The following is a 105,222-nucleotide window of genomic DNA, read 5'->3' as shown; positions in this document are numbered from 1 at the left end:
GTGTGGTTACTCAGGCAGGGGAATGGCAGTTATGACCCACAGGAAGAGGCCTGCCCCAACTCAACCATGGGCAGTCACATGAGAAACCTGTTTTTTCCTTTCTCCCTCCTCCCTGAAACCCACACCAGAGAAGCAATCACAAGGAAGGAGGTGAGTGTGTAAGAGCTCCCTCCCTGCCCCCAGCCACTGGAGCCTTAAGTCTGCCCTTCAGAGGTGGGGGCTGGGAAAGAGCTTTGAGTCAAATGTGAAACTGAAACTTTAATTGAATTTCAATAATTAAAAGTGATTGAAATGATGGGCTCAGGATTGGGGTAGGGATGGGTGAGGGGGGAAAAGGAATCAACTCTCTTGATCCAGACGCTGATCTTCTTATTGACCTCCTTCTCCTGTCTGCCATTGCCCATCCTTGGCGTAGTTCCTCCTTCACCCGCCCTGGGATGCTCAGCCACTGAGCCCAGGGCATGCCCTGTCCTTTGGCCACCTACACACACACACACACACACACACACAGACATGCTTGGCCAGCTCTTAAGACTTCCGAGGGCCTTTGGGAATATAGAAGCAGACCAAGGCATACAGGGGCCAGCCTGGCCATTAGAGGAGGTGAGCCACCATGGACGCCCCACAGCCTCAGTACTTGTGCAAAACGCCTGGCTCAAGTTGGGCCAATCAGATGTTGTCTCCCGGGAATTTGGAATCTGGAATGGAGAGGCACAGAAATCTCAGTGTCATTAGAGCAGAAGCATGTTGATGGCAGTGCTCTAGGAAGAAAGTCCTGTGATCTCCTGCTGTGGGGGGCTCTAGGCCTGCCCTTCTGTGACAATTCTTGGCTGTTCAACCTTGTCTTGAAATACCCCCCAACCCTTCTTACATTCATTCCCTGCTCTCCCCACCCACCCCTGCCCTTTTTTCCCTTAAGTTAGCCAGAGCTGATTTCTACAGCTTGCAGCCAAACGAGTCAACTAACAAAGGCTGTTTTAAGGTCAGCAACAGGAGGTGCAGTGACAGGCAAGTGACAGCAGAGGGTGCTGTGGGCTCACTTTGAAGGGGCCTTTGAGTGGCCCCAAAGGTTCTGGAGGCCTTTGCAAGGAAGATGGGCAGAGGAGCCAGGCTGTGGGGAGAGGCTCTTCTTTGCAAGCATTTTTATCCTAGGAAGGGCAGGGAAGGCACACAAGATGGTGAGGTGGAAAATTGGGGCCTTTGTTCCAATTATAGTTACATCATTCACTTCTTTCACTGTGTGACCTTGGGCAAGTCACCTAACCTCTCTGGTTTCTCATTTGTAAAACTAGGATAAGACGAGAATCTACCTTACAAGGTTGTTGTGAGGATTAAGATGCACACAATGCCTCTTAAGTGCTTAGAACATTGGCGCATACACTGTTAATACATTTTAGCTATTATTATTGCTCTCATTTCACTAAGCACATAATCGAAGGGTCAGAGATAGAGCCAGAAAATGACAAATGACAAGAAAAGAGGGCCACTAGACAGTAGTGACAGATTTCAGATGCTTCCAGAGAACAGGGATGTTATCAAAGGGCCCTTGATGTGGAAGAGGAGGAGGAAGGGAAGGGGTGGAAGGAAGATTCTGAGAGCATAGGTTGGTGGAACGATCTGGAAAAGGGAAATGGAGGCATTTTCTCCTTTGAGATGGGAAAGGAAATTAGAACCAACACTAGAAAAATTGGGGGCAGGCATGGAAGTCGAGAGACTTCTTCCCCTCACACTGGCCTCTACTCTTTGTGAAGCAGGCATCTGCTCAGTGAGGGCGTGGATGGGGAGGGCTCAGCTCTCTCTACCCGCACAACCCTGGGCCTCCTTTTTCATGTGAGTGTTATGTCTGTCTTCTCTTAATTTTCATTCATTCATTTCATATATATTTATTGGATGCCTACTAAGTACTAAGCTCTGTTCACAAAAATACTAAGTTGACAAATGTGAACAAGACTGTATTAATCTGAGTTCTCGAAAGAAACAGAACCAAAAGGATATAAATATATATATATGTGATTTATTATAAGGAATGGCTCATGCGATTATGGGGGCTGAGAAATCCCAGGATCTGCAGTCAGCAAGCTGGGGACCCAGGAGAGCTGATGGTGTGAGTTCCAGTCTTAGTCCAGCTTGGAGATAGTCAGGCAGAGAGAGTGAATTGTCCCTTAGCTTTTTGCTCTAGTCAGGCCTTAACAGACTGGATCTGGCCTACCCACCTTGGGGAGGGCGATTTGCTTTACTGAGTCCACTGATTCAAATGCTAATCTCATCCAGAAACACCCTCAGAGACGCACCCCATGGCCCAGTCAAGTTGACATGAAATTAACCATCATAAAGACACGATGGCGACTCTTCTCATGGAGTTTATGGTCAAACAGGAGCAACAGACACAAAAAGTAAACAACAATTGTGTAATTCCACATCGTAATTCCATATTACAGTCTGCTGTGAGGGAAATGAACAGGGTGCTGTGATCGAATGAGGGAGCACCAAATTCGTTGCCAGATTGGAGGTGTGTGGGAACGCCTCCAAGAAGGTGACATTTAAAGGATTGGAAGTGGCCAGCCAGCTGAAAGAAAAGGAAGAGTGTTCTAGGCTGAGGGACCGATGGTCAGAGATCCTGAGGTGAGAAGAGCGCCTCGTCACATGAGCTCAGAGAAGACCTTTATGGCTGGAGAGACATGAGTTGGCTGAGAGAAGACTATGGCCAGGAGTTTGGATTTTATCCTAAGTGCCAGCAGACTGCTTTGAGGCTGGGAGTGAGTAACACGAACAACCTGAATCACATCTCAAGGATTACTCAGGCTTCTAGGTGGAGAGTGGGTTGGAGGGGGCTGGGGGTGGAGATGGGAGAGCTGGAGTGGATGAGGGGATGGAGGTCTAGACCAGAGTGCTGGCAGCCTGATGGAGAGGGATGAGCAGGTAAGAGTTTTTGGGAGGAGAATCTGCAGATCTGCTCCCACTGCCTCCCACAGCTGTAACATGGAAGGTGACTGGGAGCCTGACCCCGTTCCAAATATCAGGGGCATTAGGGTGCTGGGTAGGAAGGTGCCTGTGCATTAGGGTTCTGGGGGGAGACCCTGACGGTAGCCAACCGTGGAGAGGGAAGCACTAAGCTTGTCCCCTTCTCCTGGTAGACAACGGTAACTAGACCGAGTTCTGGGATGGGTTCTGGATCCAAGTTCCAGCTCCTGCTCCTGGGCCTGCATGTAGGAAGGGAAAGAGCGGGGCGCAGGACAGGTCTGAATGGAGTCCCAACTCTGCCCTACACTCCTGGATGGGACTTCACTTCACTGTTGCTTGGTGACCTCCTCTCGGAAGCAGGATTAACAATGGTCCTGGGCTCATGGATTTGTTCTCAGGATTAAATGAGGTAATGCATGAAAAAGTATGTAGCTCAGTGTCAGGCTCGTAGCAGGGGCTCGACAAGCAGAAGCTGCTTCCCAGTAGCTCGAGAGAGCTCTGGTTTCTGCTGAGACTGGAGGGTGATCTGGGACTGGGCCATGTGGTCTGGGCTAGGTCTGCAGCCTCGCTACCCCCTTATTTGCAGACAGAGCCTGGTTACTTTAGACGTCTACCCACTGAGCGGGGCTAGAGAATATGGCTCAGATCTGGAAGGCAGAGAGGAAGCATGGGGCCAGAGAAGGGTGGGGCTCAAAGTGACCTGGAGAACATCACACTGTCTCGAAAGTGGAAACTCTGGGGGACTCCTGGGAATCTGCATTGTGTGTACACTACAATTTGAGAACTACTGACTTGCCCACCTTATTATTTATTTATTTATTTATTTTGGTGAGGAAGATTGGCCCTGGGCTAACATCTGTTGCCAATCTTCCTCCTTTTGCTTGAGGAAGATTGTCCCTGAGCTAAAATCTGTGCCCGTCTTCCCCTATTTTGTATGTGGGATGCTGCCACAGCATGGCTTGATGAGCAGCGTGTAGGTCCACGCCCGGGATCCAAACCTGTGAACTCCGGGCCACCGAAGTGGAGCATGAGTACGTAACCACTACGCCACTGGTCTGGCCCCACCACCTTATTTATTTTAAGTTCAGGGAAACTGGAGGCCACAGGAGGAGAATTAAAAGCAGGGTCATGGATGATCTTGGGTGAGGAGCATTGGAGGGGAAAGAAAGGGCCCCCAGAATAAATCAGATGTGCCAAGGGGGAGGACACTGGGTTTGCCTGCAAAAGGGAAATGTTTTTCCTGTTTAAAAAGAACAAACAAAACACTTCTATAATTTGAATTCTCAAAGGAGAGTTTGCAGGCGGGGAGAGACCTCTAACAAAGTCACCCAATTTGGCCTGCCCTCCATCCTCTACGGTGGCAGGCACTGTGCATAATAGGGCAGCTAAGCAGGTATGCCCCCTTAAGGCTGAGACAGTTGATGAAATATTGAAATACTAACACAGTGGTTGGCAAATAGAAACTGCAATAAATATTAAAATTAATTACTTATGAATATGTTATAATATAAACTCATTAGTGCAGTGGATACCATCATGAACGTTGATAAATGGGCCTCCTAAAATAGTCCCTTCTGAGAAACACTGACAGCCCTCTCTGTGACTTCGCCCACATCTCTGCAGACAGCACACGCGGCATTGCTCATTCTTTGTGGAGCTCTCTGTGCCTCAGAGGAATCATCAGTTTATCTTTATCCTCAAATTACTCACTTGTTAGTGCTTCTAAATAGCCTGCCCTTTACTTTGGTTTTATTATTGGTGCATTACACTGCTTGTATAAGTAGTAAGTGGGCAGGGTTTTGTTTTCTTAGGAGATCCAGAACTTACGGAAAAATGTTAAAGATGAACACCCAGAATAAAGAGACAACGACGTTTGGGTCTTTCTTTTAAATATCAGAAATAAAAATCTTCTGAATCTGGGGAAGAAAAATTTTAAAAATATGTTAATAATTGCTAGTGAAGTAAATATGGGATCAAAAAGTGCCCTGTGTTTATTAAAATTTGAAGGTGCTCACTTGTGTGGCACCTGTACCATTCAGAATGGCAATTGCGTTCCGTTAAAGTTCATGGTTTGTGTCAGTCAGAGCTGGAACAGACAAGCAGAAGCATTATGAATAATACAGAAAAAGGAATTTATTGAGGGATTAGATTTATGCAATTGCAGGATTCGTTCAGGGCATAGAGGGGGCGGCTAATCTCTGTTCCTCAGTGGCTGGGGCCTCAAGTGGGGACATTTGACAGCTGAGGGCTCAAGTCATCTGGAGACATCTTCACACACATGTTAGGTGCTTGATGCTGGTGTCGGTGGGGACCTCAGCTAGAGCTGTTAGGGTGTGGACATGTGACCAAGATCTGACCAACGGAATATGAGTGGAAGTGATATGTATCTCTTCCAGGCCTGGCCCATACAAACCTCCCATGCATGATCCTTTCTCTTCTCCATCTATCAGCTGGATGGAGAGGACTTCAAGGACCTAAAAGAAGGCAAAACTCTAAGGTAGAAAAAGTCTGGGTCTCTGAATGACTGTGTAGAGCAAAGTCCTCACCAATCTTCATCGAACTGCGACATGAATGAGAAATAACTTTCTATTCAGTTAAGCCATTTACATTTTGGAGTTGTTTGTTACAGTGCTTAATGTTAATTACCCTAACTAATAACCATCTCTGGTCTTTTATAGAAGTTACAAATGACTAGAGATTTTCACCTGGTGAGAATTGCAGTTGCAATCATCCATGGTGATTGTTCTCACTGTCACAACTGTTACACAGGCCCTTTTTATAGTCACAATGTCAAGGGTTGGTCTTGTAGCTCATATTACCTAAAATATGTTTGATGGAATTTTGATGACCTCACGTGTCTTTTTTGACTAATGGTCACAACTCATGAGGTCATTTTATTGACATTTTGTTAGGAAAAAAGAGGAACTCCATTGTCTTTCCATCACCAAGTTTACAAACCACTCATGTCTGGATCCATCTCTCCTGGCCCCATGAAAATGGAGAAGTGTTCTTCTATCTAAAGGCAGTCCAGGCTACAAAAGTCCTCCACTTGACCAAATCCAATAGCAATTTTATATTCTTGTCCCTCTTAATCCCCTCAACAGCTTTCAATGCAGTTAAATAAACTCCTCCTTGAAACCCTTTCTTCATTTGGCTTCTATAACACACCCTTCCCTATAACTCACTGGCCTCACCTTGGCTGCTTTTGCAAGGTTCTTCAGTTATATATCTTATAGGCATCTCAAATCAAACAAGTCCAAGTTAAGAACTCTTGATTAACCCCGTCAAATCTGTGCCTCCCCCAGGCATCCACATATCAATACATGGCACCACTGTTCACCCGGTGGCTCAGGCCAGTTTCCTAGGGATCATTCCTTCACTTCCCTCTCACATCCACAAACTCTAATCAATCAATAAATCCTATCAAGTCTAGCTTCAAATGATCTATGTAAGAATCGATCAATTTATCTCCATCTCTGCTTTTATTGCTCTAGTTGCAACCACCATCATCTTTTGTCTGGATGACTGCAATAGCCTTGGCATTGGTTTGCCTTCCTCCACTCTGATTCCTATATAGTCTATTCTCCACACAGAAACCAGAGTGACTTTTAAAAGCAAAAATTGTACTTTCAGTTCCCCAAAAATACAAAGTTCTGTCTTGCCTCAGGGCCTTTGCACTTGTGGGTATCTTCTCCCAGACGGTCCTTCTCCCTGCTAATTGAATGGCCAACTCTTATCCTTCAGGTCCAAAACTAAATGTTACATCCTCAGAGAGTACTTATCACGCTGTATAAATTAGGGTTTTTTCCTGCTATTCTCTATCAACGCACTCTGTTTATTTTTTAATAGGACTCGTAATTATATTTTTGTTTACTTGTTTGTATTGTTAAATTGTCTATCTTCATGGGACTATAATCTCCATAAGGGCAGGTGCTGTGGACTGAATTGTGTCCCGCTAAAATTCATAAGTTGAATAACCTATGAATAAGCCTAACCCCCACTGTATTTGGAGATAGGGTCTTTAAGAGGTAATTAAGATTAAATGAAGTCATAAGGATGGGGCCCTAATCCTTTGATAGGTCTGGTGGCCTCAGAAGAGGAAGAGAGATCACTTTCTCTCTCTCTCCCCCCACCACAAATGCACACACAGAAGAAAGGCCATGTAAGGACACAATGAGAAGGCAACTGTCTAAAAGCCAGGAAGAGAGCTCTCACCAGGAACCAAATTGGCCGGCACCTTGATCTTGGACTTCCAGCCTCCAGAACTGTAAGAAATAAATTTCTGTTTAAGCCACCCAGTCTGTGGTACTTTGTTAGAGCAGCCTGAGCAGACGAATACAGCAGGCTTACAGAATCTGCTTGTTTCTACTTTTTCATCCCTTGCACTTAGCAGAGTGACTGGCACATAGTAGGCATATAAAAATCATTCACTGAATAAACAAATGGACTCCACACAAGCTCTTCCCTACTTGCACTATGGCTTCAGCCGTCTCTACCGCCCCCATGCCACTCCTCGGATCCCCTACCTGGGCTGCTCTGAGGGAAAGACGAAGCTGAATGCTAGGCCCATGTCACAGGTATTTGAAGAGCAGTTTCTCCTTTCTCCTGCCCCTATTGGAGACATTACTAATAGATGACTGCACCCTGTCCCCCTTGTTAAGACAGCGCCACCCAGAGCCAAACTTGACTAATCAAGGTTGGCACACAAGATGAACCCATTTGCCTTCCCTGGACTGACTGGAACCAGCTCTGGTGAGAAAATGAAGCCTGTCCGCTTGGCCCTCACTCAGGGCTGGGTTAATGGCTAACTGGATTTGGGTTTTGTTCCTGTTTTCTGTGAATAACTGTGGCCTGAAGTGCGATGACCCAGTGCAGTGAACCATGGGGAGGAGGCGTAGGTGTTACCCACCCTGCCTCGACACAGCGGTCGGTGCTCCTGTTGGGAGACCCTGTGTGGGGAGTGCAGGAGGCTGCAGCGGGCTCCCTCGGACACAGCCCATGGTGAAGTGCTGAGGGAAGAACACGGGCCAAATCCTGGGCAGAGCTCTGCCCACCTTCCTGTGTGGTCGTGGGCGAGGCCGGCTCAAAGCCGCCAAATTCACATCTCCAGCCCAGGCCGCCCAAGTCCAGACTTGGATTTCCAACAGCCAGATCTCTAAGAGGCATCTGCCCACTTCTCACCACTTGCATTGCAACCCCCCACTATCCCTTCAGGCTCCCCAAGTCCTCACCATGTGTCCATCCCCGCAGCGGCCTCCTCACTGGACTCCCTGCCTCCGCCCTTGCTCTGTAGTCTATTCTCCTCACAGCAGCCAGAGGGAACATTGAATACACAAGTCAGATGAGGTCACCCTCAGACTCTCCAGTGACTTCCTAGCCCACACAAAGGTCAAAGCTGTCCCCGTGGCTACAAGACCCCACGCCATCGGCTCCTGACTTCCATGCCTCACCTCTGGCCCCATTTCATCGTACTCACCCCGTTCACTGTTTTCTGCTATCCCCGCCTGTATTAGTCAGAGTACTTCAGGGACACAGAGCCAATAGGATGCATTTACGTATATGGAGAGAGATTTATCTTGAGGAATTGGTTCACACAATTGTGGGAGCAGGCAAGTCTGAAATCTACAGGGCAGGCCAGCAGGCTGGAAATTCAGGCAAGAGTTGATGTTGTAGTCTTGAGTCTGAGGGTTGAAAACTCGAGTATAACTTCTATGTTGCAGCCTAGGACCAGAATTCCTTCTTCCTCAGGTTGGGGGTGGGGGGGGGACCTCAGTCATTTTCTCTTAAGGCCTTCAGCTGATTGAACGAGGCCCACCCACATTACAGAGGGTAATCTGCTCTACTCAAAGTCTACTGATTTAAATATTGATCACATTCAAAAAGTACCTTCAGAGCAACAGCTAGACTGGTGTTTGACCAAACAACTGGGCACGATGGCCTAGCCAAGTTGACACATAAATTAACATCACACGGCCTCTTTGCCATTCCTTGAAGGCAGCATCATCCTGTCTCAGGGCCTCTACCCTTCCTCTTCTCTCTGCCCAAATGTTCTGCTCCTAGATATCCACATAGCTCACTCCCTCACTTCCTTTGGATTTTGCTCAGTGTCACTTCAGCGAAGCCTTCTCTGACAGCCCCATTTTAAGTTTCAAGCCCTCCTCCAGCCCCAGCACCCCCCGTACCCCTCTGCTGGGCTTTCCCGTGTGGTGGTCTCAGGTGGGGCATGTCTCAAAGGTGCCGTTTTCTCCTGTTACAGTCCAGTCGAGAGCAGTTTTGTCCTGGAGTAGAAGCTCCTTAATAAAAGGACCTTATCTAACGTGTACACTGGGCAGTGCTTCAGCTGTCATCTCTCTGCTTCAAACTGTCCCTTCTATACTCTGCTTTGTGAGGCTGGGGCTGGGACTCTGAAGCCTATGTTTCTGCTTTGCTAGCCAGCTCCATGTTAGACTCTGTCAGGAAGGGATGCTACAGAGTGCTTTAAGGGTACCTGGGGTTTGTGTAACCAGATGGGACACACAGACGTGGAATTGACTGTCATGCAGGAAGAAGTTTACTCACAGTTCCCTGGAAACAGGAGGCATGGTGCACTGTGCAGGGCCACATGGGGAGGCACCAGGGTGGGTCAGGAGGCAGAGGAGTGAGGCGAAAATGCGGGTAAGAGTCTTTATTGTGGTTTTTATTTGTGGGCTTCATTTGTGGTTTCACTGGAAGGAATGGGCAAGGCAGGGTCAGCAGGCTTAGGATTGGCTAGTGTGAATAATTTCAGTGGGATCTGGGGTATAGGGCTGTCCTTAGTTGTCTGGTACCTGGCCCTGGGTGGATGAGGCAAGTGGATAGTGGCCCTGACTGTGAGAGCCCATTAGAGGAGGCGGTTGGAGTCGTGGGCTCTGGATTGATTGGTTTGCATATGAAAGGCACTCTAGAGCAAGTTGTTTGCTATCTCTTAAAAGGGATGTTTGCAAGCCCTGGGAGGGGCACTCCCTCCAGGTCTGTAAGACCCCAAGACGCCAAAGCAGTAGCTTACAGAAAATAAAAAGGCATGATTAATACACAGGAAGAGAGCATGGAAGGATGGGGGTGGAAGAAGAAACTCACCTCTTCTGTTTGTTCCCTGTGAACTTCCTTGGGCTCTCAGATGGCTTACATTTTCTGTGAGCATCACCCCAGCAATGCTTCTGCTCCCTGATAACAGCAGCGTTTTCCTGCAGCAGCAGCTGCATCCAGTTTACGATTTTCCATCACTTGCAGAGCCAGCCCCATTGTGTTCTTCTGAGAGATACCAGCACCAGCCAGCCATGCCCTGTCTCCAAAAGGTCTGGGTCTCAGCCCAATGGGACCATCCCCCAGGTTCAGAGACACCAGCATCCTCCAAGCAATGCCCCATCCTTAGATGTCTATATTTCAGCTCTGCAGTGCCCCTCCTCTAAATTTGCACATTTTGATAATTCACACCTCTTCTCTTCCTTCAGCCTTGGGGGTGGTAGCTGCTTCCTGCAGTTGCTATCTCTATGATGAGTTGGTGGTTTTTTGTGTGTGTGTGTGAGGAGGATTGGCCCTGAGCTAACATCTGCCAATCCTCCTCTTTTTGCTGAGGAAGACTGGCCCTTGGCTAACATCCATGCCCATCTTCCTCCACTTTATATGGGACGCCGCCACAGCATGGCTTGCCAAGCGGTGCGTCGGTGCGCGCCCGGGATCTGAACCAGCGAACCCTGGGCTGCCACAGCGGAGTACGCACACTTAACCGCTTGTGCCACTGGGCCGGCCCCGAGTTGGTGGGTTTTTAATTGCCCTTTTAGTTACTTCATTAACAACTTTATACCTAGTTAGCAATCACTTATATTCCGTTCTCTCTGTTCAAATAAATGGTGGGGCTCTGTCTCCTGACTGGACTCTGGCTGATTGAGAAACTGGTAGCAGGAGGGGAATTTTTTGACATTGCTTTGGTGGCGGTCTTGGAGTTGAACTTAGTGCTGATCGACGATGGGATGCTAGCAATCCACGGCATGCACGGACATCGCGATTCATCAAATTGTCACCTGTGGTTGACTGTGATGAAGTGCCTATTCAAGGTGCCATGGGACAAAGTGGCTGTTTCACTTGGTCATTATGGCAGTAATGGTGACCGCAGGGACTATGGTGTGGGATGGATTCATTGGCATGCACTAGAAAGCTTATAGAAAGAAAATGACTAGCTCAAGTGAATATTCAGTTGGGATTATGACGGAATTTGAGGAATAGTTAACATATCTTAGAAATGGATGGTATGAATGTCTCTCAAAGATGGATAACAATGATTATCACAACTTTGCATCTCCTCATTCAGGGGAGAAGATTAGATGTTTCCCTTTGTATGAAAGACAGTTGTATCTTGTCAGACAGAATGACTGAATTGTTTTTATTGTCTTATGGAAGTTAAAACATGTGAAGGGTGTGTAGGGATGCTGAAGGGCACGTAGCCAAAGGGGTGGATTGTGCCATTTAATTATATTTCTATTAGCTCCAACCCTCCCCTCTGTGCTCTGCATTGTGATGCTGGGGCAGGGACTCTGCAAACCACGTTCTTCTTTGCCAAAAGCAGGCTGCCTATCAGGCTCTTTCAATAGGTGGCACAAGACAGAGACTGCAGGACTGGGGGAGGAAGAAGGAACTGCTTTCTTCCCTTGGGCTTCCTGAGCTTGTGAGCCTCGCCCAGCAATGCCTCTTCACCCTGGTCACAGCAGTTCCTTCCTGTGGAGGTTGCTGAATCCAGTTTGCAGTTTTCCCAACACTTGCACACCAGCCTTATGGTGCTTCACTCTGAAACTCCAGCAACAGCCGAATCGTACCCCCTCCTCAGGGATCTGAGTTCAGCTCAGCAAGGCCCCTCAGCTAAGCTTGAGTTTTAATAATTTAGCCACCTTCCCTTTGTTCTCCCAGCCCAAGGAGTGGTAGTCGCTTCCTGTAATTGCCGCCTCCAAGATACCTTACTGTTCTTTTCTTGTCTTGTCAGAAAAATAACTTCATAGCTTGGCAACAAGTTTTTAGATTAAATTCTCTTTGCTCAAATAACTAGTGTGGTTTCTATCTCCTGATCAGACCCTTCCTGATGCACACAGATGTTCAAAGTGTCCTTTGAACGGAGAATAGTGCCTGACATTGCAGATACTCAAAAAAATATTTGTTGATCTAATAGCAATAACACTTATTGAGTTCTTACCACCTCAGGCTTTGTTCAAAGTGCCCTACATGTATCATCTTGTTTCATCATAAAAATAATCTTATGAGATAGGAACTCTTATCCCTAATAAAAGGAAAAATAAATACTGATCTGTATTGAGTGTTACACTGAATGTACCGCTGATACTGGCTCAACACAAGGTTGACATAAGGGAAGCCATATTGTAGAAAAGAAACCCTATTGTAACTTTGAATGACCTCTGACTAACTCAGACATGCTCTGTGGGTTTTATTGCCCCTTCCAGCTGCTATAAATTGATAACTTTGTTCTTTTGAGTTCCTTGGGAATGTGATGACCCCCAGGCACAGAATCTATGCTGATAGCCATCATCAATGACAACTGAAAGATCAGGGTTTAGGGCATTGCTTCGGTATCTGATGCATATCCAGTAAAACAAAAGACTGTCAGGAACTAAGACCAGACGTCTTCCCCCACTTGGAGATCAGATGCCTCCCCCACCAGGAGACCAGGCCCCTATAGAACTGGCCTGTAATCTTTGCTCTGTAAGATGGTTCTTTTGGACATTAGTCAGCCATCCTCCCTCTTGCTAGCAAGCTGTAATAAAAAGTCCTTTCTCTCCTACCTCCTTGCCTCTTGTCTATTGGCATGTCTTGCAGTGGGCAGACAACACCTTGGGCAGTAACACCGCCAGGTAAGGCAGGGAAACTTGGTCCAATACAGAAGTTAGGCCATGTGGGACTGGGTCTTCAGATTAAATGTTAGCAAACAACTCAGGACAATCAGCTAAAGCATGGAAAGTCTACTTTTAGGTAGGTAATATACAAGGGAGAACAGGCCTCATGAAGACAAACTCCTAGTCCAAAAACAAAGGTGGGCTTCTAAGGGCAAAAGCCACAGTTTCTTAAGGTGAGGTGATCAGCTAGTTTAAACAAGTCTTTAGCTTGTCAGCACAACATTGTTTGGTTTGTAATGGAGCTGAGCCCCAATTCCATTTGTGGTTTTTTTGGAGCTTCATTGACTCAATATGTCCATTAGGTTGAGTCCAAATAATATAGTTGAGGCACAGATCACAAATATAACAAGTTCATCATCAGGCTGGGTTTTTGTTTTGTTTTTTTCCTAATTCTGATTAGTTCTCCAAGAAGCAGTTGCTTTGATTCCTTCTTCTGGGGCCCTGACCGATTGCTTTCTTGCATTTTCTTAGCAATACAGGCTCAGAGGCATGTAGTAGGCAAGTCCGTCTGCGTATCCTCAAGACTCAGGAAAAATTCCCTTTATCTCTCATTTTTATTGATGAGGAAACTGAGCCACAGAGCAATTAAGTAACCTCCCCTTGGTCACACAGCTGGTAAGTGATAGAGCCAGACTTTGGCAGGTATGGTCAGTCACTTACTTTTCATGGAGATCAATTTCCTGCAGGTACTCATATGGGTCAATCTTTCCTGGTCAAGCAGGTTGACTTTAGAGTTGTTACATTTAACCACTTTGCTATAATGCTTTTATGGGAAAGAAAAAGAGAGAGAGAGAGACTGAGAATATAGTATTGTTAAGGGCATGAACTTTAAGGGTAAATAGATCTAGGTTAAAATCTCAGATCTGCCTTATACTACTTACAACTTCTATGAACTAAGCAAGTCACTTAGCTTTTCTAAGGCTCAGTTTCCTCATCTGTAAAGTGGGAAAAATAATACATACCTAAAAGGGTACTCACTTTTAATCTATTTTAGGTATTGGTTTTTAAAATAGCATATCAATTTATGATCCAAGACTGCCTCCTAGAGGTGAAATGAAAACATGGACTTCATAACTATGCTGAATAGAGTCCGTGAAAGCCTTTTTCTTCCCAAACTGTCCAGACAAAAACCTAGTAGTTTCTGCAAATTAGATGGTGCAATAACAACTGGTCTTTAGTGTCTCCAATCTCTTTGAATTGCAATATCAGGCTTCCTCAAAGGGACTCATGAAGGTTTGGCCCAGTTGGGTACTGCAAGGCAGAATGGTACCACAGAATTGATTCCCACGAAAAGTAAGTTACCCACCACCACCAGTGACAACACACACACACACACACACACATACACACGAAGCCCAGATAGCTTTACAAACAAGTTTCCCATATTTCAAATAAACAAATTATCCCCTATCTTACGCAAACTACTTCAAATAGCCAAAAAAAAAAAAAAAAAGGGAGGAAAAGCTGATCAATTCATTTTATTAGGCTAAAATAGGTCCACAATCCTTTTTATTTATTTATTTATTTATTTATTTATTTATTTATTTATTTATTTATTTTTATTGAGGAAACATTGGTTTATAATATTATATAAATTTCAGGTGTACATCATTATATTTCGATTTCTGAATAGACTACATCATGTTCACCACCAAAAGTCTAGTTGCCATCTGTCACCATATACATGTGCCCCTTTACCCCTTTTGCCCTCCCCTATCCCCCTCCCCCTCTGGTAACCATCAATCTATTCTCTGTATCTGTATGTTTGTTTTTCTTCCACACATGAATGAAATCATATGATATTTTTCTTTCTCCTTCTGGCTTATTTCCCTTAGCATAATGCCCCCACGGTCCATTCATGTTGTTGCGAATGGCAAGATTTCGTCTTTTGGGGCCGGCCCCGTGGCTTAGTGGTTAAGTGTGCACGCTCCGCTACTGGCGGCCTGGGTTCAGATCCCGGGCGCATACCGATGCACCGCTTCTCCGGCCATGCTTAGGCGGCATCCCACATACAGCAACTAGAAGGATGTGCAACTATGACATGAAACTATCTACTGGGGCTTTGGGGGAAAAAAAAAAAAGGAGGAGGATTGGCAATAGATGTTAGCTTAGAGCCAGTCTTCCTCAGCAAAAAAAAAAAAAAAAGAGGAGGATTAGCACAGATGTTAGCTCAGGGCTGATCTTCCTCACAAAAAAAAAATTTCGTCTTTTTATGGCTAAGTAGTGTTCCATTGTATATTATATTCCATATATAAATATGGAATATATGTATATATATGTATATGGAAGATATATATATCTTCTTGATCCATTCATCCATTGATGGGCACTTAGGTTGTTTCCAAGTCTTGGCTGTTGTGAATAATGCTGCAATGAACATGAGGGTGCATATATCTTCTCAAATTAGTGTTTTCGTGTTTTTTGGTTAAACACCTGGAAGTAGAATACCTGGATCATATGGTAGTTCTAATTTTAATTTTTTGAGGAATCTCCATACTGTTTTCCATAGTAGCTGCACCAATTTACATTCCCACCAGCAGTGTATGAGAGCTCCCTTTTCTCCACATCCTCTCCAACACTTGTTATTTCTTGTCTTTTTAATAATAGCCATTCTGATGGGCGTGAGGTGACATCTCATTGTGATTTTGATTTGCATTTCCCTAACAATTAGTGATGTGGAACATCTTTTTATGTGCCTTTTGGCCATCTGTATATCTTCTTTGGAAAAATGTTCAGATCCTCTGTCCATTTTTTGATCGAGTTGTTTATTTTATTGTTGTTGAGTTGTATGAGTTCTTTGTATATTTTGGATATTAACCCCTATTGGATATATGATTTGCAAATATCTTCTTCCCAATTGGTAGGTTGTCTTTTCGTTTTATTGATGGTTCCTTTTGCCATGCAAAAGCTTTTTAGTTTGATGTAATCCCATTTGTTTATTTTTTCTTTTGTATGGAGACCTATTTGAAAAGATACTGATAAGACCAATGTCACAGAGTGTACTGCCTATGTTTTCTTCTAGGAGTTTTATGGTTTCAGGTCTTACATTCAAGTCTTTAATCCATTTTGAGTTAATTTTTGTGTATAGTATAAGATAGCGGTCAACTTTCATTCTTTTGCATGTGGGTGTCCAGTTTTCCCAGCACCGTTTATTGGTGAGACTTTCCTCTATTCATTGTATGTTCTTGGCTCCTTTGTCAAAAATTAGCTGTCCATAAATGTGTAGGTTTATTTCTGGGCTCTCAATTCTGTTCCATTGATCTGTGTGTCTTTTTTTCTGCCAGTACCGTACTGGTTTATGTGTGTGTGTGTGTGTGAGGAAGATCAGCCTTGAGCTAACATCCAAGGCCAATCCTCTTCTTTTTTGCTGAGGAATATTGGCCCTGAGCTAACATCCATCCCCATCTTCCTCTACTTTATATGAGACGCCGCCACAGCATGGCTTGATAAGCAGTGCGTTGGTGCATGCCCGGGGATCCGGGCCTGCGAACCCGGGGCTGCTGAAGCGGAGCGCGTGGATTTAACCGCTGCACCACTGGGCCGGCCCCCACACGGTTTTGATTGCTATAGCTTTGTAGTATACTTTGAAATCAGGGAGTGTGGTACCTCCAGCACAATCCTTTATCTTAAACTTTTTTGGGGGTTGGGAGTTTAGAAAGATAATGCAGTGTATAGTTGTGTATAACACCCCCAGCACAGTCTGGACTAGCTCCCCACAATCAAATATGTTAATATTTCTGCAGCAAAACACACTAAGTGGGATAGATAAAAACTATAAATAGCCTCACATCAGTTTAGATCAGGTTTTGCTGCCAAACGAGTTTGCTGAAAACATATCTCTCCCCCCACAACAAAAACCTTATTGCTAGTTTTCAGAACTTTTTGAATTTTGGAATTACAGATAAGGATTATGGACCTATTAATTGATGCCAAACCAATCTGGGATGCTAGTATGAGAAAAGAAAATTTAACCCAAACTCATGAATATATTTGCAAATATTCTAAAATAAAATGCTAGCAAATAGAAAAATCATATACCGTGACCACTCGAATAGAAGGTGAAGTACCACAGCCGTGATTTTGGGTTCGAGTTGGCAATCATTCCCGAGACACAAATAGATTCAAATCCAAAACACAAAGCAGAAGATATGGCAGATGCTGTATTTTCATCTCTCTGGGAGGCCCAGCAGCTACCCAAGAACACATGTGTTTTTGTCGCTCACCCACAGGACAGGTACAGCTACCATGGGAGAGCCAAGTTGTACGGGGGTCACCTTAACTCATAGAAGCTACAGCCTCTATTTCCCACCAATATTTCACACCATTCTTGTTGTGTAAGCACACCACCTGCGTGCCCACTGACAACTCCTCTAAACCTATGCAGACAACAAAGGAGGCATACCCAATATCCCCCATTTATCTTATTCTGCAGTTTCCAAGGAAACAGTACTGTGGAAGACCAAGGCCAATGTCAGGCAGGCTTGCATCGCCCAGGACTGATATTAATTTTCCCTTTACTCACAGAAGGATAATTTAACATTAGGAAATCTATCTGTGTGATTTGCCAATTAACTGGTGAAAGAGAAAATCATATGATCCTTTAAAAAATGCAGTAATATCATTCAACAAAACTAAATATGCGTTCATAATGAAAACGCTTAGCAAATTAGGAATAGAAGGGAAATTTTTCAATCCATTAAAGGGTATCTACCCCAAGCCTAAACTTTATAATTAAGATGCAAGTTTGGAAGCATTTCCATTAAGTCAGGAACAAGGTAAGATTGCTTTCTATCACCACTACTATTCAGCGTTATTCTGGAGTTACTAGCGAATGTAATAAGAGAAATACATAGAAAGTATAAGAATTAGAAAGAGACAACACTGTATTTGCAGGTTATATTACTGTCGATTTAGAAAATCCAAGAAAATCAAGAGAAAAACTATTTGAACTAATAAGAGAGTTTTGCAGGGCTACTAGATACAAGATCAACATACAAAAATCAATAGATTACTGGAACTTGAGGGAATTATGGTAGGGGGGATAAGCCAGATAGAAAAAGACAAACACTGTATGATTTCACTCATATGTGGAAGATAAACATATACATGGACAAAGAAAACAGATTAGTGGTTACCAGAGGGGACATAAGGGGTAAAAGGGCACATATATATGGTGACTGACAAATAACAATGTACAACTGAAATTTCACGATGTTATAAACTATTATGACCTCAACAAAATAATTTAAAAGATCAATAGATTACTATATGCAGGAATAAGAAACTAGAAGATATAATAGGCAAAAAAATACTATTCAGTCAATAAAAACTATAAGGTATCTAGGAATATAGCTTATAAAAGATGTACCAGACCTTTACAGAGGAAAATACAAAATATTTTTAAAGATATAAAAAGAATATAAAAGAATAAATAGAGAGATATAACATGTTTATGGATGGCAATAGTCACTATCATAAAGATATCACTTCTCCCTCAAAATAAACCTACAGATTCAATCATTCCAATAAAAACTTATCAGGATTTTTTGTGTAACTAGATAGGTAGATTCTAAAATTCATATGAAAAAGTAAACAGCCAAGAGTATCCAAGATAATTCTGAAAAAAGAACAAGATACCGGACATAAAGATTTATTATTAAACTATAGAAATTAAATAGGGTAGAATTAATTCAGATCCATCTAAAGGGGTAGAGAGCTCAGATATAGACCAAACATATTGGAGAAGATATACGGCAGAAAGGGCACAATCAATCCCATGGGATGATGGAGTGGGGGTATTGGACTACACTAAAAGTAAGTAGTATAGGAACCATAGTATAGGAACAATCAGCTCTCCATTTGGAAAATCTCTATAAATCAACAAGAGAAAAACAATCCAATAGGAAAATGAAGCCTAATGATATGTGCAAGCAAATCTCAGCATGGGAATGCTCAACATCATTAGTATTCAGGTAAATACAAATCAAAGCCACAGTGAGATACCACGTCATACCAACGAGGATGGCTTTAATGGAAAGGACGTGCAATAACAAGTGTTGGCAAGGATGTGATAAACTGGATCCCTCATACATTGCTGGTGGGAATGTAAAATAGTGTAATTGCTTTGGACATCAGCAAAAATGTCCTTCATTGTCCCATTTTCACAGGGAACCTGAGCCACAGAGCAATGAAATTATCTGCTCTTGGTCACACAGCTGGCAAGTGATAGAGCCAGACTTAGAGGCAGTTTCTCAAAATGTTGAACATAGAGTTACCATACGACCCAGCAACTCTACTCCTAGGTATATGCCCAAGAGGATCTAAAACTTATGTCCACACAGACACTTGTACATGAATGTTCATAAAAGTATTATTCACAATAGCCAATAGTCCTGTAACTGAGCAAAAAGGGGCTCGTTCTGCTCACAGCAACCTGGTGCCAATCAATTGCAAACAAACCAGTGGTTGAGAAAGGAAAGTTTATATGATTAGCTAGCAGAATCAGGAAGATGGCAGACTAGTGCCCTAAAGAACTACCTTAAAATTATACAGAATCTTGAGGCAGTTATGTAGGGGAAACGGGCAAGGGAGGGGGGTTTAGGAATGTCGACCATATGGTGTGATGGACTTCAAAGCACCTCATTATCTCTTTCTTCTGTCCTTTGTGATGGGTACCAACACAGAATTTTTCTTTCTGGAGGTCGTCATGTTCCTGGGGGAACTCAGAGAACAAAGTTATTGTCTTATAGCAGCTAGAGATATAGGTAAGCAACAGTCATAGAACTAGCAGATCATGTATATTGCAAAAGTGAGAGGTGCTTAATCATCTAGGCTGTGTGCAGGCTAGAATGCATTCACAGAAACTAGTGAGTCAGGGTTATATATATAGTTACAATATTGCTTCCTTTCCCTAAGATGGCTTCCTTCATGCTAACTTAAGATCTAGCTGTTACAGTCCATCAACTGATGAGTGGATAAATAAAATGTGGTATATTCATATAATGGATTATTATGCAGCAATAAAAAGAAATGAAGTACTGATCCATGTTACAGCATAGATGATCCTTGAAAGAATGGTGCTAAGTGAAAGAAACCAATCACAAAAGACCGCATATTGTATGATTCCATTTATGTGAAATGTCCAAAATAGGCAAATCCATAGAGACAGAAAGTAGATTAGTGATTGCTAGGGGCTGAAGGGAAAGGGTAACAGGGAGTGACAGCTAACGGGCATGGGACTTCTTTTTGGGGTGACGAAAATGTTCTAGAATTAACAGTGATGGTTGCTCAAGTTCTATACTAGAAGTCACTGACTTGTATACTTTAAAATGGTGAATTTTACGGTACGTGAATTATATCTCAGTAAAGAACATGTTAAGCACCTTTCAAACAAAACAAAACAAAAAGGAAAAACAGAATTGACAAACTAACTAAAGATGTCCGTTGGAAAATCCTACCCAAGCGTCTCATCTGCCATCTCTGCCCCAAGCCCTCCACCTCTCTGGATGGCCCTCTTCTCCCCTACCTCTGCTCGCCCATCAAATGCTGGCATCCCAGGGCTCCATCCTGCACCTTCTCTTCTCACTCTGCTCACCAAACCTGGGTGAGGTGGTCCACTTCCATGAGTTGAGCTCCATAGACTCTGGAATTTCTGTCTCCATCACACTCAGCACACCCAAAGCAGAACCCATACCCTTCTCCTGCACACCCACTCCTTTGCCATGGTAAATGGCACCGCCAGCCACCTAGTCATCAAAGCAGAAGGCCAGGAGTCATCCTAGTGCTTCACAGCCCCTTCTGTCCCACCTCCTGGCTCATTCCTCTCCACCTCTGCAGCCACCAGCTCTGTTCAGGCCTCTCTTGCCTGCAAATAGAAAGGAGGCAGAAACTAGAACTCATACACATCGTTCCCCCACCCCCATCTCACAAATCCATTCTCCACTCTGCAACCAGAGTGGAGAATGCAACCAGGGTGATTTTCTAAAACACAAATCTAACCATGTTTCCTCCCAGTTTAGAACATAGGCTGTCCTTGACCAATAATAGCCAACAATTATTGAGTATTTACTTTGTGCCATTTTCTAAGCATTTTGTATGAATTGTCTCATTTAATGCCACAACAACCCTATGAGGTAGAAATTATTATTCCCCGGTTATGGATAAGAAAACCAAGGTTCAGAGAGGTTACACAAATTGAGCCAAGTCACCCAACAAGTAAGTTAACAGAGCCAGAATTTGAACCCAAACAGTCTGACTTCAGAGTGTCTATGTTCTTTACCACTACATCGTGCTGTCTACAGGATGACGTGCCTGGCACAGAATCTAGAGCCCTCAATAGATACGTATTGAATGAATGAATGAATGAATGGCATTCAAGTCTCTATGACTCCTACACATATTTCTCTCTTCTCCATCTTTGCCTGCAGAACTTATCCAGCTCAATGCTTTTTTTGTCCACACCCTTCAACCCAGCTGGGCTAGAGTTGGGTAGATGGCATCTCTGCTCCTCATTGCGGCCTCTAGACCAACCATTATCCTTTTCTCTTCCTTAAGAAACTCTTCTTTGAATCTCATATTATCAGATTATACCACCATTACCTCTCCTTTTTGCAGTTATCATCACTTGCTGAGTTATTCTGACATTTCTTGAATATTTGAGCTCCCAGCTCATTCCACACAACTTCTATCATGATTCTTGGTGATTTCAATATCCCCTTCCAATGTCTAGCCTCTTCACTTCCAGGAATCTTTCCCTTTACATTCCTCAAGCTGCTCATTCCTTCTCCCACCTTCAATCTTATAAACTCCTTTCTTCTAGTTGTTCAGGCCCAAATCTTCCCTGGCATCCTTGACTCCTCTCTTTTGCTCACATTCTTTCACCTCTACTTTCAACATATATCCAGAATCCAACCACTTTTTGCCACCTCCACTGCTATTCTCCCTGGCCCAAATCACCATCTCACACCTGGCTTTTTTCAATAGCCTCCCTACTGACATCACTTTTTCTCCACCAAGGTCAGAGTAATTCTGTTAAAGCATAAGTAAGGTCAGGTCACTCCTCCAAACAAACCTCTAGTGTCTTCCCATTTAATTCAGAATAAAAACCAAAGTTCTTAAAATCACCTACAAAGTTTTACATGATCTGATCTCCCAAAGGTCTCTGTGACCTCACCTTCTACTGCTCCTCCCTCAGCTCACTCCACTTCATCCACACTGGCTTTGCTGTTCCTTGAACATGCCAGGCCACTCCAGTTTAGGGACTTGGTACTGACTGTTCCTTCTGTCAGGAATATTCTTCATGCAGATAATTCCCTTAGCTCCTTCTGCTCTTTGTTCAGATATAACCTTCTCAATGAGACCTACCCTGACCTTCCATTTAGAATCATGACCCATGCCCCAAACTCAGATCCTCCTTGATCTCTATTTTTTTCCCCACAGAACTTATCACCTTCTGATGTCCTAGATAATTTACTTATTATGTTTATTATTTCTTTATATGTCTGCCCCTACTAGAACATAAGCCCCACTAGAGTAAAGATCTTTGTTTTGTTATATCCCAAGCACCTATAACAGTTAATAGTAGGCATATAGTAGGCACTTGATAAATACCAGTGGAATAAATCAATGGAACAAGGTGATTTCCAGTAGTAATAAATGCTATGAAGAAAATAACACAGGCTGATATGACTGAGAATTCCTAGCACAGGCTTCTATAGATTGAATGGTCTATATACGGGTGACTTGTAGTGGTGTGCTGGTAAATATTTAGCAACAGAGTGTCCAAAATCAAAAGCCCTGAGAAGAGATGATGTCAGCATCATGGTGGCGTGAGCTCTCTCCTTAGATGGTCCCCCCTAAGATACAACAAAAAGGACATTCATATACCAACAGAGGACATTCACACAACACAAAAGACGTCTGAGAGACCCATGCAGCCATACATCTGAAGGTGGAGGTGCTGGACACCCCCAGAGGAAGTGGAAGGAGGTAAGGAGAACTCCTCTTCCTCCCCAACAGCAACCCTGGGACCATGCAGCTCTCGGGGGGCAGGGGGAGAGGAAGCCCTCCATGGGAAAACCGTTGCTCTCCAAGTTCCCTCACAACCTCTGGGAAACTCCCATACAGAGGTTACTGAAGTGTTGTGGGGGTGTCTTCATCAAGCTAGCACCCCAGAAGAGCAGATAGGGAGGGAAGAGTGAGAACGTCCCTGGGATCTTACAGGCAAAAGAAAGCACCCCTCCCCCTGCCCAGCACTCAAGCACAGCTGGTTGGCCAGAGTGCCTGCAGATCACAGTGGGCTCAGAATACACATCTCTTGACCCCCACCCAGTGGTGGCAGGTGGAAGCTGCGACCAGATATTATCACTATGCAGAGAAACAAATCCATGCTGTCAAACAGTATGAAAAAATATATTACATATCCAATCCAGAAGGAAAATGACAAGCACCCAGAAATCAATCCTGAAGGCACAAAAATTTATAATCTAAACGACAGAGAATTCAAAAGAGCTATCATAAAAAAGCTCAACGAGTTACAAGAAAATACAGATATACAGTTCAATGAAATCAGGAACTTCTTCACAAAAGAGATTGAAACCATAAAAAAAAAAATCAGAAATGTTGGAGATGAAAAACAATGGAGGAGTGTCTTGACATGAGTACAGCCATGTTTCGCCACTCCATTGACCTACAGCCACCAGCACAAAAAGAAATATAAAAGCTGCTTTCTGCATGGTGAGAACTGGCACTTCTCCTGTGGAGATAGTTGCAATGTGTAAAAATTTCAAGGCCTTTCGGGCACCGCAGCCTGGGACAGACTGGCCATCTGTGCCAGGCTGGGACAATAAGCAAGGTAAACAATGCACGTACACAACTACTGGGCTGGGACGACAACCGGGGGAGGCTCAGTGCACGTATGCCACTGATAACCATTTGTGCATGGGAACACTAGATGCTTGCTCTGTAAACTCTGTAACTGCTTATATAAACTGCTTATATAAACTGCTTATATAAACTGAGACCCAGTGACAGTTCCACCTGTGGAAGGGACGCCTTGCCCAGGACGTGTGATCCTTGCCCAGCCACATCGATTGACAGGACTCTCCCGGCAGTGGGGCATGGATGTTGTGAGTAATTGATTTATTGTAAAGTAATTGATCTGATGTGTTCTCTTTTCGGTCAACCTGGTGTTTCTCTTTCCAGTTGATTTGTGTCATTTCCCTTCAGTTGATCTGGTGTTTCCCTTTCCGATCGATCTGATGTTTTTCCCTCTTATTATATGACCTATTTGAATCTGCTGCTATCTCAGCCAATGTGGATGTTTTCCCTTTCCAGTAGAGCTGGTGTTTTTTCCCTCTTATTATTTGACCTATTTGGATCTGTTTGCGGACTATCGCCTTTACTATCCTCTATATAATAAAATATACCTTCAGTTCATTTGTTTGGAGTGGAAAGTTTCTTTTACGTCTCTGATCGAATCCCCAAACCTCTCATAACAAAGAGATAAAGAAAAATCTGGAATCTTTAAAGAACAGAGCTGACAATATGGAAGATAGAATTAGCAATCTAGAGAATAGAAATGCAGAAATGCTCCAGATGGAGGAGGAGAGAGAACTAAGACCAAAAAGAAATGAAGAAATTCTCCGAAAAATATCTGACTCAATTAGGAAACGCAACATAAGGATTATAGGTATTCCAGAGGGAGAAGAGACGGGAAAAGGACCAGAGAGCTTGGTCAAAGAAATAATAGCTGAGAACTTCCCAAACCTGGGCAAGGAGCTGGAAATACAAGTAAATGAAGTCAACAGATCCCCTAAATATAGCAACATAAAAAGGCCCTCTCCAAGGCATGTAGTAGTAAAGCTGGCAAAAGTCAATGACAAAGAAAAAATATTAAGGGCAGCAAGACAGAAAAAAATAACATACAAAAGAACTCCTATCAGGCTCTCAGCAGAAACCTTACAGGCTAAGAGAGAGTGGAATGATATATTCAAAATTCTGAAAGACAAAACCTTTCAGTCAAGAATACTCTATCCAGTGAAAATATCCTTCAGATATGATGGAGAAATAAAAACTTTCCCAGATAAACAAAAGCTAAGGGAGTTCATTGCCACAAGACCCCCACTACAAGAAATGATCAAGAAGGCCCTCATACCTGGAAAAAAAAAAGAGAGAGAGAGAGAAAGGGGACACAAAGCCTTGAGCAACGAGAAAAAGAGGGAGACAAAATCAGAAAAATTGCAGCTCTCTATCAGAACATCTTATCAAACACTTAATTATAACATCAAACATAAAGGGAAAGAAAACACCAAAAATAAGGGACGGCCCCGTGGCTTAGCGGTTAAGTGCGCGTGCTCCGCTGCTGGCGGCCCAGGTTCGGATCCCAGGCGCGCACCGACACACCGCTTCTCCAGCTATGCTGAGGCCGCATCCCACATACAGCAACTAGAAGGTTGTGCAGCTATGACATACAACTATCTACTGGGGCTTTGGTGGGAAAAAATAAATAAATAAAATCTTTAAAAAAAAAGAGAGAGCATCATGGCGGAGTGAGCTTTCCCGTGAACTCTTCCCCCGACAAGATACAACAAAAGGAACAGTCACAGACCAACAACAGAATCCCAGACAGTGAAAAGCTAGAGCGGAAAGATCTACACTGCCGCACATCTGAGAGCGGAACGTGCTGGGCCCCCAGAGGAAGTGGGGAGAGGTAAGGAGAACTCCTCTCCCTCCCCATCAGATCAGCGATCCCGGTCCGCGCGGCTCCCAGAGAGGTGGGAGGGGCGGCCCTCGGCGGGGAAACCGTAGCTCTTCGGGCTCTCTCAGCCAGTGGGAAACTCCCGCACAGAGGACTCAGAAGAGCCACAGGGCTACCATCAACATCTGAGCACCCCAGAGAGTGGATAAAGAGGGGCAAACGAGAAGCCTCCCACATCAGGGACCCAGAGGGCAAAAGAGAGCTCCCCCCTCACCGCAAACCGGACCCTGCAGCTCAACCGACCAGACCAGACCTAGCGATCCGGATCCGCGGCAGACCAGACCAAGAGATCTGCAACAGACCAGACCAAGTGATCTGCGGCAGACCTGATCAAACGACCGGACCCGTGGATCGCAGCGGGAAAAAAACAAAAAACAAAAAACAAAACTGCGGATCGCAGCAGAAAAACCAGGGCAGAGCGCAGGGGGCTTAGACTACACAGCCCTTTACCACCAGACAGTGGCGGCAGGTGGAAATTGCAACCAGAGATTTCCAGGATGAGGAAAAACAAAACCAACACAGGAACCACAATGCAAAAATATATGAAATCACCAGACCAGAAACAAAATGACAAGCACCCAGAAATCAACCCCGAAGACACAGAAATCCATAAACTAAATGACAGAGATTTCAAAATAGCTATCATAAAAACACTCAATGAAATACGAGACAACACAGACAAACAATTCAATGAGATTAGGAGTTTCTTCACAAAAGAGATTGAAATCATAAAGAAAAACCAATCAGTGCTGATGGAGATGAAGAACACAATGGAGGAGATAAAGGAGAATCTGGAATCTTTAAAGAACAGAGCTGACAATATGGAGGAAAGAATTAGCACTTTAGAGGATAGGAATACAGATATACTCCAGATGGAAGAGGAGAGAGAACTAAGACTAAAAAGAAATGAAGAAAGACTCCGAGAAACATCTGACTCTATTAGAAAATGTAACATAAGAATTATAGGTATTCCTGAGGGAGAAGAGAGGGAAAGAGGAACAGAGAGCCTACTCAAGGAAATAATAGCTGAGAATTTCCCAAATCTGGGGAAGGAGCAGGAAATACCAGTAAGCGAAGCCAACAGGACACCTATATATATTAACAGACAAAGGCCTTCACCACGACACCTAGTGGTAAGGCTAGCCAGGGTCAACGACAAAGAAACAATATTAAGGGCAGCTAGACAAAAACAAAAAATAACGTACAAAGGAACTCCCATCAGGCTCTCAGCGGATTTCTCAACAGAAACTTTACAGGCTAGAAGAGACTGGAATGATATATTCAAAATACTGAAAGACAAAAACTTTCAGCCAAGAATACTCTATCCAGCAAAAATATCCTTCAAATATGATGGAGAAATAGTAACTCTCCCAGATAAACAAAAGCTAAGGGAGTTCATGGCCACGAGACCCCCACTACAAGAAATACTCAACAAGCCCCTCAGGCCTGAAAAAAGAAGAGAAAGGGAACACAAAGCTTGGAGCAAGGAGAAAAGTAGGTAGACAAACTCAGAAAAATAGTAGATCTTTACTGGAATAGGTTAACAACCACTTAAATACTAAATTCAAAGATCAAAGGAAGAAACTCACAAAAAATAAATTTAACCTCATCACTGTAAACACACAGCCACAACACAAGATAGAATAAGGTATAACAAGAACAACTTAGAAGGGGAAGAGGAAAGTGATTGAATTGACTTAGTATAAGGAAATAGGAGGCCATCAGATAATGGACTATCTCATACACAAGATTTTTTGCCCAAACCTCAAGGTAACCACTAAACAAATAAGCAAAACAAAACCACAGATAAACAAAGAGAAAACTAGAAGAGTCATAAGACAGAACAACCAAACTGAATTGGCAGTCCGAAACAAATGGGACAAGAAACAAAGGAAATGCAAAAGAACCAGAAAATAAGTGACAAAACAGCAACATTAAGCCCTCATATATCAATAATTACCCTAAATGTAAATGGATTGAACTCTCCAATCAAAAGATACAGAGTGGCAGGATGGATTAAAAAGCAAGACCCAACAATATGCTGCCTTCAGGAAACACATCTTAGCACTAAAGACAAGCACAGGCTCAGAGTGAAAGGATGGAAGACAATACTCCAAGCTAATGGCAAACAAAAGAAAGCAGGTGCTGCCATACTCATATCAGACAAAGTAGATTTCAAGATAAAACAGGTTAAGAAAGACAAAGAAGGGAAATATATAATGATAAAAGGGACACTCCATCAAGAAGACATATCACTTATAAATATATATGCACCCAACATAGGAGCACCAATGTACATAAAGCAACTATTAACAAACCTAAAAGGAGACATCAACAACAACACAATAATAGTAGGGGATCTTAACACCCCACTTACAACAATGGATAGATCATCCAGACAAAAAGTCAATAAAGAAATAGTAGACTTAAATGAAAAACTGGACGAGATGGACCTAGTAGACATATACAGAGCACTCCGTCCAAAAACAGCTGACTACACATTCTTCTCAAGCGCGCTTGGAACATTCTCTAGGATAGACCATATGTTGGGAAACAAAGCAAGCCTCAATAAATTTAAGAAGATTGAAATCAGAACAAGCATCTTTTCAGACCATAAGGCTATGAAACTGGAAATGAACCATGAAAAAAAAACTGGGAAAGTGACAAAAATGTGGAGATTAAACAACATGCTACTGAACAACCAATGGATCATTGATGAAATTAAAGGAGAAATCAAAAACTATCTGGAAACAAACAAAAATGATAATATGCCATATCAAACCATATGGGATGCAGCAAAAGCAGTCCTGAGAGGGAAACTCATAGCGATACAAGCCCATCTTAACAAACAAGAAAAAGCCCAAATAGGCAACCTTAAATTACACCTAACAGAACTAGAAAAAGAAGAACAAACTAAGCCCAAAGCCAGCAGAAGGAGAGAAATAATAAAAATCAGAGCAGAAATAAATGAAATTGAGACCAAAAAAACAGTAGAAAGGATTAATGAAACAAAGAGTTGGTTCTTCGAGAAGATAAACAAAATCGACAAACCCTTAGCCAGGCTTACTAAGAAAAAAAGAGAAAAGGCTCAAGTAAATAAAATTAGAAATGAAAGAGGAGAAATTACAACGGATACCACGGAAATACAGAGGATTATAAGAGAATACTATGAGAAATTATATGCCAACAAATTGGACAATCTAGAAGAAATGGATAAATTCTTAGACTTATACAACCTCCCAAAATTGAACCAAGAAGAAATGGAGAATCTGAATAGACCAATAACAAGTGAAGAGATTGAAATAGTAATCAAAAACCTCCCAAAAAATAAAAGTCCAGGACCAGATGGCTTCTCCAGTGAATTTTACCAAACATTCAAAGAAGATTTAATACCCATCCTTCTCAAACTATTCCAAAAAATAGAGGAAGATGGAACACTTCCTAAATCATTCTACGAGGCCAACATCACCCTGATACCAAAACCAGACAAAGACAATACAGAGAAAGAAAATTACAGGCCAATATCGCTGATGAACATTGATGCAAAAATTCTCAACAAAATATTGGCAAACCGAATACAACAATACATTAAAAAGATCATACACCATGATCAAGTGGGATTTATACCAGGGACGCAGGGATGGTTCAACATCCGCAAATCAATCAACGTGATACATCACATCAACAAAACAAAGAATAAAAACCACATGATCATCTCAATAGATGCAGAGAAGGCATTTGACAAGATACAACATCCATTTATGATAAAAACTCTCAATAAAATGGGAATAGAAGGAAAATACCTCAACATAATAAAGGCCATATATGACAAACCCACAGCCAACATCATACTCAACGGGGAAAGACTGAAAGCCATTCCTCTGAGAACAGGAACGAGGCAGGGCTGCCCACTCTCACCACTCCTGTTCAACCTAGTACTGGAGGTTTTGGCCAGAGCAATTAGGCAAGAAAAAGGAATAAAAGGAATCCAAATAGGTAACGAAGAAGTGAAACTCTCGCTATTTGCAGATGACATGATTGTATATATAGAAAACCCTAAAGAATATGTTGGAAAACTATTAGAAACAATCAACAACTACAGCAAAGTTGCAGGGTACAAAATCAATCTACAAAAATCAGTTGCATTTCTGTATGCTAATAATGAACTAACAGAAAGAGAGCTCAAAAAGATAATACCATTTACAATTGCATCAAAAAGAATAAAATACCTAGGAATAAATCTTACCAAGGAGGTGAAGGACCTATACAATGAGAACTACAAGACATTATTGAAAGAAATCCATGATGACATAAAGAAATGGAAAGATATCCCATGCACGTGGATTGGAAGAATAAACATAGTTAAAATGTCTATATTACCTAAAGCAATCTACAGATTCAATGCAATCCCAATCAGAATTCCAATGACATTCTTCACAGAAATAGAAAAAAGAATACTAAAATTTATATGGGGCAACAAAAGACCCCGAATAGCTAAAGAAATCCTAAGAAAAAAGAACAAAGCAGGAGGCATCACAATCCCTGACTTCAAAACATACTACAAAGCAATAGTAATCAAAACAGCATGGTACTGGTACAAAAACAGACACACAGATCAATGGAAAAGAATTGAAAGCCCAGAAATAAAACCACACATATACGGACAGCTAATTTTCGACAAAGGTGCTAAGAACATGCAATGGAGAAAGGAAAGTCTCTTCAATAAATGGTGTTGGGAAAACTGGACAGCCACATGCAAAAGAATGAAAGTGGACCATGTGCTATCGCCATTCACAAAAATTAACTCAAAATGGATCAAAGACCTGAAGGTGAGACCTGAAACTATAAAACTCATAGAAGAAAATATAGGCAACACACTATTTGAAATTGGTTTTAAAGGAATCTTTTCGGATGACATGCCTACCCAGACTAGGGAAACTAAAGAAAAAATAAACAAGTGGGACTTTATCAGATTAAAGAGCTTTTATAAGACTAATGAAACCAGAATCAAGATGAACAGACAACCAACCAGCTGGGAGAGAATATTTGCAAAACATACATCTGACAAGGGGTTGATCTCCATAATATATAAAGAACTCACACAACTGAACAACAAAAAAAACAAACAACCCGATCAAAAAATGGGCAGAGGATATGAAAGACATTTTTCCAAGGAAGATATACAGATGGCCAACAGGCACATGAAAAGATGTTCAACATCACTAATCATCAGGGAAATGGAAATCAAAACTACACTAAGATATCACCTTATACCAGTTAGAAAGGCTATAATCACCAAGACAAAAAATAACAAATGCCGGAGAGGTTGTGGAGAAAAGGGAAGCCTCATTCACTGCTGGTGGGAATGCAAACAGCAGTCTCTATGGAAAACAGTATAGAGAGTCCTCAAAAAATTAAAAATAGAAATACCTTATGATCCAGCTATCCCACTACTGGGTATTTATCCAAAGAACTTAAAATCAACAATCCAAAGAGGCTTATGCACTCCTGTGTTCACTGCAGCATTATTCACTATAGCCAAGAAGTGGAAGCAACCCAAGTGTCCCTCGACTGATGACTGGATAAAGAAGATGTGGTGTATATATATATATATATATATATATATATATATATATATATATATATATATATACAATGGAATACTACTCAGCCATAAAAAGACAAAATCATCCCATTTGCAACAACATGGATGGACCTGGAGGGTATTATGTTAAGCAAAATAAGCCAGACAGAGAAAGACAAACACCATATGATTTCACTCATATGTGGAAGATAAACTAACACACAGACAGAGAGAACAGTTTGGTGGTTACCAGAGGCAAGGGGGTTGGGGGGTGGGCACAAGGGGTGAAGGGGCACATTTATATGGTGACTGACAAATAATAACGTACAACTGAAATTTCACGATGTTATAAACTATTATGACATTAATAAAAAAGTAAAATACAACAAATAAAGACTTAAAAAAAAAAGCCTTGAGTTGTAGCTTTTGCCTATTTCCATGGCGTAAATATTGCCACCATGGCCGATCTCAAGTCACCACCGTAACATCACTGAATAGGGAGTAGGAAAGAGATGAACCCAACCAGCTCCCACAACTCCAACATACCACTGCACTTGTACAGAACAGGAGTGCTTCATATATGTTTTTTTTTTAAAGATTTTATTCATTTATTTTTCCCCCAAAGCCCCGGTAGATAGTTGTATGTCGTAGTTGCACATCCATTCTAGTTTCTGTATGTGGGACGCGGCCTCAGCATGGCCGGAGAAGCGGTGTGTCGGTGCTCGCCCGGGATCCGAACCCGGGCCGCCAGCAGCGGAGCGCGCGCACTTAACCGCTAAGCCACGGGGCCGGCCCCTCATATATGTTTCTTGAATGAATCACTAGAATGTAAACTCCATGAGGATAGGGACTTCCTCTGTATCCCTAGCACTTAGAACTGTTTGCAGCATAGCGCAGTTGCTTAGTAAATATTTCTTGATTGAATGAATACTTACATTAGTACAGGACTTTCTTCATTCACTTTTACCCAGAAGAATACTAGCATATTTGACACCTGGAATAGATCACTTTTTACTATCCCTCTCCTCCATGCTACAAAATTATTTTTAGTAAAGTCATGAAATGAAATGAACAGTAATAAGGTCCAGAAAAGGAAAGCAGATAGTGAGAACTTTGTCTATATAATCATGACAATAAAAATAAATAAATATTACAATACAAAAGAAAAAAGTAATTAATACATTTTAATTGCATTGATGTATTTTTTGAAAAAAGAAGAAAAACTATACTCACATATTGTTCTGTCTCAGTAATGAATAATACTATAATCATGATTTTTGGAGCCTTAACTTCTGCAAATTTGTCAATGCATCAAAATTGATCTTCTTTGCATATTTATGTTCAATAGGCAATATAGACAGATTTTTCTATCGTCACTCATAGTTAATTGAAAAATACTTTATTAATTTCAAATTTGAAGAGGCTCTTTCATTAAATGAGTTAATACATGTAAAAAGATTAGAACAATGTTTGATACATAGTAGGCCTTCAAAAGATGTTACTTTCCTTATCACTTCTTTTAATCATTTTATAGCTGGCTTTTTAAATTTCCCATTTTGTAATTATAGAAGACATATATATATATTTTCCATTTATTACCCAATTGATGAACATTTAGATTGTTTCTAGTTTTTTGCTACTGCAAATAAGGCTGCAATAAACATCCGTATATGTGTAAAAAAAAAGAAAGAAAGAAAGAAAAGGTTCTTTCATGTGAAGCAACATATATAAAAATACTTAGGAAAAGTCTTAAGCATAAGATAAATTTGGCAATGATTCATACAAATCCCATCTCACAATAAATTCTAGAAATTAAAATACCGTCCGTGATGGTTAATTTTATGTGTCGACTTGACTGGGTAAGGGATGCCCAGATAGCTGGTAAAACATTATTTCTGGATGTGTCTGTGAGGGTGTTTCCAGTCGAGATTAACATTTGAATGCAGAGACTGAGTCAAGATTGCCTTCACCAGTGCCGGTGGGCATCATCCAATTTGCTGAGGGCCTCATTAGAACAAGAAGGTGGAGGAAGGGCAAATTTGCTCTTTGCTTGAGCGGGGGCATCCACTCTCTTCTGCCCTTGGACATCGGCGCTCCTGGTTCTTCAGCCTTCAGACTTGGACTGAATTACACCACCTGCTTTCTTGGTTCTCCAGCTTGCAGACAGCAGATCATGGGATTTCTTTTCCTCCATAATTACATGAACCAATTCCTATAATTTATATAGATATATGATAAATATATCCTACTGGTTCTGTTCCTCTGGAAATATATTTATTCTTTGGAATTTAGTAGCTTTCAAATGTTTCCATAGTGAAAAGAATTTTTCATTAAAATATATTTGCCAGAAAATTTATCAAATATTTATATTATATTTGGTTTTAAAAAAAAGGTTTTTCTTCTGCAAAAATCAGAGTAATTTACTGAACGATAAACATTAACACTATTTGATCCATTGGTTTAGAATGAATGTCTAGTTCTTGGTGAAAAAAATTTAGTTATTCAAACACTATCTTTTTAATTTCTTCTGATAGTGTAAGACGAGCATCTTTTGTTGTTCCTCTCAGCATTCTTCAAAATTAAATGCTTTTTTCTATGCAAATGTCCATTTCCTTGCATTTTGTTGTTTCATAGGTAATGGCTTTCTCCACGATTTTTCTGCACCAGTCAAAAGTGATTAATTTTGAAACAACTTTATTGAGGTATAGTTTACATATGAAATACATCCATTGTAAGTATATAATTTGGTGATTTTTAGTAAATTTATAGAGATTGACAACTCTGTAAATCACAATCCACCTTTAGAACATTTCCATCATCCCCAAAAGTTTGTTTGTGTCCATTTTCAGTCAATCCCTGCTCCCACTCCCAGCCCCAGGCAACCATTGATCTGCTCTCAGTATCAACAGATTTGCCTTTTATGGAAATTTCGTTAAAATGAATTCATACAATATGTGGTCTTTAGTAACTGGCTTCTTTCACTTAGCATTGTGTTCTTGAAGTTCACCCATGTTGTCACATGTGTCAGTTTTGTCCTTTTTTATTGCTAAATACCATTCCATTGTATGGCTCTACTATATTTTGTTCATCCATTCACCAGTTGATATTCATTGGGTTGATTCCACTTTTTGTGTGTGTGTGTGTGTGTGAGGAAGATCAACCCTGAGCTCACATCCATGCCAATCCTCCTCTTTTTGCTGAGGAAGACTGGCCCTGGGCTAAAATCTGTGCCCATCTTCCTCTACTGTATATGGGACACCGCCACAGCACAGCCTGACAAGCGGTGCATCAGTGTGCGCCTGGGATCTGAACCCAGGCCGCCAGCAGCAGAGCGAGCGCACTTAACCACTATGCCATGGGCCAGCCCCGGATTCCACTTTTTAGCTATTTATGAAAAATGGTGCTATGAATATTTCATGTACAAGTCTTTGTGTGGACATATGTTTTTATTTCTCTTGGATAGATACCTAGGAGGGAAATTGCTGGGTCATAATTAAAGTTTAAAAATTAGTAGTTGCCAAACTCTTTTCAAAGTGGTTGTATCATTTTACGTTCCCATCAGCAATGCTGGAGGACTCCAGTTTCTCCACATCCTCACCAACATTTGTTATTATCTTTTGGTTTATTCCGATGACTATGTAGTGGTATCTCATCTTGCTTTAATTTAAATATCCCAAGTGATTAATGATGTTGAGTACCTTTTAATGTGTTTATTAGCTCTTCGTATCTTCATATCTTCTTTGGTGAAATGTGTATTCAAATTTTTTGCACATTTTTAAATTGGACAATTTATTTTTTTATTATCGAGTTGTGGGAGTACTTTTTATATTCTAGATATACATCTTTTATCAATTATTGAGAGTGAGGTATTGAAATGCCCAACCATAATAGTTTATCTATTTCTCCTTTCAATTCTATCAGTTTTTGCTTCCTGTATTTTGGGATTTTGTTGTGTGTATATATTTATAGTTGTTACATCTTCCTGAAGTAATGACTCTTTTATCATTATGAACTATCCCTCTCATCTCCAGTAATATTTCTTATCTTAAAGCCTATTTTGTCTGATATTAATACAGCCACTTCAGCTCTCTTAGAGTTACTGTTTGCATGACATATCTTTTTCCATCCTCTTACTTCCAACCTGCTTGTGTCTTTGAATTGGATTTGTGTCTCTGATAGACAGCATATAATTGAATCTTGCTTTTTAAAAAAGTCCAATCTGACAATCTCTGTTTTTTGATTGAATTGTTTAGTCTATTCACATTTAATGTAACTACTGATATGGCTGGATTTATGCCTACCACTTTGCTATTTATTTTTTGTATTTTTCCTGTTTTCTTTTGTTTCTCTGTCCCTCTTTGAATTCTTCTGTGTTAAAAAATATTTTTTAATATACCATTTTAGTTTGTTGGTTTTTTAAACTATACTTTATTGAGTTATTTTCACTTATCCAAACTCACTCAAGAATTTCACTCATTTCACTCACTCAAACTATATTTATATGTAGAGTTGTTGTTCTAGGGACTACAGTAGTCAACTTGACATCACAATCTTCTTTAGGTTAATACTACCTTAAATCTGGTTAAATATAGCAACTTGCTCCAATATAGCTCCATTTCCTACCCCTCTTTTGTGTCATTATTGTTAGATATATATTATATCTATATATGTTATAAACACAACAATAGTGTTATAATTATTGATTTATATAATCATATATCTTTTAAAGAAATTAATAGAAGAAAAGAGAAAATACATATTTGTATAGTTCTTTATATTTACCCACATATATAACTTTTCTGGTGCTCTCCATTTCTTCCTGTGGATTCAAGTTACCACTGGTATTATTTCCTTTGAGCCCAAAGGACTTCATTTATATTTCATGTAAGTCAGGTCTGCTAGCAATGAATTCTCTCAGTCTTTGTTTATCTGGAAATGTTTTTATTTCACCTTCATTTATTTTTTGTTGTTGTTTTCCAACTTATTTAAACTAAAAAAAAAATCATTATCCATTTCTGAAGGATAACTTTTCTGGACATAGAAACCTTGGTGAACAGGTTTTCTTTTTCTCTTTCAGCATCTTGATTATGTTATTCCAATGCCTTCTGGCCTCTATTGTTTCCGATGAGAAGTAAGGCTCATCAGAACTGTATTATGAGTTCTGATGAGTTGTTTTTCTCTTGCTGCTTTCAAGATTTTCTGTGTTTTTGGCTTTGAGTAGTTTGATGATAATGTGTCTAAATGTGAATTTCTTTATGTTTATCCTACTTGGAGTTCTTTGGATCTGTAGATGAATGTTTTTCCAATAAATTAGGAAGTTTGGTGCCATTATTTCCTCAAATATTCTTTCGTTCTCTTTCTCTTTTTTCTTTCTGAGACTCCTATTACACATATGTTGGTATGATTGACGTTGTACCAGAGGTCTGAGGCTCTGTTCCTATCTCTTCCATCTTTTCTCTTTCTGTTCTTCAGATTAGATAATTTCTACTCAACTATGTTCAAGTTCACTGATTCTTTCTTCTGCCATCTCAGATCTGCTGTTGAGTCCTTCTGGTGAATTTTTCATTTGTTATTGTACTTTTGACTCTAGAATTTCCACTTGAGGGGCCGGCCCTGTGGCTTAGCGGTTAAGTGCTCGAGCTCCACTACTGGCGGCCTGGGTTCGGATCCCAGGTGCGCACCGACGCACCGCTTCTCCGGCCATGCTGAGGCCACGTCCCACATACAGCAACTGGAAGGATGTGCAACTATGACATACAACTATCTACTGGGGCTTTGGGGGGAAAAAAAAAGGAGGAGGATCGGCAATAGATGTTAGCTCAGAGCCAGTCTTCCTCAGCAAAGAGAGGAGGATTAGCATGGATGTTAGCTCAGGGCTGATCTTCCTCACAAAAAAAAAAAAAAAGAATTTCCACTTGATTCTTTTTTACAGTTTCTAGTTCTTCATTGAAATTTCCTATTTGTTGATTTATCAACATAACATTTTCTTTTGATTCACTAAACATAGCTTCTTTTAATTACTTGAACATATTTATAATAGCTGCTTTGATGTCTTTGTTTGCTAAATATAACATCTGGGCCCACTCAGAGACAGTTTTCTATTGATGGCTTTTTTTTCTGAGTATGAGTCACATCTTCCTGTTTCTTTACATGTTTCATATATTTTGTTGAGAACTGGACATTTCAAATAATATATTGCGGTAACTCTTGATTCTGATTTTTCCCCTGAGAGTTGTTTCTTTTGTGGGTTGTTTTTTGTTTGTTTGGTATTTTATTGTTTTTAGTAGCTCGCCTGAGTTAAGTCTGCAGAATCTGTCTCTCTAGCAGTGTTCTAGAGTTGTGCTTCTCAGTCTTTCTTTAATCCTTATTTTTGTTTTTTTACCTTGGCTTCCTGGGGGTCTGAATATCTTATGGTAACCAATGATTAGCCAGAGGTTTTGCCCAAATACCTCGTCCTGTAAGGCTTCCTTCCACTCTTTGCCTACGAATCTGTGTGTGGGTTGAGGAGCACATTCAAAATTCAGGTACTTTCCATATCTTCCCCAGCTTTTCCTTTCCACTGGGCCCTTCTGGTATTTCCTTGTGCATGTTTACAGCCTCCAGGTCAGCCAGGGATGTGTACAGAGCTTGGGCCCTCTTGGTCTCTTTGTACACGTGTGCAGCTTTCCAGCCAGGCAGGGATGTATAGAGAGCTCATCTAGTCCCTCTACAGCTTTCTAATTTCCAGGATCTCCCTGTTGAATTTCTGGCTTGACTTCTAAGTGGGACTGCAACCTCAGGCTAGGTTGGAAAGCCCACAGACATATGGGCTTTCCCAGTTCAGTTCCTACAGAACTTGACATGTTTACTGACAATACGCCTTGACATTTGTTTTTTGCCCTACACTCTAAATCAAGTCAGCCCTTGCCAGTGGCAAAGCTGCTGTTTTTCACAACCAGCCTTGCCCTGGTAGCACTACTGTGCCTTCTATGTTGAAGGGGGAGGAGGGAGAGATAAGAGCAGCCCCAGACAAGAACACCATAGAGTCCCACTGTTCTTACCCGAAGTTCAGTGATTTTTCATGAATAAACACTTCTCAATTTATGTGCCTTTAGTCAACTTCCAGAGCCCTGAAATGGTTGTTTTTGACAATTCTGTCCAGTTTTATATTTGTTTTTTGGTGAGAGAGTTTGTGAACTCTTCATTCTATAATCACTAGAAGTCCTGCCCAAAAGACAATTTTTTTATTGTGGTGAAATACACACAACATAAAATTTGCCATTCTAGCCATTTTAAAGCGTACAGTTAGTTCAGCGGCCTTTGGTACCTTCACAATGTTGTGCAACCATCACCACTAACTAGTTCCAGAAATTTTCCTCACCCCAAAAAGAAACCCTGTACCCATTAAACAGTCACTCTTCATTCTCCCTTACCCCCAGTCCTGTCAACCACTAAACCACTTTCTGTCTCTATAGATTTGTCTATTCTGGATATTTTATATAAAGGGAATCATACAATATGTGGTCTTTTGTGTCTGGCTTCTTTCACTTGCCATAATATTTTCAAGGTTCATCCATGCTGTAGCATATATCAGTGCTTCATTTCTTTTTATGGCTGAATAATATTTTATTTCGTGTATATATATATATATATATAATATATTATATATATAAGCCATAATAATATTCCATTATATATATATTATATGCCACACTTTGTTTATCCATTCATCTGTTGATAAACATTTAAGCATTGTTTCCACCTTTGGCTATTAAGAATAATGCTGCTATGAACATTTGTGCACATTGTTGTTTGAACACTTGTTTTCCGTTCTTTTGGGTAAATACTTAGCAGCAGAATTGCTGGGTCATATGGTAATTCTATGTTTAACTTTTTGAGGAACCACAAAACCGTTTTCCATCGTGGCTGTGCCATTTTACATTCCCACTAGCAATGTATGAGGGTTCCAATTTCTCCACATGTTTGTCAACACTTATTACATTTATTTATTTATTTATTTATTTATTTATTTATTTATTTATTTATTTATTTATTTTTGGTGAGCAAGATTGGCCCTGAGCTAATACCTGTTGCCTCTCTTCCTCTTTTTGCTTGAGGAAGAGTAGCCCTGAGCTAACATCTGTGGCCATCTTCCTTTATTTTTGTATGTGGGTCACCGCCACAGCATGGCTCAATGAGTGGTGTAGGTCCACGCCCGGGATCCAAACCCGCAAACCCCGGGTCACTGAAGCAGAGTGCGCCAAACTTAACCACTATGCCACCAGACCAGCCCCCTAATTTTTTTTTTATCATAGCCATCCTAGTGGGTGTGAAGTGGTATCTCATTGTGGTTTTAATTTGCATTTCGCTACTGACTAATGACTGATCTTTTTTTGTGTGTGTATTTTTTTCAGCTTTATTGAAACATAATTGACATACAACATTGTGTAAGTTTAAGGTCTACAATGTGTTGATTTGATACACTTAAATACTGTAAAATGATTACCACCATAGTGTTAGTTCACACCTCCCTCAAATTACATAATTACTATTTCTTTTTTGTGGTAAGAACATATAAGATCTACTCTCCTAGCAACTTGCAAGTACATAATACAGTATTATTAACTATAATCACCATGCTGTACATTGTATCCCCAGAATTTATTCATCTTATAACTGGAAATTTGTATCCTTTGACCGATATCTCACCATTGCCCCCACCCCTCAGCCCCTGGTAACTACCATTCCATTCTCTGTTTCTATGAGTTTGGCTTTTTTAGATTCCACATATAAATGATGTAATGACATTGACATTGTCATACACTTGTTGACCATTTGTATATCTTCTTTGCAGAAATATCTAGTCAGGTCCTTTGTCCATTTATTAATATAGCTGTTTGTCTTCTTGTTGTTGAGTTTTAAGAGTTCTTTATACATTCTAGATACTAGACTCTTATCACATATATTATTTGCAAACAGTTTTCAATTTTGATGAAGTCTAACTTACCTATTTTTTTTCTTTTGTTGCTTGTGCTTTTGGTGTCTTATCTAAGAAACCATTGCCAAATCCAAGGGACAATTTTAAAACTTAATATTTTACTGAACATTGTTCAAGGCTGAGTCCCACTGTTTGCAAATATTTTTGTCTCACTAACCTCATCTAAAACTTCACTCCAGAAAAAAAGATAACTCGGAAAAGAAAAATTACACACAACTATATCCTTTTTAAATTCTGAATCTACTGTTCAAATGCAGGAATCTGTAGTAATATATGGGTTAGAGACACAAACTATGCCCAAAGTGAGCTTGAAGGAGTTCAAAGCATTCTGAAACACTAAGAGCTTACTCTCCAAATAAGCACTTGTACCTGCCTCTAAGCCTGTTGGGGACGAACGGTATAATTAGATTCCCAAATTAGCTTTTATATATAATACAATATTTATTAAGGATAAGTAATAAAAATGTGCTAATTTGAAGCATATTCAAGAGTAACCAGAGTAATTGTTTTAATTTAGACCTGTGGAAGTTTTTTCTTTCGGGATGAGTATTTTGTGACTGATACTGTTCAGAGTTGCCTGAGCATGATGACAATAAAAAATGACTGACTTTCTGTTGTTTTAGTATTGTTTGAAAGTTCTCTACAAACAATACGCCCCTTTATTTTTTACACCCAGAATGGACTGCTTCTACTGCCCTACTCTTGATATGTCTCTACTTTTCTTTGAAAAAATGGTTCTCAAAGTGCACTTCCCAGGCCAGCAGCTTCAACATCACCTGGAAACTTGTTACAAATGAACATTCTCAGCTCCACCCTGGACCTACTAAATCAGCAACTCTGGGAGTGCTGCCCAGGCATCTGTGTTTTAACAAGCCCTCCAGATGATTCTGATGCATGATCAAGTTCAGAACCACCATCTGAGAATATGGAACCTGCCACAACTAAGACTGGAGCCTAGGGCATTGGTCAATACAGTGCTATGAGATGACAGTGTAAGGTAGGAAAAGTGGCCACCAGCTCCAGGTTCTGGCAGACCTGGACATCTGTCCCTCCTGCTGCCAGGGAAGAAAAATGTCCCTGGCTAGCAGAGAGAATGCTTTAGCTTCTAGTCCTTCAAACAGTCTCCACGGTATAAACACCAAATTGAAAGAAGACTCCTGGAGACTGTGGCTGCTAAGTGATGGGCTTTAATTTGGCTTGTTCTTTTTTTTAGGGGTTCCTGTTGCTATGCAGCACCTAGCACCTGAGCCACCACTCACTCTCATGCTCCTCCTCAGGCTGTTGCCCCAGATAAATGCACCTCCAATGACCACGGCCCACGTCCTGTGATTCAGCCTCTGCAAAGGAGGCCCAGGCTCCCAATGTGCTAAGAATAGAATTTTCCATTTCAACATTATTTGAAAGAAGCTTACCTCTGCTTCATTCATCAAATATTAAAACTCCACTAAATGCCAAGGAATTGTGTAGTGGGCTGGGGTTACAGTGGTAAACAAAGTGACATGGTCCCTGCTCTCAAAATGCTCTTCCTCTAGTAGGAGAGAAAGGGATTTAAAAAAGTAGATGCAAATTGTGCCAAGAGTGATTGTGATGTCCAAATGCTCCCTTCAGAAACATTAGAGAGAAACGGATGCATCCCACTTCTACACTCAGTTCACCTACCCAACGCTCTCTAAAGGTGGGATCTCCAAAACACCACGTGAAAAGATATAAATCCTTTCTATAGCCCTCAGAGACCTGCTTTCAGGCTCGAGATTATCATTGACCTCATAGAAGCATCTAGACTTTGACATCTAGAAACATCTAATGTTTCTAGAACATTTTATGAAAGAGGTAGTATGGTATATAATAATTGTAACTGCTTTGATATGTATGCCTTTGGCCCAGTCACTTCTGAGAATCCCTCCAAAGGGGACAATGTAGTCTTTAGAAAAAAGCTGCACCACTAAAGATAGTTACTGTAGCTTTGTATATTCAATAAACAAATTCAGTACTCAGTTATCATTTTGCTAAGGTGAGCAAATTACTTGAGCTCATTGGTGGTCACAGGTAAAATGAGGTGATAATATCTACCTGAAAAAGTGTGTGAAGACTAAGTGTCTGTGGAACAGCTGCCTAGCGCTAGGCCTGACACAGAGCAGGTGTGCTCTGTACGGGTTCACTTCATCTCCCCTTTCCAATCCTTTGCATTTACTTATATATATGAGAGTCTAAATAGTTTTTTATAGTCCCACCACTCCCCTCTCAGCAGACTGCATTTGCTCAGGGACTGTTACCTCTCCTCCCCCTCCCCTGGCATTCTGAATGGTGGCATTCAGGTGCTGAATGGTTAGACAGTCCTGATCTCGACCACCATCAAGTGTGCTTTCCTTGGTGCTGACGCGCTGCCTCTCCTGGTTCCCAGGCACCCCAGCCTGCGGTCCATGTGCAGGGGCAGGAGCCCCTGACCGCCTCCATGCTGGCTGCAGCACCCCCACAGGAACAGAAGCAGATGCTGGGTGAGTGACCCACATGCTTGCAGAAGAGGGGGCCGGAGCCTGGGACCGACCTGGACACCAGGTCCATTCTTGACTGGGATTTGACCTGGTTTTTAATGAAATATCTCTCCGCAGGAGAACGTTTGTTCCCGCTCATCCAAACCATGCATTCGAACCTGGCTGGGAAGATTACGGGAATGCTGCTGGAGATCGACAACTCCGAGCTGCTGCACATGCTGGAGTCCCCCGAGTCTCTCCGCTCCAAGGTGAGCTGCTCCTCAGACCCTGCGGCTGGGGCTCACTCAGCTCGGGAGGACGACGGGCGGCCCTGGACACCCAGGTGCGGCAGAGAGAAGGGACTGCTGCCCCTCGACCTTCTCGTGTCTCGCTTGTGGTGTGGGTATCTGGGAAAGCGGTCAGCCCCCGCAGAGCCGCCACTGGGCCTGGGCACCAGAGAGGGGTGGGGGCCTCTCCTCAGATGTCACTGACCACCTGGAGATTTCTCACAGGTGGATGAAGCTGTGGCCGTTCTACAGGCTCATCATGCCAAGAAAGAAGCTGCCCAGAAGGTGGGCGCTATTGCTGCTGCTACCTCTTAGACAAGGAAAAACCGTATGTTTGGCTAGTTTTGTTTTCTGCAATGGTTTGGACTTACAAACATCACCCTAGAAAGGCTAGGGGCAGGGGCATGGGGAGAGCCCTGCTTCTGTTGCCACTTATCCTGACAACTTGGGCTGTCGTTACCTTTGTGCCTTGTCTATCATCTGAAGTGAGAGAAAGGAGGGGATGAGTTTAAAGTATAAAAGGCAAACAAGAGTTTCCACACTGTGTGGTTTTTTTCTGACACCAACCAATTCTACAATTCTCCAACACCAACCAGTGTCTAATAATTCAATTCAATTCCGACACTAACTACCCAGAGTTAGCAGAGTCCAACGATTAAGGGCTCAGTTCCACAAGCCTGTCCCCACTCAGACACCAGCCACAAACGGGGTCCCCATGCTACCTGCACTTCTGCTCAGCCAACTACAAATCTGGAGGTTCCCATGAGCCCCCGTCCCCACCCCCGGCCCCCACTTAGGTTTGATAATTTGCTAGAACAATGCCTAGAACTCAGGAAAGAGGTATATTTATGACTACAGTTTATTATAAAGGATACAACTCAGGAACAGCCAAAGGCAAGAGATGTGTAGAGCAACGTTGGGGAGGGAAGGGATGCAGAGCATTCATGCCCTCTCCAGGCATGCCACCCTCCCAGCACATTGATGTATTCACCAACCAGAAGCTCCCCAAACAAACCACATTTAGAGTTTTCATATGGAATTTCAGATATGAATGATTGAATCATTGGCCATTGGTAACTGAATTCAATTTCCATTCCTTCTCCCCTCCCTGGAGGTCAGGGGGTGGGGCTGAAAGTTCCAACCCTCTAATCATGTGGTTGGTTCCTCTGGTGACCAGTTCCTATCTTGAAGCTATCTAGGGGCCTGTGATGGTTAATTTTTTATTAGTCCACTTTGACTGAGTCACAGGGTACTCAGATATTTGGCTAAACATTATTTCTCGGTGTGTTTGTGAGGGTGTTTCTAGATGAGATTAGCATCTGAATCAGTGGACTCAGTAAAGCAGATCACCCTCCCCAAGGGCCTCATCCAATCCATTGAGGGCCTGAAAAGAACAAAAGGAGGAGGAAGGGAGAATTAGCCTCTTCTTCTGCCTAGCTACTTGAGCTGGGACATCTCATCTCATCTCTTCCTGCCCTGGACTGGTATTTACACCATTGGCTTCCCTGGTTCTCAGGCCTTTGAACTCAGACCAATTTACACCACTGGTTCTCCTGGATCTCCAGCTTGCAGATGACAGATGGTGGGAATCCTTAGATTCCATAATCACATAAGCCAATTCCTTATAATAAATCTCTGCCTATATATATATCCTATTGGTTCTGTTTCTCTGCGGAATTCTGACAAATACAGGACCCCACCAAGAGTCATCTCCTTGGTGTAAACTCAGGTACTGTCAAAAGGGGCTCATTACGAATAACAAAAGGCACTCCTATCACTCAGGAAATTCCAAGAGTTTTAGGAGCTCTGTGCCAGGTACTAGGGACAAAGACCAAATATTTATTTTGTATTATACCACACCCACATAACAGACATCTGTCAGATTCTTCTTGAGAGTGACCTTATTGGTCTGGAATAGTGATGTGTACACAAGTAGCTCTCATAATCAGATCCTTCAGCCTTATTTCTATGAGCACCATCCCCCTAGTTTGGCCTGAGATTGGTGAGGTGGGCTGTGTGTGCAGCCACTGCTTAGCTCTGGGAACACAGAGGGCCACAGGCCTTGGTGTCAAAGTGGGAGAGACAGACACACCTGACTACAGTTACAAGGTGTGTTCCAGATGACTTATGGACTTGGGGGCCAGGGCCTCTGCCTGCAGGGGCTTGGGTGAATGAAGCTTAACTAGGACCTCTGACAAGGACTAGTGGGTGCTTCCAGATGAAGAAAGGAGAGAACCAAATGAGCAGAGGAAGGGGGAAGGAAAAAGAGCACGATGAGGTAATGGCCAGAGCTAGTATGGAGGTCTGACTTGACATAGTCATGGCCCCTTGTCAACAGCTCTAGGAGCCTTGTTATCAGCAGCAGTGATTTAAGAAGGGAACTCTACAGAGTTTAAGTTTATTTTGAAAGAAGATCACCCTGGAAACAAGCTGGAGGGTGGACTGAAGGGAGAGAGCCACCATTAACTATTTCCTAGTCTGCTGCATTAGACTCCTGGTCTCCAGGGTTCCACCCAATCCATTCTGGGCATAGTGGTCAGAGCACTATTTTAAAACATAAATGTGACCATGTAACTCCCCATTACAACCTTCAGTAGCTTCTCAAAGCCCCCAGATCCTCCACATGGCTTACTGGGCCCTGCATGGTGTGGCCCCTGCCCACCTTTCCTGCCTGAGTTCATGCACTTTCCCGATCCCCCACCCCCTCCTCACTGCCCTTTCAGTTCCTTAAGCGTACAGAAGCTGTCTCCTCTCCCTGAAATCCTTTTCTCTGCTTCTTCCTCTCTCTGGCTCCTCTTCCTTCAGGTTTCAGCTTAAATGTGACCTCAGGGAGGTGTTAACCCATTATTTCCCACCACATATGTCAATCTGCGATTTATGTATTAGTTGGGTTTATTCCAAAAGTCAGCAAACTTTTTTCCTAAAGAGCCAAGTGGTAAATATTTTAGGCCTAGTGGGCCAGAGGTCTCTTGCCCTTGTAGTGTGAAAGCAGCCACAGACAATACTTAAAGGAATGATCGGTGGCTGTGTTCCAATAAAACTTTATTTATGTACACTGAAAACTAAATTTCATATAATTTTAACGAGTCCCGAAATATTATTCTTGTTTCAACTTTTTTTCCAACGACTTAAAAATGTAAAATCCATTCGTAGCTACCGCGTTGCCCAAAAACACGCAAGCGGGGGTGGCCCGCGGACCGTAGTTTATGGGCAGATGATTATTTGCTGACCCCAGCTGATTCGGCCGAGGACCGTCTCCCGCAGCACTGAGCACCTGGAACATCGAAAGCACCAGCACTATGTCGCCTTGTTCCCCACGGCGCACCTGACCCGGCGCCCGACACTTACCAGGAGCCAGCGGCGAGCCAGGCCGGCGCGGGAGAGGGCGGGGTCTGCGAGCGCAGAGACGCGGGGGCGGGGCCGGGCGAAGGGGGCGGGCCGAGCGCCGGCTTCCGGCGGGGGAGCGCGGGAGTAAGATGGCCACCACCAAGCGCGTGCTGTACGTGGGTGAGCAGGCACGGGCGTCAGCGGAGTCCGGTCGAACCGGGCCCGGAGTGGGTCCGGGCGTGGGGCGGGATACGTCTCCGGACGCGGAGGGCGACGAGCAGCTGTCTAGGATCTCTGGCGGTATTGCTTTGCTTCAGAGTGTTAGCTCGAGACGTCACGATCTTTCCGGCTCCCTTTCAAGTCCGCTAAGCTCTAACCGGAACTCCTTCACCTCCTGGGTCCGGAGCATTGGTAGAGGGATATTATGGCCCTTCGGATCCTCGCGCCCATTCATTTTGCAAACATTCACGGCAGAGATGAGTCAACTCCGGCCCTTACCCTAAAGGAAGGAGTTCCCAGACTAGCCAGGTAGAAATAAGAATAACCTCAATAGCACGGTTTGATGAGCGCTTTAGTGGGGACGGACAAAGGTGACGGGGGCCTGAGTGCGGGGAGAAATGACTCTTCCAGCTGGAGAGGTGAGAGCAAACTGTCAGGATGCGGTGGTGCCGGAGCTGATGAGCCGGAGTTAGCCACGTAGCCAAAGTAGGGGCAAGTGTGTTTGCTGAGGGAACAGCAAGAGCAAAAGCCCAAAGGTGTGGAAGAGGCTTAAACTTGGGGGCAAGTGGGTCGTTTTGCGGGAAACCCAAGGCACTGGGGGAACAAAGGGAAAGAGGCTGAAGAGGTGGACGGGGCTCCGGTTATGCAGAGCCTTGTGGACACTGCTAAGGAGTTTGTACTTTATTCTGAGGACAGTGGGAAACTTTTGAAGGAGTTTGACTAGGCAAGTGATGGATTAAAATCTGCACGTTCCCAGGATTGTTCTAGTTGGCTATGTGGAGGAGAGGGCGGTCAGTTAAGAAGCTATTGTAATAATCTTGGGGCTAGATGAGGATCTGAAAGGTGAAGAGAGGAATGTGCTTCATAAGTAAGGGTGAGGGAGCAGATGAGAAGGGTGCTTATGTACCCAAAGGATTGGATGGAAAGACCCTCCACTTGGCTATAGCACGCTAACTGGGCTGCAGGGACCTCTCAAGAGAATGGAGGACAGTGGCTCAGAAGGCCCTTGGCTTCTTTGTAGGTGGACTTGCAGAGGAGGTGGACGACAAAGTTCTTCATGCTGCTTTTATCCCTTTTGGAGACATCACAGATATTCAGATTCCTCTGGATTATGAAACAGGTGAGTCCTTTTAGTGTCTCTAATGTTCAGAATCCTCCTACTAGGAAAAGAACTTAAAAATCTTTTTAAAGTCATATCACAGTGCATTCTAAATATGGTTGGTATGTGGGAAGATATGCCCTCCGAGGAGAATGCCTCGATAGGGCAGCATGACAGTGATCTGGATGCAGACGGAATGTTCTGAGGCTTGCAGTTGTGAGCTATAACATAACTTTGCAGAGTCCCATCTGTTGGGTTTGAGATAACATAAAATTTTCAATAGCCCAGTAGAAAGATAGGTTTTGAGCTATGTGGACATTTGACTGTTGTTTCAAACCACCTGCCAGTTACCCCACCACACCTGCTCCCGTCTTGGCAGCTGTGCTATTAAACTGGGCAGCAGGAAAGCTCAGCTCCAACAGTTGGGCCTTGGCCTCTGTGCTCCTGGGTAAGTTTTCCTTCGATTGGTATCACAGTTACGGTTCAGTTTTCTATTTCACCTTTGTTGTCGTTTGTAAGATCGAAGTTTTACGTCCAGCTCCGTCATTGATCCTGCATATGTATTGTTAGCAAGGTCTTTAAACTCCCTGGGTCTGGGATCTTTGTAAAAAACGATAAGGTTATATTGGTTCTCTAAGATTAGTTGGGAAATTAAATTAACCTTGTTGTGCTTGGCCTTTCTAGTTAGATCAGCATTTTCCTGAGGATAAAGACCAAGCATCCTTCTCCAGGTTTTAGGATTCATGATTTATGCACAGTTGATGCTCAGAATGTATATTTGGAATGAATAATTGATAGGTTAAATGACTTCATTTTTCTAGCTGCCTTGCATGCAAAGGTTAAGGTTTTAATTTAGCTTTGGTAGAAGAATCAAATGCTTATTTTAAAGATTAAAGGTATAATTCTTTATTTAGCTATGTTTACTAAAAAACTAGGTTTAATATTGCTTGAAATGTCATTTAAACTAAGAAGAATCAAAGAATGAGATTCCTTCTTCCGAAATAGTGATTGGGTGGAATTTCTGGTGTGTGGATATGGCATGTGACTTACTTCGCTTCCTTTGTGACCATCTGTTTCTTCCCATTGCCCCAAAATAATTACTTGTTTTTGTTTTCCCTTCTTTCAGAAAAGCACCGAGGATTTGCTTTTGTTGAATTTGAGTTGGCAGAGGTGAGAAAATTCTGTGCTACCTATGTTTAGTCTTTGGCTTGTGTTAGTCTTGTTACTGATGACAAAGGGAGCTGTTCTCCATTTGGTTACATTTCTGGGCCTCATGCTTATTCTTCCAGAGAGACAAGAAGTGCTGTTTAAAGGAAAGCTTCCCTCACTTAATCAAGCTGTAGACTGTGGTTAGCATTGCAGACCTGCCAGGTCCTGCTCCTCTTACTCTGCAGAGCTGCTGCAGCCCTGCTCATTGGGCATTCTTGCCTGGCAGCAATGGTGATTAGTTCTCATGCCTTCCACTAGATGGCAAATTCTGTCCACCAGCTTTGCAGTCAGCCGGAAGGTGCTCTTTGTTAGACACACACCCCGCCACAGGCAGGAATTAGAGAAGTGACTTTTTCTTTTTTGCTACTGAATATGTGTTTATACACCACAAGAAGTTAAACTTGTACCTTGTTTTTTCTTGGCAGGATGCTGCAGCAGCTATCGACAACATGGTATGGCTGGGAATCTTCTTGCTAACATTGCTTTTTGGTGGTACAGGGGGTCCTTGTTCATATATTGGTTTGCTGAACCTCCAAAGTTACAAGGTTGCATGGGGAAGTAAAAATTGTCATCATGTGAAAACATTCCCTGTGAATTGATCACTTATAAGATTAGTCCTTACTCAAACATCCTTCCCCAAATAACAATATTATAAATCCTAATCATCCTTATTGGCCAGTCTCTCAGTGGCTGCTCCATGTCTAGGATAATAAATTGCAAACGTTATGCAAATTGTTTGTACAGTGAAATTGCATATTTTGCCAAAGAGATAGGATTTCATGAAGTGTTAGGCCAATTAACAATTGAGAAGAGAGATTCGATAAGGGTACTGATGGCGTGTGCTGCTGATGCAAATGATTTGAGTAGCTTGAAGAGGTCCTTGGGGAAAATGATGAAGCTCTTGAGTCCTTCTTTGAGATCCTTGTGATTTTCACATCAGATATGAAATGCAAAGATGTCATATCATACTGTTGATAGAATTTTGTTGGAAAAAATACTGCAAATTAATCAGCACCCATTACTTCTTTGTTTTACAAATTAGTGCGTAGTTAAACCTGAATTTTAACTATAAGAAATTTATTTTCAATATTTTTACTTTCATCACAATAAAGTCCCAGTGAAACCTTTTTTTCCTTCACTTTTTACTATGAATTTTTTTCCCCTGTAAAAGATTTGCTCTGAGCTAACATCTGTTACCAATCTTCCTCTCTTTTTTTTTTTTCTCCTCCCCAAAGCCCCAGTACGTAGTTGTAGATTCTAGTTGTCCTTCTAGTTCTTCTGTGTGAGCCGCTGCTGCAGCATGGCTACTAACAGACGAGTGGTGTGGTTCTGCACACTGAACTTTAACTGCTAGGCCGTCAGGGCTGGCTCTACCATGAAATTTTCTTCACTGCTCTAAATGGATTCACATTAAGTGACCGTTCCTGGTACCAAGTATCTTTGGATAATAGGTTCTCCTTGATTCCTGTTCTCTGTTACCCATTCACCAGACACATTCTTCAGCTCTCAGAGAGAGATCACTTCTCACCATTTCAAAGCTGATCTTGACTTTTGAAGGTGAACTCAGGTACTTGGAAGCTACAGTTATCCTGGTAACTTCAGAGCACTCTAAACCTGGAGTTACTTTTGGTAGCACAGGTCTTTGCTGGTATTGAAAGAAAGGAGGTGTGTGATGGCTCCGGGAAGGAACTTCCCTACAACCCATGGCTGCTCTCTGGTGGTTGCATAGCTTGCTGTTAGGGGCTCAGAGATTAAGGGAGAACAGATCATGAGCATGTCTCAGATGTATCAGAAGCAAATGGAAAGCTGTATGACTCTCTTTTAACCTAACAGTTTGAGCAGCTGGATTTTAAATCTTTTCAGAATGAATCTGAGCTCTTTGGGCGGACAATTCGTGTCAATTTGGCCAAACCAATGAGGATTAAGGAAGGCTCTTCCAGACCAGGTGAGTGGGAGCAACCACAGATTCCCCATCACGTCCTCCGATGTGGCCTTAGTTGCATTTTTATCCCTATTTACTTGGAGGTAGGTGCTGAATGCTGCTGCTAGTGGACAGGAGTAGAGGATGTCCACGTTGATGAAGGGCATGCACCACCTTTGTGGGGAATAAAGAGTTTGAGTTTCTCAGGGTAATTATTTCCATTACGAGACAAACCCTGCCTGATCCCTTATCCTTCCCAGTTTCTCGGCACTCTGTTCCTGGCATGCTCCTGGGCTAGAACCAGCAAAAGCTCCACCTTTCTCTTTGGCGTAGCTTTTTCACTTAGCCCTCCTGAGAGCTGGCATTCAGGGCCGACATCCCCAGTAGGAACTTTCCTTACCCTTGGGATTTCCCAAAGCGAAATCCTCTGGCTGAAAGGACCACGTAGTATATTCTACTTTCGTGACCAAAGCAGCTAATTAGCAGTTGGCTGATAGCTTGACTTTCTTAACGTTCGTTTGATTCTTTCCCTTCAGTTTGGTCAGATGATGACTGGTTGAAGAAGTTTTCTGGGAAGACTCTTGAAGAGAATAAAGAGGAAGAAGGGTCAGAGCCTCCCAAAGTGGAAACTCAGGAGGTGAGACTGAAGGCTGTGCTTCCAGAAAAGAGGCTGGCGCTTTCCACAGGGGACTTTTTTTTTTTAAAGTTTTTATGAGAATTTGCAAATATGTATACAAAAGCAGAGAGGATGAAAAATGAACTCTTAGTACTTTGGTGAAGGTGGTATTGAGTGAACTAAAGACAGAGACGTTAAGTCTCATTCTTGTGCTCTGCGTAATGAGGGTCTCAGCTCTGCTCAGGTAGCAGAAGCCTGAGGTGAGGAAAGCTAGTGAGTACTTCTCTTCACCCTCCTGATCGGTGCCCCTCCTTCACTGAGGCATCACGGTTTTCCTGGTCCTGCCCTGACGCAGGGGAGGCAGGATAGGGTCGTGGTACCTTCCCTTCAGTCTGTGCACAGGTTCGAGGTTCTCCCTTCCTGGGAGAACTTGCCTTGGCACTTGCTCCTCACTCTCAGCATACCTCTCTGACCACACTCCCCAGCCCCCCTCCCCTCCTTGTGAATGTTGTTGTTCTTCTGGATTTCTTTCTTGGCTCACGGATCTCTCTCTTCTCTCGGCCAAAACAGTAGCAGTCACTCTGATTTTTCACAGCCTCTCCTGTGCTGTTGACTTTCCTGGTCTCTGTTTCTAGTCCTGAGCTTTAGACATTTCTGCTGCAACTCTCACAGGCAGCTTAAAGTTGCCTAAAATGGATGCCCTCCCCTCTCTAATCCTGTTCTTCCTGTGTTCTCAACCTTGTTAATTTGCCACCATCCATCCACACATTGACCGAAGCCAGAAATTTAGATGCAAAGCAGAGCACTGTAGGGGCCAGCCCCGTGGCTTAGCGGTTAAGTGCGCACGCTCCGCTCCACTCCGCTACTGGCAGCCCGCGTGCGGATCCTGGGTGCGCACTGACGCACCGCTTCTCTGGCCACGCTGAGGCCGCGTCTCACATACAGCAACTAGAAGGATGTGCAGCTATGACATACAACTATCTACTGGGGCTTTGGGGGGGGGGAAAAAAAGGATTGGCAATAGATATTAGCTCAGAGCCGGTCTTCCTCAACAAAAAAAAAAGAGGAGGATTAGCATGGATGTTAGCTCGGGGGTGATCTTCCTCACCAAAAAAAAAAAACAAAGCAGAGCACTGTAAATGGCCCTCACAGTGGAGTAACCCTAGGTCATCCCAGACCCCTCTTTAAAATAGAGACAATCCATCATTACATTCTGCTAACTTTTTCTGTTAAATCTTCCTTGAATCCCTCCTCCCCTGTGTTCCATCGTCCCAGTGTAGCCTTTCATCTCATTTGGATAATTGCAGTAGCTTCCTAGCTAGTCTTCTGGCTGCAGTCTTGCTCTCCTCCAGTCTTTGACAAAGACAGCTAGAGTGATCTTTTTAAAGCACGAGACCGATCATCTGACTCTTCTGCTGAGAACTTTTCAGTGGCTCCCCGTCCCCTGTCCCACAGGATAAAGTCGAGGAGGGGCTCTCCAAGGTCTTGACCCTGCCCACCTCTCCACATTGCCGGCCCCAATTCACTTTACACTCTTGGTAAAACCAGTCTTTGTGTTTCCTTGTAAGTCTTTGCTTTTGTACAGGCTACTCAAGTGCTTATTGCCTTTCCCTTTCTAGGCAGTAAGTTATGTGAGGATAGGGGCTTGTATTATGCATCTTGTTAATAAAAATGTGAGATGGGGTAATGTGAATAAGAGCATGGACTTGGCAGGGGGAGGTTAGGTTTGAATTTCAGCTTTACCACTTACCACCTCTGTGAACTTGGGCAAGTTACTGAACTTCATTGTGCCTCAGTTTCCTCATCTGTAAAATGGGGACAATATTGGTACTGATCTCAAGGGTGGTTATCAGGATTAAATGAACCAACGTACATAAAGCGTTTAGAATAGTACCCTGTACATGGTAAGTGCTATGTGAGTATTTGCTGCTGCTACTGTGCCACTGCTGTTGTTAGCAGCAGATAATAGTAATTGTATTCTCAATGCCCTGCATGATACCTCAGCACGTGTTTGTTAAACCGAACCACAAACAAGTTAAGAACATTTGACTTTCCTCTTTGGAACAAATGTGACAGCTGTGTTAAATGTCTCCTCTGCTCAGCCTTACCTACTTGGGATATAAACCAAGGTCCCAACCTCCTCCATTGGCTTCTGAGCACTTAGGCCCAAGCCAGAGGGCTGCCCTTCTTCCTTCTGTTGTAGCCAGCCTATGGATATTCAGGGCTATGTGTAGAAGAAGGGGATGGTGTTACATAAATTGGTCCACTTAACTGGAGTAAGGTGGGTGGGCTTGAACTGGGGTTTGAAGATGTTGAGAGTCGTGTATTGTAGGCCAGAAAAGTGTTGTTCTATGATGGCAGGGCAGAGTGAAGCAAGCTGAGGTGTGTGGGGAGATGTGATGAGATAACGTGCCTGCGGGGTGGGGCTGCGTAGATAGTGCTGAGGTCTCCTGTTGCTAGATGTCCTGCTGGGTGCTGTGGCCATGGCCCCTGCCTTCTGCAGCCCCGTCAGGACTCAAGGCCTTCCCTGTCAGCACCTCGCTCCAGCCTGCTCCCTACAGCTGGGTTTGGGGGTGTATTCAGAAGAAGACTCGCTCTCCTACCCGGGGTGTCAGGGCATTCTCTCTAACCTAGCGATTTCTTCTGCACCCAGGGAGAGCCCACTGCAAAAAAGGCCCGGTCGAATCCTCAGGTGTACATGGACATCAAGATTGGGAACAAGCCAGCCGGCCGCATCCAGATGCTCCTGCGTTCAGACGTCGTTCCCATGACAGCAGGTGAGCAGGGCTCCGGACAGGACGGCCAGGAACCTGGTGGCTGTGCTGTGAGCCTTCCCAAGGTCCTCAGTGCCTCAGTTCTTGTGCCCTTGACACTGTTTCTGACCTGAGTTGATTTGCAGCATCTCAGATCCTGGGATCTAGTAACAGATGAGTCAGAGCAGGGATTTTTGAAGCTTTATAAGTGCTGGTTTACTATTTTTTAATAATAGTTATTTGTTTTTAATACAAGTAAACAAGTATCCATGGTTAAAAAAAAGAATACCGGGGCCGGCCCCGGTGGCGTAGCGGTTAAGTTCACATGTTCCACTTTGGCAGCCTGGCGTGCGCTGGTTTGGATCCTGGGTGCGGACCTAGGCACCACTCATCAAGCCATGCTGAGGCAGCATCCCAGACAGAGGAGCTAGAAGGATGTACAGCTCTGACACACAACTATCTACTGGGGCTTTGGGGATAAAAACGGAAAAAAGGAGGAAGATTAGCAACAGATGTTAGCTCAGGGCCAGTCTTCCTCTAAAATAAAAAAATTTTTCTCTTAAAAAAAAAAAAATAGCCGGAGGAAGTCAAGATGGCAGCATAAGCAGACTCTGAACTCACCTCCTTCCGCGGACACAGCCAATTTATAACTACTCGTGGAAAAATTACCTCTGAGAGAGAACTGAAAACTGGATAAGAGGAACTCCTGCAACAAATGACAATCCTAATTGAGGTGGAAGAGGCAGAAACTCCCTTCTAGAGAGGCAAAATGCCACCTTCACAAGCCACAGCGCCTCACGGCTGCCCGGGAGCCACCCAAAGGTCCGCAGCCCTCCCTGGAGGAGCGGGGCCCTGAGCCGGGAGCGCCCCCGCTATAGGCATTTTGTGGACCCAGCACAATCAAGACAAGTGGCATAATATCTACTTTGCCTGCTACTAAAACATGGGGGAGTACCCCCAGAAAAGCTGGTTCACAAAGAAATTAAAACTGGCTCTTAAAGGGCCCACACACAAATTCACCCGTTTCAGAAAGCAACCTAAAATCAGCAGAAAGAAAGGTGCACAGTGCTTTGGTGAAAAGAGACTCACCTGATAGGCTCTGAGTGCATTGCAGTGAGAGGTGAGACCTCTCCAGGGACTGGGACATTGGCGGTAGCCATTGTTGTGGCCTGGTGTGGGTGTGCTGAGACACACACCATTGGAGTTCTCCCTGGGGCATGCTAGCCCAGGGTCTGCCCCACCCACCCTATTTAATCCAGCTCAGCCAGGGCAGGCAGCCCACCCTAGGGACTGGCCCCACCCAACAACAAGCCCTCAGGCAACTTGTGGGCCTGCATAGATTGGTGACTGGATTCTCTGCAGCCTGGTGACTGAGCCCACTTCATTGGGGCAGGGCGTGCACAAGGAGCGGGTGGAGAGTGTGGGGCAGTGGTGGAGTGTGTGGGGCTCCCGCCATGGAGAGACTGGGTCCACTTCAGGAGGTCGGGGCGCGCACACGGGGCAGGACCATGTTGACTGTGTGTGTGGACCTGTGGGCGGCAGGGCTTGTCAGCTGCAGAAGACTTGTGCTTCTCAAAGACCCACATAGGGGGTTTGCCCCACCTTCCAAAGCCTGAAACAATTGGGTGCTCCCGTGCCTGAGGCCAGCCCCACCCAGCTGTAATCCTCAGAGAGCTGACAAGAGACCTAAAGGCTGGAGGCTTATAGCAATTGTAAGCCCCTGAGCCTAACAACCTGCCACGCTGGGGGCCTACTCACTTAAAAGAAATACTGCAACACAAATGTGGTATTAGAACTTGCAGCCAACTGTGCTGGGGCTCCCCACACCCGATAAAGAGACTGAAGGGCCCACAACAACTACAAGCAGCTGAGCATTACAACAGCTGGCCAAGAGCATAACTCAGCCTCCCTGGGCGCCTACAGGGAGAGCAAATACGCCACAACAGAAGGACACATGTAGCCCACATAGGGGTCACTCCTGGAACACTGAGAACTGAGGGAAGCACACTGCAGGCCTCCTAAGGCATCACTTATATAAGGTCACCTATCCAAGAGCAGGAGACGTAGCTGACCTACCTAATACATAGACACAAGCACAGGGAAAGAGGCAAAATGAGGAGGCAAAGGAATACATTCCAAGTAAGGGAACAGGACAAAACCCCAGAAAAGGAACTAAGTGAAACAGAAATGAGCAACCTACCCGACAGAGAGTTCAAACAAAGAGTGTTAAGGATGCTCACTGATCTGGGGAGAAAAATAGATGAACTCAGTGAGAATGTCAACAAAGAAATGGAAGATATAAAAAAGAACCAATCAGAAATGAAGAATACAATACTGGAAATGAAAAATTCACTAGAGGGACTCAAAAGCAGAGTAGAGGATACAGAAGAACGGATCTGCGAGCTGGACAAAAGACTAGAAGAAATCACCCAAGCTGAACAGATAAAAGAATTAAAAAGAGTGAGGACAGTCTAAGGGACCTCTGGGACAACATCAAGCACACTAACATCCATGTTATAGGTGTCCCAGAAGGAGAAGAGCGAGACAAAAGGGCAGAGAATCTATTTGAAGAAATAATAGATGAAAACTTCCCTAACCTATGGAAGGAAACAGACATCCAGATACAGGAAGCACAGAGAGCACCAAACAAGATAAACCCAAAGAGGCCCACACCAAGACACATCATAATCAAAATGTCCAGAATTAAAGATAAAGAGAGAATCCTAAAAGCCGCAAGAGAAAGACAAGTTACATACAAAGGAAACCCCATAAGGCTATCAGCTGACTTCTCAGCAGAAACCTTATAGGCTAGAAGAGAGTGGCACGATATATTTAAAGTGCTAAAAGGAAAAAACTTACAGCCAAGAATACTCTACTCGGCAAGGTTATCATTCAAAATGGAAGGAGAGATGAAAAGTTTCCCAGACAAGCAAAAATTAAAGGAGTTTGTCACCAAGAAACCAGTACTATAAGAAGTGTTAAAGGGACTGGTTTAAGGGGAAGACGACCACAAATAGGAAAAATTATCTATTTCCATGATGAGGGTAATGGATACAAATGCACAAAAAAGAGGTTAGATATGATATCAAAAACATAAAATGAGGGAGGAGGGGAGTTAAAGAGTAGAGCTTTCAGACAGAGGTCAAACTAAAGAGACCATCAATTCTGTATAGAAGAAGGAAGGAACAGAGAAAAACTACTAAAACACTGACAAAAAAAAAAAGTTAAAAAATGGCAGTAAGTACATACTTATCAATAGCTACTTTAAACGTCAATGGACTAAATGCTCCAATTAAAAGGCATAGCATGGCTGACTGGATAAAAAAACAAGACCCATATATATGCTGCGTACAAGACACACATTTCAGACCTAAAGACACTCACAAACTGAAAGTGAAGGGATGGAAAAAGATACTCCACGCAAATGGCAATGAAAAGAAAGCTGCAGTAGCAGTACTCATATCAGACAAAATAGACTTTAAAACAAAAACTGTAAAAAGAGACAAAGAAGGGCATTACATAATGATCAAGGGAACAAGACAATATAACACTTGTAAAGATCTACGCACCCAACGTAGGAGCACCTAAATATATAAAGCAATTATTAACAGACATAAAAAGAGAAATAGACAGTAACACAATAATAGTAGGGGACTTTAACACTCCACTTACACCAATGGATAGATCATCCAAACAGAAGATCAATAAGGAAACATTGGCCTTAAATGTCACACTAGAACAGATGGACCCAGTGGATATATACAGTACATTCCATCCAAAAACCGAAGAATACACGTTCTTTTCAAAGGCACATGGAACATTCTCCAGGATTGATCACATATTAGGCCACAAAACAAGTCTCCATAAATTTAAGAAGATTGAAATAATACCAAGCATCTTTTCTGACCACAATGGTATGAAACTAGAAATCAACTATAGGAAGAAAATCAGAAAAGCCACAAATATGTGGAGATTAAATAAAATGCTACTGAACAACGATTGGGTCAATGAAGAAATCAAAGGAGAAATCAAAAACTACCTGGAGACAAATGAAAATGAAAATACGACATGCCAGAATTTATGGGATACAGCAAAAGCGGTTCTAAGAGGGAAGTTTATAGCAATACAGGCCTATCTCAACAAACAAGAAAAATCTCAAATAAAGAATCCAACAATGCACCTAAAGGAACTGGAAAAAGAAGAACAAACAAAGCCCCAAATCAGTAGAAGAAGGGAAATAATAAAAATCAGAGCAGAAATAAATGAAATGGAGACTAAAAAAAAAATAGAAAAAATTAATAAAACCAAGAGCTGGTTCTTTGAAAAGATAAACAAAAGTGACAAACCTTTAGCTAGACTTACCAAGAAAAAAAGAGAGAAGGCTCAATTAAGTAAAATCAGAAATGAAAGAAGAGAAATTACAACGGACACCTCAGAAATACAAAAGATTAGAAGAGAATACTATGAAAAGCTATATGCCAACCAATTCGACAATCTGGAAGAGATGGATAAATTCTTAGAATCATACAACCTTCCAAAACTGGATCAAGAAGAAGTAGAGAATTTGAATAGACCAATCACCAGTAAGGAGAGTGAAACAGTAATCAAAAACCTCCCCAAAAATAAAAGTCCAGGACCAGACGGCTTCCCTGGTGAATTCTACCAAACATTCAAAGAAGACTTAATACCTGTCCTTCTCAAACTCTTCCAAAAAATTGAGGAGGGGGGGAAGCTCCCTAACTCATTCTACGAAGCCAACATTATCCTGATACCAAAACCAGACAAGGACAACACAAAAAAAGAAAATTACAGGCAAATATCACTGATGAACATCAATGCAAAAATCCTCATCAAAATACTAGCAGATCACATACAACAATACATTAAAAAGATTATACACCATGATCAAGTGGGATTTATTCCAGGTATGCAGGGATGGTTCAACATTCGCAAATCAATCAGTGTAATACACCACATTAATAAAATGAAGAATAAAAATCACATGATCATCTCAATAGCTGCAGAGAAAGCATTTGACAAGATCCAGCATCCATTTATGATAAAAACTCTGAATAAAATGGGTATAGAGGAAAAGTACCTCAACATAATAAAGGCCATATATGACAAACCCACAGCTAATATCATCCTCAATGGTGAAAAACTGAAAGCTATCCCTCTAAGAACAGGAACCAGACAAGTATGCCCACTCTCACCACTCCTATTTAACATAGTACTGCAAGTCCTAGCCAGAGCAATCAGGCAAGAAAAAGAAATAAAAGGGATCCAAACTGGAAAGGAAGAAGTGAAACTCTCACCATTTGCAGATGACATGACTTTATATATAGAAAACCCTAAAGAATCCACCAAAAAACTTTTAGAAGTAATAAACAAATATGGTAAAGTTGCAGGATACAAAATCAACATACAAAAATCAGTTGCATTTCTATACACTAACAATGAAGTAGCAGAAAGAGAAATTAAGAATACAATCCCACTTACAATTGCAACAAAAAGAACAAAATACCTAGGAATAAACTTAACCAAAGAGGTGAAAGATCTGTACACGGAAAACTATAAAACATTGCTGAAAAAAATTGAAGAAGACACAAAGAAATGGAAAGATATTCCATGCTCTTGGAATAGAAGAATTAACATAGTTAAGATGTCCATGCTTCCTAAAGCAATCTATAGATTCAGTGCAATCCCTATCAAAGTTCCAACAACAATTTTCACAGAAATAGAACAAAGAATCCTAAAATTTATATGGAACAACAAAAGACCCCGAATAGCTAAAGGAATCCTGAGAAAAAAGAACAAAGCTGGAGGTATCACACTCCCTGATTTCAAAATACACTACAAAGCTATAGTAACCAAAACAGCTTGGCACTGGCACGAAAACAGACACACAGATCAATGGAATAGAATCGAAAGCCCAGAAATAAACCCACACATCTATGGACAGCTAATCCTCGACAAAGGAGCCAAGAACATACAATGGAGAAAAGAAAGTCTCTTCAACAGATGGTGTTGGGAAAACTGGACAGCCACATGCAAAAAAAAATGAAAGTAGACCCTTACCTTACACCATACACAAAAATTACCTCAAAATGGATTAAAGACTTGAATGTAAGACCTGAAACTATGAAACTTCTAGAGGAAAACATAGGCAGTACGCTTTTCAACATCAGTCTTAGCAACATATTTTCAAGCACCATGTCTGACCGGGCAAGAGAAACAATAGAAAAAATAAATGGGACTACATCAAACTAAAAAGCTTCTGCACAGCAAAGGAAACCATCAACAAAACGAAAAGACAACCTAACAATTGGGAGAAGATATTTGCAAACCATACATCATATAAGGGGTTAATCTCCAAAATATATAAAGAACTCATGCATCTCAACAAGAAAAAAACTAACAACCCAATGAAAAAATGGGCAAAAGACCTGAACAGACACTTCTGCAAAGAAGATATACAGATGGCCAACAGACACATGAAAAGATGTTCAACATCATTAACTATCAGGGAAGTGCAAATCAAAACTACAATGAGATATCACCTCACACCCGTCAGAATGGCTATAATTAACAAGACAGGAAACAACAAGTGTTGGAGAGGATGTGGAGAGAAGGGAACTCTCATACACTGCTGGTAGGAGGGCAAACTGGTGCAGCCACTATGGAAAACAATATGGAGATTCCTCAAAAAATTAAGGATAGAACTACCATATGATCCAGCTATTCCACTGCTGGGTATTTATCCAAAGAACTTGAAAACACCAATGCGTAAAGATACATGCACCCCTGTGTTCATTGCAGCATTATTCACAATAGCCAAGACTTGGAAGCAACCTAAGTGCCCATCAAGGGATGAATGGATAAAGAAGATGTGGTATATATACACAATGGAATACTACTCAGCCATAAGAAACGATGAAATCCAGCCATTTGTGACAAGATGGATGGAGATTGAGGGTATTATGCAAAGTGAAATAAATCAGAGGGATAAGGTCAAATACCGTATGATCTCACTCATTAAGTAGTAGATAATAACAACAAATAAACACATAGAGACAGAGATTGGGTTGGTGGTTACCAGAGGGGAAGGGGGGAGGGTGGAGGGCGAAAGGGATAATTAGGCACATGTGTGTGGTGATGGGTTGTAATTAATATTTGGGTGGTGAACATGATGTAATCTATGCAGAAATAGAAGTATGATGTACACCTGAAATTTATACAATGTTAACCAATGTTACTGCAATAAACAAAAAAATCAAAAAAAAAGAATAACACACATAAATCCAACCATATTAAAGGCAATAAATGTGAAGAAGGGGGTGGTGTTAGATAAATTGGATCTGCTTAACTGGAGTAAGGTGGGTGGGCTTGAATCGGGGTTTGAAGACGTTGTGAGTCTTCAAAGTCTTAAGTCTTTTTCCTCTCTCCATATCCAGCCTTACTCTCTAGAAGTAACTGCTATTAACTAATGGTTTCTTGAGTATTCTTTCTAGGTTGTTAAATATTGACTTCTATTTATTCTTTTTTTAATAAAAAATTTATTATATAGAAATACATTTTAAAAAGTCAATTTCACAAAGCTTGTTTTGAAAAACAGTGGTCCCCTGGGGCTATTCTCCTGCCCTGCCCCACCACCACCACCATCTGCTGCTCCTCAGAGGCAGCCGATTTCAACTCGTAGCTGAGTCTCTTGGTTTGTACCTCCATATTGGTAGATAACGGATATATGTTGCCACTTCCTGGGTTTTTCATTTTAGACATTATCTATTGGCTTCCCACCTCAGAAGATAAGGATTTATTCAGTTTTTAAATCACTTTCTCACCACTTTTTCATTCTTATATAGTTTCCATAATTTTGGTTAGGTCACAGGTTATTTTAATTATGTAAGCATCACACTGCGATAACTTCCTTTCAGCATAGCATTTTGTTTTCCCTGGAATTCGTGATTGTCTTGTTTTCACATTTGCTTAGTCTCCTATGCATTTATTCCTGATTCTCTCCCGAATTCTCCTGCCTGTGTAAATCTCTCATCATGTCCAAACACACCAGAAATTCTGCCAATTTCACTTTCTTGTAGAAGTTCATCCTTGGAGCCTTCTGACCTCCTCCACCCTGGACTGGTTGCATTCCCGGCCCACTGCACAGCTATTGTTCTGAGGTCTCCTATTTTCACCTCTGATGTTGGAACCTCTGTTGTCTTCTCTTTTGGTTTATTCCCTCATTTTAGTAGAGGACATACTTCTGTAGCTTCTGGAGAAAAGAGCTTGAGAGGTAAGTATTTTGAGACTAATGTCTGAAAATATCTACCTTCCCACTTGATTGATAAAAGTTTGGGTGTAGAATTCTAGAGAAGTCTGTCTTTCTGATTTTTGGTCCTTTGTACAAAACCTCTTTTTTTTCTGTCTAGAGCTGAGCTGTCCAATAGGGTAGCCACTAGCCACATGTGACTATTTAAATGTAAATTAATTTAAATTAAATAAAATTCAAATTTAGTTCCTGTTACACTGTCCAAGTGCTTAATAGCTGTTAGATAACCTGGTCTAGAGGCTTGGAGGGTCTCTTTGTCCTGTGTTCTGAAACAGTGTGCCTTGGGGGTAGATCTTCCATCCATTGTGCTGGATAGTCGGCGGGCCCTGTTAGTTTTCTCTTGCTGCTGTAACAAATTACCACAAACTTAGCAGCTTATGAGAGCACAAATTCATTATCTTCCTGTTCTGTAGGCCAGAAGTCTGACACGGGTCTCACCAGGCTAATGAAGATGGTGGCCAGTTGCTGTGTTCCTTACTGGAAGCTCTAGGGGAGGATCTGTTTCTGGGGACAGTCCAATTGTTGGCAGAATTCAGTTTCCTGCATCTGTAGACTGAGGTACCCATTTCCTTGCTGACTGTCAGCTGAGGGCTGTGCCCAGCCCTGGAGGCTGGTGGCCTCCTTCCTCTGTCTTCCAAGCCAGCAATGGGAGATCCAGTCCCTCTCACATTTTGAATCTCTCCGCCTCCTCTTCCATCCCTTCTCTCTAGCCCTCTCTTTCTGACTTCAGCTGGGAAAGGTTCTTGGTTATGGGCTTGTGATTATCGTAGGCCCACCTGGATGATCCAGGCTGCTCTCCCCGTCTCAACATCCATAACCTTAATCACACCTGCAAAGGAGCTTTTGCCGTGTACAGCATGACATGTTCTCAGGCCCCAGGGATTGGGGCATGGACATCTTTGGGGAGCCATTATTCTGCGTACCACATCCATCAATCAGGACAGTCTTATCTTTTGGTTTGAGAAAATTTCCTTGCATTATTTCTTTGCTTTTGTCTCTTCTGATTTCTCTCTTCTCTCTTTCTGAACCTTTCTAGATGTTCTTTTTTATAGCTCCCTGTGCTTATTTCATGGATGTAATATCATTTGATCTGGGGGTATTACTAAAGTTTCTTTTTCCTATACAGTTTATGTTTCAAGTTGCTTTTTCCTGGGAGGTTTGGTTTCGTTTGTTTGGGTGTTTGTTTGTTTTGGTCTTTGCTTTTCACATCAGTTGCCTTCCTCATATTTAAGAATGGGGCCCTAAAAATTTGCTTGGAAACTCCCTGGGCACTGGTAAGGCTTGCTGACTGAGGCTTCCACTGTAGGGTGATTTTCTCTCTGTTGGATCCTGGATGTCGATATCCCTGAGTTATATTCTCTTGGATAGAGCAGAGTCCCCAGAGGAGACTCGAGTCTCCAACTGTTTGCCATCTTGGTGTGGGGAGATGGGCAGTATATAAACTTGTACTTAGTCTCCATTTGTCATTACGGTACCTCAGCCCTCAGCTATGTGTAGTGCGTCCCAGTCCAGAGACCCTCTGCTTTAACCTATCAGAGAGTGGACCTCCAGCCAGGGTGGGGGAAGGGAGAGGGTCTGGGGGTTAGCTACTTTCTTAAACAGGCTTTCAACCAGACTTAACTGTTTTTAGATCTGCTTTCACCCTTGTATGTGAGATTCTGGTGTTTCTGCAACATAGATCGAGTTGCTTCTTGGCTTTACAGGCAATAAGATTCAGCTTTCTTAGGTCTGCTCTATCAGTTATGTTTCATCTGTTTGTTTTCTAGCTTTCAGAAATTTTTTGTTGCTGTTGTTTCTTCTCTCTCCTGTTTTTTTTCTTTTGTCATTTTATCGATTTTTAGGTGTTCAATTCAGTGATATTAATTGTATTCACAATATTGTACAACCATCACCACCATCTGTTTTCAAAATTTTTTCATCACCCCAAATAGAAGCTCTACCCATTAAACAATAACTCCCCATTCTTCTCTCCCCCCAGCCCCTGGTAACTTCTAATCTACTTTCTGTCTCCCTGGATTTGCATATTCTAGATATTTCGTATAAATGGAATCATACAATAGTTGTCCTTTTGTGTCTGGCTTATTTCACTTAGCATCACGTTTTCAAGGGTCGTCTGTGTTGTAGCACGTGTGTATCAATGCTTCATTCATTTTTATGGCTGAATAATATTCCATTGTATGGATAGTCCATATTTTGTTAATCCACTCATTTGTTGGTAGACACTTGTGTGTTATTTCCACCTACTGGCTATTGTGAATACTGCTGCTATGAACATTCATGTACAAATATGTGTTTAAATCCCTGTTTTCAGTTCTTTTAGCTGTATACCTAGGAGTGGAAATGCTGGGTCATACAGTAATTCTGTTTAACTTTTTGTGGAATGGCCAAACTCTTTTCTACAGCGGCTGCACCATTTTACATTCCCACCAGCAATGTATGAGGGCTCCAATTTCTCCATATCCTCGCCAACATTTGTTTTTTTCTGTTTATTATAGCCATACTAGTAGATGTGAAGTGGGATCTCACTGTGGTTTTGATTTGCATTTTCCTACTGACTAATCACGTTGTGCATCTTTTCATGTGCTTATGGGCCATTTGTATATTTTCTTTAGAGAAATGTCTATTCAAGTCTTTTGCTCATTTATTATCTGGGTTGTTTCGCTATTTGTTGTTGAGTTGTAGGAGTTCATTATATATTCTGGATGTTAAACCTTTATCAGATATATGATTTGCGCGTATTTTCTCCTATTCTGTGGGTTGCCTTTTCGCTCTGTTGAGTGTCCTTTGATGCACAAAAGTTTTTAATTTTGATGAAATAATTTATTTATCTGTTTTTTCTTTTGTTACCCATGCTTTAGGTGTCATATTTAAGAAACTGTTGCCAAATTCAGAGTCACAAAGATTTGCCCCTGTGTTTTCTTCTAAGATCCCATTTGGTTTTTCTTTTAAAAAATCGCTTTACCACCAATCTAGTGTGGAGCAGAGCTAGAATACATGTTTTCACTGCTCCTTCTTTAACCAGAATCCCCTCTAGTCCTTCAAGATGTCAATATCAGAGGTTTAAAATGAAACTATAAACATTAGACAAATATAACATGGTTAGAGTCTCGTTAGAGGGAGGTTTGTTTTGTTTTGTTTAACCTGAGCACGTTTTCCTGTCTCAACCCCAGAGAACTTCCGTTGCCTGTGCACCCACGAGAAGGGCTTTGGCTTCAAGGGGAGCAGCTTCCACCGCATCATCCCCCAGTTCATGTGCCAGGGCGGCGATTTCACAAACCACAATGGCACCGGGGGCAAGTCCATCTACGGGAAGAAGTTTGATGACGAAAACTTTATCCTCAAACACACGGGACCAGGTGGGACCGACGGGTGGGTGGTGATGAGTGGGGCTGGGATGGGGCAGGATGGCTGTGCTGGGTGGAATGAGGGGCTGTGGTTCCGGCTGAGGGCTTGGGGGTCTGGAGGAGACTCATGAACAGAGGAGAAGTGCTCAGCCTGGCTATAGTGGAGGAGCGTGCTTCCACATATACTGTCCGTCCCCGCACCGCGTCCACACTCCTATTAACCCAGCTTAGATTCTGCGTCTGCCACTGTAAGCTCTCTCTTATTCCCTCAACCCCACTGCTCCCCGCTCTCTGTCAGACTTACCCAGTAAAAAATCTCAGTGGTTGTTCCCCAGCAACTAGAGAAAAACACACAATGGTACTGACTGGTCCAGTTGAAATCTGACACGGTTCTTCAGGGGTCCTCGGCAGCCTCCCTGGATTTCCCTAGTTAATAAATGCTCGGTCCCAGGCAGAGATGACAGTTCCATACTTTCCTGCACTCCCAAAGCCTCCACATCACTCTCCGCCTCAGCTGATGCTTGGCCTCCTGCATCTCTCCACGCCTGCCTGCTCTGACTTCCCTCCGAGTAGATGGGATGAGCGGTCTACCCTGAAGCCAGCCCCTGTGCTTGTGGCCTGGACCCCTCTCCACTCCTTAGGAACTTGGCTTCTGCAGTTGTCCCCCCACTGCCTTGTGTAATCCATTTCCCCTGCTCTGCTGGATCAGCCCATCAGCATGCAGTATCAGTCTTCAAAAAAAATCATCCTTTGATTCATGTCCCCCTCTAGCTATCATCCATGCCTCTGGTCCTCTTTTTAAGCAAAACTTCTTGAAAAAGTTATGTAGACTCCCTGCCTTCTGTTCTCTCTCTCCCCTTCTAACCCCACCTCTCCACTGAAACCACTCATCAAGGAGGCCAACCGCCAGTTCTCAGCCCTCATCTTACTCCACCTCCTGGCAGCATTTACACCACTGCATCTTCTAGGCAGATGTCCTCTGAGGGCTGGGAGCCAGGGTGGAGGGAGTTGATGTGCTTGTTCTCTCCCCCAGGCCTGCTCTCCATGGCCAACTCCGGCCCAAACACCAACGGCTCCCAGTTCTTCCTGACGTGTGACAAGACGGATTGGCTGGATGGCAAGCACGTGGTGTTTGGAGAGGTCACGGAAGGCCTGGATGTCTTGCGGCAGATTGAGGTGGGTGGCCACCTGGGCCCTTGGCACACAGCCGTGCGGGAGAGCTGGCAAGACACTCTGGCCTGGAGAGAGGGGCCCCGGTGGCTTCTGCTCAGGCTGGGAGTGGGGGGCGGGGTGGGTATCCCTGAGACGCTCCTTCCCCTCCACCCTCCCTCCCCTAATTGCTCCTCCTCTTCTGTTCCACCCACAAAGGCCCAGGGCAGCAAGGACGGGAAGCCAAAGCAGAAGGTGATCATCTCCGACTGTGGGGAGTACGTGTGACAGGCGCTTTCTCTGCGCTGCCACTGTGTATCCAGGAGCTGTCAGCCCTGGAGGACCAGCGCCTGAGGGTGTCCCGTGTGCAACAAGCAGGGTTTGTGTCATGGCCCTTCCTCGGGGTCAGCGTGAGCAGCTCCTCTGCAGGCACGGCCTGGGCTTGCTCTGGGCCCTTTCCCAAGCGTGGCCATGGGCCTGGGAGCTGGCACAGGTGCCACTGTCCCCACCGTGGACCGCTGTGTGTGGCCTTTTGCAGGCCTTTGCTGCCAGGGCCTCTCCTGGGCCCACCAGTGTGGCTCCCGGAAGCTTCTTCTTGTAAAATAAATCCTAGTTCTTATACTGCCGCCTCCAGCTAATTCCTGGGTGTTGTCAGAGATTGCATCTAAGGCTGCACTGTCCCACTGAGACAGGTTGGCGAAGGGATAGGGCATAGCGTCTTCCCCACAGCTTTTCTTTCCTCCCTCGGGTGGATTCCCTGAGATGCCAGATGAATTATCTTTGAGCCAGATACCCTTGTCAGACCACTGTCAGGACAACAGCAATCAAAGATAGTGGAAAAATTCCCGTCTTCTGCTGCCTCTCCTGCTACCCTCAGGCTGGCCTGCCTTATAGGCAGCTAGTGGACTTCTCAGTCTCAGTGAGTCATTTGTTCACTTTCATTCTACAGATCTTTTAAGTGACATTTCATAACTCAAAGTGCCTTCTCCAAGCCAGGTACTATACTTACTTGTCAGGAGACAGGAGGTTCAGCAAACCCTGTGGGCCTAATCCAGCCTACTGCTTGTTTTTGCAAATAAGTAAAATAAATAAAACATAGCCACATGTATTTGTTTACGTATTGTCTATGGCTGCTTCCTCACTGCAGCGGCAGGGTTGAGTAACTGGTGACAGACGCTGTATGGTCCCTGTATGAGAGTTCTTCAGAGAAACAGAACCAATAGGATGTGTGTATATATGTATTTATAGGGCCGGCCCTGTGGTTTGGTGGTTAAGTGCGCGTGCTGCAATGCTGGTGGCCCGGGTTCGGATCCTGGGTGCGCATCGAGGCACCACTTCTCCGTCCATCCTGGGGCCGAGTCCCACATGCAGCAACTGGAAGGATGTGCAGCTATGACATACAACTATCTACTGGGGCTTTGGGGGGAAAAAATAAAATAAATAAAATCTTTAAAAAAAAAAAAAAATATGTATTTATAGAGAAAAATTTATTTTATAGAATTGGCTCTGATTGTGGGGGCTGGTAAGGCTGATATCTGCAAAGCAAGCCAGCAGGCTGGAGACCCAGGGAACAGTTGATGTTACAGTTCAAGTCCAAAGGCTGTCTAGAGGCAGAATTCCTTCTCCCGCAGGTGACCTCAGTCTCTTCTCTCTTAAGGCCTTCAGCTGATTGGATGAGGCCCACCCACATTATGGAGGGTAATCTGCCTTACTCCAAGTTTATTGATTTAAATGTTAATCACATCTGAAAAATACTATCACAGCAACATCTGGACTGGTATTTGACTAAAAAGTGGATACCATGGCTTAGCCAAGTTGACACACAAAATTAACCAACACAGTCTCAAAGCCTAAAATATTTACTATGTGAACCTTTACAGAAAGTTTGCCTACCACTGAATGAGCCACATGGTCCCCCCCCATGCTCAGCTCACAGTCTGGTCCTCCTGTGTGCAGCCACTGCTCAGAGCTCAAGTTGGGCTGCCTTCTTCCCACTCCTGCTCCAGGTACTGGTCAGCCAGGTGGCTTTAAAGAATCCCTCACCTGCTAAAGGTTCTGCACAGCGACTGAGCCCTGTGGCCACTAGACACCTCCCTGTGGGTTGGGTTACTCAGACCATTCAGAGTCCACTGGGTGGGGCTTTTTCATCTTGAGTAGAGATCTGGATGAGCCAGGAGGCAAGAGAGGCAGGTGACCCCAGGATAGCTCCTGCTCAGGGATGATGGCACTCTGACCCTGCCTCTGGCTCCCTGTGCCAAATGGACTCCCAGCCCTTGGCTGAGCTGCCTCTGTTGCAGTTGGCCGGGTTTCTGTCTCCTCTTGGCAGGGATGTACTACATAGTTACCTTGACCCTTAGGAGCTTCCAGAAGAGACCCTCTCTCAAAGACAGCCCCCACTCTGAGTGTGAACTGTGGCTATCACAGGCCAGTCGTGAGGGCAGGATGAAAGCAGTGACTTCAGGGCTTTTGCAAGAACCAAGAAAGAGTGTGTATGAGGATCCTAGCACAGCCAGCCTCCCGGGAAGGACTGACTCCTGTGAGATGACCTTGTTGCTTTCTGCTCTTCCCTGCTAGCCTAGGGCGGTAGAGACCAGCGAGCAGGTCAGAAAGCTCAGCAGGTTTGGATTCATTGGGTGCCGGTGCCCCTCCAGGCGTCCACAGGTGTCATCTCTCTATATCCACACCAGAATCCTGCACAGAGGTAAACCAGGGCTCCAGACATGACTGCAGAGCTGGGATTGGAAGCTTGCCTGTCTCCCCGCAGTCATCATGGAGTCCTAGGAGGTGTACTGGGCTCTAGCCTCAGTCCTCAGTCCTAGGAGGTGTACTGGGCAGCCTCAGTCCTGCCTCAGGCAGGGCAGCCCTATGCCTTGCAGGGGAGATACAGTCCTGGTCCCCATGATTGGTCTGGATCCTTGTGGGGAGACACGAGGAAACAAGGCCCTACTCTGCTAGGCGGGGGGTCGGCCCAGAGCCTGGGGAGCAGCAGCCGCCTAGTTCAGCTACACAGCGCAACACCCACCCCCTCGCTGAGGAGGGCTCTGGCCTATGGGAAGTGGACCTTGGGGTGCTGTCTTCCTGGGACTGCCTGGCTCTGTCCGGTGGCCTCCCCGTCCACGTTCCCATTGCTCTGTTGCTCCAGCACCAGGACTGAGAACACAGGGCTCAGTTTTGCCAATGCAAATGCACACTTCTTTCTTTCAGGGTCGGGCCCCATCCATGTGCTGGCCCTGTGACGGCCGCGCAGAGTAGAGACCCAGGCTTGTGGCCCCGGGATCAGCCCTGTGACTGCTGGAGTTCCTCTCTAATACATCTGCCTCCAGATGCTGCGGGCACAATGCATTTATCACAGTCATGGCTGCCTTACAGCAACCCTCTGAGGAAGGGACCGTGAAACCTACTTTTTAGTGATGAAAACTGAGTCTTGTAGATTTCAGGTGATAGAAAACTAGAGAGCCATGTTTTCCAAAAATATTTATTAACAGGAAAATTTTCACCATATAATACAGTGGGAAAAGTATATCTCAAAGCAATTAATATAGTACAGTATGATCCCAATTTTGTAAAAATACCTATCATGTAAACATATGTTTATATGTATATCCTAAAAGCCTACAAATAAATTCATCAAAATATTAATAGCATGTTTATCTGAGTCGTAGGACTATGCGATTTGAATTATTTTTTTCCTAAACCTCCTCCATAATTGCATTACTTTTATAGTAAAGGAAAAACACATTTTTTAAAAAAGTGAGTCAAGTACTTGCAAAGGCCTTCTCATAAGTAGTAAAACCAGGATGGACAATCCCCCGTTCAAATTGCTGAAAGAGGCACATGGGGTGTTGAGCGCCAGCAGGCCTCTGGGGTCCCCGTGTCTCTGGGAACACAGGGCAAAGTGCCACAGCCCTGGCCACAGCTGGATAACCGGGCACTCGCTTCCAGCCTTTAAAGCACGTGAGAATGCAAGTCCTGCCCTCAAAGGACTGCCATGTGTAGGTTTTTTAGGAAAAAGCACAGCTCTGAAATAAATACACCATCACCCACAGAACACATTCTGGGAGGAGGGTTAGTGGACAAGCTCGGAATGGGCTCAAAATCAGCAAATTCATTTGTAATAATACCACCAGGTACCAGATGTTAAGCATTTATATGCCAGACATTGTCCTAAATGTTTTTGTCCATATCTGATTTTTATAATAGCTCAGAAGGAAAGGACCAATGTCCTGCTCCATAGAGGAAGAAGAACCAGGATTCAAATCCATTTGGCTCTAAGAAATCTGTACTCTTGCTATGCTGCCTCTCTTCCTATTTCTTAGGGATTTTTTCCAGAACTTTCTTGCCATAGTTAGAAGGCAGTAAACACCAACATTATGATGACTTGGTCTCGAGAGCAGTATTGTACTACAAATACCAAGACTGTGCGTTTCTCCTTAGCCTCTTTTTCCATGTGTCTTCCCTTCCTGTCAGCTGACATTGATTTCTCATTGCTGTCACTGGGTCTGAACTGACCACCCGTGTTTATCCTTCTAGTCTGGTGCAACCAAATAAACAAGCCATGCCCTGAGCAAGAGAAAGGGAAATGGTGGCATCTGTGCTGCGTCCCTGCCAGCCTGGGCCACCCACTGCAGCTGCTGTGCTTGGCTCAGCAAACATAACTCACGGAATAAAATGCATGGGCTTTGTGACCAGTCACAATTGTTTCACTGCTTGGGGCTCTTTCTATTTGATTTCATTTGGTGACTGGCTGGCTGGCACAAGTTGCTAGAGGTCTGACAGTCAGGTAGGTAGGCGATGACTTACTGTTTTTCAATTGTTCTGCATGAAAAAGGAGGATTGCAAGTCCTGTTCATTCCTGCTGTGCACAGCTTGATTGATCGGGCAGGTGTACTCCATATCTGCAGACCTTTGGGTAATTTACAGACATTCCTGGTGCACCCCCAACTGTGCTGGGCACTAAAGATACCAGGTGAAGTAAAAAATTGGTTCGCAAAATAACTGGCTAATTTAAAATTTACAATTACCCAGAAGACACTTCTTGCTGTTGGGAAGAGAGGACTGTGAGATAAGCACTAGAAGGCCAACAGGTTCCATGTTTGTGCCAACTTGGATTCACGACGGCCACCTGAGCTCCGCATTCAGGGTGATGAGGCTGCATCTGGAGCAGTGTGAGAAAGGGTTGGCAGACACAGATTCCCTGGCTGAAGGCCTTTTGGAGATCAAAAAGTCCCAGGCCTTCATGTTACAAATGGGAAAATAAGCCCCAGAGGAGGAAGCCACCTACAAGTTAGGTCTCCTAACATCTAGGCCAGAGCTCAGATCCATACACTGATGGAGACCTCAACATCTTCCAGTCTGGGCCTGCCCTCTGTGCACATGGGCAGGCTCTCTTCCTCTGCTCACTCCCAGGTCCAGGTAGAGGGGCTGCTGTCCTGCAGTATGGCCCCAGCCTCCACCCCTGCTGCCAGACCTGCTCTCCCGGAGCCCCTCCTCAGGGTGCAGAGTGAATTCCAGAGGTGCGCATCCTTGGACACTCAGCCTTTGGCATCAGCTGGACTGTGCCTGTGGGTTAGGGCGGGCCCAAGATCTGCTTTAAATGACACAGTATTTCAGGATTCAGGCAGCTGCACTCTGTCTGCTCCAGCAGGTAAATTACAGGCTTAGAGAGTCAGAAATCATAAACACTCCAACTGCCGGTGGCTGCTCCAAGGAGACCGGCGGTTTCCAGGAACCTCCCCACCCAGCTCAGCCTAATTACTGCCTGTCACTCCCCTGGGACAGGGGCCTTTTCTTTGGCTCCCAGGCCCCAAGAAACAGGACAGGGCTTCTGGGCACACAGGGTGACACAAACTTTGGTCACCAGCCTGTCTTTGACAACTTTGGACACAAGCAGGTGCTGACAAGCCCCTGCCCTCGCCCCACACCTGGCCACAGGCTGCCCAGGGTCACAGATGCATTGCTCTGGGTGGAATGGATTGCTCCTTAGCAGGAGATGGCAGACAGTTTTCACTTCATATGCCAAATCTAGTCTGTTGGCAGTGGCTGCCTGGAGTTCTGTGCTGATCATTTTGAAATTCTATCCAGATTGGAAGAAAAAATATCAGGGTTGATTATTGATGTCTGCCATGCAGAAGGGCAAGGGAAATTATGTCATCTGTGCTGGCCACTGTCATCTGGGGCCACCCAATGCATCCACTGTCCTTGGCTCCGCAAAAAGATAACTTTTCAACAGAGCTGAACTCCCAGTGGTTCAACGTGATGACAGGTAAATGGGTCGATGAAGCCCCCGAGATCTTTTTTCTCCAAAGGCAAAATGTCCATGCACTGCACATCTGCCCCAGGCAGCAGAGGCAGATCAAGGCGGGAAGACAGGGGAAGATAAATGCCATTGGTCTTAGCCCTAAATCTTGTAGTTCATTCAGCTCTTTCTTGAGTTGACCCACATGCCTCCCCTGTGGTCAGCAGTTTGGTAATTCAGATCCGCAAATACAGAACATTGAGGGTAATTCCACGCTCTCCAACAGAAGTACCAAGAAATGCCCAGTTTTGCACCTGGGAAGGGCAGGCAACCAGAGGTGGCCCAGACCCTATCTACACATCCGCAAACCCTGTAATGGGTAGTGAAGGGCCTGAGGGGGCCATCTTGGGCTCCAGGTGCTCTCAGTTCATCCCACATCTGCCCACAGCCTAGGCCAGCAATGGACATGGACAGGTCCTCAGACAGGACTTTTGTGCCAACCCCAAAAAGCTAGTCAGCACGTGCCTCTGGGGGGAGGGGGCTGGGGTAGAAGTCCGCTTGATGACTCGGAACACCAGGACTGGAGGCCAGAGGTCTGTCACAAGCTCAGGCAGGGGAGGGAGGCAGAGGGGCCTGGAGAGGATCCAGCCTGGCCGGAAGGAGGGAAGGGCACAGACATGTTATGTCTGAGGGCCTCTGTGCCAACCCTGCCTCCGGCTGGCTGGGTTTGCAGGGCTCCTGCCTCTGGCCAGGGGCCCGATCCCGGGGGAAGCGCTGCGGCGGTAGGGGACTCTCAGTGGCAGCCGCAGGCCCGGACCACCATGTTTCGGTGCTTGCGCAGGATGACGTTGTTGCTGCTGTCGTAGTAGAGCACGGAGGTGGCGCTCAGCTTGGTGGGCGCGCAGCACGCCTTGGGGACTGTGTCTGGCTTCATCAGGTGCACCTGGCCAGGGAGGGGGCAGCAGGCAGGGGCATGAGAACCGTGGGCTTCTCCCCAGCCCCGGCCCCCAGCCCCTGCCTGGCCGGGGTCTCTGTCCGCTCGCCCTTGCCCTGCTCCATTCTCCACCTGCAGCCGGGGCAGGTGCTAACGTGCTGATCCGCCACGCCCCTGCCCTCCTTGACCCCTTCCCTGCCCTGCTGCCCTCAGGGCACAGCCTGGGCACCTGCCCACTCCCTGCCACACCCACTCCCTCAGACGTGACAACCCTGCTGGTCCCCAGCACGTGATGTGCCTGGTGCCCGGTCCCTCTACCTGGCGCCCCTGCAGCACCGCCCCTCTGAGGTCCCCTCCGCTCCTCTCTCTTCTCTGTGCTTCTGCAATGTCCCTGATCATGTCTTGTCCGTGTTAACTGTTCATGGTCTGTCAGCCCCTCCAGACTGTGAGCCAGTGAATGTTCAGGGAACAGAGGGATAGAGCCCAGAAGTCTAAGTTCACCCTTGAGGCGGTCGACACTGTTATTTCTCGGCGCACTCTTCAGCCCTCGCAACAACTTCTAAGGCAAGTCTTATTCCGGGCAGATGAAGACTGGGGGCACACAGGCCACGTGACGTCCCAGGACTTGGACCCAGGGCGTTCCCTGTACCTCTTCCAACTGCTTTACCACCAAAAACCAGCCCGAGGGAGGGAGCTATTTCAGCCTCCATAAAAATATTTATCCGGAGACTTGGCAGGACAGGCTGCAGTTGGTACTGGACTCCTCGTCAGGCCCCACACAGGAGGGCCCTGAAGGCAGCAGGCGGCTATCGGGTGCGGGGAGAGAAAGGAAGCCTGCTGTGTCCATGGGTGTTGTGGCCGCTGGGCCGGCCCTGGGCCTCCCAGCCCCACGGAGGCTGCTGAGCGGGACCCGGATGGAGCTGTCTGATGGGGGAACCTGTCCTGCAGCCTGGTCCCCAATCCCCAATGCCCAGCCTTGTCCCGGGAGCCCCAGCTCTGAGCCAGCCTGCTGGGAGGACCGTTAGCCGGGCACTGGGCTGGCTTGGGGCCCAGAGCCTCTCAGGCCAGTGTGGGAAGCCAAGGCCTCTGTGAAGATGTCCAGCCAGACTGGGACGTGAGGGCCACTGCTCCCCAACTTCCCACCCTCCACGTGTGGTGGCTGTGCTTGGCATTCGTAGACCCATGTGAAGGAAACCAGGCAACACTGCCCACCTGTACCAGCCCTGGGGCTCTAAATGGCTGGAAACCAGGGACCTTTCCCAAGTTGGGACCTTGGAAAGAGGTCGGCACCACAGGGGTGCTGCCATTCTTCATCTCCACCCTTAGACCAGAGCTTTATCAGATGAGTGACAGAAAGAGAAATCGCCTTTTATTCCACATGGCACCAAACAAATTGAGTTGTGGAATCTAATGTGCATTCCATTCAGTTCATGTTTGAGCCATGTGGGAGACCAAACCAGAGGTTCTTGAACTTATTGGCTCTGTGAGCCTCAGGTTTCTCCTCTGCCAAATGGGCACAATGGTACTTTTCTCATTTCCAACAGAAACGTATCTCGGACACGTGCCTTGTGCCAGCCCTGCCAGGGTGGAGCCCAAAAATGTCCAGACAGGGTCCCTGCTCTCATCCTCAGTGAGGATGGAAGGGGAAACGGGGGGAACATTCCAGCAGACAACCAGGACCCACAGGAGCGGCACAACAATCAAAGCAAGCCCTCAGCACTCCGGGAGCGTGAGCTGTGACCACCCCTGGCTGGGAAGGACATGGAGGTGAGGTCAGCAGGGTGGCTAGTGAGGGGCCCTGGGTCCCAGCCAAGTGCTAGATTCCTCCTGGGGATAATGAGCTAAGACGGGAAGTTTCTCGGCCTAGAATGAGGTGGTCAGGTTTGTGCTGTAGTGAGACTCCCGGGCTGCTGCGTGGAGAGTGACCCTGAGGGTGAGCCTGGAAGGACACGCGTCCTTCTCCCAGCCCCCAGCCTCCCCCAGACCTCCCTCCCACATCAGTCCCCTGCCTCCCACGGCTCCTCTTCCTTCTCAGGCCTCTCCACGGGAGGCCAGTCCTCGCCCACCTCTCCTGCGTCTGCCGTCTCCCCAGAGAATCCCCTCTGGTCTCAGGACTCAAAGGCTGGCCCCACGCGACATCCCTCAAATTCACAGCTTCAGCTTGGCCTTCCTCTGAACCCCAGACTTTTGGATCCAGCTTCCCACCCACATTCTCCATGTGGGGTCTAACAGGGCCTCACACGTACGGGGGCGGAAGCAGAACTACTGGTTTTCACCAATCCCTGCTCCAACCCCAACAACACCTCTGCTGCCCGCCAAGCCTCCCCGTCCCCTCCTTGTCCTCAGAAGGGCCCTCACCCACCAGGTGGCTCAGCCCTCACCTGCAGCCCCCTGCACTCCCCCTCCCTCCTCCACCCACTCCCCAGAGCGGCCCTGCCTCCACTGTTCACGCTGCCTCGGCTCCCTTCTCACCACCTACCAAGACGCCCTGGTCTTCTTGTCAGGTGACCGCCGCAGCCTCCTCACTTGGCTCCCAGGCTCCTCCACCCTCCACCCCACGGTCCACTTTCCCCCAGCAGCCAGAGAGAAACTTCTAGAGTAAGTCAGATGATGACACTGTTTCGCTCAAACTGCAACCTCAGTTTACCTGGGATTAAATCTACCCACCTGCCACCTTACGAGGGATCCCAAGGCCCTATGTGAGCAGCCCCTGCCCACCCCCAGGGTCATCTCCCTCTACCCCCCTTCCTCCACACCAGCTAGCTCAGCTCGCTCCTGTCCTGGGGCCTTTGCAATTGCTCCTTTTGCCTGGAACATTCTTCCTCCTCGTGCAGAGAGGCCCAGCCTCCCTCCAGTGAACATCCCAGGCTTCCTTCCTCACGGACCCATCGTCTTGGCTGCTCTTTTGCTCCTGTGTTGACTGACCCTCCTCAAGAGGACAGCCACTGTCCTGTCTGTGCCCAGCACAGCGTCAGCGCTCACTCCTGGTGACTGACAATCGGGAGACTGAGGGCCTGGGCTGGGGCAGGGGTGGGGCTGGGGCGGAGGGGGGACGAGCCCCGGGAGGTGCAGGTGCAGACACCACCCCATGCGCCACCCACCCCGGAGCCAAGAGAAGCACATGCATAAAGGACGGGAGGCCCAGGGTCCGCACACACAGCTTATCACCCCTGAGCTTCTCCAAGGAGGCGGCTCCCAGGTGTCCAGTAAATTCCATTTGACCATTGAGAAAGGAGGGGTTCTCGTGAGGTCAAAGCCGCTTTAGTGAATTCATTTACTCTCACTCTAAGGCAACCATCACCTTCACACAACCTCTTACTAGAGAAACATCACCTAGGAGTCTAGGTGAACGTTCTAGAGAGAAGTCAACCCCAGAATCAGCAAACACCAATAAACACTTAGCAATAAGCAGCAGGACGATGCGCCTCATAGAAACGACTCTTCAGCATTTAAAGTCACCCAGACACTGGGGCATCAGAAGCCACACAATCTGGAAAACACACAGAGCTGAGAGGGACCCGTTTATGGGACTGAAGGGTGACCCCCTGACACGCCACGAAGAGGGTGGGTGAATGCACACGCTCGTCATCACCCCATGGGCACGTGTGTCACAGGAGGGCGGACACGCCAGAGAACACGGGTGCGGGTGTGTTCAGCACACACAGGCCCCCGTGTGGGGTGCACGTCAGTCACATATGTGTTGTGCGTCCGACACAAGCAGGCGTGCCTTTGTCAGTGCGGGAACCCATCACGTGTACATGACTGTCCCGCACGTGCACGTGTAGTGCACGCACATGTGTTCGCCCCAGTCAGTGTAAACGGGGTGCATGCACGTCCAGGGGCAGGGACTCTGTGCGCAGAGTGGCCACACAGGGACCAGCCTCTGCACAGGGGCGGGGTCAACCACATGTGCCGCAGGAAGACCCCACGCAGAGAAAGCTCCCTGGCACCAGCCGGGGCGCCCATTCACCTCCGGGCTGGAGGGGCCCCTCTCCTCAGCAGACCCCGCCCCAGGCGTCCGGGCGGGCGGCCGGACGTGGTACTGACCAGGGACTGCAGGATGGCGTGGTTGGTGGCGTTCATGCAGGAGTCCAGCGGGAAGGAGCACTCCCCCTCACAGTAATAGGCTGAGTAGCCTTGGGGGGCGATGACCCAGTCCTGGGGGGTGAGAATGGCAGGAGGTGAGTCCATCCGTGGGCCCCTCCCGAGCCCCCCGTCCAGCGCCTGTCACAGGACGACTCAGGGCTGCCCCTTCCACTTCCTCCGCCTCAGAACCCGACAACCCACCCTCGGGCGCCTCCCCGGGCAGTCTCCCCCAGAGGCCTGACGCCCACCCGAAGACCCACAGCAGACAGGGCTGGAACCAGCTCTGCCCCCTTCCCGCCACCAGCGCTCGGCATCGTCCTCCGCAGCCTCCGCCCACCGCGCGCGCCTCCTGCAGCTGCGGCCGCAGCAAAGGCACCGAGGCACTGCCCAGCCTGGACTCAGTTTCCCTGTCGCAGCTCTGACATTAATGGCTGAGCATTCAGATAGCCTCCATTTTCATGGTTTTACAAAAAAATCACTTTTCACTATAAAAGCAACACGCTCTCCTTTGGAAAACTCGGAAGACACAGAAGAAAGTAATACTTAAGAAAACTAAAAGCCCCCATAATTCTACCTCCTCCTGGAGATACACTCACGATCTCCAGGTGGGGACTGTCATTCAAGAAAGAAGAAAGAGTCAGAAATTACCAGCCAGCCGAGGTCCTGGAAGCTGACGTAGAGCTCGTGCCGCCGGCAAACCTGGCGGCCGTCGGAGCCGTGGACGTCATCTGCAGGGGACAGAGGGTGCGAGGTCTTTTCTGGGGTTCCTGCTCTGTGCAGGTACCTCGGGGAGCTCCCAGGGTGGGGGATGCCCGATGGGCACATTTGTTGAATAAATGAATGACAGGAAACTAAACCTTCTGGTGTCATAAAGCCCATCCCTGCAGCTCTGCTGGTGCCATGACCTAGCTCTAGAACCTTCAATGGCTCCAGATGGCTCCCGCGGGCTACAGAATAACCCTACACTCAGCCCAGCCTCCCCTGACTTGCAGCCTGTGGGCCTCCTGATGCTCCAATAAACAGCCCAGGGGACCCTCGGCCAGCTGGTGGCTCGTCCTCCCTTCCTCTGGAGACACCTCCTGACATCGCCCCACTTCTCCTGCCACGCCCATTCCACAGGGTCAAGTGGCTCACACTGAGGCCAGCCAAAGGCCGACTCCCCGTGAAGGAAAAGAGGGCGTGTGGTCGGGTCAGGCCTGTCCCTGATCCCGAGGGGCTCAGCCTGTTGGGGAGACCTTCGTATAAACAACTGTGCATCCTGCAGGGTGCCCGGGGAAAGACGGAAGGCACCGGGGGCTGCACTGCCCGGAGGAAGGGGCACCTGATTCTGATGGAGACTTCTGGGAAAGGCCTGTGAGCCAGGGGAGGGCAGAGAAGGGACTTCTGCGTGGCAGGAACGGTGAGGGCAGGTGCTCAGAGGCCTGAGAGAGAGGGCAGTGGCCAGTCCCCAGGGAGCAGGGGCAAAGGAGGATAGTCAGGAAAGGTGGCTGGAGGGCGACCATCAGCTTGAACCCCACTAAAAGCCTGGAGGGTTCTGTCACCACCCCCTGGTTCTCGGCCAAAAGCCTGCGGGCCTCAGACCCAGGCCCACCCCAGGCCTCACCGAAGATCCCTGGGAGTTTGTTGGGGTGCGGCAGCTCGTTGGTTTTTTTCTGAGGCCTCCTCTTCAGGGGCCTCACTGCCCGAGGGGCTCGGACGGGGCTGGGGCTCACTCTGAAGAAAGTGACCACGAATGGCTGTTTGGAGCGCGGTGCCCATCGCCCTAGCAGACCGGCCAGGCCAGGATCCACACTGAGCCCTGGGACAGAGAGAGGAGAGAGGCGGTCACTTGAGGGTGGTGGCCCTGCACGTGGACACAGCAGGGACCTGTCTGCCGAGGCCAGGGCAGGCCCAGGAGCACGGAGGCTGAGGACCTGAGGGGACCCACTGTGCCTCAGTTTCCTCATCTGAAGACCGGAGTCCTAAGTCCAGTGCCAGCGCCCCGGCAGGCAGGTCTGAAGGAGATGGGAGAGGAGGGCCTCGGGGACCGCAGGGTCAGCATTAGCGATAGTCGTGAACACTGCCATATGCGAAGCATTTTACGAGTTTCAAAGTTATTCCGCACTGATGATCTCATTCATCTTGACAGTAATCCTGGGCCTCACACTTCACTGGGAAACTTCAGAGTCACTCTGTGGTGGCCCAGAGCCACACTGCCAGGGATGCTCAGAACCAGGGCTCCCACCTCAGTCTGAGGGCTCCGAGGCCTGAGTTCTATCTCCCACCCTGTACTTTCTGGGATGTCCATGTAGGATTTGTGACACAGCTGACTGGAGCAGCTGCCAGGACTTGCCGGGCACCTGCTCACTGAGCACTGCCCAAGAGCAGGGCATGAACTGTGCCCCGATGCCCACAAACGAGACCCCAGGCTCAGGGGGCAGAGAAGTTTGCCCAAAGTCCCAGAGCCGGGTTCACCCCACGTGGGTCTAATTCCAGAGCCCAAGTTCTTACCCATTTAAGTCCTTACCCACCGGGTTTGTGGTTAAAAAGGGAAGAAAGAGAGAAGAGGCTGCGGGAAGGCAGAGATCGGGACCTCAGCCTGGGAACAGTGAGGCCTATAAAAGTGGGATTTTACCACATAGCCACTTAAAGACTGAGGATACCAAGGAAAACACACTAATTAGCCCTGGAAATGTCAACTCCACCAATAAACTATCTTCCTGTACCTCTCCGTATTTCCAAATCACCTCTTGATGTTTTAATTGTCAAGCAATAAAATAACAACTGTAAAGAAACTTGAGAAAAAATATCACTCATAAACCCCCTTCCCCACTCCAACATATCATTTTCATTTTTCTGGGATATTTTCATGTGTCAATTTAAGTTTTACACAATTGTCAGCACAGCAATGAAGTCTGTGTTTTTTCAAATATTTTTTTTCACATAAACATTTTCCTGGTTAAAATAAGTCTCAACTATAAACATTTCAAATGTATAAAATTCCTTTGAGTAGATATGCCATAATATTTATTTATTTGTGTGTGTGTGTGTCTGTGGAAGATCAGCTCTGAGCTGACATCCATGCCAATCCTCCTCTTTTTGCTGAGGAAGACTGGCCCTGGGCTAACATCCGTGCCCATCTTCCTCTACTTTATATGGGACGCCGCCACAACATGGCCTGAGAAGCGGTGCATTGGTGCGCGCCAGGGATCCGAACCCGGGCCGCCAGCAGCGGAGCGCGCACACTTAACCACTACGCCACGGGGCCGGCCCCATAATATTTAGTTATTAGCTTACCTTTACACATTTAGGTTATTTCCTGGCTTTCATTATGAAGATGAGAATGTGATAGGACCTCTTCATTTTCTTTTCCTCTGGAATTTTCCCATACTAGACCACAGGAGCATGATGACTAACTCATTTTTATCTTTCTTAAAACGTAGTGCCAATTGTTCTACTTCTGTGTACATTTCGCCTCGAAGTAGCAACACTGATACACACACACGTACAGGCGCACATATGTATGTGTACACACACACACGCATGCATTTATAGAGAGATCATACATACGTACACACACATAAATATACATATTTGTTCCATTAGCAGGTCTAATATGATCCTCCCTTATACATTACAGGTCAAGGACACTGCCTGCCCCACCCAGTCCTTCTCTAAGGTCAGCCCTGAAACAGCTGTGCTTTAGCCCGGTGTCCACAGGCCATAGTTGACTGAACAACTAATCAATCCAGAGACTAACCTTTGACCTATGACATCACCTGCCACAAACAAATGCGCTGGGCCCATTAGAGGCTCCACTCAGGAATGATCCCGCTGAGACAGGAGCTGCAGGAGGTGACCTGGAAGGAGCCCAGAAAGAAGCCACTCAGGAGAGCGTGGGTCACGGCAAGTCACAGTCATGGGGAAGCAGCAGAACCAAGAGGACACAGAGACACATGAAAGCCCTGCTGAGCAGAGGGGAACGGCCAGTGAGGCCACGACGAGGCGGCCGTGGAGCGGATGGGAGCAGGCGGCCGAGTGTCGGCACTGCGGCCCTGGAGTGGAGCTCCACGGCCACACTGACACACAGCGATGGCCTCGGGCCTGAGCAGCCTTCCAGGCCTGTGTGTGCCACTGCCCTGTCAGCTTATCCAGGTCCCCATTTTACAGACACAGAAACTAAGGCCCAGAGGGCAGCAACTGTTCAAGGTCCCAGAGCAAGCTGCAGCAGAGCCAGAATTGTCCTTCCTTCCGCCAGCAAATGGTGCAGAGGCCTGGCTGGGGGGTGTGGGGGGCAAGGGACTGACTCCTGGTCTTCTTGCAGAAGTCCTATCTGGCAGGCCTGGAAAAGGACCCCCTGGCCCTCCTTCCAGAACCCAGAGCTCCCCCTTCCCCATCAGCTCTGCTTTTTGCCCCACCCATCCTGGGCAGGGCTCCCTGTCTCAGCTGCTGCAGGGAAGGCCTGCGCTGTCTAGGTGGTGGGCTCCCAGGCTGCCCAGCTCTGGCAGGCCCCTTTCCAGAAAGGCAGAGGCGGGAGCTTCAGGAGCCTCTGGGGCCCAGGGCCCCTGCCTCTAGACCTGACCTTGTGAGGCTGCTGCCAGGCATGCTGTCCCCTTTGCAGTTGACGGGGTATGTGCGGCCACGCCTCGTGATCTGGGCCACACTGGCCTCCCCCTTAGACCCCAATGGAAGAGGCTGCTCCTCGGGGCCAGGTGGACCACATGAGACCTCCAGCCTCACCTCACTTCTCAGTTGGCCCATCAGGGCCCAGATGTCTTGGCAGCCCACCTGCCTTATCCTGACCCTTGACAGGTGGTCAAGTCCTAATTCATACCCCTTCCCCAGCTGTGCCAGGCCAAGATTGCTCCCATCTCTCCTCAAGCCTTCTTTCTGCTCTGGGCGCCACCTGGCCCTTCCCTGCAGCCCCTGCCCCACCACAGCCTGCAGTCATGGATGTGACCATGGTGTCATGTTGAAGGACAATCAGGACACTGGTTGAAACTCTTGGAGGGAATCCCAGCTGTGGACCAGGTCAGCTTTTGTCCCTGAGGTTACTTCCTCATCACAAGGGAATGGGGAATTCAATCCTTTTCCTTCTTTGTACTGTCTTAACAGCCCTCCAACTTGTCTGCTTCTGGAAAGCTCTGCCTGTTCCATGCTGCTCCTGGGAAACTTCTCCTGACACCCAGGGCAGATCAGGCCCCCTCCCCAGAAGCCCCAAAAGGTGAAGGTGCCCCACTGTCCACTTGATGACATTCCATCCCACCCCCCACGTGGTCATGGTCCCTGGCCACTTCCCCCCACACCCCAGGCTGTCCCCTCAGTGAGCACTGTCTCTCCCTCTCCATCTCCCCATTCCAGGATCTGGCCCTTCCTTCGGGGTGAGGCCCCAATGAGACCTCTCTGAAAGGCCTTCCCTGACCAGCTAGAACTTTCTGTTCTTACCAACATGCTCCCACCCGTCGGTTGTGTTTACTCCTAGAGCTACACTGAGAAAGTGCATGCTCCATGTCAGGCCTGGTTTTTAACACTTCACACACACACACACACACACACAGAAACTCATTATTTCCTTTTTAGTCTTTGAGACTATGGATTCGGGATGAAATACCCCACAGTCCCTCTGGGTTATATTAACAAGAGGCCAGTCTGGGCTCCAGGACAAAGGGGAAGGATCTAAGTGTCTGTTCTGGACGACACAAGAACACTACGATTTCAGATGAGGAAACCCACTTAGGTCCATCGGTTAGGTTTCTAGAACTCCTCCTGTCATAAGCCTCAGCCTTTGGCAACACACAGGTGGACGTTATTCACCGAGGAAACTTCCTGCTGGAAGTCAGCACCAACAGTCTCCCCTTCAGTCGCTCCTGTTACCAGTCACTGTCCCACTGGGACCGTCTTGCTTTCCTTCTAGAGACATCTATTTAGCTACGAGGAGGAGACATGTTGGGGGAGGAGAAGGTGAGGCTACAGGGAAACAGAACTTAGCAACAAAATGAAAGGCCCCAGAAGAGAAGGCAGAGGCCAAAGGAAAAAAGTTTTCATCCAATAGCGTTTCTTCCAATCACAAATTCACATTCATGCCATGTACTTTTTTTTTTTGTGAGGGAGATCAGCCCTGAGCTAACATCTGTGCTAATCCTCCTATTTTTGCTGAGGAAGACCGGCTCTGAGCTAACATCTATTGCCAATCCTCCTCTTTTTTCTCCCCCAAAGCCCAGGTAGATAGTTGTATGTCATAGTTGCACATCCTTCTAGTTGCTGTATGTGGGACGCGGCCTCAGCATGGCCGGAGAAGCGGTGCGTCGGTATGCGTCCGGGATCCGAACCCGGGCCACCAGCAGCGGAGCGCGTACACTTAACCGCTAAGCCACCAGGCCGGCCCCATGCCATGTACTTTTCACATTACTAGGAACATGGTGCCTTAGGTATACCCCAGGTGGAGTTATCCCCTCCCTCATCATTTTTACATTTCATGATTTACTCATGAGGGAAGCATTTCAATGAAATGGGTTTCAATGAAACCCTGCCTGTGGGATCATCTCAAGCTGCAGAGAATTGAACATGCACAGACCGTCCTCGGTCACGTAGCAGAGTTTTCTCAGCACTCACAGAACACACACGATAAACTTCTATGTTCCCTTTTGTTTTTAATTAAAGTCATATCCCTCTGGAGAGAACAAAGTCAGCAAGTCTGAGATGCCAGGAGAAAGCTGGTCAGACTGCCTGTGACACGTATACATGTGGTTCTCGACTTCCTTTGGATGAAATCCCGCGAGGTTAACGTGACAGACACGCTCTGTGACAAGGTCTTCTCCCGGTTAGGCTGCCACCTGCTGCATGGGTCTGAGATTGGGAGAGACGGCAAAGGTGCTCCCCGTGCTCTTCTTGATGTCCTCCACCGTCAGGCCTTCCCAGAGCTCGGTCAGCGTCAGCCCTCTCTTCTCGTGCACGTCAAACACGGCCTTCTCCGTGATGATTCGGTCCACACACCGCTTCCCGGTCAGGGGCATCGTGCACTTCTCCACGATTTTGGGTTCGTTGGCCTTGGTGCAGTGCTCCATGGTGACCACCACTCTGGTCTTGGTACTGGACACCAAATCCATCGCACCCCCCATGCCTTTCACCCTCTTTCCGGGGATCATCCAGTTGGCCAGGTCGCCGTATTTGGAAACCTGCATGGCTCCCAGCATGGTGAGGTTGATGTGGCCTCCTCGGATCATGGCAAACGAGTCATCACTGGAGAAAAAACAGCCCCCGGGGAAAATGGTGACCGTTTGCTTCCCAGCGTTGATGAGATCTGCATCCACCTCATGTTTTAGTGGAAATGGACCCAAGCCCAGGACACCATTCTCACTGTGAAGATGAACAGTTATATCCGGGCTGATGTAGTTGCTGGCCAGAAGAGGGATTCCTATGCCCAAATTGGCATACATGCCATCCTCAAATTCAAGAGCTGCCCGTTTGATGATTCGTGTCCGTATATCTTCTGCAGACTTGGCTTTTCCATCTTCCTGCTTCCGGACTGTTAAACGCTCAATTCTTTTCTCATATTTTTCCCCCTGTATGACGCGATCTACATAAATGTTAGGAACATGGATGTCTTCTGGGGCAAACGACCCCACATCCACGATTTCTTCAACTTCTACCACTGAGGTTTCCGCAGCTTTGCACATGGGCACGTTGAAATTCCGGGCGCTTCGCCTGAAGATGACGTTTCCTGCGCGGTCGGCCTTCCACCCTTTCACCAGAGCGAAGTCCGCCGTGATGGCGTGCTCCAGCAGGTAGTGGTGCCCGCGAAACTCCCTCACCTCTCTCGGCTGGCTCAGGATGGCGATGTGGCCGTCCTGGAAGTACCTGATGGGGGCGCCGCCTTCCTGCACCAGGGTCCCGTAGGCCGTGGGCGTGTAGAAGGCGGGCACTCCGGCCCCACCGGCGCGGATTCGCTCGGCCAGGGTGCCCTGGGGCGTCAGCTCCAGTTCCAGCTCGCCCGCCAGGTACTGCTGCTCGCACAGCGCGTTCTCTCCCACGTAAGAGCAGATGATGCGGGTGATCTGCTTGGTCCCCAGGAGCAGCCCCAGCCCGAAGTCGTCCACCCCCACGTTGCTGCTGACGACGGTCAAGTCTTTCACGCGGGTCTTGAGCAGCGCCCCCATCAGGTTCTCCGGAATCCCACAGAGCCCGAAGCCCCCGACCATGATCCTCGCCCCGTCGGAGATGTCTTTCACCGCCTCCACGGGATCCGTGTAGAATTGGGCGCGGGCACGAGCGCTGGTGGCGAGGCCGCGCACTCCGCCCTGGGCCACCGCGCGCCCCGCGCGGCCGGCGGGGACGCAGCGCCCGAGCGCCGCCGGGAGGAGCCGCAGCGCCGCCATCGTCCGCTCACGGCTCCGGGGCCTGGCGGGGACAGGACGGCGACCGTGTGCGCCCTGGGCCGCCGCCGCCGCCGTCACAGAGCAGAGAGGACGCGCGGGCGGTGACGTGCCGGCCCGGCTGGGCCCCCCAGGTCCCCGGGGACTCCGTCTCTGCGCTCCGAGGGCACCCGAGGCGCCCGGTCTCCCGGCCGCGAAGGCGGAAGACGGCGGGACCCGGCCCCGGACTGTCCGGCCCCACGGCGAGGGTGCCGCGCCCGCGCCGCCCGCCCTGGACCAGGACCGGGCCCGGGGCGCACGGAGGCCCCGAGGCGGCGACACTCGGGACTCGGCCGCGATTTCCTTCCTTCTCCATCGCTACCCTCCTTCCCCAGCTGACCTGCTCCAGTGCCAGGGCTCTAAATCCACCGACGTGTCAGGGGTCCCCACCCCTGCATCTCCAGCACTCACCTGTCCTGGAGCGACATTTCCACATGGACGTCCACCAGGTCTCTCAATGTCACCGCCAACAGACAACCTTGTTTCCTACCTCAGACCTGCCCTCTATTTCTCCCCAACTCAGGCAAAAAAAAAAAAAAAATCTAATGACCGCCCCCCCTCCGCGCGCCTCAGTCCCCATATTACCACGATTCCTCTCTCCACTGTCCTCCATTTCCCTGCTGCCCACAAGCCCCGCACAGCGCTCACCTGCGCCCAGTGTGGCTCCGGGGCCTCTCTGACCACTCCTGTCCCCACAGTCTACTCCCCACTGAAGTCAGGGGGCTTTAGTTTACATATAGGACAAAGTCTTTTTGTTTTATTATTTATTTATTTGTTTGTTTGTTTGTTTATTTATTTATTTTTACAATAGTTGAGATTTACAGAAAAATTGCAAAGATAGTACCGAGAGTTCCCATATACACGGACCCGGTTTTTCCTGGGAAATGTTAACATTTAAATCACTCTGGCATAGTTGTCACAATTCCTGAACCAATACTGGTATCTTATTACTAACTAAACACGATGCATTCAAATTTCATTAGTTTTCCCCAGTGCCCTTTTTCTCTTGCAGGAACCCACATGGACTTTAGTCATTACAACTCCTTAGGCCCCTCTAGGCTGTTACAATTTCTGACTTGCCTTGTTTTTGATGACCTTGACAGTTTTGAGAAGTATCTGTCAGGTATGCTGTAGAATGTCCTTCAATTTGGGTTTGTCTGATGTTCTTCTCAGGGTTATGGGTTTTTGGGGGAAAGACCACCGAGGTGAAGTGCCATTCTCCTCATCTCAGGGGTACACAGGATCTACCTATTCATGTGCACCTGGATCACCTGGCTGAGGTCGTGCTGGTCAGGTGTCTCCACTGTCAAGTGACTTCCCCACCCAGGCCATACTGGACTTTTGGGAAGCAAGTCACTAAGCGTAGCCCACACGGAAGGGGTGGGAGTGATGCTACACCTCCCTGAGGGGGAGTGTCTCAGAGGTTCTTTTATAAAAACCTGAATCAGGTCCTGTCATCCTCCGCTCTATTAAAGACAATAAGCTACTCCAGACACTCCAACCCCTTGCCCTGTTTACCCTAATTCAGAATGTCCCTGCTCACCTCTCTCAATCTCATCACCTCCCCATCACTCCCTGGCCTGCTCTGCTCCAGCATGGCGGCCCCTTACTGTAGCTCAAACATGCCAATCTTGTGCCCACCTTCGGTTTTTCTATGCCCATTGCCTGGGATAAAGGAGGCTTCCCCCTCAGGTACCTGTTAATGAATGAATGAATGTGTGAATCCTCATTCTACAGATGAGAAAACTGAGGCTTGGAAAGGTAAGTGACCTGCCAAGGTCACCAAGTTAGAAAGCTGCAGAGCAGGGATTCCAACCTAGGCCTCTCTAACCAGAGCCTGAGGGTGTCACCACTCTGGCCCCGCCCAGTACGGAACTGGGGGCTGCTCCAAAGAGTAGCAAGAATCGCCATTTCTTGGGGAGGGAAAAATAGGACTCGCTCTCTTAGCAACTCAAATGCTGGTTCTGCATAAGGAGAGGAGGAAACCACGCTGGAGGGGGCGTCCTGCTGTCCCGCACTGTGGGAGCCTCACCCTCTTTACCCCGTGGAGCCCCGCAGTGGGGAGGGATTATCACCCAGCGGCCCGGCTGAGAAAGGTGCAGCCTCCAGCCAGATGAGGCTCCAGCTGCATCTGCTGCCAGCAGCCTCGGAGGAGCCCCCAGGAGAAGGCCCGCTGCCCGAGCCCCGAGTCTTACCATCCTCCGTTTCCACATAGAGCCGGAGTCCCAGGTCCTTGTTACGGTTCAACAACCAGTGGTCGCTGGCTGCTGTCACGTCCAACACCAGCCAGCCCTCGTCCCCAGCTTGGAGCGTCTGAAGATCCAAAAAGAACAAGTCAGACTCCCTGTGGACACGAAAGAACAATTAACCGAGGGCCGGCACAGCTGTCTTTGTGTTTCCAGTGCCCACCTGGGGACCACCAGTGGGGCATCTACCGCCTGGCTCTGGGCTGGGCGCCTGACGCGTCTTATCTCACCGTATCTGCCATTCAAAGGTGTTACTGTGCCCGTGTACAGAGGGGAAACTGAGGCTCAGGAGCTCAGTGACCCGTCCAAGGTCCCACAGCTAGGACGGCAGGGCAGAGGCTTGAAGCCAGGACTGATGCTGGGCCTCTCTCACGGTGCCGGGGGCCTCGGGCCAAGCATCTTCCATCTGTGAGGGTGTGCTCCCCAGGAAGCTCCCCTTCTGTGCTCCGGGAAATGTCCCCCCAGGGCTGGGCCGACACACCGCCAGAGGCTTGACTGGGAGGCAGGGCGCGGGGCAGGCACCTGTTGGCCCGCTCCCTGACCACCTCGAACATGCTGACGTGGAGGGTCCTGTTGAGCGGGTGGGTGCTGGGCAGCTTGTAAATCCGGAACTCAGCAGCTGTGACCGCCTCCCCCGCCGGGATCTGGGTCAGGTCAAAGCGGAACTCCTTCCAGTGGGGCTCCTGGTGGCCCAGGGCATGGTCGAGCTCCACTGCAAGACAAAACAGGGCTGGCAGTCACACGTGATTCTGGGCTCAGGATCTGGGGTGGGCAGAGCCGGGTCGGAGCCAGGGGCCTGGGTGGCCTGGGTGGGGCTGGCTCCCTCCTCTGCACATGGGCTCACTCCCAGGCTTGCCTCCTGGGTGCTGAGAGGGCTCCATGAGCCTATGGTGAGGCCCCCAGCACAGAGCCCGGCACACGGTGGGTGCCAACAAGGGCAGCTTCCATTTCTGGCCCCCAAGCCCCAAACCCAGCCTGCCCCGCTCAGCCCCTGCTGGCTCTGGCATCCACACGTGAGGCAGAGGATGGGTCCCTCCTCTGGGGAGATGGACATCAGACCCAAGGCAGAAAAGGACCACGGTGGTGGGCAGGGACATAACTGAGCACACTTCAGGGGGACGGGGGTCTCCCAGACTCTGCTGATGTGCGTGAACGGGAGATGGGGGGAGAGGGAGTGCTTGCGGCTGTCACTGGAGCTGGGCCTTGAGGGGTGAGAATGAATTTGCCACAACGTCAAGGGAGAAGGACACTGCGGAGGAGGGACCAGCATGAGCAAAGGCCCAGAGCTGAAGAACGGACGGCACAGCAGGGACATCAACAGCCATGAAACACAGCAAAGGGCGAAAGGAGGCAGGTACCTTTTTGGAATAAGCTGAAGGAGGAAGGAGGGCCAGAGGGAGGCATGGAAAGGAACAAGAAGAAGCAAAACAGGAGTGACAGCTCCTGGAGAGGCCCTGTCAAGTGCTGGGAAGTCAGAGGGTCCCACAGTGTGGTGGGATCTGAGCAGCTTCCTGGAGGAGGTGACATCTGAACTGGCCTTGAAGGATGGAACAGAGTCTTGGCGGGTGAAGGGGGTGGGGAGGCCGTTCCAGGCAGAGGGGATCTCGTATGCACAGGTGTGGGGGTGCTGGGGCCACCCACATATCAGTGGTGTGGGGTACAGGGTGTGAGTCTGGCTGTGGCCTGACTGCAGAGGGCTGGAAATCCCGCCTAGGAGTGTGGGCTGTGCCTCTGGCCTGTGGGGCCGGGGTTCCGGGCAGCAGGGAAGTGGTGCGGTTTGAGGGTGGAGTGGAAGATATGCGTGGAGGCAAGGGTGAAGCACAGGCGGAAGGGGCACCCAGGGCAGCCTAGGGGGTGCTGGCATAAGAGCCCACGGGTAGGATCAAATCCCACATTTCCCCAGCTGCCCGGAAATGCCCAGGACAGTATATTTAGGACCATCTCTCTTGAGCCTCCTGTCACTTTCAACCGCTAAAAATCTGTGTTTCCGCAAAGCAGAGGCAGGAGCCGCCCAGCGCCTCCCCCAAAACCCAACACTGAGATTTTAATTACATGTCTGTGAGTCTTTTTAAAAATTCTCTCTCTGGCCACCAGGCTCAGTGACCACAAGACACCAGGCTGGTGGCGGAGGCGGATGTGGGGAGCACTTCCTGTCCTCGCGGTGGGGACCTGGTCCAGTGATGGACGGGCAAACAGCTGTGCTGGGCGGGGCCAGTGGACACACATGTTTAGGCAGGAGGAGATGGGCTTTTCATCTCCAGACTGGGGAGGAGAAGAAATAGAACATCCATTGTCCGACACGGTGCCAGAAACGCAGCAAATGCCCACCTGAGAGCCAGGCTGCTCCAGGCAGGTGACACGGGGTGGGGTCTGGGTCCTCCCACAGACGGAGAGCATGGAGGGCAGGGTTCTGGACCTCTGCCGAGTGATACTCACCATGAATATCTACACACGAGTCTCCTCCTCCCTACAGACACACTGACACATACACACACACAGCTTTGGTGACAAATCCTATGGATTCATGGACCGCACAGACCACCTGTGTTGCGTGGCTGTGTAAGAACCTCTGATCTGCAGGATGAAATGGGTCCAGGCTGTTGGCTGTCACAGGTTGGGGCACAGACAGTGAAGGAAGGTCACTCAGTCACACCCTTCGCCTGACCCCTTCAAAGCATCCTTAAGGGTATCTGCCCCTAAGGCACAGCAGGGGCTGACGGGTAGGACCCAGGGGCTCACTGGGAATTCTGTCTGCAGGCCTGATGCTGATTTCATGTTGGATCCGGGGACTGAGGGAACAACCCACGAACCCGCCAGCTCCACGAGGACACCAAGCTCTGTGGCCTCCCTCCCTTGCAGCCTGGGGGGCCCTTGTGCACTGGGTGAAGAGAGCCTCATTCACCTGAACTCACCCCAGTTCCAAACTTCCATCCTGTGGGTTTGCGAAATTGATAAATCACCCCGTAGTTCCAGCACGGAAACTGTCCACCCTGGCTGTTCCAGGCAGGCACTAGAAGGAGGGACATTTTAGGAAAATGATTTTCATCAAAAATTGGTGAAATTTCCTGAAGTGTGGAACTGGATAAAGAGAAACTCCTTTATCTGACAGTCAGTGGGGGAGGCCACCTGTGGATCTACAGCATTTTCAGCAGCTGTTGCTTTGAGTTAGAAGAGATATTTTCCAAAAACTGGTATTCAGGGGAAGCATTTTCTGGCACCTCTCTTTCCCTCTTGTTAACTGTGCAGACCAAGCCTATTTTAGCCAGAGAGGCAGCTTCGGGCAGCATGGAGAACTCTGGCCAGTGGTCAGGGCCCTCACTGCAGGCCTGATCCTGCACCAACCAGGTATGTACTTCTCCTCTTGGCCTCGTCTCCTCCTCTGTGAACTGGGAATAAGGATACTGCCCAGCTTTCCTCACGAGGCCATGAGGGCTTTGTAAACAGTCAGGCAATGGACCAGGAGAGGTGGCCATTCAACGGGAGTTCTGGATGAGCCTGACTTGCAATCTCCTAACCTTGTGCCAAGATGTGACACCCTCAGGAGGCCATGCCAGAAATTCCAAGGCCATGGGGTGGAGGAAAAGGGGAGATTTTGAATGATCTTTTTCTAAATAAACGTATTCATTCACTCTATTTATTCATTAATTTATCAAGTTCAATTTATAAACAAATTTATCAAGTTCTTATTGTATGTAAGACTCTGTTCTGGGCACTGGGAATACGGCAGTGAACAAGATAGATGAGTTAGGTCTCTGCATTCGTGGCGTTTACAGTCTAATGGGGGAGGGAAAATATAAACCAAAAAAACCCCAAGTAAAATAGGAGATATCATTTCTACTGTAAGTGAAATATAGAGAGTCATGGGCTCAAGAGTAATGGGAAGGAAGTGATGCTTTTCACAGGGTGCTCAGCATGGCCTTGAGAAAGAAACAGGTAGAGCAGATGCAAACATTCTCACTCGTTGCTGGTAGAATGCTTTGGAAAGGAATTTGGCAATATCCTTTTGTGATACTCTGGCAAAATTATACACGAATTCACCCTTTGACACAACAATCCCAAATATGCACTGGCAAAAATATGAAAAGACACGTGCACAAAGCTATTCATTGGGCATGGGGAACAGACAAAGCTACGCCTGCCTCAGTAGGGACCTCTAAATGTCTATTTTCCACAAAATTATAAATGCTGCCTAAAATGTTCAAACACCTAACCAGCTTCTGTCTGGGGAAGCAGCAGCAAATGAATACCTTCTGAATCACCTTAATGTGGCTTCCGGAACAATAAAGAATCATGATTCACCAATGTGTGCTAATGGGACCCTGGGCCTTCTCCTCCAGCCCCTGATAAAACCACCTCCAGATCCCATGTTTGTGGGAAGGGCCCGCTGTGGGCAGGAGGTGCCTCCCCCGCCACGGCCACTGTCCACATTCCGCCTTTCCATGTTGGAGGCCCTGCACCCGCCACTCACAGGCTAGGTCTCCAGATGCCACACCCTGAGTCCGCCAGACCGACGCCAGCAAAGGCTTCGGCTATTTTTGTGTCCTGGACAAAATTTAGAGTCACCTGGACAACCTAAATCTGTCTTGTTTGTGACCAAAAAGGAAGACTTCAAAAGACACCCTCTTTCTCCAGCCCAGAGCGGCTATTAAGAGAACAGAGGCTTCTGACCTGTCCATCAGTCTTTCCTGCCCTCAACCCCTTCCCCAGCCCTGCAGGGCCCCCAGGAGGAGCCTAAGCTCAGCTCTGCGTTCCAGGCCCCCTGAGCTGGCCCAGCCCACTGCTCCTGGGCCTTCTGGTTGCCAACGCCCTCCCCCTGAGTCCCTCCTCGAAGCCGCTCTCTCCTGGGTTGACCCCATCTGCCATGTCTACAGGCTACTTTCCTCCCAGCCCAGCTGTAAGAGCCCCCTCATCCTCCTCTGACCCCACACAGGTCAGCCTGTTGGTCTTGCCCTTTCCCCCGTCCCAGGGGTCCCCATCCCTAGTTCATCTGCCCCTCTGGACGGTGAGCAGTTTGAGGGCACAGACTGAACAACGTGGGGTGGAAACGAGAGGCTCTCAGCATTCTGCTCATCGAGCCACTTGTGTTCCGGGGCCCAGAGGGGATGTCCCCCTCTGTTCTTCCCAAAGGCTCCTGGTCCCCAGGACAGTAGTTCAGCATCCAGCATCCTCAGCCTCTTGGGCTGGGGCATCTTGCTGGTCTGGGAGTGACTCCCACGTCACAGCGTGTCTCCATCAGAAGCCACCCATGTTTTCACTCTGCTGTGGGACTTGCCGCCTTTCACAGCTGGGCTCCTGAGCTGAGGGCAGGCTTCCCGGGGCCCAAGGAGGCGGACAGGTTGGGCCTGTCTGGCTAGTCCTGCTGGTAACAAGGCCGAGAGCCCCACTTCAGACCTAAAACAAGGAGCAGGTCTCTACGGCCTCTGGAGGCCCATCGGGGGAGCTGCGGAATTGATCACCTATCGAGTGTGCACTCGCAGGGGCTATCTCCCATCCAGAAATCTCAGCGCTGCTGAGAGGAGGCCAGCCTTTAGTTCTGAGGTATTTTTAGTCAGTTTTCATTACTGACTTTTTTCGAGAGCTGTTTCCATAAATGGCCCTGTCATAATTACTGGTCCAGGCCTCAGACGGCTTTGGACCCCAAATGAAAAGGGAACACCCGCACACTCCACCACATCAAGCCTGCTGAGGCCAAAATTAGATCCAAGGAGACGTGAGCAAGGAGGATGCGATTCCTCCAGTTCAAACCAGGGAAAGAACTGACTGTGGGAGTTTTCCAGAAAGATGTGGTCATGGTGACACATCCCCTCTGTCCCGTGGGGAATGGGTTCCTGTGAGGAAATGGTCTGGTTGTTCCTCCCTACCCTGTGCCTCCCTCCTGGAGGAGCCCCCATCAGCAGGCAGGGGGTGGGCACATTCTTTGGTCAGAGCTGGAAAGGCCTCCAGGGCACCCCTCACAGATGGGGAAACTGAGGCCCAGAAGGAGCAGAGACTTGCCAGGAGTCACGTGTCAGGTTAGGGCCCTTGATGTGGACTTTTGGACTTGGAGCCCATATAAAATGAGTGGCCCTAGAGTTCCTGCTGGAGGCAATATTGGCGGGGGGCGGGGGGCAGGAAGGAGTCACCTGTCAATAAGGTTCTTCTGTCAACAGGTGCCCTGAGAATGCCTGCTGAAGCCACCTTCCTCCAGGCAGGGCCCTGTGGAGACTCGGAGTCCCAGGAGAGGGCCCAGGAAGATGCTGCACCCACTGTTGGCTTCCAGAAAGATAGGGAGGGCCCCACTTCTGCCCCACCAGACCAGGCCCGGGCTCCTTCCCCTGGCTCTCGGGGCTCCTTCCCCTGGCTCTCGGGGCTCCTTCCCCTGGCTCTCGGCACTCCCTGCCTCCAGCTGCATCCCTCTTTCCTTCAACTTTGCATGTCTGCTATGCAGGGCCTGGGGTGCACGGTGGCATGGCGGTGCCATGAGAATCAGATTTGGTCCCTGTTCTCAGGTTGTTCACGGTTTCCTGGGGAGCAGGAGAAAGGAGCCAGGCATACCCCTGAATCTACAGGCAGAAAGCAACCAGAATTCTAAGAGAAATATACACGATGAAGGTGAGGACTCTAATCATGGAGGGTGCCTTGGGGAGGAGGGGTCAGAGAACACTTTTCTAGAAAACATATTTGAGAGTGCTGGAACAATTTTGACAAGCAGACATGGAGGAGAGTATTCTAGGCAAAGACACAGAGGTGGGAAATAATGTGTCAGCTCCCATTTTTCAAGTGCTGAACTGTGTCAGGCACCATGCTGGGCATGTTACACATGCCTGTTCTCTTAATGCTTATCTAACTGTATTAGTTATCTACTGCTGTGTAACAAATTACCCCAAATGTAGCAGCTTAAATCAACAACCACCTATTATTTCACATATTTTCTGAGGGTCAGGAGCCCAGGCACTTAGCTGGGTGGGTCTGGCTCAGGGTCTCTCATGATGTGACAGTCAAGATATCAGCTGGGGCTGCAGTCTCTGAAGACTTGACGGGATGAACAGATCCACTTCTCAGCTCACTCACATGGCTGTTGTTGACGCAGGCTTCAGTTCCTCACCCTGTGGGCCTCTCCATGGAGCTGTTCACAACATGACTTCCCTCAGAACAAGTAATCTGGCTGTAGGGGGGACCCAAGATGGAAGCTGCAGTCTTTTATAACCTAATCTTGGAAGTGACATATCATCACTATTGTCATATTCTATTGGTCACACAGACCAGCACTGGCATAGGGTGGGAGGGGTCTACACAAGGGTGTGAATATTGGGAGGCAGGGATCATTGAGAGCCATATTGGAGGCTGGCGACCACAACAACCCTGTGAAAAAGGCATCATGCACCCCATTTTATAGAAGAGAAAACTGAAGACCAGAGAAATTAACTGATTTGCACAAGGCCACAACCAGAAGCACCCTAGGTGGGATTAGGGTCTAGGTGTGTCTGTCTCCAAAGTCTACATTCTTTCTCCTCATCAATGGCCTCGCCAAGTTGGGGACATGTCAAGGGAGCACTGTGTGGTTCAGTTGGACTAAAACGCTGAATGTTGGGTGCCAGGCTGGGGGAACTTGAATTCTACTGTGGCATGAAGGGACACACAGAAGGATCCTGAGCAGGGAAAGCCATGAGTGGATTTTCACTTAAGGAAGTAGAGTTCCAGAACACGCCAAGAGTTTTCTCACCTCCATGCCTCCCCTCTGCCTGAACATCTCCTCTCACCTCCTTCTGACTAAATTCTACCCCTCTTTCAAGGTCTAGCACCAGTGGCACCTTCTGCCAAGACTTCTCTGTGCCCCAGCCAGGAGGCCATTCTTCTTCCTCCTCCTCCAGCCTTGTTTGTCTCCCATAAAATGAGAAAGGGACCTTGTCTCTCTTCTGTAGTATTGGATTGTTCATTCTGTGGCCATTCCTTAACAAACACTACTGTGAACCTACTGTGTGCTGTTCTCCTTCCTGGCTATCTTGGGGCCTGCTACAAAGCCCAGCCCCAGCCCAAGATCTACTCATTACAGTGGGAATGATAGGCCCACAGTCAATTTAATGTAAATTATCACAATTTTCTCCATACCCAAGTCTTGCAGGCTTTAGCTTCCCCAGAGCCCTCACTGTATTCAGAGCCCTAGACTGCTCAGAAGAAAGGCAGCTGCTCAGGCGACAGAGCCAGCAGTTAAAGGAAATAACTGGGTTTTACTTCTGGTCTTGTCATTAGCCAACTGGCCTTCAGCTAAAAAAAAAACAAACAAAGCTAACATTTACAGTCATGCACTGCATAACAATGTTTCAGTCAATGACAGACCACATACGATGGTGGTTCCATAAGATTAGTGCCATATAGCCTAGGTGTGTAGTGGGCTATACCATCTAGGTTTGTGTAAGGACACTCTATGATGTTTGCACAACAACAAAGCCTCCTAATGATGCATTTCTCAGAATGTATCCCCATCATTAAGTGACACGTGACTGTACCGAGCATTTACCAGGCACTGTTTCAGCGCTTTACATAGATTATTAAATCATTTAATACTCATATCCATCCTATGAGGCAGGAACTACTATCTCTCCCATTTTATAAATGAGGAAACTGAGGCACAGAGCATTAAATAACTTACACAAAAATCATATAAATAGTATCTTAGGTCAGGCTTCCTGGACGACAGACTCTGAGTCGGCAGGTTTACTGGAGAGGGTTCTTCTTTGTAGGGAAAGGAGAGAGCAGGATTGGACACAGTTGAGCAGTGATGCGACCACAACAAAGGCCTCAGCCCATTCCATCTGCACAAGGAGCTCGGGGCTGGTGGCCCTTCAGAGTTGTCCCTCCTTGAGGCATAGGGGCTGGACATTTATACCCCATAAACCAGTCACTGAATGTGGGGTGCCCCCAGAGAGGGTGCCTAATCTTGGGAAGAAGCTCCTGTGGGCCTAGTTGATCGATCCCTGGAGAAGGACTCAGCTGTCAGCAGCCCACCCTCCAGACAGCTGGGGCGATGAGTGACTCAATCCTGAAGAGCAGATCTGGGCAGCACCACAGCATCCACTCCAAACAGTAAGTGGCAGAATGGGGATCTGAACCCATGTGGCCTGATCCTGGAACTGTGCTCTTTACCACTTGGCTACAGGTCCCTTAGTAAATGATGATGCGGGGGAGGGTGTAGATAAACACGGCAGGCTCTTCCCTCATCATACTGACTGCCATTTATTGAGCAGTGCCAGGCATTTGCTAAGTTTTTAAGTGCCTTAACTATTTAACCGCTGCACTATGATACAGGTATTATTATCCCAATTTTAAAGGTAAGAAAACTGAGATGCAGAGACTTTAAGTAACCTGTTAACATCTCACAGCTCTCGAGTGGCAGACCCAGGATTGAAACTCAGTGTGCCCTGCTCCAGAGTAATTAACCACTCTGCTCTCCCACCTCCAGGGCCCACCCTCCTCATTGCTCTGATCCAGTTTTCACATCTGCTCCTATGGATCTGGGCACGCAGGAATTGGGTCAGTCACTTATATTCTTTGAGATTCAACTTCCTCCTCTGAGATCTAGGGGCAACAGTAGTCATTTATCCCAGAAGGGTGAGAAAACACTGAGGAGATGGGGAATGGAGGAGAAGGAGTCAGTCATGAGGATCCATAGGGCACACCGCCCTGATGGCCAGATAGGGTTTTGGAAAAAAGGGACCCACCTTCAACTCTTGGAAGACAAATACCTTTGGAAACCATCAACAAAATGAAAAGCAACCTATGGAATGGGAGTAAATATTTGCAAACCACATACAATCATACATTGCCTAATGACGTTTCAGTCAACGATGGACCACATAGTCGATGGTGGTCCCATAAGATCAGTACCATGTAGCCAGGGAATGTAGTAGGCTATACCATCTAGGTTTGTGTGAGTACATTCTGTGATGTTCACATGACAACGAAATCGTCTAACGACGCATTTCTCATAATGTATCCCCATCATTAAGTGACACATGATTGTACCTGATAAGGGGCTAATATCCAAAATATATAAAGAACTCATACAACTCAATAGCAAAAAAACAAATAATCTGATTTAAAAATGGGCAGAGGAACTGAATAGACATTTTTCCAAAGGAGACATACAAATGGGCAAAACGTTCATGAAAAGGTGCTCAACATCACTAATCATCAGCAAAACACAATGAGATATTACTTCGCACCTCTTAGAATGGCTAAGGGTGGAACCATGTGCAGCTACTACGGAAAACAGTATGGAAGTTCCTCAAAAAACTAAAAATAGAACTACCACATGATCTAACAATCCCACTTCCGGGTATGTACCCAAAGGAAATGAAAACAGGATCTCAAAGAGATACCTGCACTCCCATGTTCATTGCAGCATTATCACAATAGCCAAGATATGGAAACAACCTAAGTGTCCATCTACAAATGAATGGACAAAGAAGACGTGGTATATATACACAATAGAATACTATTCGACCATGAGAAAGAAGGAAACCCTCCCATTTCCGACAACACAGATGGACCTTGAGGACATTATACTAAGTGAAATAAGACAAACAGTGCATGGTATCTTAAATGTGCAATCTAAAAAAAAGTCGAAGTCAAAGAAACAGAGAGCAGAAAAGTGGTTGCCAGGGGCTGGGGGTGGGGGAAATAGGGAGAGGTTGGTAAAAGAATACAAACTTGGGCCGGCCCCGTGGCTTAGCGGTTAAGTGCACGCGCTCCGCTACTGGTGGCCCGGGTTTGGATCCCGGGCGCGCACCGATGCACCGCTTCTCCGGCCATGCTGAGGCCGCGTCCCACATACAGCAACTAGGAGGATGTGCATCTATGACATATGACTATCTACTGGGGCTTTGGAGAGAAAAAAAGGAGGAGGATTGGCAATAGATGTTAGCTCAGAGCCGGTCTTCCTCAGCAAAAAGACGAGGATTAGCATGGATGTTAGCTCAGGGCTGATCTTCCTCACAAAAAAAAAAAAAAAAGGATACAAACTTTCAGTTATAAGATTAATAAGGTCTGAGGATCTAATGTAAAACATACTGACTATAGTTGATAATACTGTATCGTATAATTGAAATTTGCTAAGAAAGCAAAACTTAAATGTTCTAATAAATAAATAAATGGTGATGGATGTGTTAACTCGATGGGAGGGGAATCTTTTCACAATGTGTACATATATCAAATCATTACAATGTATACTTTAAATACCTTACAATTTTATATGTCAACTGTACCTCAATAAAGCTGAAATAATTAATTAATTAGTTAATTAATTTTTAAAAAGAGAAATATTTTTGGGCATGTGGTCACTCTAATAGTCTTTAAGATGGAGAAAGGATTTACTATTGAATGAAAAGACAAAATAGCAAAACAGTGGGCATTTATGTCCTACTTTGTAAAAAGTATTAATAAAATATTAGTATCTGTATTAATAAAATATCAGGGCTGGTTGGCGGGGGGGGTGCTGTTATATGTTTCTAAACATACGGTCTGAATTTTCTATAATAAATCTGCATGGTATGAATTTTCTACAATTAACATGCATTAGTTCTATAAATCCTAAAACAAAGATATTTTTTAAGTGACATTCTCTGTTTACAACATACATTCAATACAGTACAATTCAGCAGCACTTACTGCATCTAATGACAGGCCAGGCCCCAGGCTGGATGGAGAGGCAGCTTCTATGGGGAAGAAGAGCAGAGGATGTGCAGGCAGGGAGACAACCTGCTGTGTCACCTTGGGAAAATCACCTAACTTCTCTGAGCCTCACTCTCCTCTTTTTAAAACAAAGACATGACAGTAACTGTGAGGTGCAAATGAAGGAACATATGTGGAGTTCTGGGCATGTGGTCATCACTGGGTACCATCTCACACAACCCCTGAACAGCCCCACAGGGTGGGTGCTGTGACTATCTCCATTTTACAGAGGAGGAAACTGAGGCTCCGAGAGGTGAACTGGAAAGACCAGATCACCCTGAGAGTAGGTGGTGGAGTCAAGATGCAAACTCTGTCTGTCTGAGTCCCAGGTCAGAACCCCCCCCCGGTCCTGCCTGCCCTCCCACCGCTCAGCCCTTCCTCGTGTCCAGACAAGAGTGTCACTGTCCAGACCACCTGACGCTCATCTTCACGGCTTATGATTTGTCAGTTGTCTCTCCCACTAGAAGATCAGCTCCATGAGGGCAGGGACTTTGTTTCGTTCACTGTCATATCCCAGTAACTAGAACTGTGCCTGGCACAGAAGATGGCTCCATTCTGTTCGGGATAGACTTCTGCCCGCAGTGCTATCTGTGCCTCAGTTTCTCAATCTGGAACATGGTACCTGCTGCTCTGCTGACACGAGGTGGAGAGGATTCAGGAGGAACACGCAGAGGTGGTCCTTCCTGCCCCTCTTCCTCCCTCAGGAGGGGCTGGGCTGGCCTGAGGGGCCCGAGGTGCACCAGTCACACATACACTCGGCCCGAGGACATGGGGTGTTGTGAGAAGGTGCCTCTGACACAGAGCCACAGGGTGAGGGCTGGGAGGCCCCTTGTTTTCTGACAGCATCCCTGTAGACTGGACGAGAAAGCAGAGGCCCAGAGAAGGGAAGGGACGTGACTTGGGATGCACAGGCCTCAATGGCGGGCCTGGGCGGTACAAGAAGCTGGGTGTTGTCTCCCAGCTCAGGGCTCGTCTCCCTGAGCACAGGGGACACCAGGGACAGGCCCCATCTGCTCCTCGTGGGTATCAGCCCCCATTACAGTGTCCTGGCCAAGGGGAGCCAGAGTCTACAAGGCTGAGATTGACATCAGGCCAGGCAGGCTCTGACTGCAGCCCTGACCTCCCAACACAGGCGCTGTCAGTCAGGACCCGGGCTCCTAAAGCATCTGCTGGGACACAGAGGTCTGACCCAGGGGGGGAGGCCTGCGAGAGGCCCACGGCCTCTGGGTCCTACCGGCTGCCACTGACGGTCAGGGGCCTGGCAGGCACCAGGTCTGGCTTCCCAGGAGCCAGATGAGGCTGATAGGAAAGGTGGAGCTGGAGGCAACAGGTGTGGGAGCCTGGGCGTGGGTGCTGGTACCACAGCGACTCTGCTATTAGATTCCACGGTGGTTCAGGGGCCGCAGACCCAGGGCCCTGGGGCCCAGGCCTCCAAACCAGGTAAGAATCCTGGTAGGTGTCTAATGCCCACATCAGCCTAGGTAATTACCAGTTAAAACTGCTCTATCTGAAAGAGTTCTACTAGTGCAGTGAGTACATCAGAATAAAGAAGGTCCTTCTGACAGCTGGCTGGGCCCGCCCACAGACTGGGCTTCCCCTGAACAAAGATCTGCTTGTTAATCTCACAGCGTCAGAGGCCTTAGATCTTAATGAAACATGCAGAGGTGGCGTGGGAAGAAGCTGGGATCTGGAATCCACAGCCTAGATGATGCCACGGACATGCTGTGTGGCCCTGGGCTGAATATTTAACCTCTCTGAGCCCATGAAATGAGGCTGGTAAAACAGCATCACATGTTGCATGGATGAAATGAGGAATTATAAAGCTATGGAACTTCAAATGATAATTTTTATTTTAAAAATAGGTAGACAGACCTTTGGTTGGCTTTTAAAATCTGTTTCTGGGTTTCACATGTGTATAAGACATGTGGGGACATTCTTGTCACATCCACACCAAGGCTGGGCAGCAGCTGGGAGGAACTGGGGTCAGCAGCGACCAGGGCCAGGTTCACCCTACAAGAGAGGGGCTGACTCTCTGCTCCTCCCCCTCCGCCAACCAAACGCACAACACCCTGAGGATGCATCAGTCACTAGGATCCCCATTTTACAAGGAGGGAGCTGAGGCTCAGAGACGGAGAGGGACTTGCCTAAGATCACACAGCAGAGGCAGGAGAGGAACCAAGTCCACCTGAGCAAAGGGCACTGCTCGATTCACAGCAGCAGCTCCCACCAAGGCTGTGCATGCCCTGACCCAGGGGATGCTGAGGGAAGCAGGACATGGGCTGGGCAGTGACTCACTCTAATGGATGGCTCCCCTGGGGGCATTCTCGGGGTGACTGCATCCACAGCTCTTCTTGGTCCTGAGCCTGGGTCAGCTTGTCCCGAGGACAGAGCTCCAGCTTCAGGTCCACATATGGTCTCCTCTGTCCCCACCCCACCCTCTAGACAGGAAGATGGCATCCAGAACCCACTGGCCCAAGTCCTGTGCCGGGCACTGGGCTCTCAGCAGAGGTCAACAGTGGCCTCCTGCTGCTCGCTCCCCCACCTCAGCCCACCACCAGCTCTGGGTTGGGGGGGACAGAGGCCTCCTTGGCTGTCCCCTCTTCCTGCAATATGTAGGAAGCAAAAGGCTGAGGATCCCAAAAAACCTGGTGCTGCTCTATCCCCTGGGTTCCTCCACCTAAACCCCTCTGAAAGCTCTCTCTACTCTGAAAGCCTGCCCTCCTGACAACAGAAACATCGCCTCCTTGAGCACTGAATGTAGGACCAAACAGTCTGGGCCTGTCCTGGCCACGCAGAGGCTGTGCTATCCTGGGCATGTCACTGTCTCTCTGAGTCTCACTGTCCTCACCTGGGAAATGGGGGTAAATATCATGGCTGTTAACAGGGTTGCTGGGAGGATTAAGAGCGATGCTGTAGGTGAAGGGAGGCTGGTGGCCTTGGCAAGGGTCCTCTCCTGCTCTCGGGAGTTCTCCCCACCTCGGGCTGAGCTGTAGTCCTTGGGTCCCCAGGTCCAGCCTGGTTTTGCCCCAGCCCAGACCCTGCCCCTCACTGGCCACAGGCAGGAGGCAAAGCAGATAGGGGACAAATATTCACGACTGTACATTAAAGAGAGTTTGGTAATGGAAAAGGCTTCTTTGAGAACTTTAAAGGTAAATGGCTCCACGATTTGGAGTAAAATTTCTGCAGAGGAAAAGCTGGGCTTTGCCTGGGAGAACATCTTTGCCCACTGGGTCATTCCACAGTCCTGGACACTCCTGCCAAGCCAAGCCATGTCCCAGGTGTGGGCCCAGGGTGACAAGACCACAGGGCCTGCCCCACTGAGCTGAGTCTCCTTGTCCACTCACTCCCTGACAGCCACACCCACCTAAGGCTCTGGGGCCCTGGCCCAGGGAAGAGGCTGCTGTGGACTCAGGACATCTGGTCTCTCATCTCAGCTCTGGTCACTTTGATGATGTGACCAGTCTTTTCCACACTGAACTTTGTCCCTTTCTTCAGTGCTGCCCTTATCACAGGGACAGCATCACAGCCTCTGTTTACTCATCTGTCTCCCCAGGACCAGCCTGTCCTGGCACTGCCCAGGTCCACCCGACATGACATGATTCCTACTCCTGGGTGTGTTGGGGGGGCGGGTGAAGGTTCACGCCCCTGGATTCACATTCCTACGTCTGCCCCTGCCCTTTCCGCAGCCTCCACTCCCCTTAGATCGCCCCGCCCTGACCCCGTGTGTCCGCGTCCACGACACGGTCACTCCCCGTTCAAGGCCGGGGCTCGCACTGCCCAGGTCGTCCACGCGCCCCTGCAGCCCCTGTCTCTCCCCGAGGGGCCCCCGACGGGCGCGGACACAGCCCGCCGTCCCCGCACGCGCGCTCCGCGGAGGTCGCACGGTCACCGCGGGTCCCCGCCGCCACCCCGGGGGCCGGCACTCACCCATGTTGACGAAGCTCATGACCAGGTCGGCGTGGCCCAGGCGCCGCCCGGGGGGCCCGCCGTCCTCGTCGTCGTCGCCGGCCATGGCGTGGTAGAGGTCCAGCATGAAGAGCGGCGCGGACGCGGGCGGCCGGGCGGCGGCGGGCGGCGCGCGGGGCCGGGGCCGCCCGGGCAGCCCGAGCACCGCCAGGATCTCGCGCTGCAGGTCGCGGCGCTCGCGCGGGCCCAGGCGGCGGGGCGGGCAGCCGGGCGGGGGCCGCGGGCCGGGGCCGCCGCCGCTCAGCGCGCACAGCGCCAGGCCCAGGAGCCAGAGCGGGCCGGGGCGCGCGGCCATGGCGGCCGGACCGGCGGGCGCTCACCGGGCGCGCATCCGCCCCGCGGCCGGGCCGGGGACCCCGACGGCGAGCGCCGGGCCGACCTAGGGCGCCCCCCGCGCCGCACCTGCCGCGGCTCCGGGCCGTGCGGACGCGCCCGCCGCCTCGGGGCAGGGGCTGCTCCGGGGACTGGGACTGTCGGCCAAGCTGCCTGTCGCCGAGGCCCGCTCAGCGGAGGAGCGGCGGGAGGCTCCCGTCGGCGCTCGGCGAGGCGCGGACGCTCGAGCGCCTCCTCAGCCGGACCCGCCGTCTGTGCCGCTGCGGCCCTTCGCTCCCGCGCCCCGCCGTCGGGTCCCGCCCCCTCCAGGCGGACCAATGGGGGCCCGGGGCGGGGCCAGGCCCGCGGAAGCCACGCCCCCGGGAAGCGGCTCTGAGATGTGGTTGGCGTCGCAGGTGGTGGCTACTCC

At 46.9% G+C, this 105,222-nt stretch overlaps 4 protein-coding genes across 5 annotated transcripts; 2 read left to right on the top strand and 2 right to left on the bottom strand.

The window, feature by feature from the left end:
• The first annotated feature begins 42,578 nt into the window (after window positions 1-42,578).
• LOC147914086 (polyadenylate-binding protein 4) lies at window positions 42,579-43,274 on the top strand. The gene is made up of 3 exons (XM_087445797.1): window positions 42,579-42,688; window positions 42,803-42,933; window positions 43,177-43,274. The coding sequence occupies exons 1-3, from the start codon at window positions 42,646-42,648 to the stop codon at window positions 43,264-43,266; spliced, it is 264 nt and encodes an 87-aa protein (XP_087301923.1). The 5' UTR covers window positions 42,579-42,645; the 3' UTR covers window positions 43,267-43,274.
• A 3,118-nt stretch (window positions 43,275-46,392) lies between these two features.
• On the top strand, window positions 46,393-67,535 carry PPIE (peptidylprolyl isomerase E). 2 transcript variants are annotated; one of them, XM_004426003.3, is made up of 10 exons: window positions 46,393-46,458; window positions 47,519-47,617; window positions 48,723-48,766; window positions 49,231-49,257; window positions 50,669-50,750; window positions 51,263-51,363; window positions 53,996-54,119; window positions 65,592-65,777; window positions 66,799-66,941; window positions 67,134-67,535. In XM_004426003.3, the coding sequence occupies exons 1-10, from the start codon at window positions 46,428-46,430 to the stop codon at window positions 67,200-67,202; spliced, it is 906 nt and encodes a 301-aa protein (XP_004426060.1). In that variant the 5' UTR covers window positions 46,393-46,427; the 3' UTR covers window positions 67,203-67,535. The 2 variants fall into 2 exon arrangements, with proteins under 2 accessions (XP_004426060.1, XP_087302336.1); XM_087446210.1 differs by lacking the exon at window positions 46,393-46,458 and adding an exon at window positions 46,489-46,916.
• A 5,794-nt stretch (window positions 67,536-73,329) lies between these two features.
• On the bottom strand, window positions 73,330-104,775 carry LOC147914085 (bone morphogenetic protein 8B-like). The gene is made up of 7 exons (XM_087446209.1): window positions 104,442-104,775; window positions 89,328-89,517; window positions 88,755-88,903; window positions 79,773-79,967; window positions 78,818-78,897; window positions 78,131-78,241; window positions 73,330-74,092 (listed from the first exon to the last, which is right to left on the bottom strand). Exons 1-7 carry the CDS (start codon window positions 104,773-104,775, stop codon window positions 73,943-73,945), a joined length of 1,209 nt encoding a protein of 402 aa, XP_087302335.1. The 3' UTR covers window positions 73,330-73,942.
• On the bottom strand, window positions 84,765-86,523 carry LOC101395831 (succinyl-CoA:3-ketoacid coenzyme A transferase 2, mitochondrial). The gene has a single exon (XM_004443934.3). It carries the CDS (start codon window positions 86,521-86,523, stop codon window positions 84,970-84,972), a length of 1,554 nt encoding a protein of 517 aa, XP_004443991.2. The 3' UTR covers window positions 84,765-84,969.
• Window positions 104,776-105,222: the final 447 nt, after the last annotated feature.

The sequence above is a fragment of the Ceratotherium simum genome, chromosome 22 (genome assembly GCF_057802395.1).
Source record: "Ceratotherium simum simum isolate JZ-2026a chromosome 22, ASM5780239v1, whole genome shotgun sequence".
NCBI lineage: Eukaryota > Metazoa > Chordata > Mammalia > Perissodactyla > Rhinocerotidae > Ceratotherium > Ceratotherium simum.
Note: the sequence above shows the minus strand (reverse complement) of the source record. Positions and strands in the feature narration are given on the sequence as shown.

Excerpts from the sequence above, each read along its gene's own strand:
- LOC147914086 (XM_087445797.1), top strand. The coding sequence starts at position 42,646 with ATGCTGGCTGCAGCACCCCCACAGGAACAGAAGCAGATGCTGG. Across the intron at positions 42,689-42,802 it reads GGAACAGAAGCAGATGCTGG|GAGAACGTTTGTTCCCGCTC; the intron begins GTGAGTGACCCA and ends ATCTCTCCGCAG. Across the intron at positions 42,934-43,176 it reads CCGAGTCTCTCCGCTCCAAG|GTGGATGAAGCTGTGGCCGT; the intron begins GTGAGCTGCTCC and ends GATTTCTCACAG.
- PPIE (XM_087446210.1), top strand. The coding sequence starts at position 46,841 with ATGAGCGCTTTAGTGGGGACGGACAAAGGTGACGGGGGCCTGAGTGCG. Across the intron at positions 47,618-48,722 it reads TCCTCTGGATTATGAAACAG|AAAAGCACCGAGGATTTGCT; the intron begins GTGAGTCCTTTT and ends CCCTTCTTTCAG. Across the intron at positions 65,778-66,798 it reads CCTCAAACACACGGGACCAG|GCCTGCTCTCCATGGCCAAC; the intron begins GTGGGACCGACG and ends TCTCTCCCCCAG.
- LOC101395831 (XM_004443934.3), bottom strand. The coding sequence starts at position 86,523 with ATGGCGGCGCTGCGGCTCCTCCCGGCGGCGCTCGGGCGCTGCGTCCCC.
- LOC147914085 (XM_087446209.1), bottom strand. The coding sequence starts at position 104,775 with ATGGCCGCGCGCCCCGGCCCGCTCTGGCTCCTGGGCCTGGCGCTGTGC. Across the intron at positions 78,898-79,772 it reads CAAACTCCCAGGGATCTTCG|ATGACGTCCACGGCTCCGAC; the intron begins GTGAGGCCTGGG and ends TGTCCCCTGCAG. Across the intron at positions 78,242-78,817 it reads TCCAGGACCTCGGCTGGCTG|GACTGGGTCATCGCCCCCCA; the intron begins GTAATTTCTGAC and ends CTCACCCCCCAG.